General features: G+C 38.8%; 1 protein-coding gene and 2 long non-coding RNA genes across 3 annotated transcripts; 2 read left to right on the top strand and 1 right to left on the bottom strand.

The window, feature by feature from the left end:
- Positions 1 to 74310: 74310 nt before the first annotated feature.
- On the bottom strand, positions 74311 to 113773 carry LOC112643770 (uncharacterized). Its single transcript, XR_003125880.2, has 4 exons — positions 113611 to 113773; positions 87984 to 88241; positions 85022 to 85111; positions 74311 to 75480 (listed from the first exon to the last, which is right to left on the bottom strand). It is a non-coding gene; the product is annotated as an uncharacterized LOC112643770 (long non-coding RNA).
- A 1286-nt stretch (positions 113774 to 115059) lies between these two features.
- LOC112643769 (60S ribosomal protein L29-like) lies at positions 115060 to 115699 on the top strand. The gene has a single exon (XM_035709048.2). The coding sequence runs from the start codon at positions 115083 to 115085 to the stop codon at positions 115566 to 115568; it is 486 nt and encodes a 161-aa protein (XP_035564941.1). The 5' UTR covers positions 115060 to 115082; the 3' UTR covers positions 115569 to 115699.
- A 6240-nt stretch (positions 115700 to 121939) lies between these two features.
- Positions 121940 to 135137, top strand: LOC112644181 (uncharacterized). The gene is made up of 3 exons (XR_003126208.3): positions 121940 to 122029; positions 132586 to 132721; positions 132821 to 135137. It is a non-coding gene; the product is annotated as an uncharacterized LOC112644181 (long non-coding RNA).
- Positions 135138 to 144179: the final 9042 nt, after the last annotated feature.

The following is a 144179-nucleotide window of genomic DNA, read 5'->3' as shown; positions in this document are numbered from 1 at the left end:
CTTTGTTTCCCTCCCAGCTCCCAGCACAGCCCCTGGTGCATAGTAGGCAGACAATATGTTTACTGCCGGAATGAATGAATTAGTGAATTTGAATAAATGAATGGATGGATGATGGTGGACAGATGGTACCTGAGGGGGAATCTGCTGTATGCTTCAAGTTAAGCATGTCAGGGTTCAGCTCCAGTTCCTAAGCTAAATTTCTGTCCCTCATCAGACCAGCTCCTGTCTGTGGAGCCTCATGATCATGGTGCCTGTGGGTAGAGTGTATTCTGGGGGAGATGAGAGGTGCCTGATATGAGAGATGATATCAGAGATTAGTTAACCGTATGGGCTTTGTCCCAAGGGAGGTGTGTGAAATGAATCAGATTAAACAAAATTGATAATGTGAATGCTTAATCAAACAGACAAAGGTAGTCTGTGCAGCTAATTAGGGGCAAATAGAGCGTCCCTCTTGTACCTCATTTAACTGACAAATTGTGCAGACAGTTTTAATGGGAGTCTGTTTAGCAAAGAGAAGGCTGTATAGTTGACAGCTTGGCAAAATGTGGTTTCTGTAACACCACATGATGCTTATGGAAATTAGCCTGGTGCAGCTGAGCTCTGAGCAGTCCTGGGCTGTGCAAATCACAGCAAAACGGACCTTTCACAGACCACTGGCCGTCAAACTCTTAAAGGCAAAGGACTCACTTTTAGTATTTTGAAAGCTCAAGGCGTTTGGAGTCTGAACATTGAATGAAATCTAGTGTTACCAAACCCAATGCAGAAGTTGAAAAGCCATCTGAGAGTCTTCCTCATCAGAAAAGTGGAATCACCGTTCAGACTGATGAGAAGCTATGGCCTTTTGCAGCTAGAAGCGCTGACTCCGATGGAGCAAGGCAATTTGGGGGAGAACAGAGCGACCCAAGGCTAAAGATAATTTGGTTTCCTGAACTTCCAAAAGTTTAGGTAAATTTGTGCCTGACTCTCCTAGCATGCTCATCACGCTCTAACCCACTTCTTGGCTTCTCATCTTTTCACTTCCATTTTGCCTTCCAAACCCCAGTAGGCCCTGTCCCTTCTCCTTTTCCAAATTAAGCAGCTTCCTCCTCTGATATTTTCATGTCTTTGGACTAGCCACATTGTTGGAGACTGTGAGGGAATTTCTGGGAGGAAGTGTTGTTTCAGGAGTAGAGAGCGTAGTCAGCTTGCACTGGTTTCCCAGGTGGATGGGGAATAGAACTTTCCGGGCCTGTCCAGAAGAAGTCAAACTGGAGTCCCCACTGGCCACACCCATGATGAACAGCACCGTTTGCTGCTCTGTTGAGAATTAGGGGAAGAATAAAACCAGGGCTGCTGTTGAGACTGGGGACTCTCAGGGACTGGCCTGTGAGACTGGCTTCCCTGGGTTCTGTGTGCAGTGCTCAGTTGCATGGAGGTAGGCATGCGGGGGATGAATGGAGTCACGAGGCTGGCCTTCACCTGTGTGCCAGTCCCAGGACATCACTGTCTGAACACTGTAACTGGAACTTGAGGTTGGATTCACGTTGTGGGGATGAGCTCCCCCTCCTTGGGTACCCATGCGTGGCTCACAGTTTCCACCCCACTAAAGGGAATAAGGCCACGCATGAAGAGTATTCATTTAATGAAGTGATTTTTGTGAATCACTCCACCAGTCAGACACGGTTCCTTCCGGAAAATGAACAGTTTTGCATAAAACGGTCCATTAGTGTCAATGGAGAGGGTCTGACCTCCTTCGGCTCCTCTGTATGCCTAGTCAAGTGGAACTACCAGGTTGTGCCAGGACTGGAAGACCATGTCTCTACTCTAGAGATTTGACTCTACATTAGTATGCACCAAATGCAAAAATCAAGAGTTACTCCACTTTCAACTTGCAAAGTGTAATTTTAGCAAAGTTGGATAAGTAAACACTTGAACATACCCAGGTATACATGATTTTTTTTAAAGATAACTATGGCAAATAATGTATTGATTAACTTAAAATATTTTAGACCAGCAGAGTGACTGCATTTTCATCACACCAAAGCTACACAGGCACTCAAAACTGTGTTGGTGTTAACACAAATCATATATTTTCTTTACTTTTTGCTCTCAATTTTGGCCTTTGCTTTTTTGAGCAATGAATCAGTAGCAGCAAGTGACAATTTGGTAGAACACATTTGCTGGAAAAATGGGTAGTGTGATTTGGAGTCACTGTGAAAATAACTCCTGGGTCTTTTTTATTTTTTATTACATTTAATTTTACTGAATTAATTATTTACTTTTAACAGAAGGAAAAATTGGGTAATGAAAGAAATTTATTAAAGAAAAAAGAAGATATTCTGTAAAGCAAAAAATAACCAATAATATGTCAAAAATTAGCATTATCTTCTACTTTTGGTAAATTGCCCATGACCAGAACCTGTTTGTGTATATGAAAGCTTGCAAAATATTCTGATTCTTGGATTTTTAACTCTGTACTGGGATCATCAATTTCATATGATGGATGAATACTATTCCAAAAAGACATAAATATAACTGTTTCTGTACAGACAAACCAATTTTGAAGCAGTGGTTTTCAATTTTAAAGAAATACAATGGAAATAAAATTTTATATTTTGATTCCAATATTTTCATATCATTTACATAATTCTGCAGATCAGTTGTACATTTTGATTTACTCATGTTAACAGCAAAAACTCCTTTTTTAGGTAGTTTCTCTTCGAAGGAAAGGATCCATTAGTATATAATTCAGAAACAATGGAAAGACGATTGTGATTGAAGGAAGACTTTGGAACCTATGTTGTCCACATTAATGGTCCAGGATTGCATGCTTCAGCTTTGACTTGGACCAGCCAGGATTTGTGTTCTAGCTCACTCGGGGGGGCAACTTCGTTTTAAGACAGATTTTTTTCATTCCATTCCCTTTGGTTAGCTGCCTACAGGGTACCTCTTTGTTAAATCAACAGCATTCAAAGTGAAGTGGAGGAGTTAATTACTAGGGAAATGTTGTTTGCACACAACTGATCAACGTTCAGACCTCTCCAAATCCAGTTAGGGCCCAGATAATTAGGTTCCACAGTTCTGAGAACAAGTGCTTTACCTCTGAGGTTACTTGACCCTCCTAGGTAGAGCTAGTTATTGGAGGTAAGGGTGTCTCTGAGCCCTGAAGAAAGGGTTGGGGAGACAGGGGAGAGTAAGGGGAAGTGGGGAGAGGGGAATGAAGGATCACCAAAGTCAGGCCAATAGTCCAGAGTTAAAGGGGCTCTGGGCAGCAGGAGACTAGGACTGGATTAATAAAACAAGAAAAGGGTGGACTGTTTGTATGTTGCCTTAAATCAACATTAAATTTTTCATTCTGGATACTGATGTTGATGGAAAAAATATATAATAATACTGTTTGTATGTTGCCTTAAATCAACATTGCAATTTTCTTTCTGGGCACTGATGCTGATGGAAAAGAATATATACTTATTTGATAATTCAAATTCAAAGACAAACTTTTCCCTCTATCATTCCACAACTGTTTGATTTCACCCCCCTTTACATTTACTGGAGTGATTCTGGCTACATAAAGCAGACCTTTGTTTACAATATTAAGCACCTGGTAATTTGTTGCTCCTAACCTCTTTGATGTTAATTCCAAGTCTATCTTTTTCCTCTCTAGACCTTAGGTCCATGTCTGCATGATGGCAAGATACTTAGATGGCAGACCAGGAATTCGAGTATCTGTCACACCAGATTAATTGACAGTGTTACTTTCTCTAAGTGACATGGGAACTTAAGTTGTTTTTTTGTTTTTAAGATTTTATTTATTTATTCATGAAAGACACACATAGAGAGAGGCAGAGATACATGCAGAGGGAGAAGCAGGCTCCTCACAAGGAGCCTGACATGGGACTCAATCCCAGGCCTCCAGGATCACACTCCAGGCTGAAGGCGGTGCTAAACTGCTGAGCCACCCAGGCTGTCCCAGAATTTAAGTTATTTGTAACAACATTTAGCCACAATGCTTGGTATGTAATTAGTTAGGAATTATATGTTCTATTGAATGAGTGATATAGCAAGTTATTATATTTAACTATTTAATTTCCAAATTCTGAATTATTAACTGATACCACTTTCAAAGACATCAAAACAAGCCTATGCTTCTAAAAGGGTTTCTTGGGATCCCTGGGTGGCTCAGCAGTTTAGTGCCTGCCTTTGGCCCAGGGCATGATTCTAGAGTCCCGGGTTTGAATCCCACATCAGGCTCCTTGCATGGAGCCTGCTTCTTCCTCTGCCTGTGTCTCTGCTTCTCTTTCTCTCTGTGTCTCTTAAGAATAAATAAATAAAATCTTTAAAAAAATAATAAAATAAAAAAATAAAAAGTTTTCTTGAGCCTTTTAAATAAGCCAATTTTTAAATGATTACTATGATCACACACACACACACTATATATATATATATAAAGAGCTACCTCAACTTACCTTCATATCTCTGTTTGGTGAAATGTTCCAAACTGCATCTGTAGAACTCATTTAATGACAAAATTAACATTCATTTTGGAGAAAAAGGTATTCAGTTATCATTAGGATTCTGTAAATCTTACAACTATTTGCATTTTTTTCAATTTTTGCAGTCAGAACATGATTACTCCTAATAAATTTGCAAAACCCGTGTAAAAATTTTTAAAGGGCCACATGATTCAGTCGTCAGCTCTGATACTAACGAGTTCCATCAAACAGTATAACTGCTCTTCTAGGGTCTTGAACCTTCTTCCACCATCTGAAGCGACAAGCCGTCCTGCCACCTGGATGGCCTCCAACGATTTCTTGTGCATCACTGCTTGCGAGGGAGATTGAAGAGGGGAGAATCAAAAGCATATGGAAAGCCAGAAAATTCTCTTTATTAAATAGCAAGAATAAATAAAGCAAATTTTCAAATTCATTCTGATCCTTTTTTTTTCCTTCTAACTTCCAGAGGCTGCATCTCTCTGCCATCAGCAAATGTGAAGTTTTCCCGGACGGTTTCACCAGCAAGACCCAACGGAAGTGGGAGTGGGCAGCCGGTCACTGTCTACACAGCGCTGCTTGAGTTAATTGATAAACCTCTCCTTTTTATTATCGGTGCTAGCCTTCTGTCTACAGCCTCAGAGCCTATTGCCCCTGCAAGGCATTGAGATTTCCTTGTGGAATTCTAGCAGATATTGGAAATTATGGTGGCAAATTAGTAGGGGCCACAAACCAGAAGTGACAGTTCCAGTACCCTGATGGGGGGAATGTAGCAATCCCTTGCCCATAGCAATTGGCCAGGCTTATCATATGGACTAATCACAACAGATCTGGGGAAATAATGGGCACCAGATGTTATCGCTTTGTAGGCTTGGGCTCTCCAGAGATTACAGCCATGACAGGAAAGCTCCCTGAAAACAGGAACACGATTCTGTCACTTATTAATCAAACCGGGAGGCTGGGTGTGATCATCTACTCCTTCCTCAGCACCACGGTTTATTTCTGCTACGTTGATGAACGGGGAAAACAGTTGGGGGAGGTGCTGGAGGGGCTCCAGAAACAGAGACGGAGACAGAGACAGGAGGCAGGAGGCAGAAGAGAGAATCTGGACATGTCTATCACATGCATACACACACCATTCAATGTCATCTTTAAGCCTGGTTCCTGGAATTTAATTTCTTTTTTTGACTCAATTGTATTCGGTATTGACATATCAGGAAAAACTTTCTTAATTAGATCTTTTATTTTTCTCCCATTTTATTTATTCTAATTACTCTCAACTTTAAGAAGCTTATATATTTTTAATACATTTATGTGGCAAAAAGGAAAAATAAAAAAGAAGGGAACCTTAGTGATGAACCAGATTCTCATTTCTATTGGCTTTCCTGAGACTTCTCTGTAGACATTTTGAGGTACAATAAACTTAGTTCGTTAGAACTGTTAGGATTCCAGGCATGCTACTCCAAAATGTGGCGTGTTGGCAGAATGAATATTTTAAACTGAGGGAGTCTGAGAAACAACAGAAGCTAGAGGTGTCTCTACTCTTCCCCATTCTTGCCCCTGAAGCAGGTATAAGGCCCTCCTATGAGAGGTACCTTCCCTGTACCCGGAGGAAAAGCATCCTTATCTCCCAAGACAGAGGGACCTTATCTCCAAGACAAAGAGTCCAAACAAACAGGTCTTGCTAAGCTTCCTCATTTACTACTACACTTACCTCTTGCTCCTTGACCTGTTGCATTCCTCCATGACTGTCCCCTCTTTATCATACCAAATAAAAACACTCAGATTTAACCATTTCTTTGGGTCTTCATTTCCTGATGAAGGCTCTCGTGTCACATAAAACATGGTAAGTAAATTTGGATGATTTTCTTCCATTAATCTATGTCAATTTAATTTTCAGACCCAGCCATAGACCCTAAAATGGTGAAGGAGAACTTTTTTCCTCCCCCCTGGAACTAAACCCACCCTTCTTTCCCAAGCCCTCCTAGCTCTGCCTTATCACACTTGTGATCCTACTGTGGCGGTGAGCATTCTCTGAGGTCTGAAGTCATCTTGTACCTCTGTCTCTTTCTCAGCCCTGACATTCAGCCTCTCTCCAGAAGTCTTTTTCTTTCCCTGTCTCTGTCTCTCCTGTCACCTTCTTTTCCTTCTCACTGCTCCTGGCCTGGTTCAGCTTCACATCATCTCACTTCTAGAGTATTACTCTAATCTCCAGAATGCCTTCATTTGCCCTCCCCATCCAACCCATTATCTGACCTCAGCAGCTTTGCATCCCTCCCTACATCCTAAACTCCAACCTGGCCTATTCCTTGAAGTTCCTACCTCACGGCGCCCTCTCAAGCGCTGTCCTGCATTTGGCTGGGTTGAAAGCAGTGGAGGACAAGACAGGATGTAGGGAAGCAGCTTGGACACCTTTGGGAAAGAGAAAAACAGGCCCTGAACTAAAATATTGGTAGTCAAAACAAATAGAAAAGAATGGGACTGTGGAGATGAGCCAGTTCTAATATTCTTCAAGTTACCACAGTAGCTCTCTGGGTGTGAAGTGGACACCCGCTGTTGGCTGATGGCAACAACATCAATAACGCTAACACCTGACACTTCTGCAGGGTTTCCTATGGTCAGAACACTGCCTGAAGACCTCTTCATATCTCTCTTTTAATCCTTAACACAACCTTATGAGGAAGATACAATGATTATTGCTACCTTTGAAAACACTTTTTATGGAAGCTTTTTAAGCTTTTCATCATGGACAACTTAAAGTAATGAGAATAGTGTTATAAACTTACATATACCTACAACCCAACTCAACAACTGCCCATTTATGGCCCATTCTTGTTTACCTGTTTACTGCCAGTGTATCCCCAATTTCTGAATCAAATCTTAGGTATCATATCATTTTATCTATCCTAGCTCCACTTTAAAGAGGAGGAAACCATGGCACATGGAGGCTAAGTATGCTTGTCCTAGCATAGCAAGGAAGTCACACAGCTCAGATTTAAACCTAGGGTTTGCCACTGGTTGTCTTCCTAAATATTCTTATGCCGATGCTCTAATTGGCAATCCGCCAACAGTTTAGATTGCACTAATGGCCTCTATATACTGTAGATCCATGTGGACCAAGCCAGGGATTTTCCCACCAGCCAGTCACCACTGAAAAAGAGAATAACTTCTGTAGGTCTATGTTAGAGCTTTTGGAGTTTACAAAACAAGAACAACTTTGAGGTTCTCCTTCTCCCTCATGCCACATCCTTTCTGTGTCCTTTCATCTTCCACAAAGAGGCATGGGTTTCAAAACCAGACCACAAGAGCCCCAAGAAGTCTCTCTCAAATTGTCAACATCTTCCCTGTCCGGTGGCCTAATTAGGCAATGGCTGTCTACCCAGGTATTCTGGATCTTTCAGACACACAATATATTGTCACATATGGTTTCATTTACTTCTCAGCAACTTAGAGCTAGAAAGAAATTAAAGATATTCTCAACCAATATTTCTGGTCTGTAAGTGTTTGCAGCCAAGGTTATTTAAAGATAATAAATACTTATAAATAGGAGCCTCGCAATATTCGGGTTTGTGATTATTTGAAATAGTGCTTGGGATAAAGTTTAACCTATATTTTCCCTAAGAGATATGTTTGCCACATGCATTAATAGTGTGAGCAAAACTGAAGGGTGCATTTTTTCAGTTGATGATGGAAGTAAACGGTTCTCAAACCACTTTAGCAGAAATGCTCATTTATATACCACTCATGTGTCACGATTAGACTTTATCCGTTGCTAGCATGTTGGCCTCCAGTCAATAAAACTAGTCTCTTAGAGACTGCCAGTAAAGAAGATACTTATTCTGTTACTGTGTGTACTTGGCAAAAGTTTGTTCCTTCAGAAGTGGTTTATAATTCACTCTTCCCTAATTTAGCCAGGACTTTCCAGAAAGTGAATTCTTGTGAGTGAGGCTGGCTGTGAACATAATGGCGTCAGTGCAGACAGTGGCCCATCGTTCAGGCTGCCCCAATAGCTGATCAGTCCCCCACCAGGCCTCCTGGATAGACAAGAGAATCCTGAGTGGCTAATCCTCTACCCCTGTTGTTTCCCAAGGTGGCTTTTAAATTTGCAAAATCCTTTCTTAGCTTCCTTGCCCTTTTTATTCTATAGTGTTCCTGGTTTTTATTTCTAAAGTCACACTTGCTTTGAAATCCTTGCAAATATGATGATGAGAGATGAAGAAGAAATCAAGAAGGAAAACAGTCTTGTGCGAGAGGGAATAAAGGGTAAGGGTAAGGAGAGGACAGGGAAGAGCAATGGGTAGTGGACAAGCAAGGGAAGGAATGAGGCATGGAAGGAGGGAGGGAGAAATGCACAAAGCAGGGCAGCTTGAGGTGAGCACAGAGAAGAAATAGAAGAAAAGTAAAGGAGAGATGTTTCAAGAAGCTCCTATCAACCTGACAGGATGGGTCTACCTTTTTTACATTTCCTGAAAGCAACTTTATTTTTTTTTTCAACAGAGTCATTACCAGTTGTATGGCTTCCCTCCATCTATTCTTTATTCCTACAATTCAAGAGTCAGAAAAGAACATTATTTTCACATTAGCAACTCATTAAATGCCTCCATGTTTGTAGCTGAAGCACTGCTGGATCTGAATGCATTGTTTTTGCACATCTGAATGCCCACTTGGAGGCTTTGTCAGCCAGGGGATCTAGGCTGGAACCCTTCTGTCATGCATATGGGTAAGTGGGTGGGGTGGGGCTGTGTCGGAGTCATCCATCATCCTCCATCAATGTCACCACCACCTGCAGGGACCCAGCCAATGGTCAGTCAGTCACTCAGGCCTGACAGCTGGCCATCAGTTCCCCAGTGGGGCTATGTTCTGGGTTCTCAAGGTATTAGCCACAGACTCTTCTCTGCTCAGACCTAAGCTCTAGGAAGCTCTCCACCTTTAGAATTACCAAAGATATTCATGGTTTTGCTCACCTTCATGACAACTGGTCAGAGTCAGGCCAATTAAAGGTGAGATATGCTCTGTATTTACCTAAAAATGCTGGGTCATTACTTAAAATCAAATATTAGGCAGTTCAAGCAAACATGGCAGGGACTTTTATGCATGGCAAAACCAGACTTTTTTTATATCTTTATTTTAGTGTTGACACTGTAATATCAAGCAAATCCATACTAAATGCTTTCAGTTAGCTAATTAGATAAGGTACTAATGAGCTAAAGCTATCTCTTCATCATTAACCCTCTTTCTCTGAACCCTTTTTAAAAGTGAGGGCTAGAAATTATACCTCAATGTGAGATGAAGTTTACAATCTAAGTATACAGTGCCATGATTTTTTGCATATGTACACATCACTATAACCCCACATGTAGATCGCAATATGGATTATATGCCCCTTTTTCAATGACATATCTCATAATATCTCAGATTACAGTATTGGACAGTAAGCACTTAAAAGACAGGGTAGGGTCCTCATCTTTTTCCTAACATGTAGTTCTCACAAGTTATCTTGATCATAGTAGGGTCTTCATTTCTTTTTAAAATAGTGGTAGATTCTCTACATAATTTTTAAGGCAGAATAAGTCTTTAAAATCTCAAATACATTCTAGGAAACTTAACAAACAAGAGATCAAGGCTAGAAGAAAATATAAGAGAATGAAAAGGACAAAAAAAAAAAAAAAAAAAAAAAGCTCACCCACTTCCCAGTTGCCAACACTGAAATTCATTCAACAAATGTTTTTGGAACAAGTTCTAAATTCTTGGAATAACTGGTAAGCAAAATTCTGCCCTTGGAGAGTTTATATTCTGAAGAGGAAGTGACTCTCTAGTCTTAGAAAGAGTACAAGGATTCATATGAGAGATTCTTACAAAAAGCGAAAGATTCTAAACCTGTTTGAATTCTATTTTAGCAACATTTAGATGGAGTCTGATTTATCATGGCTCTTTTATTCCACAGAGAGGTAAGTGCAAAATGTACTGCTAGCCCAACACTGAAGGGAAAGCAGATGGGAGAAATCTGCACATTTATTTTAATTCAATATATGAACAGTTTGGACATAGCATGTCAAGACTTAGTCCCAGAATATAGGCTTAACACTAAATTCAAAATCATTGCCAATATCAGGGTGAAACATGTCATGGTAGCCATAAGGGGAATTCAACTGAATGCTGATGTCTCTATTAATTGATGTCCTTATTAATTGATGGGTCCATATCTGCTCTCTGCTTTTATTTCTTCTGCCTTGATCTTAACTCAGCTCTTTAAATCTGTATTTATCATTATATATATGCCTCATGCAGAATCAAGCCACCCTACTTTTTTAAGTCAATCCTGAGAGGCTAAAACATATATAGCAGCCTTCACGCCAGAGTCCACAGGAATCTGAAGTTATACTCACTAGACCAAATTGTACTGATTTGTCTACGTCTGAGACTCTTTCAACACCAACCAGGCACTCCGGGTTCCTAGAAGTGAGGCCCAGTTGTCCCCAAGTAGCGTCACTATCAATTTTTGGGTTGGTCCAACCTTTAGGTGGCCTGGGCTTCTCTGTGGAGGTCTCACTCTATGGCCTCACCAGTTTCCCCGCATGTCTGAATACCCTATCCTGAACCCCAACATGCCTGGTCGAGGTCCAGTTCTTGCCTCCATCTTCCCAGTGTCAGCATCCTGCCTTCTCTATAAAGCCGCATCACCTCCCAGCAGAACTGCTGGTGAGATTCAGCTTGTGAATGAGTCACCTGTCTTAGTTTTCCACTGCTGCACTGGACTAGGCTTTGGATCTCCCAGTAGATACTGAATCATATTGAGCATCTGCACCTAGACATACCCAACTGTCCTCCCCAGGACTACACTCTGATCTGTCTCTACCAGCTTGAGATTGCCTTGAGATTGCCAAAGTGCCAACCTGCTTTGAGACTGATTGTGCCAAAGTCTTACAGGATCTCACACCTTTTATTTATTTTTATTTTTTATTTATTTTTTATTTTTTATTTTATTTATGATAGTCACAGAGAGAGAGAGAGAGAGAGAGAGAGAGAGGCAGAGACACAGGCAGAGGGAGAAGCAGGCTCCATGCACCGGGAGCCGGACGTGGGATTCGATCCCGGGTCTCCAGGATCGCGCCCTGGGCCAAAGGCAGGCGCCAAACCGCTGCGCCACCCAGGGATCCCAGATCTCACACCTTTTAGTGATTTAATCATGAAACCCAGGACCAAAGGAATAAAACCTCGTAAGTCATTGTGTCCAGCACCCATCTTCATGATGCACTGCTTTTAAATGATCCTAGATGGGAGATATTAAAAATTGCTTGGAAGTCTGTAAAAATTTCAAAGTTTATGCAGAGGGCTAGATATTCCCACACAAGGAGAGAATACATGAGTAGGAAGAAATATTGCTTTTGTGGTAGAACTAAGTGATGCAGAACATTTTCAACATGTAATAGCTTTAACCAAAATTTCATCTAGCGTTTTGGGTTTCTGATTTTGTGTTCACTTTGATTTTACTCCAATCACCATACAGACAGAATCAAGTGAATTGAAATGAGACATCACTCAGAAAATCTTAGAACTAAAAGGATGCCCGTGACTTGAATTTCCTCTACTATAGTAAGCAGGGCTACTGTTACTTATTATTACTCATGTTCTGCTCATCCCCTCTAATAATGGGCAGCTCACTACCTCACAAAGCAACAAATTCTGTTAGTGAAAAAAAAAATCTGTCAAGTCATTGTTTTCTTGCTACTAATTGAAATAAATTTTGTTATTTCCTTCATCCAATAATAAAAAATAACAAATGTGTTGAGTGCTTACATTCCAAGTATTTTTATAGATTAGAATTTATGCCCAAAATAGGCATGATCTTCAACCCCAAAGTCTAATGACACAACCCCACAGTCATTAGGTCTTTTGGGAGAGATGTACTCTTAAGTAAATAATTACAACACATGATAAAAATGATAAAAATCAATGTGAAGAATTTCAAGCATTTTGGGAGAAGCAACTAACTCTGGCTGAAAGATAGAAGATTGGTGGACAGTTGAAATTTTCAGAGAAGGTGAAAGATAGCCTAAGTCTTAAAGAATGAATAGGAGTTTTGCCAACAGGGAAAGGTATTCAGAACAAACTGGTCCAAAGGAATATCATGCCAAAGTATTTTAGAATGCCTTATGTTAAAGATCACAGACCACTTGGGATCCCTGGGTGGCGCAGCGGTTTGGCGCCTGCCTTTGGCCCAGGGCGCGATCCTGGAGACCCAGGATCGAATCCCATATCAGGCTCCCGGTGCATGGAGCCTGCTTCTCCCTCTGCCTGTGTCTCTGCCTCTCTCTCTCTCTGTGACTATCGTAAGTAAATAAATAAAAAATTAAAAAAAAAAAAGATCACAGACCACTCAATACAAATTGGCTTGAATCAGAAGACGAGAAGGTCTGTCTCCAGGTATAGGATGATCTAGGGCTCAAGAACTGTTATCAAAAATCTGGCTCCATCCTTCTCTGACTCTCTCAGCTCTGCATTTCCCCATCAGGCTGGATCTGCTCATGGAAGCAGAATGACAAAACAGTTCCAGGCTGTATGTCTCCACCCTTCATCATCTAGAGGAATGGATTGTGGGAAAATTCTTGGGATTCATTTCTGCTTATTCGATCTGATTGGGTTTTGTATTTTACCATGTAGCTGATGGAAAGGAGCTGTGGTTTCAGCCAATCAAAAACCATACCTAAAACTGGAGGTGGGCCAGTCCCATCCTAATCACATGGCTAAGAATGAGAGAAAGTTAGGTGTTTCAAAGAGACATCAAAATATTGCCAGGAAGGGATGTGTATGATGGGTAGCCAGTTAACAACAACCTCTGTAAAAGGGCTGAAAAGAGCTTTTATGTATGGTTTCATCATATAATTAGAAGATTTATAATTTATATTTGGAGAATAGAAAGCATTTGGAGGTATGGCCACTGATGATATTTAAAAGGAGGCAGAAAGTCTACTGACAAAGGTAGTGCTTCATTAGTTAGAGTAACACTAAATTGCTGGAATAAAGAGCCCCAAAGCTGTAGTGGCTTAAATAAGGCAGGAATTATTTCTTTTTAAGATTTTATTTATTTATGTATTTATTTGAGAGAGAGAATGTGAGCAGGGGCAGAGGGAGAGGGAGAAGCAAACTCTCCACTAAGCATAGGAGCCTGACTCGGGGCTCCATCCCATGACCCCGAGATCATCACCTGACCTAAAATCAAGGGTCAGACGCTTAACTAACTGATTCACCCAGGTGCCCCGAGGCAAAAATTATTTCTAATTCAAAAAACAGATTTGGGGAAAATGGTAGTAGGTCAGAGATTGTGTTCCTTTCTTCTTATTGCTCTGCCTCCGCAGGGGCATTGACTTTGCATGCACTGTTGAAACTGGGCCATGACCATATCCCTGTTTTAGCTCATGGGACAGAGAAAAAAAGAAAAGCCAGGGGAGAGATTTTTCTTTTAATTAAGTTTATTCATCACTTCATTAATCCAGTTTATTCCATTGCCAAGAATTCAGTCACATGACCATGTCATCACAAGGAGGCTAAGAAGCATGGTCTCTGACTGGGATTGGAGTAGAGCTTATGTATCCAGGAAGAAGGAAAGAATGGATGTGAGAGGCAAAGAGCAAGTTGCCACAGATGCTAAGAACCCTGGTAGAATTATTTGTAAGCAAACAGGTAGCCTGAGATGATCAGAATCAGGTTTAAAATTTTTCACTAGAGTGTCAAAGGAGCGCCCCCAGGGAAGTCCAAATCACCAGCTGAGAAGATGTTACAATCACTCAAATGTGAAACGTTGGTCTGCACCTAAGGCACCCTTGAGATAAGAATCCGAGTTGACCCACAAGGGCCTCTCAGACCTTTTTCTGCTCCTTGTATCAGCCTTCTGTGATGGGAGTAGCTGCTCACCTGCATGGCTTGAAAATTCTGGAAGGGACCAAGCAAATTTAAAGACTCAGCCTACTCACACACATGCACTCAATGGATGTGAATAACACACCAAATGCTGTCAGGAACACAGACAGACCCATTCCTGCAACATGACAGGGTAGAGAGCAACTAATTTCTACTTAATACAATGCAACACAATTGGTCAACACAACAGGTCAGTCCCCCACTACAAAGAGTTATCCAGCCCAAAGCGTCAATGTTGCCAAGTTGAGAAACTCTAGTATAGCCTGACAGACTGGACATGCAAATGGACAGGAGCCAGAACACAGGTAAGAACTCTGACCCATAACCTCTGTAGCAGTCAGTTCAAAACAGCCCCAACGCTCCAGGACCACGTCAATGATGGAGAACTTCCCTAATGTTTGCCCCTATCCTCACTTTCACCTAGGATGAACCAGAAAAAGCCAAATGTGTCCCCATAGCCAATCACATAGGGTGCCCCTAATTAATTAGGTAATTAGGGTGTTATTGCCTAATTCTGCTACTCCTCCTACCATCAGCAAAGAGTTACTTCTGCTTGGGGGACCTCAGCAATCATCAAAAATAAAATGACAGCTGATAGAGAGTTGGATCCATACAGAACCACAGGTTAAAAACTAAAAAAAAAAAAAAAAAAAAAAGTGAGCAAACTCCACAGTCCCACCCAGACACAGAGAATGGAGAGACAGAGGGACAGACAAGGACAGAAGAAAATCCTGAGACCCTCTGATAATGGTGTCAGGGTGGGAAATGCTGGAGCTCAGTCACTTACTAGCTTTACTTACTAACTTGGGCAGCATACTTGGTCTCTTTGACCTACAGTTTCTTGGTATGTAAATAGGGGACTAAGGCGATCTGAGAGCATTCTGAGAATTAATGACAAAACTGGTGGGTGTGACAGTCAGGTGCTCAATATGGGGCATCGGTACAAAAGCCTTTCCATGCAATGTGTGTTTGTAAGTTTCCCTTTGTTCCTAAGAACATCTCCATACCGGTGGCAAAATATATATGTATTTTTAAATCTTTAACATGATGCTCCGCACACTGGCCCTCCACCCCAACTCAGACTCATTACCCTGGGGTGCCTGGTGACAAGATCCACAAGCTCCTTGCAGCTGGGAGAGGTAGCACATTAGAAATTCATTTTTTCCTGTCATAATAACAAAGTGCAAAGTGGCAGCCTGGGCATAGTTTCGTATGGGAAAACCCACAGAAAGGGACAGCTGAAGGAAGCTGTGCTTTTCTCCGATATTCCTTGTCAGGGAGCACCATCCTCAAAAGGAAGGCGGGAAAAAAAGAAGAGGAAGAAAAAAGTCCCTGTTGGATTTGGATGTCTCATTTCTAGTGGCAAACTGATCCTGCCCTCACATCTCCTTCGTCTGCCTGTTGCTGAGTGGCAGCGCAGACACCTAGTCCAGACTCCCAGGAATGCAGTCCCTTGGCAGCATTTCTCTCCAACCGGCTTGCCTCCATCCTAGAACGTCAGCCACTCAGATGACTGACATGAGGTCGTTTTGATTTGCTTATGGAAAAATTTCCTAAGAAAGCAAATTCTTGGGTTCATTCCTTAAGTCCTGGCTGTGGCAATTTAATTAAAAGAAGAGAAACGAGGAGCTTGTTTTTTTGTGCCAGCACACATTATGGGTAAAAATGGGTGTGTATGTGCATATATGCAAGTAGACTCATTTGCAACTTTGTCCAATGTCTCCAGGTACGGTGAATTGCTTGTAGGAAGTTAAGGCTAGATCTTCAATCCTGGAGGCAAGACAAAATCCAGAGCCTGTGATCATAGCTGCGTGGGTGGTTATGGGGTTCAGGACATGCTACCCCCAAAATGTGGCACCCTGGCACACTGAATATTTCAAACTGAAGGAGTTTGAGAGCATACCAGAAGCAGGTAGTCCCCTTGACTTTCTGCCCCCTCTCCCCTGAAGCAGGTCATAAAACCCTCACGTGAGAGACATGCCCTCCAAGTACCCAAAGGAAAAGGGCATCCTTCTCTCTAAAGACAACGAAGAATCTGAACAAATAGGTTTTTCCCAGTTTACAACGCTTACCTCATACTCCTTAACCTACCATGTTGCTCCATGACTGTCCACTCTTCAGACCGAGCATAAAAACACAGGTCTGCGTCTTTGAACACTCCAGTGTCACACAAAACTTACATTAAGTAAATAAATGTGAATGCTTTTCTCCTGTTATCTTGTCTCTGCTGGTTTAATTTTCAGATTCAGCCAGAGACCCTAAAGAGGTGAGGAGAACTTTTTCCTTCCCTACAGTGGCTTCCTGACTAGTAACCAAGTCTTGCTTAAAAATCTACTATATGGAGTTGGAGGAAATGGTTATTAAAATAGAAGAACCAGGTATTCAGGTTGACCAGTAAAGTGGTGCCATAATGTCTTTAGATACAAAGGCAATTTGAAGAAGTGTTCCAGTGCCCTTGGGGCGATGTTTGAGACAGAGACAAAACTGTCTTCTCCATTAACAAGCAAAGTGCCCATGATACTTTTAGGGACCTACAAAAATCTATTACATTTTACTTGAAAAAGAAAAAAAAGTTGAATATTTAAGTTTATGTAGTAACATATTGATGTTATTTTGGCAGGAGGAGCTCACTAACAATTATACAAATGAAGGAAGTCAAAATTCTTAGACTTTTATTTTATTTTAAAGATTTTTATTTATTTATTCATGAGAGACACAGAGAGAGAGGCAGAGACACAGGAAGAGGGAGAAGCAGGCTCCCTGCGGGGAGCCGGATGCAGGACTTGATCTCCGGATCTTGGGATCACGCCCTGAACAAAGGCAGACGTTCAACCACTGATGCACCCAGGCATCCCAAAATTTGCAAACTTTTTTTTTGTTGTTGAAGATTTTATTTATTTATGCATGAGAGACAGAGAGAGAGAGAGAGAGAGGCAGAGACACAGGCAGAGGGAGAAGCAGGCTCCATGCAGGGAGCCCCACATGGGACTCGATCCTGGGTCTCCAGGATCAGGCCCTGGGCCGAAGGCAGCGCTACACCACTGAGACACCCGGGCTGCCCAAAATTTGCAAACTTTTAAACAAAGTAACATATTTAGGAATCTATAATCAACAAGGAAGCCTAATGAACTTTTATGGAAAGAACGTTTAGATATCCACAGATTAGTAGATTCTTATTCCCCTCACGCATATACTAACATTAATCAAATTTGATTATTTTTCATTGAAATACAATTGACATAGAATGTCATACTAATTTCAGACGTACAACATATTGATTTGAGAATTCTACACATTCCTCAGTGCTCACCACTTTTTTTTTTTTTTTTTAAATTTAGAGTACCTAACCGCTCCTGCTGTCTCCTCCTGCACCTGTCCTGCGCTCCCAGCTCTCCCTCCTGGGCGGGATGCAGGAAGGCCTCTGGACTAGTCTCTGGCAATCCGCGTCGACCAGCAGGGGTTGCTAGAGAACAATCCAGGCCCCTAGGTCTGCGGGCAGAGGTGCCCACGCGGGAGGGGAAGCCCTGGAGAACCCGGAGCTGCGGTGGGCAGTCAGGCGCGGAGCCACGCGCGACGCCAGAAGTTTCGTACACGGTGGAGACGTCAGCCGTGCCGGGCTTAGAGGTTTAAAGCAAACACGCTGTAAGTGGTAAGAAGGTTCTGGATCTTTGTGAGCCATACACGGACCTCAGCTCGAGTAGAGCGCCTGTGTGTGTATCTCAGTGACCAGGGGTCTGGGGACGCGGGGAGGGAGTGGAGGGAGCAGGAGGGTCTCACTGCGCGGGCCTCCTGGGGGAGCCTGAAGAAATGAGGAGGCTCAGACTGCCCGGAAAGGGGGGATTTTCATGATTTCTTTGAGGCTGCTTTTGAAAAAGGCGAGATTGAGGTTTGAACTCTAGTCTGGCCGAGAAAAGGCCTGCCTGAAATCCTTGCAGGCCCCACCGACTGAAACTGCAGAGGACCCCGTGGATTGCTCACTGGTGATTTCCTCAAGGCCTCCAGGGGCAGCTCCCGTCTGCTAAACAATTTCGGGGGCGGCGCAGAGTGGCGGCCAGTCGGAGTGGAACTGCCAGTTTCAGCAACGGGGTCTTGAAGGGGCCTTTGCTGTCTTGCTGCTGCCTATTGTGCTAAAGAGGTTTCTTTGGGGGGAGGGGAGGGGAGCTATGGGGTGGGTTTTTTTTTTTTTTTTTTTTTTGGCCCGATTGTAAATGTTTTGAATTTAAAAGACACCCAAATTCATTAAATGTGTGAAATGATGGGAAAAAAAGTGTGAAATTGTAACAGTCGGTTTGTAGTTGATTAATAGAAATCTCTTCTAACAATCCCCAGAACCTTCCGGGGGTCATTGGAACAGAGCAGCTGTAGAGACAGCAGGAGTGATTCTGACACTGCCCAATGAGGGCCTGTAGAGTTCCAGACAAGTGGGCAGAGTCCCATGCACTCTGCACTCTTGGCGGCCTCTCAGAGATGATTGGCTGCAAGGTCAAATTAATATGCAGAACAACCAGCAAGGTGCTGCTTTGCTCTTGGTCTTGGAGGGGTTTGCTTTTAAGATACATTAGGATTTCGTAGTGGATGAATCACTTGGGAACTAACTCGCCCCTTTCGCCCCAGGTAACTGCTCACTCAGGGCCACACTGATTTCTTAGCTTGACCATCTGTGCAGAGATTCATAATTCACTGTGCGGCAGCAACTTTGGGGTGTCCTGAAAGGGTCTATTTAATGAGCAGAAGACTTGGCGGTTGATTGGAGTCTCCAGTTCCCAGTTCACCACACCTCCCCTGTTGCAGACAAGCCTTGAAGGGGCTTGGGCAAGGGAAGGAAAGCAAAAATTGCCTTTCTTTGGAGGAGCGCATTTTTCCATAATTTTTGGCATCTGCCGGCCCCAAACCTGTAGTGTTTTTTTCTCTTTGAAACCCTGCTGCAGGCTACCATTCTGAAGTTAAAGGATTTTGCCTTCGAAGAGGTACAAAGGAAACATCAAAGTAAATGTCCTCACAGTGACATAAGGATAGAATAATGGTGACCTAGCAGCCAGAGACTTGGCCAAATGCTGAAAGTAATTCACGCCACTCACTAACAATGGGGGATGTGTGACAATGATATATACCAGGAGACAAGGACAACCACTTTGCAGGGCTTCGATGCCCTACAAACCCAATTGTAGGCAGATCAATACTGTCATAAGACAATTATCAAAGACCATCAGCACATCATATTTTCATACCATAAACAGCTCAAGGCGCCAGGGATGGCTTTCCTACAGAAAGCACATAGCATAAATTTGAAGGGTGTGAAATTGACATGATTAATAATTATAGTTATTAGCACATGTGCCAGCTGCTCATGTATGGTTTATCCCTTGATTTATGGTGCCATAAATGCCCATCTCTCCCTCTGATGCTGAATCAAGGGGGCACACAACCGTGGGCAGAATGAGTCTTTCTCATTGCCAGGAGTTTCATCACAAATAAAAGAAAAAAGTGGGTTGAAAATCACCCTGGATCTGGAGACACCTCGGTGAGAGGGAAGCTGCCTTTTGTTTGCAGGGCTGCTTTATCGGCTGCTGAAACCTGTCTGTTCAATGTTCCCAAAGCCTTTGAAGTTTGGACTGCAACTAACAAGGGGCTATAGTTTTCCAGCCCCCCTCACTCCTTCGAGCTGTTGCCAGGCTGCAAACAATCACTATACATATTACAGATGAAATCGCTAGGGCCGACAATGGAAGAGGCAAAAAAGTAATCTTTGGGGTGCCACAAGTTAGAGCTTTTGTTGTCAAGTGCAACTTGAGAGGGCTTTTCCTGGACTTTTGCTAAATGTTTTGTTCCATATGATTATAAACAGATCTGGACATTAACGGGATGTCAAAATATACTTTAAAATCAGCAATTATCATGTGAAGACAAAGAGATGACTCTAGGGGCCGGTAAAGACCCAAGCCTAAACACATGAATTTCTCTTACTATTAGCCTTTAAAATATGAATGGATAACTTCCATTGGCATCATGACTTACGTAATATTACACTCATGTTCAAGAAAAAAATTAAAGGATAGTAACAAACATGAAACCCATGTCAGCCAGTTGAAGATCTTTCTTTACTATTTGACACATGTCTAAAAATTAAGAAGAAAAGAGGTAGAGAATGCAGAAAAGTTTTTTTTTTTTAATTTTAGCATCATAATTACTTGAGTACATTTAGAAGGGATGCTTTTTATAAGGGCTAAACTTAAAACCTGCAATCTAAATATGGAGCTCATAGGGCACATTAAACTTTGCCAAAGATGAATGAAAATGTCTTTTATAGATTTCCCCAACAGTCAAACAAAGAGGCACCAAAAGCGCTGGAAGACTTTTCTTCTCCTGCCATGCTCCTCACTTCTTCCCCTCCTGTTCTGAGCCAGCAGCCCCAGCCAGCCTGGCAGCCTGGCTTTAGACGTTTGTGGCTAGTCCAGTGGGGTGGGAGGTCTGAGCAATGGAAGCTGCTCCCTTTTCCGTCATACCTGGCTCAGGAATTCACCACCAACAGCTAGCTCCCACCCTGGAAACAACATCAAAATCTGAGGATCATTTATATCGCTAAGAGATTGACTTTGACAGAACGTGTATATACTCACAGAATTTCAAAATACTGCATAATGACTCTTTTCCACGCTGGAAAGAACTCAGATTCCCAAATAATGATCAGATGGTGGTTACAGTATGCCATGGAAAGCTAAAACATATTTAAAAGGCCAGCAGGCAATTCCATGTGCTCTTTGAGGACAATAGATGTTCCAGTGATACCTTTGGAAGTCATTTACGAAAGAAATGGTACCTTTTTTTGATGCAAGCTTCAAGAAATACGAAGCTGAAAAAAGATGTTTTAAGCAAATAGTGTTTAAAATAAACATAATTTTTCCCTGACTAATGAATGTAAATAAAAACGGGTAAGTCCTCAATCTAAAGCTCAAGAAACATAATGTCCGCAAAGTATTTAATATTTTAATTAAAAGCAAATCTAAAATAAGAGCACTTTTCAAATGAGTCACCTGTTTCAAATGTAATCCTATATATATATTATATATATATATAGGATATATATATATATCAAGTTAATGTTATTACTAATGCTTTTGAGGCAAATTATCATGGACAAATCACAGAATTAAATATTAAATATTACTTAACTTGAAGAAAGAACAAAAAGAGGAATTTAAAAGCAAAAGATACTTTAAAAAAAATAGAACGAATAATGGATTAGATCATGAAAACTCAGATAATTCGTGTTCTGAAAAAAAAAACAGTTTTTTTTCAAGTCTTTAAAGAGTTATTTATATGCAGTGATAATTGGGCCCTACGTTTGAATTGTAAGAACACAGATCTTAGCAATAGTAAAGAGAAGTATAATAGTGTAAGTTAGTGGATAACTTTTCATGTGGCATATACCATAATTTTAATTTTTAAAATTAATTTTAAAATTAAATTTTAATTTTAAAGGAGGAAATTTCAGGATTGGGACTAACAAAATATCTTACAAAAAACTAGACATATGGACTCTAAACTATTATTAGTCAAAGGGCCATTTCAGATCTTCTAAACTGCTTTACTCTGCAAATGCAGGGACTAGAGGATATTTAATTAAGTGCTTTGAAAAGAGCAGATAAATGAAATAATAGTCACATATTTAAAATATCTTTTTTCCAAAGACTAAATAATGAGTGAATTTTCTTGGCAGTATTTAGAAGATAAAGAAATATTTATTTTTAATAAGCCAACAGAAAGAACTGGGGTCCAAATCAGTCTTTGAACTTGAGTTTTCTGCAGAATAAAAAGAAGGGTTATGAGCAGACAATTAAAAACAGGTCAGAAGGCAAAATCAATACTTTTATCCATGTTGACTTAGAACCTTTAATAATCTCCTTCTCCTCCCTAAGTGATCACTGGGTTCCCATAAAAAAAATGTGCTGCGTCTACATTCTAGAGACTCAGGCTATGCACTCAGTAGCACTTGATTTCCTTGATATTTCTGCTTGGCATACTGTTGCTTCATTCCTACTCTTTTTCTGAAAGACTCTTCCAGAAAGATGCTTTCCCTTGATTGTGGGGTGCTTGACCTTTGGCTTCTCTTTTGCATATGGTCTTTCCAACTAACACTCGTGCTTGGCTGGAGCCTTTTGCCCAGGGCAATTCAGATCTTTTGTAATCATCAAAATCTCACAAGTTTTCTCAATTGTGATAGAGATGGTGTTTGTTTAGGGACTCTCCCTATTTATCCTCTTCTTCTCATTCAAGTGCCCCGGAAAATACTTCTTTGAGTTCCCTGATATTACTTAGACACATTCAGGTTAAGAGAATGGCTGTAGCCGTCACTAGTTGGTAAGCTAACTATATTGTAGACCTCTGCCTTCCAGTCATACATGACATTTTGGTAGGTCCACAACATGGTCTCTGCAAAGGAAGGAAGCCATTGCTTGATATATCTTTGGTTCAGGTTGTTGCTGGCTGCTCCATTGTTGCTATGACAGTTGACCAAACAAAATGACTGGATTATGAATTTTGTCTCTTACTTCTTGGTCAATACTGGCATTTTTTAGTAGGGTACTATAACATAACTGGTTTTATTTTTGTATTCTAAGGGGAAAACTTTTACTGAAAAAAGTTTTCCCTCATTGCAGACTGATTCCTTAAGGTTGATCACCAGATTATAACTGTGATGAGTCTAAAACTTACCTATAATCTCTAACATGATTTCTTGACTGCATTTTTAGAGAGTCCAGGAATCCATCTATTTCAGGGATGTGAATGACATTCATAGAGTATCACATTGGAATACTTTCCTGGAACAACTCAACAGTGGCTTCCAGATCCCTTGTTGCATCCTAGAGCCTGGCTTCATAAGGTAGATTTAATAAAACTAAACCTAATCCGTAGCCCAGAAGTAATTTTTTGGTGACAGAGAATGAATTAAAGAGAACATCAATTCTGACACAATTGGCACATCACAGAGGAAGAGGTTTAGGATCAGAGTCAACCTCTTTGGGTAGCCAAATTTCCTTAAAAGCTGCCAGAGACCAACACACTAATGGTATTAAATGCTTTTGGAAGTTAAACTATACATATGTGGCCACGGTATATGCCAATCAACATGTAGTTTGGCCACGGATGGAAGTTCAATGGAGGCTAATTATTCCTCAGGGGAGGAAAGGTACCAAAGATTTAGTCTTGACTTCAAATAATTCACTATATCATTGAAGAGATTAAACATAAAACTTATAGAACAAGAAATTATAAAAATGGCCAAAGAATGTATAATGCCAAATGAAGGCACAGAAAAAAACCCTGCCACTGGATTTCTGAAAAATGAGTGATTAGGTGAGAGAGGCCAAAGGAGGCCTTACAGAATGGATGAGATTTTTATTTGATCTTGAATGGAGGGATGGATTTGATAGGAGAATGTGGAGGGCCCTGCTAGTAAGAAGAATGTTGGAAGAAGAGAGCTGTTTGGAGAAGGTGAGTGAATATAGAGAGAAGGGCAGGGCCTAGGGATCGAGCCACAGGACTCACTAACACTGAAGTGGATCCACTGCTCCCAACCTACATGGGGTGCCACGTGGCAGAAATGAATCTTTTAGTTGAAAAGCTTTTACTGCTGTTTATTCTAAATCCTTCTCAACTGTCAAAATATCCGTGTTCTTTCTCTGCAATGTCTGTGTGCCCATGGATAACAAGTCCTGTGCCTGCACATTGTTCCTAGTCTTGTGACTTAGATGCAAACTCTCAGCTGAGCTGAACTGCCACCCGTGGTATAGGAATCTGCCCATCTTGGAGTGGCCACGTCCAGTCCTCCACTATTCTTCTAGGAAAGATAATGATCCAGATATCTTTAAAACAGAGCAGTTGTGAGCATGTTAGAACTATTCCATAGTTAAGGAGGGGATATTGATATAATTCGTAAGGAGTACAATGAGTTTAACATTCAACTGACTCCAGTTACCTTGACTTAGATTTCCTTATTCCTTAGGTTCCATATTTCCTAAAATATGGGCAAACCACCCCAGGTATGAAGAACTAAAGGGAACTTCTTTGGGACTTCATCTTCTCATGCACTCTCCATGTTTTCCTCCTTGATAAAGCAAATTCCCTCATCAATATCCTATGATTTTAGGACATAATGATGTCACAAATGCTCTGTCATCACAGCCTCTCATGTGGACTTGAGGGATATTTAGATGCTACTTGTTTCTCTTAAGGGCCAGAGGACTTCTTTGTAACTTTTTCTACCTATAGGCTAGAATCAATCTTTAGATGGTTGCTAATTATTCTTTCAGGAAGTCCTGGAAGGCTTGATGAATTGGTTCACTTTTCAAGTTACTATTAGATCAGTTTTATCACATTTGCACAGCCAGACACAAGAGTGTTGTGCCTCTAATGATCTAGTCTATTATTTACTGTTGTCTTTTTAGCCAAAGTGAGATATTAGATTGCTCTCCGAGAGTAATAGCTCCTCAATGCTTCATAGTGGAGTTATCTTAATAGAGCTTTGGGAATCAGTGACTGTTTCTGTTGTAGGATGGCAAGGTTTTCTCATTCTCACTTGGTACTGGCCCTCGCTCAGCTTCCCCAACAATAATTGACCTAAAGTCCATTACAGCTTCTTGATGGTCTCTCTTACTACACTGTAGATTTTAACAAAAAGAATTCAATGTGATACAGACTAAATCCCAAACTACTCTATAAATCATTCTCTCAGGAGAGCAAATGAAGGCAGAAACAACATAATAAAAGTAAGTTGAGATATAGCCACCAATTGATCAAATGGCAAATAATAGCATAGAAAACACCCTTTGTTGCCCTGATGGTATACCAATGAATAAACACTAATAAGACTTCAGGACGAGTATTTTCTTTTTAGATGGGCACGAAGTGTAGAAATGAAGATACATATCATTATGCCCCTGGTATGTGCATGCAAAGTGAGGTGGGAAAGAAAATGCTGTATTTCATCTCAATCCTCAAGATGGTACCCTGTGATGAAACATGCTGAGTGAATAAATGTAACTCATCAGTTATGAAATGTTTCCTTTATTCAGAAAGGAAGCAGCAGTTTTCTTCATAACCTTCTGATTCACAACCTACTTTTTTTGTAGCTATTGCACATTAAGTAAATAGACTTTTTTAAATGGAAAGAAAATTATCACTTTACTTTTCAATTTATTCTCACTAGGCTTCATTTACTTCACCCTTCTGTGCAATTTAAATGAAAAATTGGAAAAATGCATGATCAATTTTAGGCCACTAAAACATCAATTAGCAAACTGCTGTTCAGTTCTTTTAATAGGCTTATTATAATCTTGGAATCCCAGAAATTCTAGATCAATCAGCAGTCCCTATAAGGCATTGTAAAAGTAAGTGAGACCTAGAGGCTGCAGTCCCTGCCCTTAAGTTGTTAACCTGGTTCCTAAGAGGACAGTAAGTCAGGAAGACAAGCACTTCTCTGGCCCATTTTCCTGCATTGGTATCACGTTGTGAAGCATCAGCTTATATACCCTCAAAGTCCGTAAAAAGTTGGTTTTGACCATATCATATAATGTAAAGAATGTATAATAATACTGGATCAACTATTCTTTTATTCATGACCTCCAACTATTTACTGAATGAACTGGAATCTTCAAGGGTATTTGGGTGAAAAGAGGTGATAAGGAATCACCCTTTCTAGGCTTTCTTACCTAGAAATTACTACTCACTCTCATTCAAAGGTACCATTCCCCAGGAAAAGTACCTTGATTCTCTGAGTTTGGTGTACCCCAACTCTAATATAACATTGATCCAACTGGGATGGTTTTCCTACTTGTCCTAACATTGATTCCCGGTAGGACAGGGACTGTTTTCTATTCCTTTTAAAATTCCCAGACAATGGGGTGTCTGGGTGGCTCAGTTGGTTGAGTGTCTGCCTTTGGCTCAGGTCATGATCCCAGGGTCCTGGAATTGAGCCCCACATTGGGCTCCCTGCTCAGTGGGGAGTCTGCTTTGCCTTCTCTCTCTGCCCTTCCCTCTTCTTGTGCTCTCTCTCTCTCTCAAATAAATAAACAAAATCTTTATAAAAAATAAAACAAAATAAAAAAAAATAAAACATAAATAAATAAATAAAATTCCCGGAACATAACATAGTTCCTGATATTAGTTATTAGTTAAAAGAATGACTTATTGAAAGAATGAACAATGAGACTGGAGCTTGTTTATCAGGATCCTCAGGGAACCAAAATGGGATTCACCTGGGAAATTATTAAATTCTTAAACAAGGCCCAGGTCATCATGGAGAAGAAATTTTAGAGATTTATTCCAGGTCAAAGGGGTACAAGAAAGTGTATTCGGCTGACTGATTACCCTGAAGCAGTCGTGAAAATGTCAGTGGCTCCTGAATGACAGTGAGCAAAGACTGATGCTATACCCCATGTGCCATTGATGACCTAAGGGATCTTTGACCCATCAACATTTATTGCTGCCAGTGGTGTGGACTCCTGGACCCAGCACCCACTAAAGACTGTCTCACATACCAAATGTGTTTTCTGAAATGTCTTTTTAGAGAACCACCTCCAACACAATCATCGAATACCTACTGTGGTCCATCACTGGGTATGGAAATACAAGATGTACAAATCCATCATCACAGAACCATCCAAATGGACCTATATCAGGGAGTTTCCAAAAGTATCATTGTTCTAGGGTTTTTTCAAGCTATTTTTTAAAATTAAATTTAACTTAATTATTTTTTTATTTTTATTTTTGGAGATAGAGAGTGCACACAGGGTGGAGGGAAGAGAGCAGAAGAGAGAGAGAGAGAGAATCTCAAGCAGACTCTACACTCAGCAGAGTGCCCTACTCAGGGCTTGATCTTATGACTCTGAGATCATGACATGAGCCAAAATCAAGAGTCAGATGCTTAACTGATGGAACCCCTCAGATGCCCTGTTCTCAGGTTTTTCCAAAATTTATTACTGATTTTAGTAAATAAGAAAAGCAAAGAAAAGCCGCAATTGCTATGTAAAGTATAATGCAGTCGGCAACATATGCCCTGAATTTGTTTCTCTCTGATGTACTCTGGCTGGGTGTTGTTGGTATTAATCCTTTTGAAGCTATGAGACTGGCAATACTGGATCTGCTTCTTGGATAAATAGCTTAGTGGTCTGCAAAAACATGATCTTAGCCAGATGCCTTCCTCAAAATTTGGAGCAAATGATAACTCTATGTAGGAATCCGTTTTTAAATGGATCCCACACTTCCATGTGGGATTATTTCTCTCCCATGTATTTTTAGGTCTCCCAAGTTATTTGCAAAGCTTCTCTTTGACAAGTTATTCTTTTATCCATTTTCTTTTACTAAAAAAAAAAAAAAAAAAAAAGTCTGTGTTGTTTCCAACCGGATGAATACAAATGAATACATAACTACCATTATTATCAATTTTAGTCCAAAGAAGAATAAATGAGAAACTTCATATTTCAAAGCCTTTTTCAGAGCTTATATTCAATACATACAGAACATAGGGGGATATTAGTCAAAGGGAACAAAGTTGTAGTTATACAAGTTGGATAAGTCCTCAAGATGTACTACACAGTATGGTGTCAACAATCTTGTATTGTACACTTCAACATTTGCTAGGAGGGTAGAGCATGCATTAAATTATCTTTTTACACCAAAATAATAATTATAAATAAGAGGGCAGGAGGAAGATTTTGGAGATGGTGGATAAGTTTATGGCCTAGGTTGAGGTGATGGTTTCGGGGGTGTTTACTTATTTCCAAATCCATCAAGTTGTCTACATTAAATATATACAGTTTTTTGTTTGTTAATCATACCTCAGTAAAGTGGTTTAAAAATAAATGGGTAAATAAATCAATAAACACAGATGAAACTTGTATCAGTAAATTTATGTGGTGACAACTAAAAAACCAACCAACCAAACAAGCGGCCCGCAGAGATGCCAGCGATAAAGGCAATTTACTAGACAGCTGGGATCATATTTACTTAAGTGAAGGGGGGATCACAATAAATTAATAGGTTCAAAGATCTATCCCAGTAGATGGGGCCTAGTCTGGAGTCTTGCTAGTAGGTAAGGGAGTGAATTCTAACATTGAGCCTTATTATAAAACGACCTCAGATTTTCCTCATAAGAATAAAGGAGACGCCCTTAACATTTTTGTCTGTGTGAAAAGAAGACATTAATCTTTATGTCTGTTTAGGTAGTTTTACAATGATACTCTGTCTATTCAAGCAGTTTTTCTGAGACTGTGTATGCTAAAACCGGCATCTGCTCAGCTCACCCAATTCAAAACAAAAATTTGCATAATCTGTATTTGCATAGCAGCAAGTGGGTGGAGTTTAGGCAAGTGCACAGATGAACATAAAAATCAAATATGGGCAGGAGGAAACTCAATTTCATTATAAAAAACCATGTTTGTTTAAACATAAAAAAGCTGTGTAAACAATCCTAATGTGTTTACCGTAGTTTAGCCTACAAGGCTCCCATTTTGTCCTCATCCTATTAGCAGCCCAGTTGAACAAATGCAAATAAACTCATGCTGCTCACAAGAGACTTCCATTTAAAATTTACTCTTAGAAAAATATAAGAAATAGGATGGAAAACCATGAATGGGATGATGTGTGCCATCTGAGGGAAAAAAATTTACAGACAATGATTCTCAGGAGATATCATGAGAGGTTTTTTTTGAAAATTATCCAAGCAGTCACAAAAACGAATTTATTTCAAAGTTTGTATACAGAAAGACTGAGCAATTTAAAAGTGAAAGCAAGTAAGACAAGGAGTGAAAGAGGCAGGGATGGAACATGGGGTTAGTGAGAATAATTTAGGGGGACGACATCCCTGTGATAAAGACAAGGAAAGAGAAAGACCGTTGAAAGGAACATTCACTTAAAAAAAGTTTTGACACAAATAGAGTGCTATCTGCACTGGTTAGTCCTCAATACATATACCTTAGGCCTAAGAAAGGAAGACTCTGGCACTAGCTGTATAGCTAATATGTTGTGGACTTGAATCTAACCAAATGTATTGTCATCTGTGGTCAGCAAATGAGACCATAATGTTAGGTCTATCATAACACAAACTGTGTATTAATGGAGCCATTAATCACCATCAAAACTGTATTAGGAGTGAAGATAGCCAAAGAGAGCTTCACTGACAGCAAGTGGCCATAAACCTGTCCAAAAACTAATTTGATTACCATCATACCAGCATCTGTGCCACTTATGAAGGTTCATTTTTTTGATGAAATTAAGTAGACAAGTCATTCATGCGTATAATAGACATCTAAATCATGGTAAACATGTTGCTGGCAACAGAAGTAGTTAAAGAAAGTGTGGGATTGTTTTGGTGTCTGAATGTAGAACCAATTCAACAGAAAGTGTCTTTTGCACAACAGTTGGGGACAAGATGCCATCAAAGAAGCTGAGGATGAAGCCAAATGCCAAGTGAGAAATACATGGATACAGTCAGCTGGTGAGATTCAGGGAATGTTGGTTGTTTACAAGAAGGAATGTTTTGCCAGGATAAACTCTCACTCTTTATGGGTCATAAATGTTCCTAGCAAACAATCTGTTTTATTTGGAGACAGTTGGATCCGTTAGATTTTAGTCCTGACAGACGGAATTGTGGGATGTCATATTTAATGACAGCCTAGAGAGCGCGCCTGGAATGTGTGTTAAATGAGAGAAGGGATGAGCTCGGTTATGGAGAATGACTATGTGCCACCCACTCACGCAGTTTTTCAGCTAGCTATTTATAAAGAGTCTGGAATGCCTTGGCAGTCTGCACTTGTGTAATTTTGTCTTAAAACAAACCTGGCTTTATATTCAGTAAATTTTCATTATTCTCTTTCTTTAGCAAAATCATCTCCCTTTCCCAAGATTCTAAATTATTCAAATGAGTAGAGGATTGATACTATCCAGTGACTTGGTGAAAAACAAGTCTGTTCTGGCATTTATTTCACAGAGAAAATGATTCATTTAAAGAAAAACACCAGGTACATTTGAATATAACGGAAAGCAGATCATTTTAGGTACAGGACATTAAAAAAAGACCGGATGTACCACATCCAAAGAGGCCACCGTATGATGCAGCTAACTCCTGTTGGCTCAATGCTCTCATCCTTGGAGACAAAGCCCCATCTCTGTGTATATGTCTATTTGGTTATATTGCCATACAGATGTGTGAAAGCTTCCAGGAGAATAAATGAACTTGAGGGATGGGGATTTTTTCCTTTTCATACCAAGACCCAGAGCACTTCCCCCATGAACATCTCAGCAACAAAATAGCGAGAGTGACACTTCTCTCCAGCACCTCCTGAAACATTATGTGGCTAATACCCAACACCTTGTCACCGCGGTGAGAAAGCTCGAGCCTCGGGAAGCTGCCCGCTGCTCACAAGCTGATGCCTTGTAGGCCTCCCCGTCTTACCTGAGTTTGCAGATGGGCCATCTCCCAGGTGGGCCTGGCCAAACACTCCTCATTAATCATGGCTTAAACCTCTCTCAGTGGGAAGACCTCAGGTTAGACATCATTTGGAAACAAATTGGGTGAAAAATAGCTCTGACAATAAGGAGCCCACACGAATTCCCCTGTGAGAGCTTCAGCGGTGTGAAAACAGCCTCTTCCAAGACACTAAATGATCTGTCAGTTAGTGAATGACATTATAATCCAGTTTTATGTCATATGCAGCTTTACGCAGTTGCTGCGAGCTCCAGCCTTTTGCTGCTGTGTGTTTCCAACTCTCTAGGCTCGCTTAACTTACAAAGAGGGCTTGGATTTAGAACCAAAAAGATGTGTGTGTGCGTATGTGTGTGTGTGCATTACATACAGCAGACACACTCAGGCATAGGCATATAATAGTAAAGTACGTACCTGCCCATGGGCTGCCCCCCTAAAGAGGATGCTTGCTCACAAATCCAAGTGGAGCCAGGAGAATCACCAAGGTCCAAGCCCTAAACTGAACAATCCTGAGGAAGAGGAAAACTAAACAAAACAAAAGCCTGGAATCATGACAACATGATTTATCCTCTGGGAGAGAAAAATTCAGCTCCTTTTCTTCAAATACATTCCAAGCTTAAGATCCTTGGGATATATTTATTCTTCCAGAGCTTTTTTTCTTAAAAGTAACTGTATGTTGGCCTTAAAGTGACAGATGGTTCTCCCACCACGTTTTAGCCATTATTTATACTAACAGATTGCATCTGAATTGACTGTAAACTGATGTATTTTGTCTTCCATCTATTATAATTCCCATCCTGGGTTGATCTATAGAGAGAAAAATAGAAGACAAATGTCTGCTCATGTACTCTCGGTGCCAGGATTCCATTTATAAGAATACTTTCCAGGGCACAAAACCTGCTTACTCTCCTGTCCCCAGTATGTCCATTAAAACCCTTCTTTTAGAGCAACATTGGAGGGCACATGGCCTGGGAAAGGGCATAAGACTTTGAACACTTGCTTTCTCATAATCCAGAGAATCTTACGCAACCCCGAATATGCCCGCATTCCTTAGCTTCAGCACAAGCAGCCCAATTCTCTGAGCTACAGAATTAGAGGGTGGGAAATGTTCTCTGCCTTCCTCTACGGGCTCAAATGGGCTTCTCGAAATTTAACTTTTGAGGGGATCCTGGCCCCAGAAGTTACAGATTCCTTCATTATTTTTTTGCCTTGACCTTCAGAGAATCCGCATGAAGAGGCTTCCTGGCTTATCACTTGGCAGTGGGCCTAGCAAAATAGACTTTAGTAGTCTGGCATCTAGAAATTATACTGATTCATACCTTTATTGGATTTTGGTGTCAGAGCACAAGTCGGCAATGTACACACCGTTGACATGAAGATTCAGGTGTGGTTGAGAAGCATGGAGCACAGGAGTGGAGGTGGGGGATGCTCCTGGGCTCAGAGTGGCCACTCCTTCTCATCAGGGGAAAGAAAGACAGGCCTAAATCAGACTCTGGTCAGAGCACTGCCAGCTAGTAGCATCAGACAAATTAGAGTGACACATGAATAGGGTCTCTTTCTTTGGATAATTTGAAAAATCACACTAATATTTATTTTTAAAATCCATCCAACTATATCACTGTGACTGTTGACTTAGTCGTTTGTTCTCTCAGGTACACACTTCCTTTTAGTGCTCCTTCTGGAGCCTGCATCTCTTCTGTGTGCTCCAGACTCCAGTTGTATAGCTGGGGCCACCTACTAAATAGCTCTACTGGGCTGTCACATACACATTTCTCATTTAATTGGTTCGGAATGAAACACCTTGTTTTTTTCTTCTTTTTTCTTCCATCACAGTAAATGACAACATCATACCCCATGTGCTTATGCTATATACCTAGGAATCATCCTGTATCCTTCCTCTTCTTAACCCGTCATATAAATTGATTAGCCAGCCTTATCTATTCCCCTCCCCAAGTGCCCCCCAAAATCTCTCCACTACTTTGCAGCAGCTGCAAAGAAGGATGTCTTAGTGAATAATGATAATGCCAGAGATCAATTGTCCCCTACCAATTTCAGCACCCTGTAAGCTCCTTGGGATTTAGACACAGCCCTGGAAAAAAGGAGAGCTTAAGACCTTAACTGGGATTTAACTAACTCATTCTAAGACATATGACAAAACAAAGGTTCAGAAATGGTGAAACCATATTTTATAAAGAAGTATAAAGAAAACAGACTTTTCCTGTCCAATATTAACATATACTATAAAGCCACCAAAATAAAATTTAAAAACACCCATTCATGGTATTGATACAAGAACAGACTGATGGGCCAATGGAACCAAAAAGAGAGCTCAGGGACTGACCTGTGAATATGTGGGAGTTACAGATTAGTGGAAAAAAGATAAGCTTAATAAAGCAAATCAAAAATAAATACAGAAAAAATAAAGGAAAACCTCAATGACTAAGATCAATCTGGGCTATCCCACAAAATGCTGGCTCATAAAAATTAAATTGAGTATAAAAATACCTTATATCTTTTCATACCTAATCCTGTGGACTGAGGTTTAATATTTACTACAAGAGAAACTTTGGGCCTTGGGGAGGGGAGAATGCTTCCATTCCATGCAAACTGATGAGCTGGAAGAGAAATCAGGATAAGGTGGGAACAATTACTGAACAGTTGCCATGTGCTACATGCTATACTAGATTTCACAGCCAGTTTCTTTATTTTAAAAAAAGGTGTTATTTATTTATTTGAGAGACAGAGAAAGAAAACATGAGTGCGGGCAAGGTACAGAGGGAGAGGGAGAAGCAGACTCCCTGCTGAGCAGGGAGCCCAATGTGGGGCTCGATCCCAGGACCCTGAGATCATGACCGGAGCACAAGGGAGATGCCCAACTGACTGAGCCACCCAAGTACCCCTCACAACGGTCTCTCACTTAGTTTCTAAAGCATCACTGTGAGGTAGGTGCTATTTTTTCTTGAGGAAACTAGAGAAGCTTAAGCAAACTGCCCAGGGTCATATTCATTGATTCCTTTATTAATTTATTTGCAAGTATTAATCAAGTGCCTACTCTCTACCAGGTGGTCTTACTGAGCACAGGAGATAGGGTGGTGAACAAAGTCAACCAAGGCCCTGGCCCCAGAGAACATATTCTAGAGGTAGGAGACAGATGATACATCTTATAAATAAACAGACTATAAAGAACTTCAGAATGGAAAGTGCTGTGAAGAAAATCCAGAAAGCTGATGAAGTTGCCGGGCATGGGGTGAAGGGATATGGATACTCTTGGTAGTTAGGGAAGGCCTCTTTAAGGAGGCTGTTTCCATAAATATCGGACTGATGAGGAAAAGGCAATTATGTGACAAATCAGGGAGAAGGATCTCAAACGCCAGAAAGGCAGATGCAAAGGCCCGGAGATAGCAACAAGCAGAGTATGTTTAAGGGACAGAAAGAATAGTGTAATTAAAGCACCGTGAGCAATGGGAAGTGTAGTGGCACATGAAGCCTGAAGTAGAAAATATATTACAGTCACATTCCATGTTAAAATCTACAGACATAGGTCATATTTTGTAATGATATTGAATAATGGGAATTTATTTGATGAGTTTCCTCTTAATAGAAGTTTTTTCCTCTCTAATTATTTAGTTCCACAATTAATAATTAAATGAATTCTCTTATTTCTGTTGTCTTACAAGGTCCCAGGAACTAAGAGAAGATTAAACTTAAGCTAGTTCTTGCAATATTTAGATTTAGGAATAAATGTGGTTGTAGAGACAGTTATAAACATTGGTTGTAAAAAATAATAAAAAATAAACATTGGTTGTGATCAGAATTTGGAAAGATCATTGTTTCGGCTTTTTCCATTTAAATTTACTACTTCTTGAGACTGCATCTTCCTTTTACTCTTATTTTTGTCCAAAGACAAGAAGCAGCCATACTGTTGAATAAACTAGAGCCCATAGAGTAGAAGCTGTATGAATCCAGGCAGGTCATCAAGATTGAAATGGAACCAAAATTTGAAATTGAGTGGCTTGTGCTTTGTTATGTAGTTCCAAGTTAAATTTCCAAAGGAATGCCATTGAATTTATGGAGATTTCCCTTATTTCCATATTCTTATGAACCGAACATGCAGAAGATAAAATAATTCTGGTAATTCCCATGTTTTAAAAATTTAAATGAGAAATCAACATTATTCTATGTGAACTTCCAGGCTCCTGAAATCTTAATTTAAAATTATAAACTTGCCCATAAGATTATTAGATGAAATTAGACCAACAGTGTTCTGGGCTCTGCAAATTTTCTGAAATCTGAATTAAATATAAATCTAAAAGACTATATACCAACCCAACAGCTGATTGTTTGTTTGTTTGTTTTTTAACAATTCCCATTGACCCTCCTGCAAACATATATCACCAGTGGGTGGGACTTAACCCTACCACGATGGTGGGACAGCTTGGCAGCCCACATCATGATATGGTTGAGTACTGTGGTTGAGTGGGGAAGAAAAAAACCACAAGGAATTTCACCTCCGTAACGAGTGGAGAGGTTGCTACCCTTTGTGTCTCTTTTTAAACGAAGTAAAGTTGTTGAGATGATTACAGCTCACACTCACCAGGGTCTGAGTTCCTCCATCACTCTCCAAATTCTTACCTCATCCTGGACTCCAGGGCTAGAGGAAGAACTTGATACGTAAGCACTTAACTCTTTAAAAAGTAGAATGAAAGAGAGATACTGTAAAGAATTGCCAGCACCTCCTGTAGGAGGTGGGGGAGTGCTCCCAGTGAAGGTGTGAATGCAGTCTGGGAGGGTATGGTGAGACATTACAAGTGGTAGTAAAAAGAGGAAAAGTCAAGTCAGACCCAAGAGGGATGATGTCAAGCTAAAAATAGGTAGCTTATTTTATTTCAAAATACATTACTGAGCATTTGCTGTGTCTTCTGAAAATAACAAAATAAAGCAAACAATCTCTTAGGCAAGAACAGACCATTTAAGACTGTCTAGCCAGGCTGTCCGTCAGGAAGACAGCAATGATCAAGGTGGTCTAGTGACTCCCAATAGCTGGCATTTGCTCCTTAACCTCAGTTCTAAAGAGAGTCATTGAAGGTTTCTGATAATTTCTCTATTGGTTTTAATTTAAAAGAGTAGCTGTGCTGATGAGGCTGGTATACAATTCGGGCATGCTACTACCAGACAGACGTTGCACCTTGATTATGTCCTTATGGACGGAACAGCTAAATTATTCATTAATTTAGCAATTAATTGTCAGACATAGAGTTGGGAAGTTTGTTCTGGTCAATAGAAATTTTTATTTAAGCATCTATGTATAAAGATATATTAATGACCACTTAGAGTATTCTAAAAGATGACACACAGTTGACAAAATTTACAGTGTGTAGTGTGATTCCTAAGGACAATTTTATCTTGATTTTTAAGAAAATCCCTTCTTGAGTCTAATATATAACAATAATTCACTGTAAAACGTTTATTTTATATTCACGACTCCTCTTTGGCCTCAGAGCTCTAGTTAGCTTGGCAGTAAATGGCTTTGAAATGGACTTTTTTCTAGGCTATGATTGTCTCTCTGATTCAAAGTTGGTCAGCTTTCCTAAGTCACTTCTATCCTCTCATCCCCAAGTGCCTCCTAAGAGCAGAAGGTGGAAGTTAAGCAGGTCTGATCTGTGAGGAAATGTAACGATTATCTTTTTTTTTCTAATTTGTGTTCTTTACAAATAACTTGTAAATGGATCTAAGCATCCCCTCTCATATCAGTAGCTTCTCTCTTTGGAATTATTCTCCAGGAACCAGCCCACTCACAGACTGCTCTGACACAGATTGCTGCTGGTCCAGTAGAGATCTGCTGGCATGAGCAGTGGGGAATCCTGGGAAATCTTTGACTCTGCGGTCCTGGAGATGGCAGCTGGGAGCACTGACCTAAGAGGACTAGGGGAAGGAAAGTCTCCAATGGCAAGTAAGGGCTCAGGTCACATCTATGAATGATGCCCAGCTTCAAAAGCAAAACCCAGGGGCACGTGGGTGGCTCAGTTGGTTAAGCTTCTGCCTCAGCTCAGGTCGTGATCACAGAGTCCATGGTTTGAGCCCTGGGGTGGGCTTTCCACTCAGTAAGGAGTCTGCTTCTCCCTCTACCCTCCCCTGCCCCCCCCCCCCCATATACATGCTCTCGCTCGCTCGTGCTCTCCCTCTCAGATAAATAAATAAAATATTTAAAAACAACAGCAACAACAAATCTGTCTTCACTGGAACTGGCAAACTCAAGGACATGACAGAATCAAGATGGGAGGATAGCACAAGAATGAAAGCAAATAGAATGTTCCCATCCGGTTACTATGAAGGAAAGTGGTCTGTCACACTGTGAGGAAGGAAGAGGTGCTTCTTATGTATCCGTTTCCTTATTAGGAACTTGAAAGTGCAAAATGAAGTTAACACCAGAATTCAAATGTCTAAAACATTCGTAAACAGAACACAACAGCTACAAATCTTCAAAAATCATGTAAAGACCATTATGAAGTTATTTCTTTTATTTCAGGACTCTGGCTGATACATTCATTTGCACACCAAATCTTTCCTTTAAAGAAACAAAACACTGGAAATGTAATTAATGCCCAATTTTAACATTTCCTTATGACATTCCTTTGTCTCTCCCCAGAGGTATCCAGTCTCCTGAAATTGGTGATTGCCTTTCCTTGCCATGTTTTCACACCATCTCACGGCATGTTTTTTCTCTTTACCATGTAATTATGTATCCATAAACTAGGTATAGCCTTTTCCTTTTTAGTCTCTATGCAATTGTTTTTCTTTATCTACTATTCTACAAATTGCTTTATTTACTCAACATATCTTTGAGTGATACATGTAAATCTAGTTCATTAATTTTGAACTGTTCTACACTATTCCACCATCTTAACCAACCATGATTTATTTATTCATTCTCTTGTTGGTAAATACTCATGTTGCTTCCATTTTTTTTAAACAGATTTCATTTATTTGAGAGAGAGAGAGCACAGAGGGAGAGAGAGAGAAGCAGACTCCCTGCTGAGCAGGGAGCCCAATGTGGGTCTTGATTCCAGGACCCTGAGATTACAACCTGAGCCAAAGGAAGATGCTTAACTAACTGAACCACCCAGGTGCCCCTCAATATTTTAATATGTTAAAATATTGATTTTGATACAAGAAGGGCATTCATCTACTGTGAATACTGAAAGAACAGTGCAAGGAATAGGTTACACATCGAGTATTAAGATGTCCTTCATTGAAGTAGCTTCTAGAGATTTGGGGATTTGGTCTTGGAAGTGGTATATTGCAAAATGAAAGGGTTTTTTTTTTTTGTGGGGGTTTTTTTTTGAGAGAGAGAGAGAAAGAGAGAGTGGCAGGAAGGGACAGAGAGAATCTTAAGCAAGCTCCATGCCCAGCATGGAGCCCAATGCAGGGCTCGATCTCATGACCCCAAGATCATGACCTGAGCTGAAATCAAGAGTTGGACACTTAACTGATGGAGGCACCCAGGTGCCCTCAGAGTGAAAATTTTTTAATGCTTTTTCACTCTGATCAAGTATATTCAAGCCAGGGTCTATTCAATATAGACCTTGCAAGCTCATTAAATAAGAAGTCCATACATGTTTACCTGAACGCCGAATAACTGAATGAATAAATTGCTTCATTTATTACTCTATTGTTGTCTTGACATAACTTTGTCTCTGAAGTAACTTGTTCACCGAGTAACAGCCTTAAAATACCAATTGTATGTTGAGTTACTAGCTCAGAAGTTAAACACATTAGCTCAGGAAACCAAGATTCAAAGAATTTAAGTGACTTCCAGGATCACAGAATGAAAGAGTCCAAACCCTTTTCTGTCACTATTTCAGACCTCTTCTAAAAGAAGTCACACTGACAGCTTTTTGGTGTAAGAATTATTTAATTCTGCGATCATAAGCCACCCATTCAAAAGCACCAGCATTAAATTCCTTTTGGCAAACAGAGATAATATGGCTTGAGATAATGCACCATTTTTAAAAATTGCTCTTCCATAAATTGTCATAATAGAAAATCAAAAGTTAGGAGATCACTTAAACTTGCAAGGAAAAACACAAAACAAATGACATCTGTGGTATTTTACATTAAACTCGTTCCTTTTGGTAATCGGTTTGTGGTAGAATCTTTAAAAGGGATATTCTGCATTATTAACTATGAAAGAATCAATGAGGCAAATAAAATTTTGCATGGAGCAAATCGTCTATGGTTTTATTTTTTTTTAAAGATTTTATTTATTTATTCATGAGAGACACAGAGAGAGAGACAGGCAGAGACACAGGCAGAGGGAGAAGCAGGCTCCATGCAGGGAGCCTGATGTGGGACTTGATCCCGGGACTCCAGGATCATGCCCTGGGTCGAAGGCAGGCGCTCAACTGCTGAGCCACCCAGGGGCTCCCCTCATCTATAGTTTTAAAAGCAACATATGTAATATTTGAGCTGGAGATGAAGATACATTGGCAATCTGATAGATCTTGCAGGAAAACTGAAGATTTTTGACCTAAAGAGGACAAATTCTGGATCCTGTTACATAGTGAATCATGAAGGATTTGCCAGGAAGTCAAACTGAGAAGGTTAAAACTTCACCTGGAGAGGCTTCTGTGGAACCCAAGCAAATTATGAAATCACTATATAGAAAAACCTGCACTTAGATGTTACTTCCCTATCTATACCAAAACTTGACTTTACCAGAGGAGATAAATATCAATGCTACTTTTAAATATCTCTGCCTCCACATCCTTCCCATGATACAAGTCTTTTATTTTAGGAGTTGAAAAAACCAAAAGACAAAAAGACTAGGAGGATATAAAAGGATTTCTTCATATTTGCCTCCAGCTAAACAATGCCAGACATGCAGAATGTTAAGGTCATTGAACTTCTCCAAAAGTGAGCAGAGTTTCACACCTCATAATTCTGATAGAAACGCTGATTTTATAAACATAACACAACACACAGAGGTAGTAAATTATTGTCAAAGATAAAATAATAAGCGAGAACAACAATGACCATTAAATACTGAAATCCTGATCTTCTATGTTGTTACACTAATAATTCCTATTACATTCTGAATACTTGTGATGTACAGACATAATGCTAAGCACCCCCAGGCATTATATCATTTGGTATGCCACTAGACTTATGTAGTAAGTGCCAGTATTATGCTGTGGAAATTGAGGCCTGGAGTATTTATGGAACATGCTCAGGGGGTCAAATAGTAAAGACAGGATATTCAGACCTTAGTAGTTTGTTTAGAATTTCTGCTCTTAGCCATTGAGTGAAAGATACACTCTTGGGAATATAAAAGTAAGAGCTCTAAATATTTCTCACTCACAGCACAGATATGCACTGAATTCCCATCCTGTAACCAATTTGGGTCACATTTATTTAGTGGTAAATATGGCAATTTGTGACTTTTCTTTCTCTTCCCTGGAGACAATGTAACCTAGAATAAGGAAAAATATATATATTCATATTCATATATTCATAAAAGGGCTATGAAGCTAGCAATATTTTTGGCTGGATCCCATGAATCTGTTTGATTCCATTCCCTGGTCCTCATGAAAGCCAGCTCTGTGTCTTTTCTCCAGAAGAATGCTAAGAGAGCAAACCTGGGAGAAAAATCTGTAGGGATTCATAAGGTACATTCCTAGAAAAGGAGATTATAGAAAAGCCCCACCCCTTATCACCTAATGAAGAAAAATGAAGGAATCCCAACATTAAAAAGTAACCTCACACAACGATCCAAAACATCAGCTCACCAGTACCACTGTATTCTCTGAAAAAGTTGTCAGTATCTCAGGGAGGAGAGATTCCAAAGAGGCATTGAGCCAATGTAATTAGCGATGCTCCCATGGCAGATTGCCTTTGGATTTCTAGTCATGAACTGAGGGGCCAGGAAAGCAAGGCTGATCCAGCAATCATCCCCTCTCAATATGTTTGCACCTTGATACCAGTCTCTGGAGAGCACGGAGCTGCCGCCAGCCTCACTCATCACACAGAATTAGTGGGTATGTGAGTGCTAGGGCATGGCGGCTCTGCACAGCAGTCACCGCGAGAGAAGATTTATTGCTCTATTTGACAGTCTGTTATTCACTAACTGAGCATGACACATCTGGGATTTGCAATCATCAACTTGACATCTAACAGGAAAACCAACCTTTGGGAGGAGGACAGGGGTGGGGGGAGAGAGCAAAGTGGCAATTTTCAGAAAAGATTCCCCATTCCCCCATTGACCCTGATTGTTGGTCCAGCTTGAGGTCATCAGCAGACTGCAGGGATGAGGCAGATGCACGGAGGTCCCTCTTCTGGGTGATATAATGAAGCTGCACATCACTGCAAAGAAAGGCACTTTGGGTCCTTGCAGAGGAGGGACATCTTTCCTGATAGCATTAGGCAACCCTTTGTTCTTACCTTGTAGGAAAGCATATTCCATGAGGGACACAGAAGTGCTCCCCTCCACCTGTATCTCCTTCTGCAGGTGAAACAGAGCCTCACTGCTGGAAGAGAATTAGTTATTGCTTGAAGTCACCCTTTCAGCTATGGGGCCCCAGCTGGCAATATGATCCCTCAGCCCCTTCCCATGCCCTGGCCATACTCCATCACCAGGGTGGGCTGAGTTGGGCTCAAGCACCATCTTCAATCCTCTGCATAGACCCCTGGCATGAAAATAAAGGTGAAGACAAAATCTTCTCTTGCCCAATGTAAAGCTGAAATTTTGTCCACAGCGTATCTGCAAAATCCACCTTTGCCATGAAAAAGAGAGTGGGACTCACTAATGATTGGAGACCTAATTTATTTAATCTTCATGGATCCACTGGGAGCCATGGATCAGAGACCCATGAATAAAAATGGCAAGTTTGCTCAGAGCATTCAAGGCAGTTAAGACAATTTGTTTAGCTTGCTGCTAAGTGCTCCAAGGACTTATCTATCCTGGCTGAAAATAGCATGCACACATCCCCATTAAAAGCACCTAATCTCTATGCTTATATTCTAACAAATAGATATCAGCTGAAATAAAAGTTTTAATGCCTGATTTCTGCCTCTTTTGGCTTCCATATGTTACTCCTTTATTCATTTATTCCCTTTCCATCCTTCTTCTCTCTCTTTCTTTCTGTGCCTATTTCTGTTTCTGTGTCTTCTCACCTCTCCTGTCTTCTCCACTCCACCCCCCTCCTCTATCTCAGCAAGTTGAGGAGATGAACAAGGCAGTGAGGCCACAAAAAGAAACTCTGATTCACATTTCCTGGTAATTCCTTCTGCAAAACTGTAAAATAAAGGAATATTAGCAGCAACGAAGACGGAGAAGTGAAGTTCTAGGGAGAATTGCTCGATTTCTCACTAAACATTTTTTAAGGCGAATCATGTCTTAACTTTGACCTTACTGAAAAGGACATTGTCTTTGACAAAAAAAGATGAATCTGACTCTCTTTTTGATCATTTATTGGGTTGATGGAATAGATATATTTAAAAGATTGCAAGCACATGAATCAGCATATAAACTCTTAGGTATTCTATTACACTGATAAAAGAAAGTCAAAATAAGAACAGGAAAAGTTGGCAGTAGGAAAAAAAATCTGAGATTTTCCAACTAGGAACCACAAGTGAAAGGGAATGAATGAGTTGGCAATTGTCAGAAGAAAACTACTTAAGACACCTGCGTGGAAGGAGCCACAGATCAACAGAGAATGACAGAGAGCCCGAATAGAGGCTCCTGATATTAGAAAATCTCTTCATGTCCCTCCCTTTCCTCTTCCGAGATTGTGGTTTTATCATGATATGGATACCCTGAGGCTCACAAGGACTTTTAAGACCTTATCATCATGGGTTATTATATTTCCTGTATTAATTAAGCTCTGCTCTGTACTCTTACATCAGAGAAATTGTAAGAGGAAAAATTCAATGAGCTTCTGCTTCACATACGATGTATTTCTAAGAGTCCCGAGAGAAAAAAAAAGAGTCCTGAGAGGGGGAACACCAAGTGATGATTATGGCTCAAAGCAAGCCATCTGGGTTAGGTCCGAATGGAAGTTTCATGAAGTAAGTGTTATTCGCTCTTTCTGGGATAAGCACTTTTCAGGGTGCTGGACCTGACAAGGCAACTCTATGGTTGGGTAGGCATGGGTGCTCATGTCTATAGGGTATCTGGGAATTTGGGGTCATAGTTTAGAGTGAACCATCAAGTGATGATGCAGGGATAGCCAGATTACAGGCTGGCAGAAACTTCAGGAACTGACACTGTTGATCTCCAGACTCAGTGTGGCTCTTAGGTTCACTAGTTTTGTCTTCCCCGCTTGGATCCAGTAGCTTATTCTGAGCCTCAAAAAGGTTTTGCTAATCATGCAATTCTGTGTCTCCTGAGAATTAAGATGTTTCTCTAAATACTCAGAAGTGCCACCTCTAAACACTCAGAAGAGCTGCTCTAAATACTCAGAACAGCCTTCTGCTGTCCTCCCACCCTCCAGCATCTCCAGAGGAGCAACTCATTCCTCCTTATCTTCTTCCCCCTGTGTAGCAAGGTTCCCTTCAACTGAGCACAAAGTTTCAGAAGTTTTAGAGAAGTTTGGCTTGAGACCAACAATGCTTTCTTATGGGGCCAACTCTCCAGTGAGATGATTATTACAGACCCTGATTCCTTCTGCCCTGGTAAACCCTCCTACCTTTGTTAACTCCACACATGTGTAATCAGTTGCTGGGGGCTTCCATGACAAAATATTACAGACTGGTGGTGTAAACAACAGAAATTTATTTTCTCCCAATTCTGGATGCTAGAAGACCCACATCAAGGTATCTACAAGTTGTTGTTGTTGTTGTTGTTGTTGTTTTTCCAAGTCCTCTCTCCCTAACTTGCAGGTGTTTCCCTTCTCCTATGTCTTTGCAAGATTGTCCCTCTGTCTGTGTTGTTGATGCCTTAATCTTCTCTCCTCATAAAGACACTGGTCAAACTGGCTTAGGGCCTACCCAAGTGAACTCATTTTAACTTAATTACCCCATTAAATGCCCTATCTCCAAATGTAGTCACCTTCTGGCGTACTGGGGATTAGGGTGTCAACCTGTGAATTTGGGGGAGGAATGCAATTCATCTCATGACACCCTGTTTGCTCACAGGGACTGACTGTGTTTCTGTCTCTACTATGCTGGGTGAATGGAGCTCTGAAGCTCTACCTCAGGAGACAGCCTTTGAATGTGAACTCTGTTATTCCCATGTCACTCTTGCTTTATTTTTACACAAAAAATTTACAAATTCTCTCATTTGATTGGACCATTGATGCTCTGGCCATTTTCACATATTCTTCAAGGACTTTGACTCTTTCCATTGTCCTGAGTAAACTCAACAGCCATGTATCCAACTCATCTCAAACCAGCTCCCCATTTCTTCTATCTCCACTACTGCAAGGAGTCATCCATCTTTCCCCTCACAGCTACACATCTTGAATAAAGAATTTATTCATGCCGTTTCCTCAAACTTCCTCCCATTCAGTCCTTTTTTTTTTTATTGGAGTTCAATTTGCCAACATATAGCATAACACTCAGTGCTCATCTCATCAAGTGCCCCCCTCAGTGCCCGTCACCCAGTCACTCCCACCCCCCCCATCTCCCTTTCCACCACCCCTTGTTCATTTCCCAGAGTTAGGAGTCTCTCATGTTCTGTCTCCCTTTCTGATGTTTCCCACTCATTTTTTCTCCTTTCCCTCCCATTCAGTCCTGAACAGAAAACAACCTGGTTTATGCTCCATTGCCCATTCTCCCAATACCTCCATATTTCTAATCTATGAACATTTCATATTTGAAGAAATCCTCCAGTTGGCCCAACCTAAGCCACATGCCCATCCCTAGACCACAACTGTAAATTGCATCTGCCCCAAACAACACTCACTCCTTTCTTGTAGACATTTGCTTTTCTTCAAGTCATGTAGCTCCAGTGGGCTGCCAATTGGGGATGGATACAATTATAGTTTGGAAGAATACATCAGAGTTTGTCAAATAAAGAAGACAGGAAACAAAGGGAGGTATAATAGAAAATACAAAATAATAGTGGTAATAGTAACTCTGAAAATTATCATTTTTATTAACACATCAGATACTTATTCTGGTTCAGCCACTGCACTAAGGTTTGAAATAGATGAACTTATTTAATTCTCTCACAGCCATATGAAATAGATGTTACTATCTTTCCCATTATATAGATGAAAAAACCAAGGCCCTGAGCCATAAAGAATATTTTCTAATGCCTATCATCTAGTACAAGGCAGGGCTAGGATTTGGACCAGGCAGATTGGCCCAGAGATGCTCATTCTTCTAATCACTACATACACAGCCTCATTAGTATTATGTGTATTTCTTGGGAGTCAACAAGAGTCCCAAAGTAATCTGCATAAGGAGAAGAAAAGATCAACCGGGCCACAGACCTTTCCAGGTCCACCATCCCTGTTCAGGCACTTAGAATTCTTCTCAAGGATGTGTAGGAATCTTCTAGATGCTGTCAGTGGGGTCATCTCGGGCTTTCTGTCTAGAGTCAGTGTTTCTACTCCTATAGTACCATGACCACATGGAGGGACTGGTAGGCATACCATCTTGGGCTCTTCAGATCTCCAAAACAGAGGCTATGTCTTCATCTCACCATGGTACTTGACCTGTCTAGAATAGAGTCCATGGTTTTCTGTTAAGGATGTTCACCATGGTCTCAATCTTGCTTTCTCATTCTGCCTCTTTCTCTCCTCCAAATCCTAAAGATCTCCATCTCTTCTGGAATGAGAAGACTCATGATCATACCACCTACCTTTTTTTAAGCCTATTATTTATGGGAAAAATTTTATGTCCTGGCCCTGTATGTCCTTAGATTTTATGTCTCCAAATTTTTCTCTCTCACACTTTTATTTCTGTCATGAGTTAAGAATATTAAAGTGAATATTTTACTCAAAAGCTGACAGTTCATGCTTTACTTTCTCTTTCCATTTTGCCACATTACCCCAAGAGAAGGGAGCAAAGAACACCCTCAATATATGGGGAGGGGAGGGTTAGTAAGGAAATTCTGAGAAAACCAACAGGTTAATATTTCAAAATTTATTTCTAATCATAGATGCATCATTTTACCCATGTTTTACATTATGTTTATTAATGAATCCTCGAAGAGGATAAGAGCTCCCAGATTCATACATTGAGAGGAAAACATTCCAAGCCATTTCTCTCTGAAACTAAAATATATCTTCTTTGCATAAGTGGACAGCAGTCCAATTTGTTGGACTGATGTCGATGATTACAAAAGGTATCATGAAGCTCTGGCTTCTGCCTAGGGACTTGGAGAAGTCTTTATGTCAATAAATAAATGTTCACATACTTTCCTTTCCCTCTCCCCCTCCCCACCAAGTATAAACAATTACAAAATGTGGTAAAAATAAATGGGTATGTAAATCAAGGTAAAGGGAAAAAAGATATAGAAAACTAAGATAAAGCCAAAGATAAGATTATTATAGAAAACAGAATTTCATTCACTTCAATGCAGCTGCTAGATCTGTGTTCTCAACTGGGCCAGGACAGAGCAGGTGATATGCTCGTGGTTTTCTTTACCATCCTTATTGAAATGCTGTATCATCAGATTAATGTGGACTAAATTCATAATCAGAACTGACAAGGGGCTCATTATAAAGGAATTATGCTGGGAGAAAATTATAAACAGTATAGAAGAGACTGGCCCTTGGTTGAGTTTGGAAGTATTATTACATGCAAATTCAAAGATAGGAGAGGAAAGACATTCTAATTGTACCTGAGCAAGATTTTGAGGACAACAGGAGCATCTGCTTCACTTTGTTCTGGATTTGATCATTATGATGTGTGCTCAGTGGGAGAGACATAGAGCTGGTATAACTGGATGCAGCTATTACCAGGGGTCTAAGTAGGCACTTCACCTGGGAAGAGCATGCTGAGGACCCAATCCAAGAGGATGTCCTAGGGAAGCTTTATGAGTCAAAGTGTTGCCTTTCAGAAGTCACATGTTCTTCCTGGTTTTGAATGTCCATGCAAGGAAGAAGTGAACCATCTTGGTAAACAATATCTGGCCCGGATTAACTACACTGCATTCTTTTCCTGCAGTGCTCTTAAAAAAAAAAAAAGTGGGTCATGAGGTTATAAGACCTGAGGAAAGTGGGAAAGCCCTGTAATGGAGCAGGGGGCCATTATTTCAGGTATTACAAATGTACTAATTTTATAGGTGAGTAGTTCCTAGGCCAAGGCCTAGGTGACTTATGTAAAAAAAAAAAAAAAATCAGAAAATTCTTATTTACACATAAAGTTAAGTGACTGAGAGCAGTAAAAATATTCAAACCTTTCTGTCTAGGACAGGAGGCATTTTTATCATCCCAAACATTCATGTAATATCACCACAGCATCAATCTGAACAGGAAGCAAGTTCCACCTAATTTGATGGGGTTTTAGGCACTTTGGAGCATGGGAGTTGGTTCCCCAAAGACACAGGGAGATGCTCAGAAAATCACATGTTGTGCAACTGTGCATCAGCTGAGTGAATAGAGTGAAAGAGAGATTGGGGCAGTCTGTTATGACTTGCGTGGCATGCTATTTTGCTTTCAGAGGAAACATACATCTCTTATTTCTAGGACTTGGGTGGATTGTTTTTAAATATAAATCTGACACATACTAATTTAAAAAAACTTAATGCAAAACAAATTAAGAACAACCTAGATTTTTTTTTAAATAACTAAGATTCAAGCGTATATCTGTGTGGTTGTTATTTATGTATTTGTTGTTACTTAACTGAGACTATACTGCTATAGTTTTTTGTCTTTATTTCTCATCTCAGATTTTATAAAAGCATTTTTCTATGCCATTTAAGCTTCCTCAGCAACATTTTACTGACTACATAGCATTTTTCCATGCAAATATGCTGTAATTTATTTAATCATAAAATTTTCCCTTTTTTACATATGAATAATACCTCGATGAATATCTCTTACACATACATTTTCTTTTTTTTTTTTTAACCTTTTTTTTGGTGAGAATGCCTAAGATCTACCCTCTCAAGTATACAATTCAGTATTCTTAGCTATAGTCACTCTGCTGCACATTAGATCCTCAGAACTTACTCATCTTGTAAGTGCAAGTTATACCCATTGACCATATCTCCCCATTTCACCCCATTCACCACTACCTGGTAACCATTTGACCTCTGTTTGTATATAGTCAACTTTTTTTTCAATTCTATGTATAAGTGATACCATATGATATTTGTCTTTTTCTGCTGGGTTTATTTCACTTAGAATAATGTCTTCTAGTTTCATCCATGTTATCATAAATAGCAGGATTTCCTTTTTATGGGTGAATAATATTCCACTATATATATATATATATAATATCTAGCATTTTCTTTACGCATTCATCTGTTGATGGAAACTTAGGTTGTTTCCATATCTTAGCTGTTGGGAATAATGCTCTAATGATATGGGAGAGCAAATATTTCTTCAAGATACTGATTTCATTTCTTTTAGATATATAGCCAGAAGTGGCATTACTGTATCATATGGTAGTTCTGTTTTTCATTTTTTGAGAAACCTTCATACTGTTTTCCATAATGGCTTCACCAATTTATGTTCCTAACAACAGTGCACAAGACTTCCCTTTTCTCTACATCCTCACCAATATATCTTATCTCTTGTCTTTTTGGTAATAGACGTCCTAGCAAGTATGAGGTGCTATCTCATTATGATTTTGATTGGCATTTCCCTGATGATTAGTGATGTTAGGCACCTTTTCATGTACCTGTTGGCTATTTGTACATCTTCTTTGAAAAGCTGTTTGTTTGGGACACCCGGGTGGCTCAGTGGTTGAGAGTCTGCCTTCAGCTCAGGGCGTGATCCCAGAGTCCTGGGATCGAGTCCTGCATCTGGCTCCATGCATGGAGCCTGCTTCTCCCTCTGCCTATGTCTCTGGCTCTCTCTCTTGGTGTCTCTCATAAATAAATAAATAAAATCTTTTTTAAAAAAAGGAAAAGATTGTTTTGTTTAATTCCTTTGTCCATTGTATTTCCTTTGCCTATTTTTAAATTGAATTCTTTGCTTTTTTTTTTTTTTGCTATTGAGTTGTATGAATTTCTTATAGATTTTAGATCTAAACCCTTTATCAAATGTATTATTTGCAAATATTTTTCCCCTTCCATAGATTACCTTTTTATTTTTATTTTTATTGCTATGCAGAAACTTTTAATTATAATGTTTATTTTTGCTTTTGTTGCTTGTACTTTTCTAAAATAAGTCATTGTTAAGACCACTGTCAGGGGCCTTTTTCCCTATGTTTTCTTCTAGGAGTTTTACAATGTCAGGTCTTACATTTAAGTCTTTAATCCACTTCAGGTTAATTTTTGTGAGTGGTATACATACACATTTTCTGAAATTTGTGATGATTGCCTTAAATTAGATTCATTAGAGTAGAATAAATAGGCCAAGTGAAATGAACTATAAAGTTCTTGTTTCACATTATCATACTTTGTTCTAGATTAAAAAGATGAATCAACTCAATCAATTTTTAAGAGGCCACTTTTATAAAACTGAGCTCCCTGGGCCAAAAAATTTTAGTTCTTCTCTAATGGAAGTTAGGAACTAGGAGTTGAAAGTGCATTGGTTTGGAAAGACTGAGACTCTTCCCAGGATAAGATAGTACCAGTGGTTACTTCTCTATAAACGGATATCCTCCTTTCCTAGCTAAGAGTGTAAACCCATGAAGACAGAAAATCTTGATCGTGTACCTTTCCTCCTTGTCTAATGGAGACCTTCCCAATGATTGAGATTTCTCCTTATGTTAACTTTTAATTATGTATGTGGGGGCATATATTTCATAAATTATAGATATGAGTGATATACCTGTGTCTCCAGATCCCCCAGCCTCCACTCAAAGGGTCCCTTTAATATAACTCGCTTTTTTCTTAAACTACACAAATCATTCTATTATTTCTTTTATATATTTTTTTCTGTTCTCTTTCTTAAAATGCACACTAGGTAAAACTGCTGGATCTATTCTACTCATGTTTCCCTATTTCTTTCACATTATCCATTTCTTTGACCTAGTGCAGAATATTGGAAAGAACACTTTATCTCAATTTTGACTCACTAATTCAGCTACTTCTGTTCTGCTCTTCAGCTCCTTGACCAGCTGTTAACTTCAACAGTCAAATACTTAATTTCTCAAATATCTAGCTGATTTTTTAAGTATACTAAATATGCTCACATCTACTTTGGGAGTTGTAATCATACTCATTCTAATATCTTGTTTGGTTTGCCTTACTAATTACCTGCTGAGCTGAGCACTTCTCTTATCTGGTGCAGGTTTTATTCAAGAACTTGGTGAAACTTAGTTGGATATTCATCTTGGTGTCTGGTAGTCCTCTTACAAATTCTGTATCTACAAATGCCATTGTCATTTATCTCAGCCAGCCTCCAGTGATTTTGGTGGAGGAGTTGAATGTGCTACTACTTGGGCTGCTTCAACAGTTGGTCTTTTTTATGTAGGGGCTTCCTATCCATCTTAAGTTTTACCAACCACCTTGGGCTCTGCCTCCACTTCATCCCTCTAACATAGATATCCAAAGCCATTGATCCCACTTGTAGAAGGCATTTCTTTTGCTTTTCTCTTGAAACAAGCATGAAGGGAAAGAAGGGCCAGCTTGTCCAACTGCCTATGTTGCAATACCCAACCAGCCACCTGAATGTCCCATTCATCTCTCCATATGTGCCAAATCCAAGCTTGGAACACCTTCAAGGCTGTTCTTACATTGTGGACTAATCTCTCCATGTATATTTTTCTGGTCTTTGGTTTTCTCCTTAAATTCAATTTTATTTTCTATTTTCCCATTTTTATGGAGTTTTCAGAATTTCTGATCCACCTGAGACATCACTTCTTATTTCCAAGGTTTGTTAGAGTTTTAAAAAATATTTTATTATTTTCAGGGCTTCAGAAAGGAAAAGAAGGCTAGAGCTTGTGCTTAATTTATGATTCTGATCCAGTCACAAATGATCTTTATGGAATAATTTGACAAAATGTAGTATTTCTAAGATTTTTTACAAAAACAGCAGAATGATATTATCTAGTAACCTAGGTAACATTCCAGTAAGGCAAATGGGTTTCACTCATACTGTATCACAGAAAAATTAGAGGTGCAGAGTGATGGCTACTATAAGACACTTAGCAATGATAACAATCAGTATTTATATAGGGCCTTGCATTTGACACTCACAATCCTTCTAGGTAATTTATTATTAGTTATAAAATTGAAAAAAATGAGATCCAGAGGATAGGTAACTTGTACGTGGCTACCAAGGGGGTCAGTGACACAGCAATGCCTCTAATCAGCTCTTCTGATACCAATTCTGTGATGTCTCCCTCCCCACAACAGTTGTTTTTTGTGCTGAGTACTGTGGCCAAGCTCTGGGCTGCTCACCCAAAGCTCACCAATTCCTTGCTTTGGAGACTCAGTGGGTATCCACAGCCAAAGACAATCAGATGCTTTGCATAAATCCTTTCTTTAAATACATGTCTTACAGGCAGGTGGCTACATTTGTATTGACTAACCCACTCCCAATTAATGTCTTGGAAGCATCAAGCTTTAAATCTTCCTCTTGTTTCTAATCGCCTCTAGCCACACTTTGGAGAGATATGATCCCACCAGCTTAGCTCCGATTGTGAATGAGCATAAAACCTCTCCCCCAGCTTTTGTACTCATCACTGGCAAACTGCTAGGCTCATTGAAAAAGGAAGTACTTTGTTTCTGAATTCAGTCCATTCATTGGCCAGTACAAGAATGTGGCACATAGAGTAAAAACACTGTCTTGCACTGCCAGTATATCTGTCTCCACACTCCCTAGACCTTTATGATGGTGCTGGGTTAGATTCTAATATTTTTCATGGCTTTCATAACTTATAGTGCTGTTTACAGTGTCACTATGCAATAAACTATTAAAATTAGTTAGCATTTTTTAGCTAAACACTTGGGCTTGCTGTGACAATTTACACTGATGCTTCTCCCAACATAACTGATTTCTCAGTCTTAGCTGCACAAAGGGATAGAGCGTTAAAACACAACAATGTCTGGGTTTCCCTACCTCTGATGGAATTCTTTTGGGGTTTGACCTGGACATAGGGATTTTTTATAAGTTGCATAGGTGATTCTAACGTGCAGTCAAGGTTTCCAGAGTAAGTCAGGGTCTTAGGTGGTAAACACAAAAATATGGTACCTACTCTTTTGAAGAAGACAACTGCTAAATAAGTTTAGATAGATATAGATAGATGATAGATTAGATAGATGGATAGATAGGTAGCTAGGGAGACAGACAAATAGGTAATGGATGGATAGCTATTTTAAATTTTTTTTTTCTAATTTCAAGTTCTAATTTCCTCTAACCATGGAGGAAAAGGACAGAATGCTGTAAGATAAAATAATAAGAGTGTTGGTAATCTCCTTGGGATTGGCTCTTATAAGGAAAGGCCTTTCTGGGGGTGTTGGCATTTCAGTCAGGATGAAATAAGACAAGGGCTAATTAGATAAAGAAGAGGAAGGAAGAGTACCCCAGGAGCCAGACAGAACAGTCTTTTTTTTTTAATTTATAGAGGAATATATTTAGGGAAGATACTGACTTCAATAAGAGACTCAATAATACTTTCATGCAATAAATGTATTTAGAGAAGCATTCTTTGGCTATGAAATTCTACTTGTATGAAATCTCTGATTTATTATACATCTGATTACCAATGATATTATGAGGTAAGGCATAGGTGAGGCAGCCATGATAGAATTCTAAAAATGGATAGGGTTACACTATGAATAATGTAACTTCCTATTTTAAAGATTTATTTATTTACTTTAGAGAGGAGGGGAGTGGAGCAGGGGGAAGGAAGTAGGAGAGAAGCAGACTCCCCATTGAGCACAGAGCTCAGAGCCCTACACAGGGCTTGATGCCAGGATCCCAAGATCATGACCTGAGCCAAAATCAAGAGTCAGATACTTATCTGCCTGAGCCACCCAAGTGCCCCTGGAACTTCTTATTTTTAATAGAGTTAACCCAAACTCTCCTATATTAACATTACCTGCCTTACTTTTACTTTAAAGAAAAAAGACAAAGAAAGATATATCATCTCTTGATGCTCTATTCCAGAAATTCACAACCCTATATCCATACAAGATTCTTTTTTTTCCATACAAGATTCTAATCCTTGTGATCATTTCCCTGAAATAGAGAAACCAAGGCACAAATAGATTAAAGAGTCTAGTCCAGGGATGGGCAAATAGAGTGTTATCCAAACCTATATGCCAGCTTGATTAATAGTAGTGATTCCTTGTAGCATTGTTGAGAAGGATTCTGAGGCGCAGTAGGGTGTAAAGTCTCATGATTGATTATTGATGTCTGCAGTGAGTGTGAGAGGAAGCACATGTGTTCTATATTTTGTTTCTTTAGATTAGTCTATTATTATTTAATTTGATTCAGGACCTGAATTTAGATTTCTTTACCATGCTCTCTTCTAAACTATAGATGTGTGTTCTCAAAGGGAAACACACACACACACACACACACACACAAGCCTCCACACTGCTGTGTTAATACCAAAATCATATATACATGTGGTTGGGAGTATAGGCTAATTCATAGTAAAAGCATTATTTGTGTCTTAACTTTAGCACAAGGGATTTTTACATATCACAAACTCCCTGCTAGAATAATGTTTTAAGACATTGGCTGTCTTGTGTGTGTGTATGCACATGTCCTTGAAGATAAAGGTGGTAAAGGAAGCTCTGATCCCCTTTAAGGTATTAATTTTTTTGGTGGTGAATTATTTACTCCTTTTAAGTAACATCAATTTAGAATAGCAGACCAGCAATGCTACCAGTAATGTAAAAACCCAGTATAATTACTCTAAACTACATTTAAAAATATAACATAAATGTGTCCCATTTCATCAGGATATTAGATTCATATTTAATAAAGAAGAAAATACGTGATATAGTAACTTTCAATATCCCTTCAACATTCTAGTGTATATCAAGTTTATTTAAATATTATCTGAGCTTTTGTTCTAAGTGTGACTTAGTATCAACTCGGGCTAAAGAGTAGGTGTCACACTCTGAAATGCCTGGCATCCTCTTTGGCATACAGCTTTTAGGGGTAGTTTAACCTCACAATTAAAATTTATTTTACCTCAGAATCCTGGTACTGGGTTGTCATTCTTTGCACTTTTTAAAAAATTTCAGTCATATGACAAATATGATAAAATTGGTTTTACCTCATAAAGATACTGTAAAATGAAAAATAAAACAAAATACCTTTAAATCATACTGTAGTATTTTGAAAGCAAATAGGGAAGTAGTGATGGGTCACCTCTAACCATGAAATATCAAATTTAATTATATTATAGTGAAAGTACTTACATAATTTTGATGCCAACTCTTTTTACACACTTTCACACCCTACTTCCAAATGTGAGGAAAATGTTTTTTAAGTTTTAATTGGTACCTCACTGACTTCCTTCTGGACCTTGCTTCCTGGCACCTCCCCTCTCCCCTTCCAAGACACTGGCATTGACACCCTGAAATGGACAGCCACTGCAACCCGACTCTACTTCACTTGATCACATTTCCACTCAACCAGAGTAAAGCAGAGGAAACAATTGTCTGGAAAGTATTTTCATATCTTAATTTGCCTCTATCTCCCAGAAAAGACAGAAAATGGATATGCAGATGGGTTAAAGAACATCTCCCCAGGCAGGAAAGGATGGAAACCATTTGCATAGAATAGCATCTGGAGTCCCAGTGCCCTCCAATGCTTCCAGGGGAAAGACAGCTTTCCACATTCATTGATGTTTCCTAACGAAGGGGAGAAAGAGAACAAGGGAGGAGAGAAAAGGAGCAGGGGACTCTCTTTGTATCTGTGTCCAATATGGTTTCTTTTGATTTTTCATTCTCCATAGTCAAGGGCTCCCTAGGGGTTCTCATCTGTTACCAGGCTCGGCTGTACCTGCTTGCCTGTGTGAAAGTGGCTCAGCTGCTGCCCTGGATGAGGCTAACACATCACATCTATCTCCCTGGCATCTACTGAGCTCTCAGGCCGCAAGGATCAAGCCCCACACGGAGCACAAAGGCAGGTCTGTATAGAAAGAGTCGACCTTCTTTATTGTCCAATGCTCTTTGTGTGGATGCTGGGGGTCAGCGCTCCCTCCACATTCCTGCCTATACCATGAGAGAGAAAAAGAGAGAGTATTAAGTACAGTAAGGTCTCCCTGGATTTTCATTTGGGAAAATAAATTATTATTAATGGAGTCACCATTTCCCCCACCATTTACATCCCAACATAAAACCCAGGACATCAAGAGAACTGACACTTTTTGATACCAGTTTTTCTATTTGGGGACCAGATATAATTATTTGAAATTGTGATGGAAAGAATTAATGATAGAGAAGTAGAATCTGTTACAGGTTTGAACTAGCATCCACCAACTTCAGAAAAGAAGATATTAAGTATCCTATTATCTTTTTCACCATCATTGTCCTCCTCCTCATCATTTAAAAATCTTTTAGAAAGCACATGATTGTTGACTAAAGGTCAGAGGGGATATACAACACAGGAGAGAGGATTTTCTTTAGTTGGTCAAAATGATCTTAATCAATGATAAAGAAGAAATCGAGATAATTAAAAACCAGATGGGGAAAATTTTGAAGTTTGATGGTGGAATTTTTTTGTTCAATAAAAGGAAAAAAAATTCTATGAAGGTCATTTTATAAACATTGGGAGTTTAAATCCACATGTGAAACTCATTCTTAAATCTCTCATACTTTATTCTATGCCCTGCTTTCTGTCAAGAGTTTGGTTAATAAAGACCATTATGTCTCATAGATCCTGATCTCTGATCTTATGCTTGAGGTCCAGCCTTTCTCTTTTTTCTCGAAAATATTGTTTTATAGTTTAAAGAAGAAAATTTTCTATAATTAAAATCTCCTTTTCTGAACCTGTGCAACTTCGTGAAAAGTATTAGCCACTTCAGAATAAGAAATGATAAAACGTCGCTTCAGTCTGTGTTGTCTATCCATATGCTACTGACTCATTTGCATTTTTTTCTCCTATTAAAAAATTTCAAAGTTCAATCCCAGAAAAACAACATTTATCATTGCGACCTGACATATATTTTGGCCACAAGTCGTAGAGGCCAGCCTTTTCTACTTGTGCTGTATCTTTAATACTTTCCTAAATATTTTCCCCCATACCTATTTCCTGTCTGCCTCACTCCCCTATCATTCTTTCTCTGAGAAGACTCAGAAAATGGGCAATCAAAAAAAAAAAAAAAAAAAAAAAGCACTGCTGTTCCATTCGTTCCGCCCTGCCCCCATAAAAAGCTAATATTTTCAGGTTGACTGAAAGTTTAACTTTGTTATTTTTTTAACTATGTTTTTTTTTTCAAGAAAATCCAGCGTGACGTGGCACGTGTTAGTGCCCTCTTACTTAACAAATTACATGTTTTTTTTACCTAAGTTAAAAGCTGTGCAAATCTCCCTTGTCTGTGTTTTCATTGTGTATGGATTTCCCTGGTACAGCCTCAGACATGTCTGTGGTGGAACTCTGAAATTGAACCTCAGTTTTTCTGCCCAGACCTCCTCTTTGTCTGTCAAAACTCCAGAAAAGACACCATCCCCCAAGAATGAGATATTTTCTGAGGTTGAAACTGCCCCACTATGCTGCTTGTTATTGAAAAGCAGAGATGACTGGGCTCTAAGCAACTCTATGTCCTTGTGGGAACAGGATCAGGGAGCCTGCCATCATCTTATTTTTTGAAAGGGCTGATTTTTTTCAGTGGTTTAAAGATTCATCAGGGTTTAAGAGAATCAGCAGGGTTTTTAAGAGTTTAAGCAATTTCTTAGGGGTTAAACAAGACTCAAAAGAGAACAAACCTAGCTCTCTTTTTATTTTGAAGAGTTTTTTAATGGCATACACAGTTCTTTCCCAGATACCAATACACCTGACAGTAGAACCTAACATCTTTCCAGATGCTGGCATGATTCCTCCCTTGTTGTAGGAAAGGCCTCTCTAAAACTTTGAGGCAAACACTGCCTTCTGGGGGAAAAAAATCATTTTGGATAAGGTTTTTAAAAAACGGATCAGAGAAGTTTTGAGGGTGCCTCTGCTTGTCTGTTACTAAACACACCAATCCTTTCTTTTCTCTACAGACTTGCCTGGACTGGCCCAAGCTTTCGGGCTGGGTAAGGCACGTTGCACTGGTCATGCCTGGGGATAGGTCCTTTCAGCCAAGTCCCCTTTTTCCCCTAATGTGCCATTTCATTTTCAAAAGGGAGATATCCTAGAGCTATAAATCTCTTCTCTTTCTTTGCCTGCTTGCAGCCCTGCCCTTATGTGGGGCTACCTCTAGGAAGTTATTCACACTGGGTTGGGAGAGGTCAGCCTGACACACAGCTCCTGGCAGGTGGTCCAATACGGGAGCTCAGGGCCCCGTGCAGAACGGCCGCCCCAAGGTGCTTTAAAGGCTCTCTCTGGAAATAATGGTCATGCGTCTTTGTCTGCATCTCTAGGGCCATCTATGACAGGCTTTGGTTCATGACAGATCGCCGTCCAGACACTGACCCTTTCTATCTCCAGTCAGCCTGCCTTCCAGTCACAATATACAGTAACTTGACATCCTTCCAGAAAATAAGTTCTTTTTACTTTCAAGGAAAAATAAATAAATAAAAGTTTGCTGCTGGAGGTAGCTGTAGAGAGGATCTTTTAGGAAAGACTGTGGAGAATGGAGAGGGGAAATGGATATCAGGATATTAGAATATGGACAGTTGTGACTAATGTCACTGGCCTTTCCCTCTGTTTTGCTCCACATGTTACTTAGATTCCATTTTGCTCTACTTTGCCTTTCCATTTCCTTCACAGTTGTTCAATGTAGCAAAAAAATCTTCAGTTTCTTCCAAAAATCTTTTTCCTTCTAATTCCTCTATTTTGAATCTTATTTCTTTCTTTTTTCTTTTTTCTTTTTTGGTTTTCCTTCATCATCCCTTTTCATGTATCTATATATATGTAAGACCTTTATGTCAAGCCTGTGGTGGATAAAAACATAAACATGTTGATTGCTCCTTCTTTTGCCCCATATCTACATCAATATAACACTTATGTCATTCATTGATCATATTTGATGATGTTTGATGTCTCTATGCCTAAATTACTAATATGGTGACCAGTGGTATTTGTAACTCTACTAGTAGTTTTTGAATGAATGAATGAATGAATGAGAGAATGAGAGCCTTTATAAAGAACAGAATATAATTTCTTATTAAACCAATTCTCTAGGGTAGGGTTTTTCATCTCAGCCCTATTGACATTTTAGGCCTGATAATTTTTTTGTTTTGGGGCAGGGGAGCATTTGTGCATGGTAGGACGTTTAGCAACATCCCTGGCCTGTATGCACTAGATGCCAGTAGTTCCTCCCCACCCAACAATGACAATTAAAAATATCTCCAGACATTGCCAGATGTTTCCCATGGAGCAAGACTGCCCCTCTGCTAAGAATCACCACTTTAGATCAGTGTAATTTAATTTCCATCATTCCTGAAATGATGGAAATAGTCTACCTCTTTACTGTCTAGTGTGATAACCACTTGCTACACATGGCTACTGAGCACTTGAAATGTGGCTAGTTTGAACTGAGATATGCTGTATGTATAAAATTTGTGCCAGACTTTGATGATTTTATTTTTTTAGAAAAAGAAAGTAAAATATATTAATAGGTTTTAATAATGATTATATGTTGAAATGATAATTTGCATATATTAAGTTAAATATAATAAATTACCCAAGTTAATTTCATCTGTTTCTTTTTACTTTTTTTGGCTTACATTATATGGCTTGCATTTGTAGCTTGTATTATAGTTCTCTTGGAAAGCACTGCTCTAGATAGCCATTGCTTGATTTTTGTTCTTTTCCCAATTGATTTTCTTCTTATGGACATTCTTCTCACCTGCTACCACAAAATACCACTGTTGCTATTTTCTATACTAAGATGACATGAACAATCTGAATTCCAAGGCATTCTATATATATATATATATATCTGACAACTAAATTTAATATTCAGAGATGATATGATGATTTCATTTAATCAAAAATATTACTTTCTGAAGCAGCAACAGGAATTCTTTGAAACAGTTTCTCTTTTTGGATATGGTCAATATTCTAAATAATACTTGCTATTGTTAGGGAAGAGCTCTTCTACTTTGGAGGGTGGCAGCAAGCTGATTTGACCTGAGTGGTCTCGGGGAAGTCCTTCAAGGTATAACGAAAGTCCTATAGCTGCATTCAGTTTCCTAGTGGCATAGGCCTCAATGGAGCTCCCACTTTTTCATAATTTCATCCTGAATTCGCTAAGCAAACAATCAGTTTTAAGAGAATATATTACTATTTAGTTTGTTGTGCCCAAGATTGCGAATCCGAGAAACCACCAAGGAGCCGACACCGACGCAAGTACATGAAGGTTTATTAGCAAGCTTGAGTTTGGGTCCAAGTATACCCGACACAGCGGAGCAGGGACTTGGACCCTGAGGTGGGTTACAGCTGGGTTTTTATGGGCTGATCTAGGGGATTTCCAGAGGGGGTGGAGGAATTTCTTCATTCTGATATAGGGGAAAGGATGGGGGAGTTTCTTAAGCTCTGTTTTCATTCTGATATGGGGCTTTCTGTCAAGGGCGTTCTGAGCTCTGTTCTGATATGGGACCATCTCTGTTAAGGGCGTTCTGCGGTTTCTCCTGTAAAGTTCAGCTCTTATTCACAGGGGCCTGAGATGGCTGTACTTGTGCTAACACTAAACTTGAGGAGGAATGGTCTTAATTTTCTCAGCCTCCACAAGTTCACAAAGAGAATTAAGAATTATCTATGTCTTGCAAATTAAAGAAAGTGAATATTGGGAAATCTAGGTCACACTTTAATTTATTTTGATATTTTATTGATTATAAATCAATAGGCATTCCTAAAGCAAAATTAGGTTTCCATTGGTATGAGCTCTGTTTTTTCAGATATTTGTAAATTATTAAAACAATCTGAATTGTATTACCTTTATCATACTCACCCCCTCTTATTCTCAGCTGGTCAATCCCTATGAAGTAACATTAAGTCTCTTGCTACCCAAAGTGTGGTCCCTGGACTAACAGGGTCAGCATCAGCAGTCTATGTCTTAGAAATGGAGAGTCTCAAGCCCCACCCCTTACCTACTGAATCAAAAGCACCCAGGAAATTCATCTGCACATATAAGAGTCGCTGCTCTAGACAACTCTTGATTGGTGATGTTGATAGGAATGAAAATAGGGAAAACAAATGCTTAACATTATGCATACTTATTTTTATTGAGATATAATTGGCATAAAACATATAAGCTTCAGGTTTACAGCATAATGATGCAATATTTATATATATTGCAAAATGCTCACCACAATAAGTATAGTTAACTTCTGTCATCATTAGGGGTACAATTTGTCTTCTTGTGATGAGAACTTTTAAGATTGCTTAGCAACTTTCAAATATATAACACAATATAGTCACCATGTTGTACATTATATCCCCATGATTTATTTATTTTATAATTGGAAGTTTGTATTTTTAAAATTTATTTAGTAGGCCTCATGCCCAACATGGGCTTGAACTCAGGACCCTGAGGTCAAGAACTGCATGCTCTATTGACTGAGCCAGCCAACCACCACCAGAAAATTTGTACCTTTTGGCCAGGTAGGTAGAGATACATCTTGGCTTCCTCTTAGTCAATATTTTAAAAAATTGGTAAGTTGTTATCCATTGTGGCTGGCTTTTAGTTTCATTTTGCTCACTCATTAGTAACAAGCAATAAAATTTCTTAAAAAAAGAAATGGACAACTCGTAAATCATATGGATAGTCTGCACATCTGCAGATGCTGTGGTATCTTAACCAAACTCCCTGAATGAAAAAGAGGCCAACCAAGTGGCACTGGAAGAGAGAACAAGGACAGCCCTGAAAGTGGCAGCTGCTAAGGCCCCAAGGTAGAATTTCAGCCTGGTAAGGGGATCTGGGGATCCATTGACAAGATAGGCTCACTACTTCCTATCCTCTGGATAAAGAAATATGTGGCATTTTCAGGGGGAAAACTGTGGTTTGATTTCAGATAAAAGGGATGATTTTTAAAACCATAGCCAGTCTTGGAAATAAACTCCAAAAATATTATCTCAACCAGCAGTATGTCACTTGTCTGCAAAGGTAGAGAGAGGCACCTAGAGGGGCTATTTCTGCATAAACACATGATGGGCCAAATCTGGAGATGACATTTCCTTGTCTAAGTTCGAGACCCCAAATCAGAGGGTGATTTACACGTCAGTTGCAGCGTGTTGGTCAATGTTCCAGGCTGTCAGCTTGGACCCGCCCTGCTCTTCTTTAACAAGCACCATCAGAGCTCCAGCTACACGGGGCTTTGAAAGGTTAGTCAAAGACCACATTGTGTTCCTCGAGCTGCAGGAGCGGCTGCACTAATTTGGATTGTGACTTGGCTTGTCTTCCCCCCACTCTTCCTGAGGTCTGAGCTGGGTTTGTGTCAATCAGTGGTGTCACATCATTCACACATTGAAGGATGGTGGCCCTGCCAATCCTTGAGGTCATTTTTAGGTTCATTTTAGTAAGACATCTGGGACAGTGTCATATAGTTCTGCTCACTCAATACCAGTAACAATCACCATTGTGTGTTTTTGCGGACTTCTGGAAGGCATCTATCATACCCAGCACATTTAATTTGTTTACTTGTTGGTGGAAGGAGTATTATTATATTTGGAGCCAGAAGGCCTGACTTGGCCACTTCTTTTGTGCCTCAGTTTACTTACTTACAAAATCAGCATATATCTCATTGTAAAAATGAAGCATGTGAGACACTTTTGTAAACCATAGAGAGGTATTGAACAAAGTAAGATGGAGCCACATCTGAACCACAAGGCAAATCCAGTGTAAGCAACAATTTATGTTAGAAGATGTAGGTCACAATCAGACATTTCAAATTCAAACATTAAAAAAACCAGAACAATCAAGGATCACTAGAATCAGGAGTTATTTTATAATGTCCACTAAGTATGAATGGTTACCAGTTAGAAATGGGAACTGTAATTGTCAAATAGAACTCTAATAGAAATATTCTTTGATCCAATGAAGCACATGAACAAGTAAACAAAGCATGGTTTTCTTTTTTACAGGTAATGCCTAGAACAATCATTGCTGTGATACAGCCCCACCTGGCAAAAGCACTCTCCCCTCTTTTCTTCCTTATGTGGGAAATTTTGTCATTCTCTAAGATGACGGGAGATGATGGGAGGTCACATCAATCCATAAAATCTCTTTTCTTATTCTTTCTTTTCCTCTTGAGTATTGATTACTCTGTGGAGGGGCAGCTCTTTTTCTTCTGATTCTTGCTTTACTAGTTTTTCTCTCTAAATATTCTTCTTTCACGCATCTCCCCCCAACTCTTGTCTCTGCCCCATCAAGAGAAGTTTCCCAAAATTTCTTATCTCATTAATAAAGCATATAAAGGACGATTCCTCATTATTGTCTCATCCTTTCCTTCTGAACATTTAATGGCAATTTGGAATATTTTGCTTTTTAAAGGAGTGTTGGGATAAAAGAAAAAAGTAGATCTTTTTTTAACATGTGGAAGGATGGTGATAAAAGGGAGGAAAGTAAGAGCATTATTTCCTTTAATAAACTGAAATGCTACTAGCAGGAGTGTTTTGTGAATTACAGAAGGTATTTTTAATTCCGTAGAGGAAAGACTTACGGTGGCAGGGGGAGCGAAGGATGTTATAGCCCAGGATAATTAGTTTTTGACACAAAGTGCACTCACATTCTTAATGACGTGTGTTAGCTGGGATTGATATGGACAAACAGATGAGCTCAAACATGGGGAAGATATTCTAGAGATACTCATTGTGTAATCATGACTTCACCTGACATATTATTCTATGAAAAGTTTCAAATATCCTAACTTTCTTCACCCTTCATAAATTCAATGTGAACATGCACCTAGGTAATCCTTTGACCCGGGTTTGCTTCACACTGTGTGCCCAGGGGAACCTTAGCCACCAACTCTGCGGGGTCCCATCTGGGTAGACTCAGAGGGCCAAAGCTTCGGCTTGCTATGTAAGACTTGCTCAGCAGCTGCATGGTTATTCAGAGTATTATTCCCTTGGAACCCTCAGTAGCTCCTAAAGACTAATAAATAATCAGTCAATCTGCTTTCTTACAATGTGGACAGATCTTTCAGTTTTTTTAGGAAATAAAACTTGCTAAGAACAGTGGCACTTGCTCTGTTTTGGTCATAGATGAAAAGAACCAGAGTTTTCCCAGAAAGATGGAGACTGCAATGAATTTCAGCTCTCTGCAGCACAGGAAAGGAGACTGCGATTCCCCCACACTAGCTAGAGAATTCTGGAGCCTTCTGAATCAACTTGGTATTAATATTCTTGTTAGAAGGGAGTGTGTTTGTCCTCATTCTACTTTGAGCCAATAATTATGCAGTTCTGCCTTTCACATCCATTTAAAATTACTGTTCCAGAACACATTTATCACAGTTATTAATAGTATGTGACCAAACCCTAACAGAAATTAATTTTTCTGTTTTAATTTAAATTTAAAAATCCATTGTGTACTTGTATATGTATAGTTCAAATCCCATGAAAACTGGAAATATGTGCATAGAAACATAGTACTGCCCCAAGATAAAACAGCACCAGCCTGAAAGAAAACTGGGCCAATAACAGAGCTGATAAAAATCACAAAACAAGCCTAAGAAATTTAATAACAATAAATGCCATTGTTAAACAAGTAACTGCATATAGTTAATAGTTTGTACTTTTCATCTTTAATCTTCAGAGCAACTCAGCAAGAAGTATCACGGTTCCATTTTTCAGATAGTGAAACTGAGGCCTAAAAGGAGGAGAAACTGATAGGGGTCACTTAGTTATTAATTTCCTTCTGACCCCAAAGCCCATGTTCTTTCCATTGTGACAACTATACTACTGGCCTCAACTATTTCCTCTTTTTGGGGCTTCCAAAATTAAACTACTTAAGAATCAAAAGGTAATTCCACAGATTGTTGAAGTAAGCAGTAGAAGACATTTTAAAGTGAAGAAAACATGAATGAAGTAGATGCAAATATTATAGTAACTTGAACTAAAGACAAAAGGCAAAGGAACCAGGTTCTTCTTTTGAGGTGAAGTAGAAATTTTAGTCATTCAACAAATCACTAGTTTTCTTCTTCTCCCAAAAGATTGTTGAATTTACAAATCAACCATCTTACAAAATTTAAATATTCATTAATTTTAGCATTTCTCATACAATTACAGAGAGTTTTTGATTTTATGTGGTTTCTGAAATTGGGGATTTAATTATTATTTTTTTGTTTTATTTATGAACAGATAAATTATGTCTATTGAAAATATATAAACTGCTTGCTTTTTAAAGGAAAATTATTGCTGTCTGCTTATTAAAGAGCACTTAAAAATTTTAATGAACTATGAAATAATTTAATTCAAAGCTGATCTGTAGAAACATGAAATCTCATGGAATATTTTCTTTATTTCAAACAAAACCCACTTCTATGCCAACGTGCATGGATAAGGAGTTCCTGGTTTGTTTTTCTGAAGCTGAAAGCATTCTGCATGTAAGGCCGTTACCTGGGACTCTTTCTGGATGTGGTGCACAGGCTGAGTGTCCATATTGGAACTGCCAATTCTTTTGATGACCCTGCCCATTTCACTACTATTGGGCTACAACTCTTAATCAAAGTCACTTCAAAGACCCTAAACAGATTGATTCACATGTGAATGCAACCCAAACTGTCTTCCAAAGGAGGAGGGATTCTAGTCTTATGTTCCTTTGAACCTACTGTTGCTCATTTACCAGTATTTACTTTGCATGGCCTATGGCTGAACCATGGAAATTGGAAAACAAACTCCTATTCAGCAAGTCATGTCAAAGGTGACTTCGGAGCCAGAGAGTTGACTGTGGGACAGACATTCTTTCTGATCTGGAGGCCTCTTCTGCGGCACTGCTGTCTCCACAGTTACATACCTGTCCATGGAAGCCTTTCGTTTATCTTGTCTATGTGGGAAGTCCTAGACGATGCCATCAATCTGAGAGATGAGAGAGATGCCCATTTGACACTCCAACAATAGTTGTGTGGGGATGAGGGGGAAGAAGGGAAAGAAAGAAAAAAAAAATTAGCTGATCCTGAACAAAGTTCTTTTGAATTGTACTATGGTCATAGAGAAGATCCAACAAGCTCTCCTGTTCAGAACATACTTTGTAATCTCCCTAAAACACAGTTTAGCAAGCATTTTGACTTGAGAGTAGAAAATGGGTACTTGTTCAATGACTCAGGAAAGAGACGGACAGGAAATAATCACATTCCTGAATTTTCTTTTGAGGGAAAAACAGATTCTTTTAGAATAATGCAGCTGCAGCACACTACCGCCTACCAGTTGTTGATGAGGACCATATTTCCTGTTACTTCTTCTGGCAGAGTCAGTAACGGGGTACACAGCATGTTATGTTTGAATGACTTGTGTGTTCTGTAGCCCCCAACCAGGGTTGCTGGTATTTTTACTAGTCTGGATTGCACATTAAAATGTCAAAATTGGATTCTTTTGAGATATATTCAAACCCATACTAAAGTTCTTTTGATGTGAGAAATTCACGAGCCCAGATTGAATTATATGTCTTATTTTTTCACCTGAAAAATATACTTTGCATATTCATTTCTTACTCAGTGTGGTTGCACGTTTCACTTGTGAGATTGCATGTGAAAGTGTCTGGAAAGATATAACATGCTTCACAGCCTCCCAGCCATCATCATCGGCACCACCATCATCAGTACTAACAGGATCCTTTGGAAGCCAAGCTGAATGCTGTGTCTATGATGGAAGCCAAGTCCTGTTCATGTCACTTGAATTGAGATGAAGATGAAGCTTTTCTTATGGGAAGGTCCTTGACTAAGAGATTTGCTGCCAAGCTTACAGTGTTCCAGCCAGCTGACCTTTAGGGCAAGGTGCAAAGTCCATCTGTTTACACAGACTTTTACTCCATGGGGGTTAATTTGAGAAGGAATTTTTCAGACATGATATGGAGGAGATGTGAGTGTGAATGGTAGTATTTATTCAGTACCACTTTTTTTCTGCCTGGCATTTTATTTAATAAATGTTCCAACTGCCTACAAAAAGTAGGTCAACATGTTCATTTAAAGCATCACAGGTTGTGATGCTTTGTACAGGATGTGATGTTATGTACAAGCCTAATTGAATAAATTCTGTTAAATGAAAGGATACAATTTTAAATACAGACTGAAAATAAAAATTCTATTTCATTGTGACAGGAATAGTACACTGTGTTTCAAACAATTGTTTTAATCACCATTCAGATCTCAATATAGCTGAACTAAGAGCAGATGAAGAGATAAAAATAGCAAAGTATCCATTAAGAGGCTCTCTGGAGAGTCCAGTGTCAACTACAGTGATCTCATGTGTTTTCTTCTGTAGAGTATCTCTCCACCCTTGGAGGTTTGCTATTGCAGAAGTCATTGAAGTCATCTGCAAGGTTATTTCCATGCAAACCATGTCCTTCCACTTATATTCCAAACTTCCTACAAAGACCACAAAATGCTTCACACCACAATCTCATTCACCTGGGTTATGTCACTCTGGAGTGGCATGTGTGGGCATGAGGAAAGGGAAAGAGGTACTTAAGTAGTTATAGATACAAAAGATAAAAGAACTGGATATCCCATTCTTACTTACTACCTGTTCTCCACACCTTCCCTCCTCCTGGGATTTAATTCCTCATTAGGCTATGAGTAAGAGATACTAGATTTAAAGTACACCTTTGTTATCATAACTTTAGCTAAAAATTTAAGCAGTGGTGACTACATACATTTTAACAGAATTAGTGAGAAAATCTAACCAAGAACCCAACTTCCCTGTCTATCAACCTAATTTTTACCTCACCAGATCACATGAGCTCATGAACATGTACCTGTGCAAGGGGTGGCAGGTTTTAGAGGGGCAGGGTATGTATGTGATAAAATGACTATTGGTATATGGAATGGGGATAAATAACATATTGGGTCTAAATAATATCAGAGGTCTTGAAATAACTCTATTCAACCTCAGGCTTGGTTTTTAGTTTATATTTCTCTCCTCTTTAAGATAAACCTGAGCACTGAGCTACCAGTGGCACCTGCTGGAGATGGCTTGTTCAGGAGTAACTAATGAAAATAATTGATGGGCAGGTTCATTGTGCCTAAGCACTTGACATCCCTTGCTTCATTCAAGCCTGACAAGTACACTTTGGGGTGGGTGCTACTGTTTTCTCCACCTTACAGATGAGGGAATTAAGGCTAAGGAGCTAAAGTAACTTGTTGGGGAGTTATGTAACTAGCAAGTGGGGGCCTGGGTTGACTCCAGAGCCTACATAATTAATCCCTGTGCCCTGCTGCTTCCTCCGTGCCACTTGCACCCACTGGGTGCAATCCAATGGACTGGGTGGAGCCCAGCACCCCATACATAGGGAGACACTCTGTTTGAATTACTGGAGACCATTTTTCACGGGAACAGCTTGGGGCATGGCTAAACACCAACTAATGCCTGACCAAATGTAGAATAACCAAGGAAACATTGGTCAAAAACTAGTTGGTTTGGATATACACATTTCATTTGTTATTTGCACAATAGTCATTTGTACACAAATGGAGACTGATTTGAACTTGAACATTTTGCCCTCCAGTAGAACAGGTTAAATATCTTCTTTGAAATCAAGTTCAGGGCATGAATATTTCTCTGAAGTCTACACTGTCCAAAGGCCAGGTCTGTCCATCAGAACTGAGAGGAGCTCTGGACTGGTGGTTTGAACAGTAGTGAGGTCCCAGGGTATCTGCCTCTCAGTCTGCACTCGAGTCTGGAATACACTGTTTTCCCCTGGTGATATGCTCGTCTCTAAGTGCATCAGACTAGAGCCTCAAATTTCTCTCCCTCCAACCCTTACAACACTGCACATGATAGAATGCAAGTCTACCCTGCCAGCAACAGGTGCAGCATGGGGAAGAACACCGTTCCACAGATAACAGGCATGCTTATGTCTGGTGGATTTAATTAGACACGGTGCCCATTAACAATTTCTGCAGATGTTCACGTCAAATCAGCTGAGCTAATTTTCTCACACTCTTCAGTTTGGCCTATTTTCCTCTTTCCCAAGTGTAGCTATGCTTACCTTAATCTCATGATGCCGACATGCAGGCAAACTTCCTTCTGTTTCTAGAATCCAGATACTTGATTCACTGTGTGATGGTAAAGAGATACAATTGCTAGTTGATGTTTACTCTTTGCTCTGAAACATATATTATCCCTGGTTAAGGGGTCTTTCTGGAGGGTCAGGAAACAGTGTGTCTAGCTAGGAGCTGCAGGCAGTCTCTGACACAGAGGACGTGCACACTGAGTTCTCTGAAGCACACTGGCCCACCCGATCAAATAATTTAAAAGAACTGATATTGGCTGCAGAAGCACTTTATGAAATTAAGTACCTGTGGTCCCAGAAAGCTAATAATTTTCCCAAAGAATGAAATTTATTCCCAAAGAGGATCTTAGAGTATGTCTTCATAGTTACGTATGCTGGATTTAAAAACAAGCATATTGTAAGATAAAGGAAAGAACACTTAAACCAGGAATGAAGGGATTTGGTCTCTCATTTCATTCCCATCCCTAACTACCTGGGCAACCTTGGCAAATCACTTGACCCCTCTCGGCCTTACTTTATTCATTTATGAGACAATACAGTGGGAGGTTTTATTTTTAAAATTTCTTCTAGTTTAAAAGTCCCGTATTTTTTAAATAGCTAAATGACATTGTTTCTCTCTGCCCTATAAGCATGATTCATGGTCACATTAGAATAACAGATAGGCACCAAGCTTTACATATAACCTTCCTTTAAAGACTCTCAACAACTCTGGCAGGCAGATTCAGGTATTATTCTCATTTTAGAAAAATCACCCCATGGGCAGATTTCATGATACCTCCAAAATAATGAGGTCTTTAACTTATCTGTATAGACACAAGCACAGAGAGATCTAAAATACGTTAGTGGTCATTTTGCTGTCCTTTCCTTTCTGTCACCTCAAAGCTTCAACTACTTCTGTGAAGTGGATACATCTCATGCCTCCAAAGCAGAGATCCAGAGCAGATGTGCTCTTCAGATGATCTCCAGGTCTAAAATACATGCCTATGCCCACCTAATCTCCTCCAATTGGCTCTACAGGGGTTGGTTATTAAGAAGGTAAGGAAAAGCTTCTGTTAAGGAGATTTCACAGACAATCTAGAAATAAGACAATAGCTACACAGAAAATATCAGACGCAGGCATTTGGGGAAGTCTAAGGACCTGCCTCTCATGATTGGTATAAGGTGAGGGAGAATGAGGAAAAACACAACAAAATGCAAACCAATAAGATAACACAACAAGATTACAAGATAACTTACCTAAGACTTTGTATTATGAAGTCTCTGTGTTAAATATCATGTAGATACATATTTTAGTTCATTCTTTCATTTTGCCAGCTTGTTTATATGCTAGCTTATCAGTTTCATGTTAGTACTATATTCAACATCATAAAAATTTTCTAAGGAGGTTTAGAGTTTTGGGTTAGAGTTTTTGACAGCTCAAACAAAAGGAAATTCCTAGGCCCACTTAATGCCCATAAATTACCTAGGATCATGCATAACAACCAGACTTCACATTTCAAGCTGAGAGCTGGAACCAGAGTATAGCATTGACAGATGTAGCACATTGACAGGACAAATGTGTTCTTATTTTGCATAAATAAATATGCACATTGTCGTGACTCTAGTAAGTCCTGTGACAAACCGTCAGAATTAGAGGAATAATAGTATGTTAGGTGAGCCACCATAAGTAAGTGAGCACTATCAGTTCAGTAGTATTTATGCAGTTCAGAAGATCTAGACAGAAAATTCCATGTCATGCTCCACAGCATAAGCAATGACATTTGATTAAAATAATGCTGCACTTCTTCAAATCCCTGCCATATGCAAAACATAGTTGGATAAGAGATTAATGAGGAAATTTCATCTTCCTTTCATATATAGTACCATTGCTGATGACAGGAGGGAGTAATAAGAATAGGGATTTATATCAACATTTATTACTCTAATCATTTGATTTTTTTAAGTCTCTGCAATCTTTTTATTTTTTAACTGATATATAACTGGCATATAACATTAGTTTTCAGTATACAACATAATGATTTCATATATGTATATATTGTGAAATGATTACCAGAACAAATTTGAATCCATCACCTCACATAGTTATAACTTTTAACATTTCCTCTCTTAGCAACCTCCAAATATCTAATATAGTATTGTTAGCTATAGTCACCATGCTGTACATTACACCCCCAAGACTTAACTTACAACTAGAATTTTGTATCTTTTGGCCACCTTCAGCCTTTTCACCCACCCTGAACACATCCCTCTCCCCTCCTCCCCACCCTCCAGTCTCAGGCAACCACCAATCTGTTCTTCATATCTGAGTTTGGTTATTATTTTTCTTCTTTAGAGTTCACATATAAATGGGACCATACAGTATTTATCTTTCTCTGTCTGATTTATTTCACTTAGCATAATGCCCTCAGGTTTCATCTGTGTTGCCAGGAATGGCAAGATATCCTTCTCTATGGCTGAATAATATTCCATTGTCATTTCCTCTATCACTTTGTCCATTGATGGACACTCATATTGTTTCCATGTCTTAACTAATGTAAATAATGCTGCTATGAACATGGGGAAGGGTGCAGATATCTTTTCAAGACAGTGATTTTGTTTCTATTGGATTTTTTATATAGTGTATCTGAATGGTCTTGTCCCTGTTTTCTAAACTGGACTTTGAAATTAGCTTTGGTAGGGGAGTGCTTTTCATCCAGGAGGTTTTCCTTTGAGGTAGGATTGTGGCATGGGTTCCTACAGGCCTTCCAATGAGCAAGAAAGCAAAGCCCTCTGCCACGATCAGAAGAAAAGCATCTTCTTATACAAAAGAACATACTACATTTTTCACCCTGCATATATAAGCCTTGAAAGAGCAGAGTTATCTGGATGCCACTTATTAGGGTGATTACTATCATTTTAGTAACTTTATATATTAACTTATTCTGAAAAGAACATTTGAAACATAATAAGCTATTAAAAATGTCCAACTATATGTGTCCAAGTGCAGTGTTTTATTATCAGTCTTTAAAGATTAACGTGTTCTGCACAAGCAAATTGTACAGTAATGTAAACTCCACACAACTTATGCAAAAAGCTAGTTTCTTCCCCATTTGTCATTGAAATTTGCTTCAAATATGCATTTTACATTTCTACCTTTGAAAATAGAGGATATTGAACATAGTGATACCATTTAAACTTGTCCCTGTAACTTGGAGTTTTCCTTTGAAATAAGTGTATTTTTTTAAAAAGATTTTATTTATTTATTCATGAGAGACACACAGAGAGAGGCAGAGACATAGGCAGAGTGAGAAGCAGGCTCCCTGCAGGGACCCCAGTGTGGGACTCGATCCCAAGGCCCCAGGATCACGACCTGAGCCAAAGGCAGATAGATGCTCAACTGCTGAGCCACACAGGCATCCCTAAGTGTATTTTTTTTATGCGGATCATAATTCTGTCCTGAATTTCCCCTTCTCTGGAGCAGAATGTTAGTTGTCACATCATCTGTCCCTATACCAGCCCTCACCCTTCAGGTTCTCTTCTTCAATGTTACTTAGGACCAGGAAAGTGTATCCAAACTGAGAGACAGTAAGGCTTCCAGTGAGTTCCTAAGGAACTAAAGTGTGTAGCTCTAGGGCTAGGGAACTATGAGAGACTTTGGGGACTAGTGGCATCCTTCCTTTACTTTACTACTTTTCTGGAGCCCAGAGTTTCCTGAAATCTGACCCTTGAAGAGGGGAGTACTAATGCAATAGTTTGCATGTCCCTTACAGATTACAATCCTGTGTTTTCCAAGTGGTTGAAAAATTAAAATCTACCTTATGAATATGCACTCTGTGTGGCCCATGTATTTTACGGGATGCAGAAAGAAGGCATCTTTTCTTTATCTCTAACTAACTTTTCCAGTATGAATCCATAATTCCCATTAAAGCCACAGCAGCCTGTCTTTTCCAGGACTTCTCAATGATTTGGCAATCTCGGCCCCAACCTCCACTCCCAGTCATGTTTGTTCTCATGCTTCACGGTGTGCCTCTACAAAGCAAGCCACAAAATGGGTCTGGGAACGCTCTGGGCAAAGAATGGCCCTGTTCTGTGGGATACTCCAGAGGTGTCCCAGAATGAGACCACAGGCGTCCTTAGGATGCTGACCCGACCCTGGGAACTCTAGAGGTTGACACAGGGGTTGAGAACCGATGTCCCTTGGATGCCTGCAGTGCTGTTATATGACCCCATCCCACTGGGCAGCTGTCAGCATCACAGCAGACACATTTTGACTAGAAATCCTGCCTTATTGTGAGAGGTTGGACTGGTATGAAAGGAACATTCTCATTAAAAGATCCATTTGGGATCTGCTTGGGAAATTATGGACCTGCTGGATTTGTATGCTCCAGGTTGATCTTCATCAAATGTCTTTTCTTATGTTTCTTTGATTGAGATCAAAAGATAATTAATTGCCTTCCCTTTCTGCTGCAAAGAAGGGACATCACAGGTGATTCATCTTCCACTCCATTCTCCATATAAAACGCAGACAGTATCTTCAAGGTCATTTCAGCAGTTAGTGCCATGTACACTCTACAAAAAAAGTAATTGCTTCTTTGCATTTGTGCCAGGCATTATGCCATAAGCCTACATACACTGAAGAGTGACCTATCTGAGGGGAAAGAAATCAATACCTTAGAAGTTCCTTTGGTGGCTTTCTTTTCTCCCTTACCTGGCCCCTTTATCAATTTGCTTTTGACTTTTGATTTATCTGACATTGCAAGTGTGGGCATCATCAAAGTATGATTTCCATCCTTCTCTGGAAGTTCAGAAGAGAAAGGGCATGAGTACCAAAAATGGAGAGGAGTCCTTGGACACCTGTTAAGTTTCCAATCGTGTTTTTAGGCTGGCAAACCAGTTATTCATCATTTGTGCAGTTCCATCCCATCAGATAATGCATGGGAAACAGATTTCCTCCTCTGTTTAAATCACAAGAAAGCCTCAGGAAAATGAAATTCCCTTCCATATGTTGCAGAAAGTCCAACCTGCTATCGGAGACACTGGAAGTGGGGTTGGAGTGCCTTAGGAAAGATTGATTATGAAAAGCAAAGGCTCTTCACTGTGGAAAACAGTATGGAAGGTCCTCAAAACGTTTACAAATAGAACTACCCTGAAATCCAATAATCGCACTACTGGGTATTTATAACCAAAATACAAAAACCCAAAGGGATATATACACCCCGATGTATTGTTTACAACAGCCAAATTATAGAAGCAGCCCAAGAGTCCATTGATAGATGAATGGATAAAGAAGATGTAGAATATTATTCAGAATGGAATATTATTCGGCCATAAAAAATGAAATCTTGCCAGTTGTAATGACATGGATGGAACTAGAGAGTATAATACTAAGTGAAGTAATTCAGTCAGAGGAAGACAAATACCATATGATTTCACTCACATGTGGAATTTAAGAAACAAAACAAATGAGCAAAGGAGAGAGAAAAACCAAGAAACAGATTATAGAGAAGAAACTTGAGTTATGGGGGCAGGGGGGTGAGTAGGAAGATGGGTGGAATAGGTGATGGGGGTCAAGGAGGGTATTTGTTGTGACAAGTACTGGGCGATGTATGAAATTGTGGAATCATTATATTGTTCATCTGAAACCAATATAACATTGTATGTTATACTGTATGTTAACCATAACTATATAGACCTGTTAAAAAAAAAAAAGGCAAAGGCTCTTACCTCTTAGGTCCTGAGGTACCTTCATTTTATCTTGAGACATGGATCCCAAGAGCCCCTAGAAAGGAGACCGCCAGCCAGCCCTCCAGGGTTGTGAAGGCTCCACATAGATGACTGCATGCTGCATATAAGGTACTCTCCACACCGTGGGGTCCTCTACCCCAAACCCTGGTTCACTTGCTCGAATAACTCCAGCCACATTTTGGTGTCTCTTCTATGCTTAGCTTGCTGGAAGGAAAGAAGGTTCTGTCCTTGCCCTAGATGACTGGACTCTGTCAGGGACTGAGAAATCTTAAATAATTTGAAGAATTCAACGTGGAGAAAAAATAAGCAACAAAGGCAATAAAATAAGAACCTGTTCCCCTTTATTAAGATTAAATATGTATTCAAATAAGTGTCTTACTATTCAATAAGTGTTGTACCATTAATAAGGAAGTAATACAAATAAATATATATATACACACACATAAATAGTCGCCCAGGACTTTTATAATTTTTGTAGCTTTCATCCTTTTAATTTTTCAATTCACATATTTTATACAAATTATTACCAGATCAGACATACCCAAAAGTGCAAATATTTTGGCATTGCTCCTTGGAAAGTTAAAGTAGTGTTTGATGTTCTATTCTATTAACCTGCATAGAGATGTCTCAAAACTGTCAAATGTATCCACCACTATATGTTAACAGATATTTTTCATAGCTAAAACTTTACCAGTGAAAAGACAGCGTGAATGCATTTAACAATGACCTCAACTTAACAAAACTAACTGCTGGTTAAAACCATCTTTTAAAAGATCCTTAAAAATATAATCATCCCCCCAAATACTTAATTTTACAATGTCACACTTTTGTGCTCGAGTCAAGACTGAGTTTTCTCAACCATTCGCCATATATGAAAGTCGAGTCATTGAGCCGTACATCTTAAACTTATGTGGTGTTAAGTGTCTATTACATCTCCATAAAACTTAGAAAAGGAGTTTTCCAAGTTTCCTTTAGAGCAGACAGCCAAAGATCATAAACAACTCTGAATACAAAATCATACCAGTAAAGTCTTAGCAAAAAAATAACATCTAAGCAATACCCATAAAAGAAATTCTGTGCACATTTCTCCTTGCCACTTCCATAGCCACAATTTTAACAGCTTCTTGAATTTTTCTTTGCAATTACCTACAAGAGACCCAGGTAAAGGTGCTGAAGAGAAGACTTATTCTTAGTGAGGGTATAGACGTTACAGCTCAATAAGTAGATTTATAAACATCGTATTTTGATCACATTATAAGCCAGAGATCAGGGTATATAATGAGGCATCTTTAACATAAACAAATAACATACCAACTTTAGAAATGTTTAACTTTGGTATCTGATAGTCCATCAGAAAATATCATAAACAGCATTTTACTGGTACATGAAAGACTCACAGATAGCATCTGTTGTGCTATGAGTGTACTTCTTTGTGAAATACCTAGTTCATGTAGGTGCCTTAGTCATATTCTTGACTTGAAGGAAAACCAGAATACCTAGACACCGGAAGCATGTTACGTCTGAACTGTCTTCACAAATTCTTTGTGTCTATGGAGAGAAGAAAATCAGAGAAGGTGGGGGAGGAGTAAACAACAGTTAAAGATGGTGGTTTTCAAATATAGCAGCTCATTTTTCCTCTCTTTCTCTTCTCCTGATACCAAAACACAAGAGCTCCGTGGGATGCCCTCAGGAGATCCTCAGCCAGGGGATCACCCCCGCTCTAGGCCTTTACAGCTGGAAGGACTCCAAATTTTCTCCACTCCCCTCTGCCCTCATCTTCACACCCCTGCCCCAGGCTCATTCCCAAATGCAGTGTCCATCAAATGTGACCCTAGCCTCTTCTACCTTCAGAGATGGACCAGCCTGTTAAGTTATCAGCTTCAGTTAAGACCAAGTAGCTCCATAAAACAGACACACACACACATCTTTAAATGCAAGATGGCATAGAATCACAAGCATAAAATCCCACTTATCAGTTACAAAATGAAGATAATACAGCAAACAGCTAATGTCTAAAGTACTTTATAAATGTGAGAGATTGTTGTCTAGAAGAATATAGTGTATCATATCAGTATCGGCATAACTCAGCCACGCTGCTGATCTTACCTAATCGGAGGAAAGTTTCACAGAAAAGATGAAACTATCACTATTTAATGGAAAGGAAATCTATTAGAATATGAGAAGCAAGAAACTGGCCATGAATGTAAAGAATACTGCACTTAGACTATATTCAGCCTCTCAACCCTGCAAAAAAGCCTCAAATGACTTCTGTATCCCTCCAGGTTCCTATACATACGGGCAATATTCTTGCAGCTTTTTAAGAACAGGAAGAAGTTTGCTATTCCATTCCCAATTCAGAATTTTGCGGATGCACAGTCGAAGCTGAGCCTGGCACCTAAGGCGGGCATCACAGGGTGAGCCATGAGGAAGGCCAGTGGTTCACAATTGCAGTCATGTCCCTAGCAGCACACTCAATGGCAGTGTGGTGTCTAGCGTCTGTTACCAATTTAAAGCCAGTTCTGTCCAAGGCACTTGGCCTTTGGCCTCTTGCCTCACAGACAATAGCCAGTGACTTCAAGCCACAGTATTTGCCCATTCTCCTCACTGTGGTTCACGCATGTTAAAAGAAACAACTTCATCAGGGTTGGAATGATTTGATCAGGATGGTCTTCCTGCCCTCGCCCTGCCAGCCCACAGAGCTCCCCACCTCCAGAGACCTAAAGGGCTCCCTTCTGAAGTTGGCGCCACCGATGCCACCTTGTGGGCACCACAACCCCTTTTCTGAAAAGATCAGGTGGTTGGGGAGAGCCACCTGCCAGCCCTGGGCCGTGCGCTCCTCTCCTCGGAGCCCCGCCTCGCCAGGTTATCCCAGCCTCCCGCGCCGGCGCCCCCTGGCACCCCCGGACCCCCGGACCCGTGGCCTCCTTAGGTGGCACGCAGCTGGCCGGCGCCGGCCCGGTGGCGCGAGTTGGACGCTGCAGCCTCGCGGTGCCGTCGGCCCGGGAGCACGAACCCAGCAGGCCGCGCACCAGCAGCGGAGCCGGTGACGAGGCTCGGAGGAGGCAGCGGTTGCCAAAAGAGCAGATGTGCCCGAAGTCTGCATCAGTTCATCTGGTGACCTCCCGAAATCGGTGAAAGATTTATATTGCTAATTACAGACTTTTTTTTTTTTCTTTCTAATTTAGTCATCCTTCTCTTGGTTAGAAATAAAAAAGGGAGATGCAGTACCAGGTGAAAATCCAATGTTACTTTAGGAAGAGTGTCATCATCGTTTTAGGGGTTTTTGCAAACCAGTTTAGATTCTCTTGAGTTAGACTGGCCACACACACACACACACACACACACACACACACAGTGGTATTTACAGAACTACAACAAATATTGGAGCTCTGCACAATAACAAACCAATGCACTATGATTGGAATTTGGTGTTCATTATAACTTAGAAGTTATGAAAATAAATTCCTGTTGCTCAGAAATGTATGTGTTCATCAGATAATTCCTATGGAGAGGAGCAACTGTGTCTGAAATAGGATGCGTAGCCAGATAACACTGCAGTGGTTACTTCTTGGAAGTATTTGATTCTTACAGTAGCATATTGTTTGGAACATGCGGCTATTCTGCGGGTTTGAAGGGAAAAAGGAAAATGAAGAAAAAGTAACAAATCCCAAAGCTTTCTGGAATGGGATGAAAAAGGGGCAGGTGGTTCTTCTTTTTCTCTAAGGATTCGCTGGCTTGCCTGCAGGATTGCTTTCCATGCATTCAAGTTTTCTGTAGCTGCTTCCTCTGGCCCCATCAAAATGAAAATAACCCCTGTCAATTTGCCTTGTTAAATGAAAAGACAGTTTTCCTGTGTCTTTCAGACGAGTTTAGCCACATACATATGTGCAGAAAAAAAAAAAAAAAAAAAAAGACAACCAGTGTGATACAGACCTAGCCAGAGAATTTCCTCTTGTATTAAGGAATTTCCAAGGGATCCTAAATATACCTTCCCTTGTTCACTGCGGGCTACAAGTCCAGAAACAGCAGATGGTATGCTCACATTTGTTGAAGGTCTGTGTTGAATCAGGAATATTTTCAAGTATTATGACAAAGTTTTTCTTGCCATACCATCCTCAGAATGAAATCTGAATCACTTCTCTTGAACAATTTGAAAATTTTTAATCAGAAGCAAAGGAATCAAGTGATAAGGGGTGTTTTTCAATGTTAGCACTTGAGTTACTTTGACTTTATTGACATCACAGTAAAATTCAGTAGACTTTGATCAGAAAGTAAATGTAGTCTTCTTGCAGTAAATGTCAGTTTTAAATCTTGCTGGGTAAAGGAAATAAACACATGCTATTGGCAAGAATCCTTCTGGCCATGCCACAGGCGACAGTGTCTGCCTCCCCCACAGACCCACATACATAGAACCTAAACCCAAATGTCCACATGGACACAAGTCCAAACTAGTTATTTCCTGATCCAGGAAAATTTGTTGTCAGGGACTTGATTGCATATGAAAGGAATGTTGTTTTGTTCCAGAACCAAAGATTTCCGACAAGATAGAGCATGAGCTTTCTGAAAGGAGGTATCTTTTTTTTTTTTTTTTCTCACAAACATGCTCAGACATAGCTTTCCTTTCAGCTAATTAAGCTGTTTTAAAGCAAACTGGTCAAACAGTGACATCTTCGTGGGGAGTCTTGGAGTCAATTGCACGATATAGAAGGCAGGGCGCTTAAGGGTGACTTCCACTATTGTTTCCTCTGGCTGAATATTTTCTACTTGGTCAATGCTGCCAGAGTGACCCCATACAATTGGGAGAATTCAAAGCCACTGGCCTCAAGAGATGCCATTAAGAAGACAACCACAGAATAAGATTTCATGGTCAAAAGCCAAACTTAGTCTCTCCTACCAAGTCCTGATGCTTACAATATTTTATATGTATGTTTTCTTCCTGTCATTAGCATACTGTAAAAATAGTTAAATGAAATGAGAACACAGCCATCAGGAATGGCTCTAAATAATTATTTGTGTGTTCATGTAAAACTCACAGGTTTTTTCAACAGAGAAGTAGCTGGAAAAAAAGTCAACTTTTAGATTAGTGTTGACTCCACATTTTAAGAGAATATGTGGAATGTGTAGATCAAAATTTCCCTTAGCCAAATACGTAGTGAGGATGATGGACTATCTCCTTTGTCAAATATTTGTTAAATAATGAATGACACTCATTGTCAAAATTGACGAACATCAATTTGATGTTTTGACATCTGTCAAGATGGTACACACTTTCCCATGCTGAAGGAAAAAATTAAATTTTCTGTAAATAATTGCAAGATTATTGAAAATGCTTGTCCTTTGTATTTCTCACATGAAAGATTAGCACACTGATTCAGTCAGTAGGCTAGCATTGGGTCTTCTGATACGCTGACCATGTTAGAGGAGAGGTTTTTTTTTTCCATTAATAGCAACTGATTCACTATGTCTTGCCAAGAAGCATGATGTCTTTACAAAACAGTATGATTTGGGGCCTAATTACCCTGAACACTGTGTTAAGGTAAGTGTCTTCCTCTAGAGGCCAGATAGCACCTATTTAGATAGGAGACCAGAGACCAAAGGAATTAAAGAAAATAGTTAAAGACAGAAGGAGGAACGATGATGTGGTTGTTCATAAGAGATATTGCACTCAAGTCAATATTTATTCAAAGAAGATCCTGTGTGTTCCTTTGACTTCTTCTGCGGGTTTGAGGGGGGAAAAGAAAATGAAGAAGAAGTAACAAATCCAAAAGCTTTCTGGAATGGGATGAAAAAGGGGCAGATGGTTCTTCTTTTTCTCTAAGGATTCGCTGGCTTGCCTGCAGGACTGCTTTCTATGCATTCAGGTTTTCTGTGGAAACTTGAACGTATAAAATAAGCTATGCTAAAATAAGCATTTCATAAAAATAGAACCTCTTGGTAATAAGGAAAGAGAGAGGTGATCAATCACACTCTTAGGTGTCTATTACTGCAGAGTGTTATTACTGAGAACAATAGTAGTAGCAGCATTGTAGCTTTACAATTAAGAGGGAAGCTTCAGGAGCCGAATTGTCTAGATTTATGTTCCTGTTTCTCACTTCTCGTTGTGTAGCCTTGGGCAGGATATGTAACCTCTCTGTTCTTCAGTTTTCAAACCTGAAAGAAGAGGCTGATAATACACCTACCCTACAGGAATTGTTGAGAGCTTTAAATGAGTTAAGTGGCTGGTCTGTAAGAACCAGTCTGTAAACGTTGCTTAGTGTGATTACGATGCGCCAGCATTAGGCTGAGTGCTTCACATATGCTATTCCTTGTAACTCCTTAATCTTAATCCAAAACTATAGACAGACTAGATGATTTCATGGTAAGACTGAGAAAATTCTAGAATCTACTAAATTATTCTATTGTCACAGATCTCAGATTTTAACCCAATTTGCTTGACTCCAAAGTCTATATTATTCCATGTCTTACTGCTTCTCAAGTAAACATCAACCATGGTGGATTGTGAAAATATAAAAGAGGGGGAAATAAACACTCAAAATTCTATCTTCATTAAGTTGCACCCTTGGACATTTTGATAACTTGTCTCTTATATAAAGTATGTATGATACAGCGTGGATCGTTTGCGTGCAACACAAACATCTTTTATGTGTAAAGGAGCACGTTGGCCCTACTTAGACAGCCCTGCAGGGAGAAGATGGAATCCAATGATGAGGCTGCCAAGAAACCATCTCAAAGTACAGGAAAATGAAGAATTCGAGGGACTTTCAAATAACTACTGACGCTTCCCAGCAGTTTGAGACAAAATCTGGTTCACTCGGGCATGACACTGGTCTCCACCATGCCCTGGCTCCATCTTTCACCCGCGGTCCTGGGCTCACCCTGTAGAACCCGTGGCACCTGGCAAGGGAGGGTCGAGCCAGCCAGGCCCTGGCCCTCCCTGGACGCAGCGCCCGCACAGCATCCTGGCCACGGGCTGCTCAGGGGAGTTGGACCAGGGAAGGAAGACAGTGGTTAGAACCAGGCAGCCCCGGGGACAGACTCCAGCTGTGCCATTGTGCAGCTATCCTGCGGCTCTCTTGCCTGAGTCAATGTTCTCTTCAAAAATTTGGAATAATTTCTATTTTCAGAGCCGGTAGTGAAGATTTTTTTAAAGTGCGTAAAATGCCCAACACAGTGCTGGTTACACAGAAAATGCTCTGCAGGTAGCAATCAATCATAATGATGTGTAATAACCACTTAAAACATGCTTTGAGAGCCCGCTACACTAGTCTGAGTGCTGCACTTGCACTTAAAAAAAAAAAAGATTTATTTATTCATTTGTGAGAGACAGAGCAACAGACATAGTGAGAGAGAGAGAGCACAGCGGGGTGGCGGGGGGGGGGGGGACAGGGAGAAGCAGACTCCCCGCTGGGCAGAGAGCCCGACAGTGCAGGGCCCCATCTAAGTCTAAGCCCAAAGTGAGGATGAAAGACGGAGAAACTCAGTGGGGATGTGAGGGGCCAACAGGAGCCAGAATAGCCCTGTCAGCCAGGGTGGACCCCTGGGCCCGGAGTCACTTGAAAGAGAACAATATCTGTGTACACCAGGGTTTGGTTACAGACGCAGCAGCCAAGGGCCAATGGTTGTCACAGAGGAGAGCGAGGGGATACGTGTAAGGACGCCACTGAGGCAGCCAAGGCCTCGCAGGTGAGAGAGATGGCACAGATAGGACGGCGTCGGTGAAGACATTACTTCTGGGGCAGAGTTGAGGGAGCCACGGTGGGTGGCCCAGAGCCTACCCACTTCAGGACACTGTTCTTCCCGTAGGGCTCAGGAAACCAGCGAGGCTAAAGCAACGCCATGGAGAGCCGGAATGGTGCCAGTCTCCAAACACCACGTCTCTTGGCCAGAGACGTGGTGCCAAAGCAGGAGGAAGCAGGGAAGAAAGACCCTCCTTTCTCTCCCCTTCCAGACGCTCCTCTCCTGCCGGTACCTCCCATTAACCACAGCACAGAAGGCGACCAGCAAGGAAGCCTGGGAGGTAGTCTGCAGGGGTCAGCCTTCTGGGACAGGCTGGAGAGCAGGTGAAGGCCACGAGTGAGGCCAGGCACAGAACGCCCGGGCATACTCCATTCCAAAGTGAGACCGCGTAGACGCTTCTCCCCTAAACACACAGGTGGCGCGTTGGAAAGGAGCACCAGAAGGTTCTGAGATATTGAATGTCTACCTAACGAAACCAAGCCACCAAGAGGAAGCGTTTAAGTTATTGAAACATTCTGAGGTTTGCTAAAATACAGTTTCGTTGTCTCTCTCCTGCATCAGGTCACTGTAATGAAAATTCGATCAATTCTTTTTTAAAATAAAGAAGCTACGTTTTCACTGCACGATGTCCTGCAGTGTGAGGAAATCTGTGAACCTCCACTTCATACCCTCTCTATTTCCAAAAGTCACTGAGCTGACTTACAGATGAAACGTACCAGAAATGTCCTGATAGAGACAGAAAGAAGAGAATATTTCAGACTCCTGCTTAATAATTGCATGACAAGTTATTTGACATCTAAGATGGTGGTATATATAGTACATTGCGTTACATTTTTGGTTATTTAAAAAAAAACAACAACACAGACTTATCTAAAGATATGAAACATTTTCTAAGACTCAATATAAACGATAATTTCTCACAAGGGACCTTCTATAAAGTACATTCAGTGATATGTGGAAAAGATCTCCAATCAGATTTTTGGAGGTAATGAAACAATGTTCAAGCAAAGCATAAATTCTGGATGACTTCACATTTCCTGCCCTCTACTTCCGTCTCCTCCAAAATGTTTTATATCACATCTACATACCAGTTTTCCAATTTCTTCTGGACAAAATTAAATTTTTAATTCATTTTTTAAACTGTACAATTTGGTGGGTTTAGTGAATATGTGTAGAATTATCATTATCTAATTTTATTTTTTTATTTCTTTTATTTTTTTAAGACTTCATATATTTATTCATGAAAGAGAGAGAGAGAGGCAGAGACATAGGCAGAGCAGGCTCCTCAGAGGGAGTCAATGAGGGACTCAATCCTGGGACTCCAGGATCACGCCCTGAGCCGAAGGCAAATGCTCAACCACTGAGCCACCCAGGAGTCCCTAATTTTATTTTTTTAAAGTAATCTCTATACCCATCATGGGGCTGGCACTTACAACCCTGCGATCAAGAGTCACATGTTCCACCAATTGAGCCAGCCAGGTGCCTACAAAATAATTATTTTTAACAATGACATCCAGGCCTTTCCAAGAGAGCACAAGATCACCTTGTCAGAATGTCCTATTTTGTGCACAGACCCTGCAGCCATCCTCACTGGGTTTCTCCCAGAAGGTTCCAAACATCTAATTCTTTGTCCAACTCTTCCTTTCCTAAACTTAGTTATCCCAATATAAAATTCTTCCACAAGTGTCACACCAAACATTTTCCTACCTGCTGTCATAACTTTTAACTGAAGCCTTCCATCAAAATTATTTTGCATCTATATTTTTACTGTATATATCTACCTTACATTTGTTTTTCATCTCTCATCTCTCCATGCTATTATAAATCAAATATCTATAGCTAGAGGTTGCATCTAATTTTCACTGTATTTTTCTAAGACAGCAAAAGCTAGACATTCAGGAGATGACCCAAAACTATTAAAATGAAGACAAACACGATACTCACAAATTTATCTGGAGAAGAGTGTGTACTTACTCTTTTATATGTATGTGTATATACATATATAAAACAATATGTATATAAAACATACATATATGTATACACACACAAATATATAAAATTTGTTTTGAAGTTCAAACAAAAGTACCTGCCTCTCAGTGAGCAATTTGCTTAAGGCATGATCTGACTCATGTGCTTCTCTCTTTCTTTTTTCTTAAGCTGTTTTCCCACAACTCAGTTAAATAGTAAATATTGTGATGGCAATACCTCCTCTCACAACACACTCACTCAAACCGAGTTTCCCTAAAAAAGTCACCTTAAGCCAGTAGAACTGGGAACCCAACTTAAGTGAGCCTTTAGTGAGAAAGAGGAATTATCTGGAGGCTTTGGACTAATCATTTTTGGTTTGCAGTGAGAACTTTGAAGGGCGACTCCTGGTACCGTTTCCTGGCCGCTCGCTACTTTTCCTGTGTAGTTGCATGTTAAACATGATGACTTGCTGTATAGAAGCCATGTGTTGTCATAATGTAACATCATTAAACAAAGTGTTTAGAGCAGTTTTAGCTGAGCCAGAACATGAACAACAAAACCCGCCAATTACAGTGTCATTTTGTGTAGTTGTTAAGGTTGCAAATGTCTCCAACTTTTTCTGGTAGGCCATATTGAGCATGTCACAGCGAACATCTGAGATAACGATTTGCTAGGCAATGTGCAATTCTCGCTCCTTTTTTCATATCAGAGAAGAAAGAGTTCTTTATAACAATTTGGCTCAAATGTCTACACACATTGCTCCAGCGTCTGTAGCAGCATGTGTTTCTAGGATTGTTCTGGAAGAGAAAATGCAGAAACAGCAGGGAGCAGAAGATAAACAGGCAATCCGTGACTCATTAAAACAAGCATTGGTAGCCAACATTGTGGAGTGTGTGAAGACCCCAGATCCAACTCGCCTATAAACTTTTTTTACCAGCTGGACTTAGCATCTGTCAGAGCTTGGAAGGAGAGGTAGTCTGGTACAAATGATTTCAGTGTGTCGCATTTATTAACCTGCCACCTTACATAACTCTGCTGATTGGGAACTCAGGGAAATGCTTGAGAAATGACACAGCTTATTGTTGGAATGTTACGGCTGCAGTAATAAAGACGCAAGTTGCCATTAAAAAAAAATACAAAGACCACAGAGCAATTGGAAAATGATAATGAAGCAAAGTTAAAAAGCATCACAGTCTTGAGAAATGTACGTGCCAGAAGAATAATTGAAATTCGGTTTGGATTTTGATCATTTTCGATTCTTTACATCAATTAGGCAAGGAAAGTATTTTCCTTTTTAATAGTTGTCACATTAGCTTTGTTAGCAGCTCTGAGGTAAACAAATGCCAAACTGGGAACATTATTGTGTCCTTTTCCAACTACTTACTGTTCTAAATGAATGAGTCGCATCTGTAGTTAGATCCCTGACAATTCCTGGAAAGGCATTTTCTGTTTCTTTAGCATTTTCATGAGAGAACTGAAAGAAAAAGAAAGAGGGCTTTATATAAAAAACCATGTCTGTTTTTGTCTTAAACAGCTTTGCCTTGCCTTACCGTTCATTCAGGTCAAAGAACATCACCCCAGAAATCAAAACCATACCAGGTAGCCAATCCCCTTTCTGTTCCTCTGCTTTGATTTACTTCCTTTTTTGTCTCAAAATTTGCTTAGGATTATTTGGTCAAGAGGGGAAAAATATCACAAAGTAATTTTCTATGTCGTATCCAGACCACATGCCAGTAATTTCAAATTAATGAGGATGTTTACTCTCTGGTACAAAATTTGCACATATTAGCTTATAAAATATGGATAAGCTGGTTTCCTATAACAAAATAGAGCCCTGCCATTTCAAAAATGAAAATTGCAGAGACTTTGGAAAAAACTCAGCTGAAGGAATGCTTCGCGTTTCGCCGTGGTTAGCCTATTATTTGTAGTTTTGAAACTTTATTGGTCCCCAATCTAATCTTTTCTGAGTATAAAAACATTAACATATGGTTTAACACAGCACAGGGCTGGAAAGTCCATATCCCAAATGCACATTGTATGCAGGGTGACATTCACACTAAATATCATCCCTCAGGGTCTGTACTTCATTTTACCTGGGATTGGAGAGCCATGAAATCCCTGGAAAAGTTGTTCATGATTCTGAACCAAATGGTGCACAGTGTACTGAGATACTAACAGTGTATGCTTCTGCCAAAGGTTGTGGCTCAAATGTCTCTCTAAGTAACATTAAAAATCTGCTGCTTCATGCCTATGAATTTCAATATTTATAGCATTCAATAAAACGGTCCACTGTCAGAGAGAGATGTGCCACTGTGCACTCTCTGAGCAGATGGGCGGCAATATGGCACATTTACATGGACCAGCTGTGGAGCACAGAAATGGATGCTGGTCAGAGGCAGGGTACAGGCCCCACATCTGGAATTCTAACCAACTGGCCTCGGTACCCGTTGTAAAGTTTCCTTCCACAGGACGAGCTCTGATTTAGAGCTGCTCACTAGTGTGCCTTAAACTGCATCAAGAGTCCTCATTAACACAAGAGACTAGAGGGAGGTTAGGGCCTGGAACTCCTCTGTTGGGCATCTGTTAGAGTCTGTGGATGGCACTCTGTAGTCAGTTATAGATGCACCCAGGGGAAGATTCTCTCATGCATGATGCAATGTTCTCTACTTAGCTGGTTTTATACAGAAAAGGAGGTCTTGTTATAAACAAAGCCACTTTCTCTGTGCTTCCTTTTCTAAATAGGTCAGAAAAGACTCTCAGAGATGGGAAATTCCTAGGATATCTAAAAATTTGGTAGAAATGTCTAATTCTTTTCAAGCCTCAAATGGAATATTGTCTTATTTTGGATAGGTCAGACTTAGTTCAAATGCATGTTTAGAAATTTCTAAAATATAGAAAGCTCTTAGATTTGTTCTCTCAGCCTTGTTCTCTTTATTGTAATATCATTACTCTGGTCATTAATACAATATAATTTTGTGCTGTTCGATTCATTCAACTGAAAGGTAAGCTGTTTTACACACATTGATAGGAAGGTAAACTATTTTATACACATTTTAAATATGAACAGAAAATGGTTTTTATATAAAAATGCTCTTAAGGGGGAGTACCTGGATGGCTCAATCAGTTGAGCCATCAGCTGCCTGATTCAGACTCTTGATTTCCACTCAGGTCTTGACCTCAGGGTTGTGAGATTGAGCCTGCATTGGGCTCTGCGCTCAGCATAGTCTGCTTGAATTTTTCTCTCTACCCCCTCCCTCTGTTTACACTTTCTCTCTGCCTCCGCTCCTAGAACCAATAAATAAATCTTTAAAAAATATTCTTAAGGAGTAACATTCTAGTTTCACTTTTGCTAAATATATTCTCTTTAGAGAAAATTCCACTCTCATTCTTTTATTTTGTAAAACACTTTTTCCCACATTTCCCAATTATTCACTTGAAAATTTATTTGGTGTTCAATGGCTCCATCTTTTCACAAATGATTTATTTATAGCTTCATACTACTGATGAGTCATTTTCTAGAATAATCTCTTGACATCTATTTCCCCCTCCTCTCACCCCCCAAGGGAAACACAGATATTTTAAGCAAGTAAGTCAGTACACCAACTGGACTCTGCTAATTGAATCATGTAATTTATAAGTATTTTAGAGTCTTATCATTGAATAACAATCTACTATAAAATCTAAAAATAAAATTGTATTTATATTATTTGGCCTCAATCTTTAAAAATAAAAGTTTGATTAGAACTGTCAAAGAAAATCCAAGGGATGACTGATTTCCACCTAATGAAAAGCTAGCAGGTTAAATATAATCTTATTGACAGATGAGTGATTGAATGGTATGATGTATTAGTAATTAATGCAGACTAAATACGCAGCCAAGACATAATAGCCAAAGCAATAATTGTTTACATAAGATAGTATCCACTACAAATACACCCATGTGGCACATACCCTAGAGACTCAACCATCTATAAAGAAAGAGGGTAGAGTGGTGAGAAGGAAATGAACCACAGGGGATATTTGGAATTATACTGATAAGAGGTATGGAATTATTAAAATGCAAAAAGTATTTAGGTAATGAAGAACGAACCCAAATTGGCAATCCAGTAAAATATGCATGATCATAGCAGTTTCAAATTCACTAAGGGAGAATTTAAATTTTTCTTATTTTTCAACCATGATTAAATTTTTCATTGACAGTTCAATATTCCAAAGATATCATATATTTACTTCAACAGAAAATGCCAAGAATTAGGTCATCTCAGACCCTCTTTACAATTATATGGATCATGAGTACATTGTGAATGAAATGTGTGATATCTCTGAATGGAAATATGGTATCTCACCAAAGGGAATATTGCATGTGAAACAAAGTGCAGCTAACATGATTTGAACATTCCCAAATGGCTGTCTCCATCCACAGTTGCCGCCACCTCTCCATTCTGACTGATACAAACTTTACCAACACAAATAGCCCCATCTCTGGGTGTCTATCAGGCAGGCAGAGTTCCAGCATGGCGTTGTCTGCCTCAACGTGTGCTCGTCACGGATTGCTGAATGCACAACTTTTCCCATCTTGTAGGAGTACTTCCACTCCACTGCTCCTGACAAGAGACAAATTTATTTATGTATGCTGCTTCTGGTTTTGAAATGCAGAAAGATCACTTTTCCTATGATATTTTGAAAAAAATTACTCTTTGAAAGTAATACCTTAATTACAATAAAATGGCTATAGGATGGCTCAGATCCATAAACTTATAAAAGAGCAAAATTAAAATATCTGGTAGAATGTGCTTTTTCTTAGCTTTAAATGTGTAGGTGTGAGTGTGTATGTGTGTGTATTTTTAAAGGATCTTAATATAATAAAGCTACAAAAAAGAGATGTATCTTGTTTAATAATTTTGTGATTTTAATTTTCTGTCTGGCAGTCAAGGAAAGTGAAGAAAATTACCAGATTAGTGGTGTTTCAAATTCCTGTACTCCTGAACATAAGAATGAGTTCCAAATACTAAAAGGGAGAAAACTAGGATAAACCTGTTGTACTGGATTAGAATTGGAATTAATGTAAAACTCTTGGTTTCCAAATATATAGATAGAGATAAAAATATAGTTATCAAAGTGTGTGTTTGCACATATTCATATTCTCACATTCCCAGCCTGTTTCCTGAAAGGGCCCAGGAGCCACAATAGCCTGATAGCAGTGAGCATACCTAGCACCCTGAGACTGACTTCAAATACTATTCTCCATTGAAAGGAGCCAAGGATCCTTGGAGAGATGGCTGATTCCAGGGCTGGGAAAAGGAAAGTGCCAGATGAGCCTGGAACATCTTATTGTGCCAGAAAGCAGGAAGTGCTCAAAGAACTATGGCAACATGTGAAAAGGACATAGGAGCCAACTTCATGGAACTCCCACTGGCCAAACTGGGGATAAGTGAGCATCAAAATAAACAATGATAGTCATGTATTAAAACCCTTTGAATAAAACAGAAAATTGTGAAAACCTATAGATATGAATAAAAGAATGCATTTGATGTTGGATAAGGTACAAAGTACATAGTTTTAAAGGATCTCCCCACAGATTATTTATTCATTACAAAGGAGAGAAAGATAATTGGGAAAACCAGCTGACATTACCCTAATCAAACCATCTAGTGAACCTCGTCAATAATAACAAATGATAATCATCCTCCTTGACAGGAAGAACCACCGTCACCTCTGTAATATGCTTGTCAAGCATGCATTACTTGAATCTAATCATAAGGAAGGATCAAACCCAAACTGAAGGACATTCTGCAATTTAAATGGCCTATAATCTTCAAAAATGTCAAGATCATGAAAGTGGAGGAAATACTGAGGAACTGCTCTGGTCTAAAGGAGACTAAAGAGACATGACAACTACTTGCAAGGTATGATTCTGAACGAGATGAGTTTACAAGAGACCTTTTTTTTATTTTTAAAGATCTATTTATTTATTTTAGAAAGGTGGGGAGGGGCAGAGGGAGAAGGAAAAAGAATCTTAAGCAGACTCCACGCTGAGTACAGACCTTGACAAGGGGTTCAATCTCACCACCCTGAGATCATGACCTGAGCAGAAACCAAGATTTGAGTGCTTAACCGACTGAGCCACCTGGGTGCCCCTACAAGAGACATTTTTGAAGCAATCGATAAAATTTGAATGGGATCTTGAATGCATCCCTGTTAATTATCTGATTTTGATGGTTACGTTGCATTTGTGTTGGAGAATGTCCTTATTTATAGGAAATTTGTACTGACGTATTGAGGGGTGATGGACAATTATTAGGTAGGCAACTTGCTCTAAATGATTTGGGGGGGGGAGTTCTTAATTCTGTTTTCCAACAAAGTTTGTAAGTTTGTAGTTTTTCAAAATTAAAAACGTAAGGTTTTAATATCTATGCATGAGCCTTACTCTCAGAGAATCTGGATTGATTTAAGGTGAGACCCAGGCATACACATTTTTAAAAGCTCCCCAAGGTGTCTCTAACATATACCTTGGGTGGAGACTTGTCAGTTTAGACTCTAGGCAAACTCTCATTTTACAAAAGAGTGAACAGAATTCAGATGCCAGGCTGAAGATCCTGAAGGTGGCAGAAGAGGCTCCAGAACTCCTGGTTGGTTCATTCATTTATTTTATTGATATTATATTCAGGGCACTGTGCTGGGTGTTTTGAGGGAAGAAGAACAATAAAACATACATGTTTGTAATAGTAACAGTGCCTTCTCTTGTATAACATTTTATTACTTGTAATTTTTTTTTTTACTTGTAAAATGTTTTAACACTCTTTTGGATGTCAAAACAATTCACTTGAGTATTATTACCTCAGTTTTACAGACAAGGAAACCAAGGTTACAATGAGTGTGTGATATTTTGTGTCAGGTCCAGGATTCTGCTGACACCCAGGTCAGGGTTTTTCTGCCACACTCCAATAGTTTAATAGAGGACAGCAAATGTTAAATGTCAGATGAGTAATAAAGAACCATAAGCATTCTGGGAACAGAGAAGAACTTAAGATCACTCCTGGTACAGTATTAGAGAGAACTTCATCAAGGAAGCAGGATGTGAGCTGCAGATTAATAAGCTGCAGTTTAGTAAGACTATAAGCAGAGAGAGAAGTAAAGTCGTCCTAGACAAATGGGTTATATAAGCAAAAAACACAAAGAAAATAAAATTTTAATGTCTTGTGGGAGATAAAGAGGCTAGTTTGGATAGAACAGGTAGTTCACATCAGTGAAAAATTCCTATCAGAAAGATATCAGGGTAGACTACAAGTATTTTTACCTGCAGCTCTTAAAGGGCAACCAGAACCTGAATAGCATGAGTTAGGAATCAGGGAAGGCTAGGCTATGAATTTGAGCCTTAGTTTTGCTTTTTATTAGTATCTGCTCTACAATGTAGAAGAAGTAGAAACATCTAGTACTTGGTGCTTCCAACAATGAAATGAGAAGGCCAAGGATAATCAATCTCACCAAGACTCTACTGAGTAAGGATCATTAATTTATCTGGCAGGAGGTGGGAAGTAATATGCATTCCTCTCAGAATAACTGCCTGTCCCTGTGCAGGGCTCCTGATTTAGAGGATTTCATTGATGACTTGTGGCAACCCCATGAGATAGAAATTATTGCTGCTCATTCTTACACAGGTACATAGGAAAGAAGGAAGTTGGGATTAGAATGTGTTCATTGTACTCCTCAAGATAACCTACCTGATAGATTTTACAACAGAGGTTTGAATTTAGAGCCATTCATTTCTCAAGTCCATCCTCTGACTCACGTTCTTACACAGGGCCAGGCAAGACCACTGTGTGCTCAACTCTGGTTAGGGTTAACTAGAAGAAGGACTTTTTGAACCTGAAAGTAATCTTTGGTCACAACATCTACCCTCAAAGTTGATAGAATTTGTTTAATTGGTATATATTTGTTACTCTGAATAGACATTTCAATTTCATTTTCTAAGTAGAGAAAATATATACTTTTGACTTTTATCTAAATAATACTTCATAGTATTTTTTCGTAGTTTTAAGTATAGAATTGGGAACTTTATATATCAATGAAAAGCACTGAGGATTTAGCCAGAGATCTGATTCTTTATTATTATTATTATTAGATTTATTTAAACTAAAAAGCCCTAATTTACCTGTTTTTTTCCCCCACTCTACACCCTCTGCCTCTGGCAATCACCAGTCTGTTCACTATCTGTGAATTTGGTGTTTGATTTATTTATTTATTTATTTATTTATTTATTTATTTATTTATTTATTTATAGATTCCACATACAAAAGAAATTATACATAGGTAACTATCATTTTCTATGAAAAGCATTATTGGAGTTTTCTGACCACAATGATATGAAACTAGAAATTAGCTACATGAAAAAAACTAGAAAATTCACAAATATGTGAAGATTAAACAACATGCTACTGAACATCCAATGAGTCAGAAAAAAAATACGAAGGAAATCAGAAAATATCTTGAGACAAAAGTGGAAATGTAACATACCAAAATTTTTTAAATGCAGCAAAAGCAGTTGTAAGAGGAAAGTTTATAGCAATAAATGCCTAACTCAGGAAACAAGAAACGTCTCAAATAAACAATCTAACTTTACACATCAAGGAATTAGTAAAAGACCAAATGAAGCCTAGTTACTAGAAGAAAGGGAATAATACAGACCAGTGCAGAAATAAATGAAATAGAAACTAAAAATACAATAGAAAAGATCAATAAAACTAAGAGCTGATTCTTTGAAAAGATAAACAAAGTTGATGAACCATTAGTTAGACTCACCAAGAAAAAAAGAGAAGACAAAAAAAAAAAAGAAGAGATATGTTACAAGTGCTACTACAGAAATACAAAGAATCATAAGAAATTACTATCAACAATAATATGCCAACAAATTAAGCAACCTAGAAGAAATGGATACACTATTAGATGCATACAACTTATTAAGACTGAATCATGAGACAATAAAAAATCTAAACAGATTGATTACTAGTAAGGTTATTGAGTGAGTAATCAAAAACCTCCCAACAAACAAAAGGCCAGGACCATCTGGGCTTCACTGGTTAATTCTACCAAACATTCACAGAAGAATTGATACCAATCTTTCTCAAACCCTTCCAAAAAATAAAAGTGGTGGAAACTCTTCCAAACTTGTTTTACGAGGCCAGCATTACCCTATAACTAAATAAGACAAAGATGCCACCAGAAGAGAAACAACAGGCCAATATCTCTGACACACATAGATGCAAAACTCCTCAATAAAATATTGGCAAACTGGAGGCACCTGTCTGGCTCAGTCAGCAGAGCATAGGACTCTTGACCTCTGTGTTATGAGTTCAGGTCACATGTTGGGCATAGAGCATACTTAATTTTTAAAAATTAGCAAACTAAATTCAACAATACATTAAAAGGATCATACACTACAATCAAATGGGATTTATTCCAGGGATACAAGGATAGCTTAACACCTGCGAATCAGTCAATGCAATATACCATATGAACAAAATGAAGGATAAAACATATGATCATATCAACAGAGGCAGAAAACACATTTGACAAAATTCAACATTTATTTATGATAAAAACTCTCAACAAAGGTCTGCTTCTGATAGAACCAGGAGGGATTGGAGAGACTAAGAATGGACTTGAAGGAAGCAGTTTTAAAAAAAAGAGTTTCAAAAAATTCTAGATAGAATGAGTTTCCTTATCTCCTGTTTCCAATATTGAAAATAAACAGAACAACTCACCATGCCCTATGGTCATCAAACCATGTCGGCCTGGGAAAAGATTTTCTGATTGATGCTTTGTTGAGGCTGGTGGAATTAAAGCATCTGTTCATACTGTCAATGACAGAGCATAGGCATGAAAAATGTTTTATTCTGGGAAACAGAGTTGAGAGCAGCGATTAGAAAAGAAGTAGTATCCTATGCCAGGCCATCAGGGCCACTTGCATAGAATCTGAGTGATGCTCTTCCTGTCAGGGTGACACACGTAACATACATAACACAGTCAACTAATACAATGGTTGAATGCTATCATTGCTTGCTCACATCAACTGCCTACCTCACATGATTTGTTGAGCCTCTTCAATGTAACAAATATATACTGTTTATGCACCAAGTGGGATGGGGAAAGGGAGTTTGTGTAGAGGAGACGGATAAGGTATCACCCATGGCTCTTTATTCTGAAATGTTTAGTCTCGATTACAATGAGAGGTTTCCATATGTTCTAACATGAATTAAATGTGAAAGGCTCTGGCATTTTAATTGGTGAATTCTCATTTTGACTCCTCCGTACTTGCCCTTTGGCACCTGAAATTCATCTTAGGAAAGGTAGTGAACTGGTGGGAACCAAAGACATAAGAATTGTAGAAAGAAATAAAATTGTGTTTTAAATGGCTGGTTCCATTCCTCTTGATTCCTGATTACTTGATGGCAAATAAGAACAGTCTCTGATCTGACCAGAAAAACATTGTAGGTCGTCCCTTAAACTATTTGCCAGACATAAAGCCAGTCACTAAAACCAACTGAATAAATTTATGCTGAGCTTCTATTCGACAGCCTTCAGAGAAATATCTTAAGTAAATTGTTCATTTTTATTAGAAATAAAAGGATAAACAGATATTATTACATTATAAAACTTACATAAGAAAACAAGTATGACTCATATTTGATAAGTATTAGTTTAGATGCTCAGCAATTTGTAAAACGGAGTTCTCATTTAGAGGACTTTCCCCTCCCTGAAAGACTATAATCAGTTTTCAATTGTATATGGTAATGGAGGAAAACTGTGATACACATTAACCACAATTTATTTCTTTTTTGGATTAAAATATATTTTTGTAACTCTTTTTAAGAGGCATGTACTTGAATATATTCTTCGGAGTAATGTTAAGCTGCTGTAACAAAGTGACCCCAAAGTACAGTGATTCTAAAAAGGTAGAAGCTATTTCTCTCTTATAACACTTCCTCAGTGAATGGTCCAGGTGTGAGGGACAGTTCAGCTCTGACAGATTTCACACGCTCAGATCCTTCCTCACCCTGTTGCTTCATCACCCCTCAGGCATGTTATTATGGTCGTAACTGGGTTACCACCATGTCTAGATTCAGCCAGTAAAAAAGAAAAAGAGCATATAGGCCCAATGCCTAAAGCTCTAGGCCATGAGAAGGCACACATCACATCCTTTGGCATTCTATTGGAGAGAACCTGATCACATCTACCTGCAGGTGAGAGTGGGAAAGCAGACTCTAGCCACACAATTATGTACCCAGGGGAAAAGGAAAAAGGGTTAAAGGAGATAACCAGTAGTCTGCCCCATGTTGATAATATGGGGATTCATAATTGAATGGGTGTACTTTAAATGACTTAGGAAGCTATGTGGTAAAGATCTCAAAGAGATGGTTGAACAGCCCACTTCCTTTATTGCCTCCCAGAGAAGACATTCAATCCCTCTAAATTTAGATCAGTATGCCTGAGTGGCTCAGTGGTTGAGCATCTGTCTTCAGCTCAAGGCATGATCCTGGAGTCCTGGGATCGAGTCCTGCGTGGAGTCCTGGATACAGATGTATCCACTGTAGGGAAACATGAAGTAGAATTTCAAGACAAGAGACAAGAGCAGGGAGCCTGCTTCTCCTTCTACCTGTGTCTCTGCTTCTCTCTTTGTGTCTCTCATGAATAAATAAATAAAATCTTTTTTAAAAAGAAACTTAGAAGAAGGTCAAAGCCTATGTTAAAATAATTCACCATTTTGCCATTAACTTGCAGCCAAACCCAAGACTTAACATAAATGAATGATGTCATTAACAGCTGAGAAGACTCTTAACTGTCATGCCCCCAGATCACATACTGGCATCCAGCAGGTTGAATGAAGTTCACGGACATGGTTCATTAGTACATCATGACAAATAATGTCTTTGGGGAAAACAAGGGAATTCTGACAAAAGTCCTAGAATTGTCACTTCTACCTGGCAACAGGTTGGCATTCAGCGAGGGCAGGTAAACTAGGCTCCCTACCGTCTCCAGCAAAACCTCCTATATTGCTCTGGCCTGGCTCCTAAACACTTCTGAGCTTCTAAGGCCTACGTGGTACACACTCCCACTCAAACCTAGTATTTAACTTCAGTGGTGATCATAAGAAGCCCTGTCATTGGGAAGTAGGATGGTTATCCTTGCAGGATGCAGCCTGTCTCAGGTTTACTGCCTCTTCACAGTCAACTACAGGATTCTCCTTCATTGACTTTATCCAACTAGTGCTTACTACACTTTTAGAACACTCTTTACTATAATCTCTACTAAGTATTGAGTTGCCTAGATTCACCGAGACTGGTACTTTCCATTAATATTAGAGGCAATGGATGTATCCACTGTAGGGAAACATGAAGTAGAATTTCAAGACAAGAGACAAATTAGGGAGAGTGGATGGTTTTCCAGCTTCTCCAGCCTCAACATTGTGGTTTCACTGATTCACTAAAATTAAAATTTGTGTGACAAAATCCCATAACATCAGACAGCAGAATACTACTTGAGAAAAAAAAATACACTCATAAACCAAAAGGACACCATTTATGGTTAAATCTCACTGGCCGTTATCATAGATTGTAATCAAGTAGAAAGGGAAACCACATAATCATCATCTCATGTTCTCACAGAATAGGCATATGCAAAAGCAATCACCATGTGCATTATGAAAATAGAACCAGAAATAAGTTTTTAAAATCTTAAAAAATAAATTCACTGACAAAATGAATTTATGATGATACTTGTATAAAGCAAGACTAGAAACAGGAAATCCAGCGAGGAGTCTGCTCTCCCTTTCCCTCTCCCTCTCCCCTCCACTCATTGTCTCTCTCTCTCTCTTTCACTCAAATAAATAAAATCTTTAAAAAAAATGTTTTAATAAAAGAATAAATATTGGATAAAAGAGAAATGGACTGATCTGTGTGCCTAAAATGATAAGCTTTTTCTTTTCTTTAATGTTTTGCTGTTGTCATCTTCTGTAAATAATATCTTTATTGAATCTTCCTCTGAGTGAAGCAACAGACTGGACTGCAACTTAAATCAATCAGCTGGTCAAAAAAGTAGTATTCTGGGCCAAATCCTTTGAAAATGTACCATATGCATTATTCTCCAGAGCTCAGTTCAGATCTCAGTGGTTAAAAATTATGTGAGACAGGATATTGGTTCTCTGCTCTCCCTAGACTCCCAGAACCCATCCTTTGCCCTTATAAATTTGAGCTGGTGTCTGGTTTTGTTTGGGAAGAAAAAATAAATAATCTAGCAAAACACACAAGGGGGAAATCCGACAAGACCATCATTAACGTGCTAAATTATTTCTAATATCTCTCCCCTTCCGAACCCCAGGGCTGCAAATGCTTTGCATAGCAGTAAAGCTGTCTTTCTCTACTGAGATGGAGCAGGCGGACGAGCATTTGCATTTGACTTCTGCTGATGGAAACTTAACATTAAAATGCTATTGGCAAGTCCGCAGAAGCACAGAAGAGCAGGGCCTTATTCTTTTTTAGATGTAGCTCTTTGCAGAGGCTCCTGAAGAGTGCTCAGTAGGGTGTGACCATATTGCTCCCCGTGGTCATCATATGGTTTGCCCACGCAGACGCCGAATTGTTTTGTGGATGTGAAATATCGTATGTTACCCCGAGAGCAGTGGAGCCAGTGGAGCCAGAAACTGTTATTGAGACTGACAGTTACATTGTGCTCCTGAATAGTGAAACGGCAGAATCAAAAACACAAACGGACCCAGACAGAATGTCCTGACCTTTAAGAAAAAGCCTGATTGGATATGGTGCGAGCTCGCCTTCATCTCCCTCCATAATGCATTACACCTTTCTCAGCCCACTTTCTCAGGGTAGGCGGCTCACAGACCAGCCTCGCTTACATTCTTTATGTGAAATTATTTATGGGGGAGAAAACTCAGGAGCCCTAAAGTAAGTAGCCAGCTCCCCCCCTCCACATTTTACTCTTGATAGTTATTTTATATCAACATTAATGACAGCATTATTTTCATTAACCCAAGCCTATTGGTACTTATGGCTGTTGCTTAAATTTTAAAAAATGCAGAAAGATGCCCAGAGATGGGAGTGGATGTGTAATCAGTGCTTGCAGACAAATGCCATTCAAGTGTCTTTAGATTCATAAGTAACCGTTCGCGTTTGCTGCTTACCGTATTGCCAACTTCTTGGAGGGATCGAAATACAAATAGAAGCTGCACAGAATTGACGTAGTTAATCTCGCACTTTTCTCTAGTGACTTTTCTGTTGAATGATGAGACAATGGTTTTCTTTATGAGAAAAAGTCATTAATTGCTCCATAAGTGACTGATGCAATAATTAAGAGAATGTCTCTATTTTAAGAAGTTGGTGTTTCCAGCTTAATTCCCTTCGTTTTATAGAGGAGACTATTCAACGTTCCCGTGTAAGAGGGCCATGCCGTTCACGTGTGAAGATCTGCGTGACACGTTATTAAATCCCGTGTCCTGAACTATCTGACAGAAACACCACATGGTGAGTTGGAACAAGAGTTAGAGAATAACTGGGATAATTAGCATAACATAAAACAATAGTTTCAGCTACGTGTTTCTTTCTGCAACGTAAGAGGACAGTAGTGATGCTGAAATTTGGCCACCGGGAAAAGATGAATTACAACACCTAAAGAAAATCGTCTCAATGCATGTTTGGGGTTTAAAAAAAAAAAAAAAACTCTTTATTTTCAATCAGAGATTTCTTCTTTGCATTTATTTTCTAATCATTCTTTCCTCTTAGAACAACTCTGTAGACACGCAGTACCTTTCTGAGGCTTCTCTCTGTCTTTTTCTCCTGTTCTTTTCCTGATTCTAGGCTGCCCTTTGCTGACAAAAGCTCTTCCTAAGTTAATAAATGTGATTTCAGTAGTTGTCACTGTGTAAACATTCACCACTAGTTGATTTGTAATACATGATTTAAAATACTTATAGGATTACATTACACGTACTTGCCGAGCTCATCTGTCTCGTCTGATACAGGAACTGAACCTCTCATCACATTTTTTAACTCTGGGCTTCTTAAAAGCCTGACGATTCCACTGGTGTTTCTTGCATCTCTGTTATCCAGAGGAAAGCATCTTCTAACTCAATTAGCATGCCAAAGAATGGGTTTGCTTCTATGCTCCATTAAAGTCAACTAAATGGATGCGCTGCATGTCTTTATTTCAAAAATAAAGCTGGACAATTAAATCCCGTGTCTCTTTGCTCAGCTTTTGATTCCACACAAAGCTTTCCCACTTGCTGCCTCTGGATGCAGTGTTAACAAAGTCAGTTAACATCAAGCACTGCAGTAACAGGCATAGCAGAATTCCTTGTTTTTGCTCAATCAATCTGTGTTCAAACTATCAGTTTGATTTATTTGTCCACATTGACCCTTATTCACCACTTAATTATCCTCGTATAATGTTTCAAGAGGCTTCTGACACAAGGAGAAAGACAATTGCCCGTGTTCTGTGAAACAACTGTTGACCTGATGGGCCCAAATGAAGACCGTAGGTCGAAGGTTGTTTGCTTTTGGGAAGAACCCACTTCTCATGCCCGGGAGCGGCGGCCAGAGCCACTGGCTATGGGTGCCAGAGGCTGTCTGGTCAAGCTGTTAATCAGGTTCTCCGAGTGTGTGCTGGACCATCACAGCAGGATGTTCACAGCGTTTCACTCTATCAGACTCTCCAAAATCCCTGATATGTTTGGAATGATGTTAGAGTTAAGAAAACACACGCACACACACAGCACTTCTATTCCAGCGATGTCCTCATAAGTATACGGTTACTGTTGTGATTGAAAATACATTTGCTCACTTTATGTCACGTCAGGAGGGATTTCAGAATCACAGACATGAAAAGGGAAATAATATTATAAACACTGAACTACTTCCTGTCGTGGTGGATCTCTAAGTCCTGCTAACAAATGAGATGAATTATTGTTACTGGAAAGCAAACCAATACCTGTCTTTTATGCCTTGCCAAAAATACGATAGTGGCAAGTTTGATTTGAGATTAAGGAAATTCATTCAGAACTTTTGAAATCTGACAATTCTATATTCAGAGCCATCGAAATTCAAGCATAAGGAAAATAAGCGGTAGTTGAAAACACAGACCACAAATATTAAAATTTATAGAAAAATGGCACATGGAAATATAAAAGTATAATTTTATATTTATGAAGTGGATTTCTATAAAAATTTGAAATTCTTTTCTGGTGAGTTGAGGCCATATTTCATTTGGCTCCATCATAGACTGCATAAACAGACTTTACAGCACCCTACCCACCTCAGTTTGTCATTTTAATTTTTCACACATTTTTCTCTCTTGTTTGGTATGTTCTCTATCTTATTAAATTTTGGTCTCCGTGGTTACCAATGTCAACTGGCAGCATAATTGTTTTTCACAAATTAAAAATATTCATAAGTGCCGTTTGAACCTAATATTAGAAAATCACTCAGAATTCATGATCTGACATGGCCTCCACTTGTTGGAGATTTTTACCCTGTTAGCCTTTGCCTTCCCTTCTCTATAATGGGTAAATAAATACAAATGTTGCCCCACAAAAGGAATATCGTAAGAACTGGATAAGTTATAAGCAGCATTTTAAAATGCAAACTTCCAAATAGTTCTAAAAGCTATTTGGTAGGATGTTTTATGGCTATGGTTGTAACCAAAACTCTAGGAAGCATTTACAGAAGACCCAATGACCAATATGAAAGCCACCAGAATGTAGTTTTGCATACGCCACCGTCCTGAACCCTGATGCACTCGGCATGAAAAGGTCTGAAGTCCCAGCTGAGCTGGTCTGGTGGCCAATGAACCTCTACCTGATTCGGTGCCTCTACCTGATTGGGTGCAGAGAGACAGGGTCAGGAGACCCTGGTGTCCATAGGCATCCAACGCAGACGTACTAGCAGCGGTTTTCACACCACTCAGGGCTCTCTACCATCTGGGGATTAGGAGCAGTGCTTCCAGGAGCCCCAGTGGTGCTCAAGGGGAGCACATCTGAGTGGGTGTACAATGGGGTGAGCTGCAGCCCTGCACAGCCAGCTTTGACCACAGGGGATCCACTTCTTTCAGTTGTTTTCTACAGAATTTTTTTTTCTCCAGGATAAAAGATTGCATAAACTTTAAAGAGTCTTTAAAAAGTCTTTTTTTAAGCTCTGAATGTTGAAGATGTCCAGCTCTGGGATTACATAAATCTAGGAATAAAATTGTAATTTTTAGAGCTGCAAGAATGCAAAGAGACAACGTGGAATAGGCAGGCGGAAAAATCCAGGTGGAAAACGAGGCCTCCATGTTGCCCCTTGGTGCCCTGGTCCGTCCTTCCAGTAGTTTGCTGCTGGTAAAGCATTCCGCTGTTTCCTGTGGCCATAGATATACTTGGGCTGAGATCTCCTGAAGGTTCTCGCCCGTAGGAATGCCAGTGGGAAGGTGAAGAGGCATACTTCAGGGAATTGTTCCAACATGGATCCCTGCTCTAGGGAAGGCCATGGAACTTTATTACTTGCTCTGCACTTGGCCCCCAATACCAAGAAGTTTTCATATCATGCTCCAATAGAAACAATCAAAATAAAAAGTTCCCTGAGAAAATGCAGCCATCTGATTTTTTTCTTTTATCTCCCTCCTGCTCAGAGTTCCTGCCTACTTGAAAATATATTTTTTGATCTGAAAAACGTAATTTGCTTTCAACTCTTAGAGCTATTTACACCTGTTTCCTTCAAAAACAGATGTATCGAAAGTTCACTTCCAACACCTCAAGGATTCTGTCACAGATCTACTTTTGCATCTGTTTGCTACACGCTGCTAGTGTTTAAAAACAGGACACAAATGTGAAAGCAACTGAGAAAGAGCCACAGAAGCAAACACTCGTTCTTGCAAATATGCTTAACTTTCATCTGCATAAACCTCCCAGCTCCTTGAATTAAGGTTAATACAAAACTTACCAAGAAGATAAGAAGGAATGGGACTCTGAGGATAATTCTAAATTCACTAGAACATTTTGAATTATTATGGGACAGTGTTTAATACTTTGTTAGATTTGTCTTTTGATGGAGTAAAACTTCAACAAACTGGCCCTCCTTAACACAAGCAGATAAATAATATCTGAGAACTTGCCTTGTTTTAGGAACTGCTTATGAAATGTGTGGGTACCTTGAAAGCTCAACTGGCTTCTCTGCTTAACACCTGTGTGACCTTGTGGAAGTTATTTAGTTTTCCAGAACCTCAGTTTCTTTATATGTATAATGGGGACTTCGATGTTGGAAATACATAGTGAGATCACCTAAATACAGCCCTTACTTCATGCCTGTCAACAAGTAAGTGACCTACAAATTAGTTTCCTTTAAGCTCTGTTCCTTCTTGAAATTCTATGACACCTATGAAGCACATGGTCATCCTGTCAAGGACAAACTAATTGAGGCTTAGAGAGAGTAATCAGAAACCACACACAGGGGTGGGGGTGGGGGGCTCAGTGGTGTAGCGCCACCTCCAGCCCAGGGCCTGTTCCTGGAGACCCGGGATGGAGTCCACGTCAAGCTCCCTGCATGGAGCCTGCTTCTCCTTCTGCCTGTATGTCAGCCTCTCTCTCTCTCTTTTTCTCTTTGTCTCTCATGAATAAGTAAATAAAAATCTTAAAAAAAAAAAAAAAAAAAGAAAAGAAACACCAGTCTGTTGGGCTCTCTGGCTATATACTTTACATTGTCCCATTCAGTCTTTGTTCCTCCCTTGAGAGCCACTATAATAAGACGAAGATTTAGCTACAACATGTATGAATTCACAGGGAAATATGCTACAGGTAGAGGTGAGGAATGGAAAAGAAGTAGAAAACTAAGAAGACACAGAGCTTGTGATTATATATCTTAACATGTGGTCTTGGAAGTCGTGGAAAACGCAATCCCCTGACTGGAGATGTTGGAAGAAAAGTAATGGGGAGCACGGTTTATTGTTTAAAGTAACAGTTCTGCTGGAGGGCGGGGCATGAATTTAGTCCCTCAGGAGGACATCAGGCAATGGCTAGAGATGGTTTTGGTTGTAACAAAGAGGAAGAGACTTTACTGGCATCTGGGAAAAGAGACCAGGAATGCTGCTAAATATTCTGCAATGCACAGGGCTGCCCCCTACGACAAAGAATTATTCATCCCCAAATGCCAATACCACAGAGATCGAAACAGTCTATTTTTTAAAGGTTTTATTTATTTATTCATGAGAGACACAGAGAGAGAGAGGTAGAGGGAGAAGCAGGCTCCCTGAGAGGAGCCCGATGTGAGACTCGATCCCAGACCCCGGGATCATGCTCTGAGCTGAAGGCAGATGCTCAACCGCTGAGCCACCCAGGCGTCCCGAGACAGTCTGTTTTAAAATGAAAAATCCAATTAAAAAAAAAAAACAAAAACATTCCTCTTTCTTTGTAATGATTCCTTTTCTTTAATAGACTGTAAATATTCTGGTAGTGATGTCAAATGGAAATTTGTTCAGTACCTTCATTCTGAACTGTGGGGTTACAATGGTTCTGTGTGAGAAAATTAAGTGTTTGTTTTTTTTTTTTTTAAGATTTTATTTATTTATTCATGAGAGACACACACAGAGAGGGACAGAGACAGAGACACAGGCAGAGGGAGAAGCAGGCTCCACCCAGGGAGCCAGATGTGGGATTCGATCCCGGGACTCCAGGATCACAGGGCCAAAGGCAGGCACTAAACCACTGAGGCACACAGGCATCCCAGGTGTTCCTTAAGTGTTTAAATATATGTAATAACTCTAATACCAGAATGAAAAAAGCCCTGAAATAATTAGTATTCTAATTACTTATAAGTTTTAAATTGAGAAAAATACTATAAAATCTTAAATGTTGGGCTCAAATAAAATAGTAAAAGTTTCCTCATGTTACTTTTTTTCTTTTTGCTAGAGTCTAAATTCCTTGCCTCAGGTTATCTGAAATCTGGAGATCTCTAACAAACCCAACATCCAAAATAGACTGTGCCTCACAGAAAACACTACAGAAAAGATAAAGTCGTGAGGTTAAGATCATTCTAAATCTGTGTGTTGCATCAAGCTTCTATGTTTATTCTTTGGGTTTTTCCCCTGGAAAACATGGACACTGAATCCAAACAAGATTACACAAATAGCATTCTACAAAGAACAGAGTAGATTTCATATATGGTTAAATGGTGTGTCAAAAACAAGCATTAGAATTACCTTTGTTAGTGAACTCCATAGTACAAGCACCACTAGCTTCCTCATTGAAAACCAACTACTTGTGGAGGAAACAAATAAAGAAACTTCATTTTCTTGTCTTACACAAGTCCTTCTAATACAGAAAAGCACTGAGACTAAATATTCAGCAGAGCCTACAACATTGACCCCAAAGTGCAGGATCACATTGTTACGTCTGGATCTCCGTCTTTTGAAGGCAAAAGGGTTTCTGTCACCAGATTCTAATAAGAAAAATCAAGTTGTGTTTTCCATGGTAATTCCTACTAGCAAAATTTTAAATACACTTTTAATAAAAACATATGAACACGAAATACTTTCTGGTTGATACAGATGGATGAAAGAAACATTAATTTTTTTATATGGAAAATTTACGACAGCAAAGTCAGTATATATCAAAGAGTTTCACCAAGGCACACCAATAAAGCTTTCACCTACTGGGTTATGTTAAAACAGGGCAAGATAAAAGTAAAGTTAGTTCATTTCTTCCCATCACAACAAAAAGGTTGATAAAGAACATACTTGATATCAAACAGAGCTTCCTGCTGGTTTCAGTTACCTGGGAGTTTGGTGCCTGTGGTTTGAATAATGTTTCCCCTACAATAGGAATGACAGCAGAAGTGTGGAGAGACTGATGGGGCTTCCTGCAGGCTCAGCTTTTAGAGTTCAAACTCATTCTTTATTCTCAAGTAGAAACAATAACAAATGTGTAAATAAATAGTCACTGATCTTCTGATGTTCCTTTTTTGGTGCTGGAAATTACATAACAGTTCATACAGCAGAGATGAACTGACTTTATCAAGCTACATTCCAGAGTTTTGGAAATTTTCTAAAGAATTAGCAAAGAACGGTTTTCGATAACACTCTTTGGAAATATATGCCTGTGAAATGAGATTCTTAAAGAAATAGGGCTTAGGCAGTTTGGGCATTGACGAAAGATGCTTTGATAATAATAATAAAAAAAAAGCAAAACCTATAATATGCATAGACTTGTACATATCCATAAGTTCTAATTTTAATAACTACAATTTTTGTCTCCTCAATTCTGGATAACATTTTGCCAAAATAATAAAATTTTAATATAAGATTTTAAATTTCAATGTGAAATATAACATCTGTACCAGCATTGACAATTATTTTTTTCTAAAAGGATTGCCTAAACCAATGTCAAAGAGGTATCTACTTGATCCTCAGATCAAACAAGATACTTGGCTACTATTTATATGACTTTCAAGCATATTAATAAAAAGACTGGCAGTGCATTTTACAATTGCTTACATTAATTTTTAATAATTTTTAACCATTCCCCCAAAATTACTGTATTTAATTATCACTCAATTGTTGAAATCTATACGTTTCTGTGATTTAACAACTGCGTTTTAAGTAATGCCCAGAGGAAAATACTTTAACTTCGGCTAAACTAACATTTAAATTACAGGAAGGGGGAGACAAGGAAGATTATGGCAGGAATCAAACTGAGTGAGCCATATAACGCTTCTGGTTGACCACCAGAGGGCAGCATACTCAAAAGGTTGTGGGTGGGAGAGGGGCGAAAATGAAGGGAAGGTAGGGTCGTTAGCTGCATCTATTCCAAATCTCAAGGCTTCACACTGTTTTGTTTTCCCAGTTAAAACAGAATGTAACATTTCTAACAGAAATGTAAGACTGAGGATTTTTTTATTCCAACTTTTTTAAAAAGTGGAAGAAACTTCAAAGCAGAACCAATAACGCTTTAATTGCACTTAAATGTGCCCAGCACTGTTTTAAGTCTTTTACGTATATTAACTCATTTGGTCCCCATAACGACCCTGTGATGTGCACATTGCTATTACCCCCAATCTTACAGCTTAGGAAATTTACAGCAAGAGCTTCAATCACTTGCTCCAGCAAAGGAGTGGAGCTGAAATTCAGACCAAGAGTGTTTGGTTCCAGAATTCAGGCATAAGATGTCTCAATCGGAACTGAGACTTCCAGAAGTTCTCTTTTTGTTACCCGGTCATCAGCTTCTCTGCTGGAGTGTAAGTCAGATACTGATTCCTTCCTCTTATCCCATCTTCTTAAAAGATTCTATATTTTCCTTTTATTTTTTATAATAATAACCCATCTGCAATTCTAAAAGAGAGATATATTTGGTATTTCCTTGAAATCCATACAATATTACAGGCATATCTATCATATTAAGACTTTTAAGAAAGAATGATGTCCATTTTAGGTTTTGAGTTTTCAGAAGATGGAAACTAAATGTGTACAAAAATAAATAAACACAAGAGCTTCAACCAGCACTGAGCTTATAAACAGCTTATAAAATTAAGATAACCTATGTGAAGAAAAATGAGGACTACCTAAAAAAATATGCCATTAAATTTTCATTATGTTACTGAAAAAAGGTGACTAAAGAATTAGAATACGAAAAGGACAAATAGAATTGATTAATCCAAATCCCAAATCAAAACAATTTTTAAAATAAAGTTATAGCCCCTATAGAATATAGAAGTTGCAAATTAATATGAAATAAATCTCAGCTGTCACGCAAAGAACTCATTCATTGATTCATTTATCCATTTGACAACTATCTAGCACTAAAGGTAGATTTAGTGACCTCTTCACAGAGTATAACCTTGAAATATGAGTAGGATTTTCCTAGAAGAGGCAAAGGAGGAGAGCTTCCCAGCAAATGGGATCAGCAAAAGCAAAGCCCAGAGGTGTGGAAGAGCAGAATGTGTTTGCAGAAAGGCAAAGAGACATAATTGGCAGAGGCTTGTGGCATGTGGAGGGAGGTACAGGGCGAGAAAGCTACACACGGAGGGGGCAATGGGGTGTGAAGGGCCTGGAATGAGAAACTCAGTAAGACACTCAACCTTTTATCTTGTAAGAAATGGAGAACATGTGGATTAAATTCTAAAGCTGGACTGTCGAATATGCAAATCAAAGGTCAAGTTTGGACGTGGTATTAAGTATTCGTAAGAAGGGTAGAATAATGAGTTCCTTTAAGTTCACAGATGCTGCCAGATTAGGAAAACATACCAATATTTTAAATATCTAAATGAGTTGGAGAAGCAGTGATTTTTTGAAGTGAGGAGAGGAAATAAGGACACTTCAACAAGAGCTTAGACAAGTAGTGGTTCCAGAATGTTCATGGGACAAGATCTAGATAATTACAGTCAGTTTGCCAGCCACTGTCCATTGGTCTCAGACTAGCAGAATCATCAAAAGGACCCAGTGATATAAACTGGACTTTTTTGAAAACAAGCACATGGCCCTCAAGTGTTTTGAGTGCCTACTATGTTCAAGGTACGGTGCTAAGTGCTGGGTAATCAAAGATGAAAGAGATGATTTCTGCTGACAAGAAGTTCACAGTTGTACAGGGTAAGGGAGATATGGACAATAAAACAAATCATTGTGCTACAACTGAGACACTCTAATAAAAAGCTGTCTGCACAGTTCTACAGTATTAGAAAAAGAAGAAACTAGTCAGTAGAGCATTCAGTTGCTTATTCTCTGGAACGCTCAGCGTCAAGGATGCTTTCCTTTTCCTCTCCTCTTCCAGATAATTTTATTGATCTCTCAATAAATACAGAGAGGAGATTGCTAATTCTTTCCTCACCCCAGCTTTTAATAATCCCAAGGCTGTGGAGTATTGTGGGATCCTGTTTGTGAGATAGATAGGGTGGAGGTTGAATTGGAGAGCAACTCACCATAGGCATAGGTTACCAAATGTGGCAGATTCATTATTTGTTCATAATGTTTATTCCCTCTCTACACTTGTCACATTCATCTGTGGGCACAGTATGTTTCCTGATCCCAAAGACTTTGAGCTTGGCCAAGAAATTCACTTTGGCCAACAGAATCTTAGTGGACATGACATATGCTTCTGCCAAGCAGAAGCTTTAAGTTTGTGTGATATGGCTCTATCTGCCTTGTTTTTCTACCCTTGACCATGAGACTAGTAAACCCCAGATAAGGGCTGCTTCTTCAGCCTGTTTCCCAGAATGAGAAGATAGGTGGAGCCTTGCCAATCCTAGAGAAACCCAAGGTTAACCTGCAGACCTCATGTAAGATTAGTACGAAATAAATATTTGCTTTGCTAAACAACGAAGATTTGGGAGTTGCTTCTTTTCACAGTAATTGTTGACTAATGGATCAGATAAAGAGTGATAACCAAGGTGAGAAATGATTGTGGCTTAAATTAGAGTAGAGACACTAAAGTTGGGAGCATCGAGGACTATTTGGAAAGTAAAAGTAAAAGGGCCTTAGTAATTCATTGGAGGTGAAAGTGAAGAAAAAAAATAGAGGAGTGAATCATGATATCCAGATTTCTGGCTCAGCAACTGGAAAAGGGAAACAAAGACAAGCTAAAAAATTAAAGATGTTGGATTCTTTAGTGCATGCAAAGAAAATAATGGAGAATAAGTTAATATTGAAAAATATTTTAATACACATGTATGTGACTGTAATATTGAAGTGACTATCATCCATCTCTATTAAGCATCGAACAAGGGGAAATAAGCTTAATTTGCATGAAAAGAGGTTATTACACTCAAGAATGACACTTCTGACGAGAAGGTTGTTAGATATTAGAATGCATTATCCATGGTATTCAAGGAATTTTCTTTTACAGGATATATTTAGTTCCAGATTAGACATGGAATTTTCAAATTAATTATGAAGGAATCTTTCCTAGTGGTGTGATTTTACATTATTCTTTCTTATTTTTCAATGACTCTAAGTGGGTTAATTTTATGTCTCTGAGCCTTTCTTTCACTGTCTATAAAAACAAGGAAATGGAACTAGACAATTTTTCAAAATACCTCACCACTGTAAATAGAAAACAGATCCCACCAGTATCGCAGAACATTGGAGAATAAACATCAGCCTAATAGTCTGGGGAAGTTGTAGGAACGATGCCTGTGTACAAATGTCCTTTTACATATTGATATAGATAAAAAGACTATGCTCTTTTTAAATCACTGTGTACTTCTTATAAGGAAAACAAAGTGGTTAAAATTATTTTTGACATAATTAAAATGTACAAAAATGGTTGAGAAATGTAACTTGCTGTGGCCTTTTTTTCCCCCTATAAATTCCAAATGTTTAATGCCTTAACCTCTGCTTCAGGTGCCAACAGAATTAAACTTTCCAGTTTGGCCTAAATTGCTACAGTTTGCCTTGGGGGAAATATTAGGCTAAGCAACATCTACATATAACCTTAGACCTAACCCAGCATAAAACATTGTATATATTACTCATAATTCTTGGGTTTGACAATTGAGCTGCTCTTATAGCTATTGGAATCCTAACAGCTGGGTGCTTTAAGTACAATTTCACATTATTAAGCGAGATTTTACTTACAAAGTAAGTACAATTTACTTACAATTTAAGTACAATTTCACATTATTAAGCAAGATTTTACTTACAAAGTATCTGATCGATCAACTGATCTATCTACCTAACTTTTTTTAAAGGATGTCCTTCAGGATTTTCATGCCAGGCTGTTGTCAAGGATCTATACATGCAGTAGTTCTAAATTTGTTCCAGAATAACTGAAATCATAGATTACCGATCAGTGAACACCATTTACTGGGTAAATAGTCCTGCAGAGTCAGACACTATAAAATGCAGAAAGGAAGGAAGCCAGGGTTAAAATATAGACTATGCCATATGAGACCCAGAGAGGAAGTTAGGTTGCAAAATAAATTTAAAAAAAAAGGTTTCTGATCAAAGAGTTCCTCAAATCCTAAAAATAAATAAGAACATGCTGACTCTTAATCAACCAGTTAAAGATAAAGCAGTAGGTATTCTGAAATATACGGGGAGCAGGACCTAAAACCCTATAATTATGAATCACAAAATAATTACTTACACTATCAACCCAGTGCTCTCTATGCCATCAGAGCTAATAAAGAGGGTTTCTGCTAGTTCATAGGAAACAACCTTTTTGAACTAAAGATGTCCAGAATATAATTTTGCACATAGATATTCAATCAAACTGTATTGAATGATAGGTTATTAGGGTCAAAACCCCTCAACTCTATAAAGGAAACTAACTACTGTTTTATCTATTTGGCCCAACATACTCATCATGGAATATTTAGAATGCCCGAGAGCTATATGCCAGAGAGCCCATACCGGTAGTTATTTGTAAGCAAGTTAACAATTTTTTAAATGGGAGGAGAAGAAATTAAATAATGGCTATTTGAAGTCTTATTCTTAGTAGTGATATGAAACAGTGGTCTTAGTTTACACACCAACAATAAAAATATGTAATAATGCTAAACACTCATGGTGTGCTCTTATGCCAGACACTGTTCTAATCACAGTTATGTGTATATACTCAGTTCTCACAAAAACCCTATGAGTTATGTACTATTATCCCCATCTTACAAATGAGTAAACTGAGGCATAGAGAAGTAACTGGCTTAAGAGCACACAGCTAGTAAGTGACAGAGCCGGAATTCAAATACAGGCAGCTTATCTCCATCATCTGTGCTCTTATCCAAATATTTTGATGCCTCTCCAATAAGCTAATGTTTATTTCATTCTCTTTCATAAGCCCAGAATTTCTCCCAAAGAAAAGTGTAACAACACAAAACAAGTCTCATATATTCCATTGTTGCATATTTTCCTTGGTATATTTTAGTGACTGTTAATGTTAAAGGAAAATCTGCTTTTCACAGATCTCCAGCCCATGCTCAATTCAACCTATTCTTTCAACTTCTAATATGAAAAGCAAAATGGCAAATGTACATATATCTTAATTTTTAATTTTTATAAATATTTATTTATCTACTCATCTAAACTTTGAACAGAAATGGAGGAAAAATTGAACTCAAAAAGAATTTGAGGGATCCCTGGGTGGCGCAGTGGTTTAGTGCCTGCCTTTGGCCCAGGGCGTGATCCTGGAGACGCGGGATTGAATCCCACGTCAGGCTCCCGGTGCATGGAGCCTGCTTCTCCCTCTGCCTGTGTCTCTGCCTCTGTGTGTGTGTGTGTGTGTGTGTGTGTGTGTGTGTGTGTGTGACTATCATAAATTTAAAAAAAAATCAAAAAGAATTTGAACAAAATATAATTAGATCTTTACTTTATGTCCTTATGTTTTTTAACTGGTACATACTTGTCAAATTGTAAATATAATCAATTCCATGAACAATGACTTTCTGAGTGATAGAAGCTTGTCAGGTTTATTATCAATATATAGCAGGTAGTGGGAAAACCAGAAAGTCAATCTGCCCAGACAATGTCTAACTGCAGCTGCATTGGTCAAAGGCATCCTTATGATGATCCTGCGGCAGTTTGGCTCCTACTCCAAAATCCTGTCAAGAACTGTGAAGAGTCTGAGATTTTTACCTGACATGCACAATCTTGGCTTCCACAGTTTCACGTATGATAGTAAAGACATGAGCCTCTGGGTTTGAGACAAAAGACTCTATGTGTGCTAGCACAACAGGCAGCATGAACTTTCATGTTCATATCAATGCTCTAATCTCCTAAATCTTGCTGTAGTCATAAATGAAGGTGGCTTAAGGGCATGTTGCACATGGAATGGATTTGCAATAAAGCTGAAGAGTTCCAAGCTCAGGAAACCTTTTCTTTTTTTTTTTTTTTTAAAGCAAACCTGCCCTGGGGCACTTGGGTGGCTCAGTGGTTGAGCGTCCGCCTTTGGCTCAGGTCGTGATCCTGGGGTCCTGGGATTGAGTCCTGCATCAGGCTCCCAGTGAGACGCCTGCTTCTCCCCCTGCCTATGTCTCTGCCTCTCCCTGTGTATCTCTCATGAATAAATAAATAATACCTTAAAACAAACAAACAAACCAAAACCTGCCAAATCATTAGCCCCAGAGAGAGATGATATTATACCCAACAGCAAACAAATCTGCCCTCAGCTCTGGGGAGAGAAACACTGTGGCCATCTTCCAAGTCTATTTCCTATGCAAACACCTTTGCAAAGATAGTCCAGACCAAGAACTGGAACTGTCAGTGGCTTGGTTCACAGGTCACAAGGAACACAAGAGATCCAGAGAACTCTTTCCTGGTATGCTTTTACTGGACTACAGCCATTTGTCAGCAATACACTGGTATGGCCATGCAGCGTAAGTGAATGAAGGCTAGAATTAATTTGTAGTGATTAAGTTTTTAATTACTTAAGTTCAGTAATTACGTTCTACCTATGATCCTCCAAACCACGGAAGCCTGGAAAGGCCACCAATGCTACTGACCCCAGAGACCAACCACCAGCCCACTACAAGTAAGAGTACACCTTGCTCTAACTACTCAGAAGAGCCAAGATATCCCTGAGAGATTTGTCCCTTCTCTTTCCCCCTAGTTTCTCTGCCCCCACTACCACCCAGAATGCCTACAGATTACCTACCTTTCTGCTTAATCCTTTCTGGACCTTTGACAATTTATGGAGCAAGCAAAATCTGTCTCTACACTATCTGTCTTCTGCCCGTTATCATTCCTTCTGCCTTAATATATGCTTACCCCATCCCACAATCTTGTACCTACACTAATTGGGTACATCCATAATGACTAAACGGTTTCCCTTGCTCACTCAGCCCCAGCCCTCCTCTCCTAAAGGATGGTTTCTTTTCTTTTCTTTTTTTTTCAGATAGGTATCATGTCCTCTAAGAAGGCTTCTTTGTTCATTCCCTCACACATATACCTGAGATGATGATGACAGCTGTCAATTCTTTGTTCTTCCACAAACTACTGTCTCCAGGCTTACCACCACCTTGTATTATTATTATTATCAGTCTACGTGACAGTCTCCTTTCCTAAATTTTGAATGCCTGGAGGTCAGAGGGTTTCTCTTATTACTCACAAGTAACCAATAGCCTAACTCAATGGCTGGCATATAGTGACCATTTATAGAACTGTTTGTGGGATGAATGAGTGAATGAATGAATGAATGAATGAATAATGCAGTCCCACTGAGCTCACTCACAACTGAACAGAAGTCTCACAGCAGCAAAGGCTTTAAGGCTAAGTAAAAACCTCCAGTGGCCAAATAGCAAGCCCCATTTCAGGCAAGGGCCTGTTTCCAGCTCATGTAATAGCAAGAAAAGGTTACCTGTAGACTAAGGGTTTGTTACATCCAAACATTAATCCATCACTTGTTAAATACAGTTTGAGAGCAAACATACAAACATATAGGAACCTCTCACCATTCCTGAAGAATACAAATTATATTATTTACATTATAGCATTTCTTTTAAATTTTGAATATTTTAAGTCAGAGGAAGGTATGTGATCAAGAAGAGCATTAGCCTTATAGTTACTAAGAACTTATTCTTAATCTGGAAGGTAAGAAATTGAATTATAAGACAAATTTGCCAACTGGAAACTTTAAGAACTAATCTTTCATTGGTAGGTGTGTTCAAAGAAGTTGCAAACAATACATTTTGGTGGCTTAAACTAAGCTGAGTCGGTTGGTTTGTGTTCCACATGGAGTCTGCTGTAGCCTAGATGTTCTTCAAGCTTCCTGTGCCCTTAGGATGACTCAGCCATGCACCTGCAGACCAGGCATTCACTCCCACAATCTGCATGGCCAGGAAGGAGGTCTTGCGCCAGCAGTTAGGTGCTTTTGAAGAGACTAAAATTACTTTTAACTGAAACCCATCTGAACAATCGGTAGCCACAGAAAGAAGCATTGCCTACACTTAAGCAGATACTCCCCCAAAACACAGTTGCCATCAATCCCTGCCAAGGGAGTTTTCTGTGAGGAAAAAGACTGACCTTTAGCCCTGGGAAGTGTGAATTCAGCTCTCCAGTGGCATTAAAGAACCCAGTAGAGTCTCTCCCATTTTCCATTGAAGCTCTCACCTCCTCCCACACATTTTTGCTATATCAATATTTGCTTCCAGCTATTCAGCAGGTGACTGATAATTGCCACCTGCCTCTGTATTCATGCAGATCTGAAGAAACCTTGTCTTCTCTCCTGGTCTGTTGTCAGCTAATTTGCATCTCCCCAACCTTCAGAACCTAAGGTGACAGAGGAAAAGTTTTCTTCCCACCCCTTTCTACACATACCACTTCTATTCCTATTTCATTAGCCTTGGTGAATTACAAGACCAAATCTACACTCGAGCAGTTGGGAAAGTACATCTGTTCATTATGCCCAGATTAGAAAGTAGTGAGGGATTGGTGAATCCTTCTACTGTCTGCCTCAGGGAGGGGTGGAAAAGAAAGGCATTTTACTCACAGCTAAGTTCAAAACAAAGTAGAAATAGAGTGAGCTCCCCCAAAATGACTTTTCTGGAGATCATGTGTTGTTGAAGATGGCATCGCAGAGCATGAAACTATACCCACTGATGGGAAATAGCTTCATCTCTTTTTCCATGGATGTGCTTCCTAAGCCCTTGGACAAGGGGAAACACATCCATGAAACAATTTGGCAGAAAAATTTCTAGTCATTAGGATACAGTAAAAGTAATAGTGTTGATTTGATCACTTTCCAAAGGAGTTGTAATAAACCAGCCAAGAGGAAAGTTGTAAGAGTCAGGAGGTGGGAGGTGACACAAAAGAGGATTAGAAACACTTGTCCACACTCTGCAGAAGCTCAGCCTTCAAAACTGGTGTGACATCTGTTTCCAGCAAAGGAAACCAGAAAAAAAGAAAAGACAGCCTATGGAATGGGAGAGAATATTTGCAAATGATTTAACTGACAAGGGGTTAATATCCAAAATATATAAAGAACCCACACAACTGCATATCAAAAAAAATTAACCCAATTAAAAAGTAGGCGAAGACCTGGATAGACATTTCTCCAAAGAAGATATACAGAAGGCCAATAGACATGAATAGACGCTCAATATTACATTCATGGGGAAAATGCAAATCAAAACCACAATGACATAACATCCCACACCTGTTAGAATGGCTAAAGTCAAAAAGACAAAAATAACAAGTGATGATGAGGATATGGAGAAAAGGGAGCCCTCGTGCACTGTTGGTGGGAATGCAAACTAGTGCAGCCCCTGTGGAAAACAGTATGAAGGTTCCTCAAAAAATTAAAAACAGAACTACCATATGATTCAGCAATTCCACTTCTGAGTATTTACCTGAAGAAAATGAAAACTCTAATTCAAAAGGATATATACACTCCTATGTTCATTGCAGCTTGATTTATAATAGCCAAGCTTTGGACACAACCTAACTGTCCATTAATAGATGAATGGATAGGGGGAGCTGCGGGCTTTGGTGCAGACATGGCCAAGTCCAAGAACCACACCATGCACAACCAGTCACGAAAACGGCACAGAAATGGCATCAAGAAACCCCGGTCACAAAGATATGGATCTCTTAAGGGGGTAGACCCCAAGTTCCTGAGGAACATGCACTTTGCCAAGAAGCACAAGAAGGGCCTGAAGAAGATACAGGCCAACAATGCCAAGGCCATGACTGCGCGTGCTGAGGCTATCAAGGCCCTTGTCAAGCCCAAGGAGGTTAAGCCCAAGATTCCAAAGGGCGGCAGCCGCAAGCTCAATCGACTGGCCTACATCACTCACCCCAAGGTCGGGAAACGTGCTCGTGCCTGCATTGCCAAAGGTCTCAGGCTCTGCCGGCCAAAGGCCAAGGCCAAGGCTCAAACCAAGGACCAGGCTGCAGCTGCCACCCCAGCTCTGGCTCCTGCTTCTACTCCTGCAGCGCAGGCTCCCAAAGGTGCCCAGGCCCCCACAAAGGCTCCAGTGTAGAGGCTTCTGCCTGCCAGTGTGAGGACGGAAGGACTGGTATGACCCCTGGGCTTCTGTCTGCATGGGCCTGGTGTCCTCCTGTGCTATTTGTACAAATAAACCTGCGTCAGGATCTGTAAAAAAAAAAAAAAAAAAAAAGATGAATGGATAAAGAAGATGTTTGGCACACATACAAATATACACACATAAACACATGCACACAGTATTGCTCAGCCATAAAAAAGAAAGAAATCTTACCAGTTGCAACAACTTGGATGGACCTAGTAGGATGGACCTTCCTACTAAGTGGAATAAGTCAGAGAAAGGCAAGTACTGTATGATTTTACTTATATGTGGAATCCAAAAAACAAAATAGGAACTGACTCAAAGATACCAAAAACAATCTGGAAGTTGCCAGAGGGGAATAGGATGGGGAAATGAGCAAAATTGGGAAAGGAGATTCAAAGGTATAAACTTCCAGTTGGAAAACAAATGCCGCAGAGATATAATACATGGCATAGAGAATATAGTCAATAGTATTGTAGCAACTTTGTATGGTGACAGATGGTAGTTGGATGATCACTTCCAAATGTATATAAATGTATCATGTTTTACACCTGAAACTAAGATAATATCATATGCCAATTACACTTCAACTGAAAAAAAATCTGTATCCACCTGGCTGTTTGAGCAGTAGGTTTGTAGGAGAGCACGTAGAACTAGTTACTTGTACCTAGAATGAGAATGGGTTAAATTCTCAATGTTCACATTAGATATCATTGGAAAAGTTACCCATCGTGTTCCTTCCTGGAAACTAGGGTAGTCAGGGATGACACACTCAGGCTTCTCTATTAGGCCACCCGTGGTTCAAGGACAAAGGGATCGGCAGGCTTCCGCCAAGCATATACATTTGCAAACTGCTGCCACTTGGTTCCCAAGGCCAGAGGCTGGCTGTTGACAAAGGAGGCTGAGCGACAGACGTACTTTTTACTCTCCCTGCCGGGCAGGCTCTATGTTCTCAGGAAAAGCTACCGGATTCCTTAGAGAGCTACAGTCGGGTTAGTGAGATCAACAGGAGTAACTCAACATTTCCTTGCCATGATAAAAGAAATACTCTGACCAGAGTCTACCCTTGCCTCTTAGAAAGCAAAGCAAACTGAAAAAGAACTACCTTTGACAAATTAAATTTTAAAATCTTGTCTTTGGACAGTTTCATTGGTTATATAGGGGTTAGAAGTTCACAGGCCAGGGTTTTGAACAACTCAATAATTCAATTTTTAAATCTATTCAAAATAAGGTATGATTTCATAAGCGGCTTCATGTCTATTGCTTTGAGCAAGACCCATTAAAGTCTGCCTAGAAAAAAACATTATTTACCTCCAGGCAAAATGCCAAGTATACACCCCAAATAAACCTTATAAAACAAAACTTCTCTTCACAAGTGTGCTTTTCGACTCTTCTGCTGAAGATCATGTACTACACACCTTTAAAAATAAGACAACAGACCTAAAATGGAGTTGCTTATGCTAAGCAACACATCACCAAACTGAAACTGAATCAGAGTTTTAGGTGTCTGAGAAATGGAATCTTAAACCAGTCCATTAGGAATTGTCGGGTCAGCATTTATTAGGTAATCTGCCTGATAGACTCCTGGTCATCCACTAAAGGGAAATAACCTTTCATTAACTATCCACTTTATGGCCTAGTATGGCTTCCTGTTCCAACCCTTCTGCTTATAGAATTCTTTTATTTTGTATAGCTCTTTAGCACCTTTCTATCTGCTGGATAGGATGCTGCCCAATTCATGAACTGTTGAATAAAGTTAATAAGATCATTTAAACTTTCTTTTTAACAGCACATAACAAAGTTGAATTCATTCAATCCTCACTACACTCCCCTATGAATAAGTACCCTTATATTATTCATTTGTCAAATGGCAGAGCTCAACGTCACCAAGCTAGTATTTGGCAGAGAATTCGATCCAGGAAGACTGACTTCAGAGCCCACATTCTTAGTCTGTGCATTCTCTACTCTTATTTACAGCAAGATCTTCAGTGTCCATATGATTTATGATTGTACAGTCCTTAAAATTAGAGGCATTTGGCCCATCAGATATTCATTCAGTTTCAATTGCTTTGAGAAAGTGTTATTTGGGAATAAAGATAAATTTAGGAGGGCTATAAGTTTAAAAACTTTTTTATGATTTTATTTATTTATTTATTTGAGAGAAAGTGAGACAGAGATAGCATGAGAGCATGAGGGAGGAGAGGGAGAAGCAGGCTCTCCACTGAGCAGGACCCTGGGATCATGACCCGAGTCAAAGGAAGGCACTTAACTGGCTGAGCCACCCAGGTGTCCTCATAAGTTAAAATTTTAAAAATTATAACTTCTAAAATACTCAGGCTTTTCCAATAGACAAGTGTTTCTCAGAATAACAAGATGCATGGACATCTTTGGCCACATGAAGGGCAGACAGGCTCAAGGAGAAACTGACATTTGATATTTATGTATCCGGGCTTTACGTGTTACCTGATGGAATCTTCATAACACTTCCAGGTAAAAATCTCCATTTTTATTATTTCTGTTTCTTAGATGTAGAAACTGATGTACAGAGGCATTTGGTAACATTACAAATATCCATAAAATGGCACATATTTGAATCTAAGCATGCCTGATTCCAGAATCTATGGTCTCAACACCCTCATTTCCCGCACTGTTACACAAGAGCACAAATATATGGTGCATGGCTATCACCAAACACAACGAGGTGAACTTGATCCAAATACAGCATCCCAGAATCTTCCAATACTCCTCGCAATTGTAGATTAATAATGTACTGATTATGTAATGTAGTGACTAATGTAATGGGCACTAGTGGATAAAGAGGAAAGAAAAGTAACGAGAGATTGACATTGTCACACAGTCCATATGTGCCACATTTGTGTGCAAGATCACTAGTGTGAGGGACCAATGCCACTCTACTTGGCTGAGAATCACAATCATTCTGGTCCAGCTTCTCACTGCAGAACACTAGTTATCTAATGTCTCTGAGCCATATTTGTCAGGTTGTAAAGTGGAGATATAAACATCTCCTACTATATCACAGAGTACACATTAGTTATCACATTAATTATCTGTTGCTGGTGAAGGGTAGCAGAATATGCCACCCCAAAATATTTCACTTTAGCATAAGGATTACTTTGAGCTGAAGGCAAGTGAGAAGAAGCAGATACAAGAAAAGCTCTCTGTCCTCTCCCTATTTGCCTTAAAGAAGGAAGTAAATGTATAAAGGTGTCCCCCTTCCTCCAGCTCTACTAGAAAGAAAAAATCAATCAACAGAGATAAATAACTCTAGATTGTTATCAGGCAGCAGAGAAATCTACATAAAAAAACCTTACCACTTTGCCCTTATCTATCATTATTTGCCTGCCCACAATGTGCCAGCCTTGGAAGCTCAAAGTCCTTTTCCTTTGTCTTGTCATTTCTCAAAAAAAAAAAAAAAAAAAAAAAAAAAAAAAGTATTGTTCTTTGTTAAGATTCTATATAAGCCCAAATTCTAACCACCCTTTGAGTTGCCCATCACCGAGTGCTCTAGTGCACGAGTTCAGTGCACATGTTAATAAACTTCTGTTTGTTTTTCTCTTGTTAATCTGTTTTTGTCAGTCTCATTTCCAGAGTCTCAGCTGGAAAACTTAGGAATGAAGTGGAAGAAAGTTAAGTTTTTCCTTCCCTACTCCGTGTAACAAATTACTCCAACCAATACTTGGTAGCTTAGAACAATACAAGTTTATAATAAAATTTTCCGCTGGAATCCAGAGATTGTTATCTGAGTCTTCTGCATCAGGGTCTCTCACTGGCTGCAGCCAAGGCAATCTGAAGGCTCAACTGGGGAAAGATTTATTTCCAAGTTCATTTACATGATGGTTGGAAGAATTCGGATCTTCTCTAGTTACTGGACTGAGGACCTCAGCTCCTCACTGGCTATTGGTCAAAAGCTGCCCTCCTTCCTTTGCCATGTGGCCTGTCTAACATGGCAGCTAGCTTTAAAGCCAATGAGAGAGTCTACCAACAAAACAAAAGTCACGATCTTTTGTAATCTAATCACAGAAGTGATATCCTACTGCTTTGCCCTATTTTATTGGCTAGAGGCAAGTCCCCAGGTCCAGTCTGCATTCACGAGGAGGGGATTACAGAAGACGTGAATATCAGTAGGCAGGGATCATTGGGGGCCCATCTTAGAAGTCTACCTACCACAGGCAGGCAGTGTGAGTGGGGATCCACCAAGTGACATGTTTGAAAGCACTTACAAATCTGGTAAAGTTATGGTTGCTATTCAAACATGGCATTTCTCTTACAGCTTAAATTTTCAAAATGAGAATTGGATATAATTCCATTGATTCATTGCATTCATTGCATTCCATGCCAATTGGTTAGAATGTGAGCTTGATCAGATATTGGCACTGTGTGCCTGAGAAAAGAGCTGCCTAAGAACATGTTAGCTACTTTGTCTGAGGGTCTACAAGCTAGTTGAGGCCAGGAGCTATGCTGGTTTTCTTTGTTTTCATTTTATACGTGTATGTGTTTTTTTAAACCATGTAATTTTAATTTAGGATTAAAAAAACAGATTGTAAATAATAGTTTATAATTCACTGATTTTGTTCTGGTCTTAAAGTGTTATTTTATTATTCTCTATAACATTTGATTATTGTTTTCTAAGTTTTGATTAAACACTTTATTGTTTTAGCTTTATGGCAAAGCACACATGTAAAAAACTTGTAATTGAATTTTCTGCAGGAAAAATAACTTTTTAATGAGCTTTTGAAACTCTAGTTTCTTACCCCTTTTACTCAACCACCCCATTGAAATCAATAGTTTGGAAGTGCTTGGGTGGCTTAGTGGTTGAGCATCTGCCTTCAGCTCAGGTTGTGATCTGCTTCTCCCATTGCCTATGTCTCTGCCTCTGTGTCTGTCATGAATAAATAAATAAAATCTTAAAAAAAGAGAAAGTCTATTTGTCTTAAGTTGTATCTGAATATTAACCTTCCTAGTTCCTAACACTCTCAATCAGAATGAATTTTTACTTTTATCTTCTCTCAGCACTTGCTTATCCCTCTAGTGAATTACTTGGAGTACTCTAACTGGTATTAGTTCTGTGCATGTGTGTATATGCGTGCCTACACATATACATCTCCTGCAAACAGATTGTGAGTTCTTTAAGGGCAGGACCTGTACCTTGCTCAACCTTCTGTTCAAACAGCTAACACAGCACCTTGCATAAAATAAGTGCCCAGTAAGTGTTTGTTGGATTGCATTTCTCTGTCCTCTGACACATTATGCCAACTGTTGCGGCTCATGCAACTTCTCAACTTCCTCAATTCTAAGAAGCTCAGCTAATAGAGCTTAAAACCCACAGATTGCAGAAAGAAGATAAGATAAAACACACAGAATGAGTCTTGAAAAGGACATATTACAGATGGAATTGACATTGACAAAACATAAAAAATATAAAAATGTAACAGAACTGATTAATTCTGTCCAGTAAATAAATAAAATTAAGTAACGTCCCCAGTTAGTTGTAGACCTATTACTGCTGGCCCAAGCAGGGGTAGATTCCTACAAGCTCTTCTGATCACAGAGTAGGACCATTCAATCTGGCAGACCCAGACAGAACTTTGCTGAAAGTGTCTGATCCTATCTGAAACTATTCAGTTTACAGAATAGACAAGTTGGGCTCCATTTGCAAGAGTTCCAGTGCCCTGTCTTGAGAGAGACATATTTTATTTGTTTGTGTTGGTTCATATTTTTCAGTTGGATGTGGGGAGGAAGGGCAATGATTGGAAATTGATTTTCTCACCAAGCATCACGCATGGTCTTCTACACTTAGGAAAGGCAGTCAAGCCAGAATGTGCTCCAGGTGTTGGATCTACCTATCACTGGGACTCATTTCATTCTTTCTTCTTCTTTTTTTTTTTTTTAAGATTTTATTTATTTCTTTGAGAGAGAGAGACAGAGATAGTGAGAGAGAGAACAAGCAGGGAGGAGAGGAAGAAGCAGGCTGAGTGGACCCTAGGATCATGACCTGAGCCAAAGACAGACACCTAACCGACTGAACCATCCAGGTACCCTGGAACTCATTTCATAGTAAATGGCTCTTTGGGATAAATTCTCTAGTTGTTGTGAAACACTTTGGTAGGCTTTTTAGTGGGATGATATGGACAGAGTGGTTGGTGCAAAGTGAAGAGGAGAGACGGTTGAGATGAGTAGAAAATAACTTTTATCTTCAAAGTTGCTTATAGTCCAGTAAAAGATTGACATAGCCACACTAGTAAGGGATGTGGTTTGTGTGGTCAGAGGGTGGAATTTAGGCGATTTCTAACTTCTACATTTATGACATTCTATGTTCTTTTCCCTTCAGGTATTTGCTCTATCAGCCTTACTAATGGACTTCCCAAAGCAGACGTAACAACCACGCCAAAGACAAGGTTATTACCTTTAAAGAGTTTATAAGCATCTTGTGAAGAAATAATTGATCCTATGAAACAGAAATCATCTAAAATAGTCTTAAGTGCTATGTTATAGAATAGTAATACTAAATGTAATAGAATCTCACCCATAAAGAAAAACTTGGTGTTGACTTGAGTAATTGGAGATGTCGCAGAGGAATTAGGACTTGAGGTAGACTTTGAAGAAAGTGAGGGTTTATGATGGGGAGAGAATTCCAAGGGATATTTCATCCACTAGCATCACAACTATATTGTACAAAATATTTTTTTTAGAATGTTATCATTGGTTCTTTTTTTTTTAATTTTTTTTTTTATGATAGTCACAGAGAGAGAGAGAGGCAGAGACACAGGCAGAGGGAGAAGCAGGCTCCATGCACTGGGAGCCTGACGTGGGATTCGATCCCGGGTCTCTAGGATCGCGCCCTGGGCCAAAGGCAGGCGCCAAACCGCTGCGCCACCCAGGGATCCCGTTATCATTGGTTCTTAAGAAACCTTGTGTATTTACAAAACTTTTATAAACTATTGATTTCTTTTAAAAAAATTTTTTTATTTATTCATGAGAAACACAAAGACATAGGCAAAGGGAGAAGCAGGCTGTCTGTGGAGAGCCTGATGTGGAACTCGATCCCAGGACCTCGGGATTGGTTTTAGATTAAAAACTTATTTTGAGGGCAGCCCCGGTGGTGCAGCAGTTTAGCGCCTCCTGCAGCCAAGGGTGTGATCCTAGAGACCCAGGATTGAGTCCCACGTCAGGCTCCCTGCGTGGAGCCTGCTTCTCCCTCTGTCTGTGTCTCTGCCTCTCTCTCTCTCTCTCTGTGTCTCTATGAATAAATAAATAAAATCTTTAAAAAAAAAAACCTTATTTTGACTTTTCATGTTATAAACTTTAAGTAATAACAAAACTTAATTTGGAGTATTTCAACTTACATTCTTATATGTAGGAATATTAGGCATTCTATTATAAAAAGGATTTCCCATGCCCTATTCATTTATTCTATTAGTAACCATTATGAAAAGATTTGAGTTTTGGATCAAAGAACGTGTGCACACAAATCAGAGATCCTTTTTTATGCTTTTAGTGAGCTAACATAAACAGTTCAGACTGAGAGACCTTAGTGATTATATAAGTTAAACTTCTCATTTCACACACCAGTAAATGGTTAGTTAGCTATACAATCTACACTAGAACCCAAATCTTCTGATACCTCCTTTAAAGTACCTCTCACTGCAACAACCTTGAAATTCTGCCCCTGTGAAGGCTCTCGGGAGAGAGCAATCACTTCCTTCTTATGTTTTGTAGGAAATGGGTGGGGAGAGGTACTGTAATTTCATCCCTTGGGCCTCATTAATAGTCACTTGTGCTTAGTAAGGGAGATGACTCTGCCCAGGTAGCTAGCCAATTTAGATCTGTCTGCAGACTTTCCTAGGATTTCCATTCCTTCTCCTTCCCTCTAGATCCCAGGGCCCTCTGGCCATTGGCCCACAATGGCAGATTCAGACCCACTGGATGTCCCCCTCATTTATCCCCATTCTTCTCTTGGAGTTCTAGTAATAATTGGGTAGCAAAAGGGAGCCTACAACATGAAAACCCCATCAGGGCATGATTTTATTTATTCAGTTCATTTCTGGGCAATGCTTGGCACACAGTAGGTCCTCAATATTTTCTGAATGAATGGCAATATTGTTTTCTTCCCTTTATTCAGTTAGTCATTTTCATTTGTTGGGATGGCTACAGTTGTACACTCTTTTTTCTTTTTGGTCACTTCATTTAGTCTCTGGGCATATGAGAATAAACCAGACTAACCCTGCCATCACCCTCACCAGGATTAGCTGTCATCAGGGGATAAGTAGATGTAACCCAGATTCTTTCAGAAATTTTCTCAGAACTCCATTTAGAGATGCAGATTTCTTTTTTCTAATTATTTCTAATTAATATCAACTCTTTTTTAACCTCCCCAGAAAGGAGATAATATCTTTAGTGATGTCTTGTCTATCTCAAGGGTTATATTATAAAAATGGACTGTAGAAAGTAAAACACAGTCGGCAGGATCAAAAGCTCATGAGAGAAAAATTATTGAGGCAGTCCTAAAATAGCACAAAGTATAATCTTAAAATATTTTAAATATATAAAGCATGATTATTGTAATTTAAATTTCATGTACATATTTGTGAGGTCTATCTCTTAAAAATTTCTAGAGGATGTCCACTTCTAACACTAACCTACTCTGATAGGATTTCTCTTCAATTATTTCTTCATCTGCACAAAAAATAGTGTTACATCGTTTTAATATTATAAGGGAGATTCTCCTACACTATTATTTCAAGAATCCTATACTTCTTTTAAGTTTTTTTCCTAATCATTCTTTATTAGCTAAAAACTGAATGTTTATTTCATTTTTCATGGTCCTATGTTTCATTACCAAGAGTCTCCACAAATTGTGTGGGTACTGACACTTCTCACAAATTATCATAGTATTCTAAAAGCATAATTTTGAGGATAGGGCTGCTAGGTGTACTGAGAACGTGAAATGCAAATAAATCTAATCTCTGCACATTCACACATGTATAGGGATCAAAATCATCGTGGGATTAAATCAAGCCTGTTCATACAAGTATTTACCTATTCATTCAGCACACTTTTATCAAGTGCCTGTTATACACCGGACTCTGTTCGGAGTCCTGTTAGAGTAAATAAAATCGTGTCCTCATTAATCTTTCGGAGAGAGTTTTCCTGTTGTGCACATGGGTGTGGGGGAGTAAGGGGGTGGGAACCAGACTTGCCTGACAGTTTGGAGAAATAGAGATTTTAACATCAGAGAAGCACAATTTTTCAATTGAGTATTAGCTATCTCGGGTCTTTCAAAAGTAGTTCCCTGACCACTTCTCCCATGTAGCTCTTTCTGTCTCTCACCTCTTTCCTACCCTCTCCCTTTTAAATTATAAAGATCATGGGTTTTAATATATTCACATGGTTGTACAACAATCTTAGTATATGTGCTGCCGAAGCGAGCACAAGGTTGTACAACAATCACTGCTATCTAATTCCAAAACATTTGATCACCTCATACCATTAGCCATCACTCCCTATCCTCCCCTCTTCCTAGTTCCAGGCAGCCACTGACTAGTTTACTTTCTTTCTCTATGAATTTGCCTATTCTGGACATTCCATATAATGGAATCATACATTATGTGGCCTTGTGTCTGGCTTCTCTCACTCAGCATAATGTTTTCAAGGTTTATCCATGTTGTGTTATGTATCAATATTTAATTCCTTTTTATGGCAGAGAATTATTCCATTGTATTGAGATACCACATTTTGTTTGTCCATCCACTGATGGACAGTTGAGTTCTTTCTACTTTTGCAATATTATGAATAATGCTGCTTGTGAACATCCACATACAAGTTTTTATGTAGACATATATATTCAATGCTCTTGAGTACATACCTAGAAGTAGAATTGCTGGGTCATATGGTTTAGCTTTTTAAGGAGTTGCCAGACTGTCTTCCAAAGTGTACCATTTTATACTCCCAATTTCTTCATATCTTGCCAATATTTGTTATTGTTCCTTTTTTAAAATATCATCATAGCCTTCCTAATCGGTGTGAGGTGATATCTCATTATGATTTTTTTCATTATGATTTTGATTTGCACTTCTCTAATGACTAATGATGTACAGCAAGTTTTCATATGCTTACTGGCCATTTGTATATCTCCTTTGGAGAAATGTCTATTCAAATACTTTGCCCATTTTCTGAATTAGTCATCTTTTTATTAAGTTATAATAGTTACTTATATATTCTGAATCAAGCTCCACTATCAGGTATATGACTTGCAAATATGTTCTCCCATTCTACAAATTGTCTTTTCACTTTATTAATGGAGTCTTCTGAAGTACAAATGTTTTTAATTTAGATGAAATCCAATTATGAATTTTTTCCTTTGGTTTCCTGGGCTTTAGAAATCATTGCCTAATGCAAGATTATTTAAACCCATGTTTTCTTCTAAGAGTTTTACACATTTAGCTCTCATACTTAAGTCTTTGATCCACTTTAAGTTTTATATATGTTGAGAGGTAGGGGTCATCTTTATATGTGGATGTCTAGCTTGCAGTACCTTTTTGCTTAATTTTTAAATTCCTCCATAGTAGAAACCATATCTTCATTAATCTTTTGTCCACTTCTTGGGTTATATGAAAAACAGCATATCTTTCATATAAAAAAATAAAATTGTATCATCTCAAAAACTTCACCTGGAAATACAATAGTTAATAAGATTTACTGTATTTTCTTTGTATATCCACTCCTGCCTATAGACTTAATTCTAACTTTCACTGACTCTTAATTAGCAAGTAACATGTAAGAACTTGCAAGAAGATCTCAGGCTTATTCTCAGAACTCAGCATTTCATTTCCATAATTCCATAGTTAGATGTAATCATCTAACTATAAGGATATAAGAAGACACTTTCCCAATAAGCTTTATTTATACATAGGAATGAAAGAGAGGGATTAGGTAATCTAAGGAAGCAGAAATTAATATAAGAATATGATTTGAGCTATAATAGAATAAAGTGGATGCTTTTCTAACATATGAAACAATCATTCACAGTGTACTTTGTAGCCTGATGGGAAGCCCTGGATCCTATTAAAATATTACCCATAGCCATAGCAGTCTCCAACAAACATGTTACATTAGTGATCATTGTTACATTTTCTAATTTCAGTAATTATTGCTACACGTATTGCTTTTAATGAGGTAAAAATATGGGACTCATCATGGTAATAATTGAATTTTATTTTTGAATCATGATTTTATTGGCAATTCATGTAATAGCAGCAACTGTAGGACCCTTTGTAGTATATTCACAATTGTTGTCCAAGTTCATTTTTTTTAAATATTTTATTTATGTATTTATTTATTTGAGAGAGATACAGAGAGTGCACAAGCAGGGGGAGGGGCAGAGGAGAAGGGAAAGAGAGAATCCCAAGTAGACTATGTACTGAGTGTGGAGCCCAGTGTGGGGCTCAATGAGGGGCTGGATCTTATGACCCTGAGATCATGACCTGATCCCAAAGCAAAAGTCCAACACTTAACCAACTGAGCCACCCAGGTGTCCTCAAATTCATTTTTTAAAAATAAGTATTTTACCACAGAAGATATACTCAAAATTAATAAATACATGGAAATATACTTAAATACTACTAATCATTAGGAAAAGGTAAATTGAAACCACAATAGCATTCCAGCAGAGACCCATTAGAATGGGTTATAATTTTATTTATCCAAATTCATTTTTATAACAACCATAAGAATAGCCAAAATCATTTATTATTCCCATTTTTTGGAAAGAAAAATTACTAATTGATCATTTTTATTATAAGATATTTCTAGGGGATCCCTAGGTGGCTCAGTAGTTGAGCATCTGCCTTTGGCCCGGGGCATGATCCTGGAGTCCCAGAATCAAGTCCCATATTGGGTTCCCTGCATGGAGCCTGCTTCTCCCTTTGCCTATGTCTCTGCCTCTCTCTCTCTCTTTGTCTCTCATGAATAGATAAATAAAATCATTTTTTTTAAAAAAAAGATTTATTTAAAAATATTTCTAGCATATTGAAAAGTACTGAGAATAATTAAAGTATAAACAAGACATGTTAGCCAACTTTCTCATCTCACCATTTTATCATACTTAGTTGAGATTTTTTAAAAAGAACTACAATATTACAGACACAATTGGAATCTTTGTTACTCCTTTCCCAGTTCCATTACTTTTTCTTCCTTCTGATGGCAGTTATTTAGTCTTATATCATTCTTAAGCATATTTTCACTACATATATATGCATTTTTAAACAACGTATAGTATTGTTGTATATGTTTTTAACTTTTATGACCTCATACTCTGTTAGTCTACTGTTTGTTCCCCCCAGCCCCGCCCACAGCATTATATTTGGGGAAATCATCCCTATTGATATATGTTTCTCTAATTCACTCTGTTATATCACTCTGTTGGATGATAAGAACACAAGTTTTTAAATCTATGTTCCTCTTGGTGAATATTTAGATTCTGTTATGGCCTGAATGTTTGTATTCCCCTAAATTCATATGCTGAAACTTATTCTCCAATGTGATAGTATTTGGAGGTGAGGCCTTTAGGAGATAATCAGGTCATGAAAGTGGAGCCTTCATGAATGGAATTGGTGCCCTTTTAAAAGAGACCCTAGAGTGCTTTCTCATTCCTTCTTCTGCTATGTGAGGACACATCAAAAAGACAACCAGAAAGTGGTCTATCATGAGACACTAAATTTGCTGGCACCTTGATCTTGGACTTGCCAGCCTCCACTACTGTGAGAATTAAATGTCTGCTGTTTGTAAGCCACCCGGTCTATGGTATTTTATTATAGCATCCCAATGGACTAAGATTCTCTTCAAGTCACCACTATTATTAATACAAATGATGAAGCAACAAATATTTTTATGTATGCCTCCAGAGCAGTTGGGTAAAAATCTCTTCAGTATGTAAATTTAGAAATAGAAAACCTCAGTCAAAGGACAAATGTTAATTTGTTGCCAATGTTATTGCTTTTTTTCTTATCTAGAGACTATAAAGATGTCTAAATGTTTAAAATTTTTGCTTCTCGTATTCAGTCTTTAATCCATATGAATTTATTATTGTGTATGAAAGAAGTAGGTATCCAACTATGTTTATTTCCAATGAGAATAGTTCCAATTTTCTTAGTTCCAGTGATTGAAAATTCTACCTATTTCCCATTAATTTGTAATAGCACTTCTATCATGTACCAAATTTCCATTTGTATCTTGGTTTCTCTCTATATCTTTCCCTAATAATTTTTCCCTGTGTCAGTATCAAGTGTCTTTATTATTATAGCTTTATAACAAATCTTAATATTTGGTAAGGAAATTTCTGACACTTTACTTTTATCTTTAAAATAGTTTTGGCTATACCTGGTCTTTACTCTTTCATATATTTTTTGATCAACTTATCAAAATTCATGAGAAGTCTTATGGAAATGTTGACTAAAATCACATTGAATTTGAGAATAAATCTTCACAAATGAAGTTTCAGTTAAGTTATTGTGACTGTCCACCCACATACATGGCACATCTCTCATACTCTGTAGAGATACCTTTAGAGATTTCAACAGTGTTTTATTTTGCTCCATAAAAATCTTTCATATATTTTATTAGATTTATGCTAGACTCCTTCTAGTATTAATTGCTGTTTTGAATTGGCTATTTCTTCTATCACATTTCTTTATTGTCTTTTACTGTCATATAGGAATGCAATTTATTTTGCAAATTGATCTAAAATACAAGAATATATGTATTACTTTTTAAATTTTAATGTAGATTATCTTGGATATATTACTTAGACAATCATATTCTCTAAATATAGGAATAGTTGTCTTTTCCTTCCTACTTCTTACATTCCTTATTACGTTTTCTTGTCTTATAACATTGCCCAGAATAAAAGTGAAGATATTGGCTATCTTTCTCTTGTTCCTGGCTTTAAAAATAACCATTTATTTGATGTTTCTTTAGCTTTTGATCTTATAGGCTACCAGGATCAAATATGTATTCTTACTATGAACACTTTTAATCAACATTTCTTCCAAAGTTATTAAGCATTATATAAATTAAAGTGCACAGAAACAGCCTCATAACAAAATGAGATTTTAATTTCAAATAAAGCAAAATTGATGCATAATACCATCCTAATTCTTCCTCTGTTAAAAATTTACTTAGACCACCAGTTAAATTGATAAATGCATTCCAAATCTGTCAAAGGGTAACATAGGAATCATTTTCAATGATGAAGACACACATTATAATCTTCTATTAGATCGGCCCTTAAGAATTAAGTGCTCTTGGGGCACCTACATAGCTCCACTGGGTAAGCATCCAACTCTTGATTTCTACTCAGATCATGATCTCAGGGTCATGAGACTGAGCCCTGCACTGGACTTTGTGATGGGTGTGGAGCCTGCTTAAGATTCTCTCTCCCTCTCTGCCCCTCCCCACCAACTCCTGCTCTCTCTCACTAAAAAAAAAAAAAAAAAAAAAAAAAAAAAGTAGCTGTTCTTTGTTTATTTTTGAGGTATAATTGACATACAACATTATATTAGTTTTAGGTATACAACATAATGATTTGATATTTGTATATACTGCAAAATGATCACACAATAAGTGCAGTTAACATCCATCATCATACATAGTTACAAAATGTTTTTCTTGTTATGAGAACTTTTAAGGTCTACTCTTTGTAACTTTCAAAATATTGGCCTTTCCAAGCACTTTTGTAGCCAGTTCACCTCAGCAAGAAGGAGAGATAGTCCTGAATACATGAAACTACAAGTCTCCTTTCATAATAAAATATTTGAGATAAATTCTTTAATTTACTATACATAATAATGAACGCTTAAGCTACTTGTGAGAAAATTAAATTGTGAAATGATTATGACCCAGTGCATCAGGCAGCATGTGAAAATTGAGAAGTACAGTGTAAAGGACAGTACCTCCAGTGGGTTAAAGCTCAAGCCCTGGGACCAGCCTGTCTTGGGTGAAATTCTGGCTGTTTTTTAAAAGCTACAGCTTGTGACAGTTTTCTGACTTCTTTGAATCTTGTTTTCCTCAACAGAAAATGAAGCTGATACTTTCACTATAAGGTGATATGATTATTACATGAGATAAAATATGCAAAACACAGTATATGGATGGCAAATATGTAGAGCAATGTGCATGTTAACTACTACTAATTATTACTCTAGGTCCTCCGAGATTCTAGAGTTTCACTCTCCATCCTTATTTCTAAAACCAGCTTTTTGGAAACCAGTAGACAATATACAAATATCATTTACTTCAGCATTCTGAGAAATGCATTTAATGGCTTGATACTGAAGATTTTTTTTAAAGATTTTATTTACTTATTCATGAGAAACACAGAGAGGGAGGCAGAGGGAGAAGCAGGTCCCTGCTGGGAGCCCGATGCAGGTACTCCATCCCAGGATTCCAGGATTCCAGGATCACGACCTGAGCTGGCTCAACCACTGAGCCACCCAGGCATCCCTGAGACTGTGGATTTAAACAAAGTTTCAATCTCAGGAAAAATATGTTATCTTACTTAATACCCATTTATAAGGACATAAACTAATGCACTCCTTTCTGAAATTAGGATTAGGGCTATGTTTCTCTGCAGAAGATTGTAAATACTTCTTATTAGGCAATAAGAAATATGTGTATGTGACTTCTAAAAAACACAGAGTTCTATTACGTTTCCAACAGCAGCAAATGCCAAATTTCTGATATTAAGCACCATGTATATATTTGCTTTTTTTAATTAATTATGTCTCTTCTTTTTCTTACTTTTTTATATAGTTGTTTTTGAAATTGTGGCCTGAATCCCAACTAAATAAAAGGATAGATAGATGATAGATAAATAGATGAGATAGATAGATAGATAGATAGAGAGATATCGATAGATAGACAAATAAATAAAAGAGAAGTACCCGAGCATAGTCTGACCCTCCATGGAAAGCTCATAGTAAGGTTTCCACTGGTTTAGATTATAGAGCATCAATGCAAATGGAAAAGCGGAGTATGATGCAATTGAGACCTGTGGCTAATTTTAAAAATTAAAAGCATAATCTCTTTCTTCATTCATTCTAAGTCATGTTTAGCTGTATTTGGGGGGAGGGGGGATTATCTGCTATAAACCAGAGCTACTTTCCTCCTGGCTGACATTCCTGCCTTCCACTGGCATTGGTGGTACAAGGAGTCTCTTTCCTTCCATCACTTGTGATGGTCAGCAGATGCTTTTGTGCCTTCATGTCGTTCTACCTCAATTCTTCACAAAACTACTTACAGTTGATTCCCTATTGAAAGATGATAAGAAGTTAGAACACAATTGTATCAGACCAGTATTAAGGTTGAATTAACGTTTTCTCTTCCCTAATAAAAATGTTTACATATAGTCCTTGTTTTAGGCTTTCCATTTATGCATTCAAAAGAGCAAGGATGTTTCTCCCCAATACAGGAAAAATGGATTCCATTATCACTGCTGGTTTCTTTGAGTCAGGATTGTATGGTAAGACATCCACAGGTCCTGCATACCCTTTGGAAACAGTAAAAAAAAAAAAAAAAAAAACTAATGCAATTTTTAGCTGAGCTAGAAAATCATGACCTTGCCAGAAACTTGTTTTCCTCCCTTAGCACCATTCTTTTCACTAGACACCTACATGCCCAACAAAGCTTCGACCCTGATTAAATTTGGGATCTGGCTTCTCAGTGCCCACACCTAGACTGCATCTGTAGCTTCAGGAAATCTCAAAATTGAGGTGCTCAGAGATCCGGTTGTGGCTTCTGACACTTCCCTTGAGAAGCTCAAGGGACTTTCAGCTTCCTGTCCCACTTACAAGTACTTCACAGAAAAAATAAGAGCACATCCAGCCAGAATGTCTCAGCATCTCCCCCTGGAGCTTTTCTGCATGTCTCCATTTCTACCATCCCTCCCTTCCCACCGCAGGAAAGGAGACACCCCTGTGCCCAGTAACCTTCTCCTGACGCTGTGAGCCCGAGCCCCTTGGGGACCTCCTTCGCTGTCTCTCCTTCATACCCACCGATCCAGCATATGCTCTTGTCCCCTCAATCTGCAAGATTGTGTGAGTATCTTCCCACATGTTAAGAAATCCTTCTTCAGCTATGGCTCTCTCCTCCCTGTTACAGTCAACTGTGACTCTATTTTTCAATCTCTTTTGCAGGCTCATCTTCTTTCAACAAACGCTCTGGTGGCCTCCAGGTCCTGATCTTGGCCCTCCTGATAGTGTCTGCACTTGCCCCAGATCATCTTGTGTTCATCATGGCTTCCATCTCAGAGACTCAACACTGTAACCCTACTACACACCTACGTTGACCACATATACTACAAGCCAGCCCCACTTGAATTCTCCCAATTCAACATGTTCAAAGTGGTCTCACCCTCGCCCTTATACATCTGCCATCTGCTCTGCCTCTTGTACTTTTCTGCGTTAGTGAGGGCCGTCATCATCCTCCCTGGGCACCCAAACCAGAAGAAGAAGCCTCATTGCTCAATACCTGCTGGAATTGTCCTGCCACAACATCTTAGGGAGTCTCCCTGGCCTCCATCATCTTCCTTCCTATTCATCTGGTTGCTCTATCCCACTGTCTCCAGTTATTTTGTTTCTTGTCATTTCTAATGAACTCTTATGCCTGATACTCCTCCCCGTGGAACAAAGCCAAGCGTTCAAGAAATGTAATTTACTTCAGCCTTTATAACTAAACAATTTCAATCAGTGTCAATTGCAGGTAGCCTCAGTTATTTCAGCCTCGCCTGAAATAACTGCCCCTGCCTCCCCTCTCCCAACTTCCCATGGGAAAATAAAGACGTGCAGAAGACAGTGTGTACTCTGGGGAGCATTGGGAGTATGTGATCTCTCCCTATGCCAGACAGGATGTGGAAAAATGCTATCCTTGATGCTATCCTACCCGTCTACACATGCAGCCATCTCTACTTCTCCCACTCCACACATGTTAAATAGAGGGAAAATCTACGTGGCTTATCCCCTCTCTGGGCTCTATCCTGAAAGCAAGCCATAGTGTGTTGTGCTCCAAGGCCGCTCCTGTCTCTCCAGGGGTACAGTCATGTATCCATCCCACCTTGAGGACTTAGCTTGGGACAGGACGGGGTGGAAATTGTCATATCTGAGAGTCAGAGAACACAGCATGTGTGATGTCCTTCTAGACACACCCAACATCCAGTAGTCCCCTTCCTACACTTTTTCTCCCCTAGACCAAATATTCTTAACTAAATCTGTGCCAAAAGACTATTTTGGTTGCCATTCATTGATCTAAATCTAATGTTTTAAATAAACTTGATGTCCTGGGATATTCTGGGCTTAAACTTTTGAGACTCAAGAGCCTTCAGAGTTTAAAAAGCCTTATTTCAGCTGTATCATTCATCCCCTGAGACAACGGACACCACTCACAATGAAGGAAAAGCAGTATGTCAAAGGAAGGAGGGAAGCAAGGGAAAAAAACCCCACTAACATTTCCTGGCACAGGATTTCATTCCTGGGTGTTAGGTTCTGCATCCCTAGGAGCTCTAGCTCTTTGCTCAGGGACCAGGTCTGTTATCTCAAGTTCCCCTTGACTGGGAAAGTTCCAGGAAGGGTACCCCTAACTCTGCCTCTCCTTCACTCAGTCTCTTCCTCCTTCACCTCATTTCTCAAATTGCCTTCTTACCTTCATTCCAGTGGTTAGATTCATTCATACCTTCATTCCAGTCTTAGATTAGCTAATTCACCAAGGAAGATTCCTAACTTCTTCCATTTTGCCCCCAACTTCCTATCCTGCATGATGACCAAACTGGAATTTCCAACCACAAATCTCATTAAGACCCTTTCTTGCCTGAACCCACCAGTTGTCTCATCACCTTCAGGACAGTTTGGGGGAACTCCTCAGGGCAACACAGAAGGCCAGATAGACAGTGGCCCAATGTGGACCTCGCCTCCAGCGCACTTTACCTGAGGCAAATGGCTGTTCTCAGCAGGGTCTCTAACTGTGTCCTCTCTACATTTCTTACATTTCATTCCTCTTCTTGATAAGTGTGATCCCCTCCCCACCACCACCCGCCTTAACACCTCACCTCCCCCGCTTCCTTCAGAACACAGACGGGAAGTCACTAATAGCAATCAAATGATGTTTTTGATAAGCAACCTTCCAGAGGAAATTTGTTTTAGTCTATCAAAAAGTGGCAGAATAATCATTGTTTCTTTGGATTTTGTTTCATTCCCAGTTCTTCTCCCTTTACTTAGCTTAAAGATGGCCACATTTCTTATGGCTTTCTAGAAGGGATGACACCCCCTATGTTTGGCTTTTAAGCCATGCATACTCAGGTCCTCAAGAGACTCTAAGCGGATCCCTGATTTGAGGAAAGGGAGCAACACAGCGAGCATGATGGTGAGCCCTTAGTGCTCTACCCTCGGATAGGTTCGGAAACTCTAAAATCAGGACTGTGCCTTCCCTTGTGAACCCTGGGGGTCAAGCATCAGGCCCTAAGATTCCTGTGACCAGAAAGGTGCAAGAACAGGAAAAAAAAAAAAAAAAAAGACCTGTGCGGTGAGTCCAGAGAGCAACCCTGAAACTGCTGCATTTCCCCCAGGCCCCGCAGGGAATGAGTGGGGCCGCAGAAAGGCAAGCGAGGGCTTCCTGCTTCTAGAATGCTGAGGGAGTAGGGGATCTTGTCTTTGTGCCCTGAAGAAAATCAGGATGTGGCACGATACTAAAGGAAGGAGGGAACATCCTAAATTGACTGAATTTACTTTCTACTACACAAAAGAATGAGGCATTTACAATGAAGTCCATTTCAGTTATAAATAAGGCTCCTCCCTACCTGCTTATAGCCTGAGATTCATACCTGCACTTGTCCCTCCTCCAAATATAAACTGAGAAGCACTATATCACAAACTTTTGGATTTTTGGAGGGACACAAGATGACTGATCTGATGGATCTTTTCTTGGGACCAAGCAAGAAGGGTTCCAGTCAGACTTGAGATTTCCTAGAACGTACAGACAACACCAGAGAAAGGATGTGATTATGTTATTTTTAAAAGAGAAGATTGGCCTATAATCTTCCTGAAGTTGTAGTTCATATTTACTCTATAATTAATAATGTACACACTGTGTGCTTTACTTTGGAGAAAGAGGTTTGGGCCAACCCTACCCTGGGTCACCCCCGCTGCACCCCTAACTCAGCCTGCTCCAAAGACCTAATGATCTAATAGCCAACCCCTCACTTGTACACAGCAGCAGCTCCAGTGCCTGAGCCACTGGATGCAGAGGACACAAGGCTTTTCTGCAAGTTCAAGTTTGTAGACATGTCTAAGTAAAAGACTAAAGGATTTTCTCTTTTACAGTGAGAGGGAGATACACGGTCATGATTATCCTTGTATGCAACCTGAGAAAAAGTTTTGGCTCTTCTCAAAGTATCCACTCTTCACTTCCTGAAAATATTTGATCAGCAGGAATTATTATTTTGATGATTTAAAGTCTGGGCTGGGTATTAAGCACTTCTTGACAAATATCCCAGGGAGGAAAAGCTGGTGAAAAATTATCAGTTCAGTTGCCTATGTCTCTGTTGGACACCACAGAACAGAAATGGCCTTCTGGTTTTTAACTTTCCAGATACATTATATTGCAACATTTTTTTATGGAATGATGACGGTTTCCAACTGAAGTGAGCCTTGTTGCCACGCTTCACACAGAATCACAGCTTGTTTCAAAGAAGTCCGAATTCTTTACTCTCCATTTAAAGAAAGCAAAGCAAAATTATCACTCTTTTAACTGCTAGGTTTCAGAATGTTAAAGATCTAGTAGAGTTGTAAGATGTAAGTTGTAGAGAGAAAATCCAAAGAACATATTCACGCATGCATGTGCACAAACACCGATTTTATGAGAGGTGGTGGTTACCAGGGGGCAGTATTTATAGCTCTGAGTAATTTATAGCTTTTAAATGTAATGTTATAATGCAAATAAAGTTTTTTTTCTACCCTAGTGATGAGCTCATGAATAAACCTGAAAAGGATGCTAGGCTGGAGGCAGAGATGGGAAGAGCAGGCTGGGAATGAATCAGCATGCGCCTGCTTTCTCCTGCAACTGTCACTACAACCATGGGATCAGTTCACCGCTCAGCATGAGGACTCGGGGCACAGCTATGTGTGACATGATGCTGAACAATTCCCATCCGAGGCAACAGACCAGGAATGCTGCTCAGCCCACCGTGCAACAAAAATGTATGAAATCGCATTAGCAGAAAAACAAGATTTCTGGGTCTTACCACAGAAAGGCTTTTCTCCCTCCTAGATGAATGTTCACCTCTAATTGAACAACTGTTACCCTCTTTATTTCTACCTGAAAGTGGCTTTTACAACTCATAATTAAGGGCAGGATCTTTATAATCCCATCATGATGGAACGTCTTTTTATGGCTTGAATGCAGTTCATTAACAGGATATTTAGGGCTGTTTTTTTTTTCCCCCAAGTGGTTAATTGGACTACAATTCATTTGCATGTCCTGAACATGTATGTTAAATCTATACAAGAACCCCATTTAGCTACTTTCTAAAACTCACTCTGGAAGGCTGGAGTCCACGATTCTTGTAAAACAAATACTACATGAAGACTCGATTTGTACTTGAGAGGAAAATCACATCAGGGAAACAGCTAAAATCTAATCAGGTGTTCTCTAAATTGATAAAATAAAATTGTTTTCAAGACAGAAAGATATTATATAATATAATAATTTCTAAAAGTTGATTAAAACAAAAATGGTAGAAAAGATCTGCATGAGTGCAAATTTAGAGTTTTCCCCAAAGGGAGCAGCACGTTTCACAGAAGCAATGGGGGACAATACTCCTTAATATTCACAATGGATTTGGGGATGTGTGGAGAAGCTTAAGGGTTAATTTGTTTAAAATTCATGGCTGATTTTATGGGGAAACATAATCTATGCTACCCACAGTCTGTTACATTTGGAAGACTACAGATAGAAAAATCAACTTAATGGATCCCTCTCCTAGTTCTTCAGTGTTCTGAAACAAGCCCAATCAGAAAGGTTATCAAATGATACAAAGTTGTAATATAAACACATCTTTCAATCCAAGCAGATACCCAAGTCTTGTATACCTCACTTTTTTAGGTTGCTATCCACTTACACGAACAGGTTCAGATCAGTCTTCCAGATGAAATTAGCCTTGTTTTTCCCACAAAGATTCTAAAACCTCTTTTAAATCAAAATTCTTGTTCATATGGACACTAACCAAGCAAATGAGTCCTCAGTTTAGCCCAGCACTATCAATCCTTCTCTCCCTACCTATTTTCCACAGTAACTCACAAGCACCCGAAAAATGTTCCCATCTAGGATAATTCCAGGGCTCCAGGAAACTTTAGAGACTAGCTAGGTTGATAAACTAGGCTGGTCTCAGGCCTTCCAACTGTAAAATCCTTCAAATTTCTTCTAAGAATAAATACAGACCTAAATAAAGGCATGCTCTGTATTGAATATCTATTTCAAAATTCTCAGTAAAAGCAAAAGTAATACTAGCTAAGTCTTATAGACTTAGATTTCTTTCAAGGGCAAAAAGTCAATAAATCTAAAATTTGCAAAACTGTAGATAGATGTAATCTTAATAATTGTCTATCATCATCTGTGTATGAAATGCATATGAATATGTTTGAAAATATACTGGGACTCAGATTAAGTGATTTATCCAAAATCTCTCAGCCAGTATAGAACTCAGATCTGTTTTGAAGGGTAGAGCTCTTTCTGTAGCACTATTCTTCATCTGATGCTTTTTATTTGACTTATTAAATTTCATATATTGTTAAAAATCAAGCTATAAGTAGAGTTCACTACATTTCTAATAACCCTTTGAATCAAAACTGCTTACGAATGATGAACAAAAACACAAAAAAAGCAAACAAAACCCTTTAAAGTGCGTTTAAATGGAGATAAAATATAAAACTTTAAAAGACTTTTGGAGTTCAAGAACTATATAATAAATTAAAAGCATGTTGATTTAGAAAGAACTTACTTATGTTATTCTATTTACAATCCATTATGAATATAATTAGCTATAAATTTTTTTCCTAGCAATTTAAACCTTTTGAAAATAAATTTGAAATGTAGTGATATGCATTGCAATGGTATGCAGTGTGAATGTAAATTCTGTGGTTTGAATTTGAATTCATGATATGAATTTAATGTAATTGAAGGAGTTTTGTTTGGTTTTACCTCTTGAAGGTATTTGAATTAAAATAAGAACTCTAACTCTTTACCTGTATAATTGGAGTATTTCTTTGTGCTAGTTATTTATATTTTAAGATAAATTTTATCTCTATATATTTCAAATATGTTACTATTATTATATGTAATATGTTATATATAAAATATGTATTAATATATAGGATACTATTCAAAATGAAAATCACTTAAGATTACCTATTTTATGCTGATAATAATCACTGCAACAATTTAGTATGAAATATAGCAACACTGTGGTTTTGTCTGTGAGATTTACAGTTTTGTGAAGTATCTCTAAACTGAACTCAAATTAATTGGCTCCATCTCTTTGTGCAAATAAGCACATGGCTTTGTTTTATTGAGAAGATACAAATGCAGTGTTGAATTTTTTTATTATTTTGTTTTTAACCCTAGTAAAATAATAGTGATCTCCACATCCAAAACCCCAATGGCCAAAAAATGGAAATCAGACAGTTTATTAAAAATGCAAAACATAGGGCAGCCCGGGTGGCTCAGCGGTTTGGCGCCACTTTCAGCCCAGGGTGTGATCCTGGAGAACCAGGATCGAGTCCCACATCGGGCTCCCTGCATGGGTCCTGCTTCTCCCTCTGCCTGTGTCTCTGCCTCCCTCTCTGTCTCTGTGTCTCTCATGAGTAAAAATATAAAATAAAATAAAAATAAATCTTAAAAAAAATCTTAAAAAATAAAATCTTAAAAAAATCTTAAAAAATAAAATCTTAAAAAAAATGTAAAAAATACATTTTGCACCAGAGAATGCACAAATATATAAATATTTACAAATTCTATTTTCAGTAAACAATGTTTTTCTGTAAATAATCAGAAGGATAAGAATCAAGCTCTATCATTTTTACATTATTAAGCATATAGAAATCTTAATTATGAAATTATATTCATGAATCAAAAAAATTATTCTCATATAAATGCATCTAGAATTATCTTTATTTTACCAATTTATTAGAGATCTCAATCTTTCATAGTTCATCAAGATATAATACAAAATGATTTACTAATATATACCCTTTTACAGCAATTTATTTAAGAATCTTTCTGAATATTGTTCATTCAGAGTTTTCTTTGAGTGCTTGTCAAATTTATTTATTTTCAGTCAATGTACTCTAGTAAACTGCCCTTAGCATAATATTAACTAAATCTGGCACTTAGTATTTTATCACTTTTGGGAGAAAATATCAATTTTGCACAATAATACAAATTTCTTTTAAGTATGAATATACATTAAAAGGAAAATTTTAAATCTAGTGAATGATCTATGATTAAATATATCAAACTACTGTTTTTTAAAAAGCAAATTTATTGCAAAAGTCACCTTGAGGTATGTTTCATTTTGATTATAAATTTATCAAAATAGATTTTTCTCACATCTAAAATAAATATAACTTCACTATATAAAATAGAGACAATTTGTTTTATTTCACAGTGTTGTTGTTTTTTTTTCTTAGATTATTTTAGCTCAAAATGCATTTGTAGTATCTATGTTGTGGGCTGTTCATGTTTATACTTTCAAGAACCTTTCTGCCCAAGTAAGATACATGGATTATGTTGCCAAAGATTTTATGTGAAAAATAGTTGACTTTAAAAAATTAGCTAGTTAACAAAGATATTCTTAACTAAATGCAGAATTTATTTATATTTTATTTGTAGAAGACCATGATAATGCTGAATACAATCACAATTTATTTTATTGTAATTTTAGTCTTATTCTGTTGAATAAAATATTTAAATTAACGTTTCTAGTGCTTTGAGTATTATGATATCACAAATATATACATAACTACATTTTAGTCTTTAAAAATTCCAGATTTCTTGGGGACAGACACCTGGGTGGCTCAGAGGTTGAGCATCTGCCTTTGGCTCAGGGTATGATCCTGGAGACCCAGGATCGAGTCCCACATCAGGCTCTCTGCATGGAGCCTGCTTCTCCCTCTGCCTGTGTCTCTGTGTCTTTCATAAGTGAATAAATAAAATCTTCAAAAAAATTTTTTTAATTCCAGGTTTCTTAATCTACTTCAATCATATTCAAGGAAAAAGTATTATATAAGAATAAAACTGTTTTGTTAAACTCTTATTTTACTCTAAAATACAAAATAAAAACTAGTGAATACTAGTGAATAAATTCAAATCATGTTTTGATTATATTGTCAAAGTGTATCTTAATAGGCTTTAATAATCTACATAGATTATCATTCTTTGCATATAATCTAATTTTATACACAGATCATCAAAAAAAATCAAAATAGCCCTTAGAGTACAGTGACGTGAACGGATATAAAATAAACATACAAATATCAATAGCCATGGGATGACATATAATGCCTAGGAATAACCCTACAAGATGTAAGCAGGACCTATTTACAGAAAACTATAAACTTTTATAGAGCAATAATAAAAGGTAAGCTGAAAATGTTAGAAACACTTCATATTTATGGTTAGAATAATGCATGACTGTAATTCCTCCTAAATTAATTCTTCTATGTTAATGAAACCAAATAAAAATAACATGGCAATGAGATTTTATCCAAAATGGGGGACAGTTTCCAAAATGATTCAGGAAAAATAAAAAACAACAATAGCCTAATAATACTTGAACTAAAACAAGAAAAAAGCAATATGTTTAAAAGTTTTATAATATTTCAATATAAGTGGTATGGTATTATACAAGAATTAAGACATAGATTAATAAAGCAAAACAGTTTGAAAAAATCCTAACATATGAGAAAAAAATGTTGTGAAGAAGCATCATAAACAAATACAAAAGAGATAGATGATTTATTCAGCAAAGACTTTTGGAAAATTACCTATTGAAAAATAACTAAGCATTTAACTTACACAATACTAATGGATTTATTAAAGATCTCAGTGTAAACAATGAAACTCTAAAAGACTAGGTGAGAACAGATGTGTCTTTTTAACTAGTATGAGGGTAAAAAGGGATTTTTCTAAGATAAAGGCAATGAAAGAGGTAACTAAGGGAAAAATAATATAATAAAATTAAAACTTCTGTACATTATAACAAACAAGCACAAAACTACAAACAAAATATAAAGCAAACATTTAGTTGGGTAAAAACAGTTTTGACAAAGGGTAGCTACCCTTAATTCACAATAAAAAGCCCTAAAAATCATTATTATTCTAATAAAAAAGCATGAATAGATAATTCTTGATTGAAAAACATTAATTACAACAAATACATTAAAAATTACCAAATTCACTGCTAGAGAAACATGCAATAGAGCCACAAGATACTGCTTATAATCTGTACAATTGACAAGATAGACTTTAAATGTTAATTCTCAATATTCACTAAAAAGCTACTCATGCATTTTTGTGAAGATGTAAATTAATATTAACATTAAGAAAGCAAACTGACAATATCTCAAAAATATTCATAGTCCTTAAGTCAATAATTCTACTTCTAATGAAATAAATCAGAGATAAGTTCACAGATGTATTTGCAAAGATGTTTATTGCAGTGTTATTTATAATAGTGAAAGGTAGCAATAATCAAAATGTCCAACGGGTAGAACAAAATAAATTGTGTTTTATAATACATGAATATGGTAGAATATTATGCAGCCATTATAATGATGCTTCCAAGACATGTTTAAAGACTTCAAATTATTCATGATACAATGTTAAATGAAAATCCAAGACTCGAATTTATATTTGTATAATTACTAAAATAAATAAACATTACAAACGGAAATAAACCAAAATATTGGCAAGCTTAAGTATAATTTTTATTTTCTTCTTTGTATTTTCCAAATATCCTACAATACTATACTCCTATACTCCTTTTACAGTTATGGAATTTCTTTAAATTTTTTAAAAATATGACTGTTTTATACACTGCAGTTCTTGGGGTAGCAATTAAGGTAACACAGCCAGGCAGAAGATAAACAGATATAGACAGCAATAGGTTGCTATTATAGATATATATTCATATATATCACAATATCACAATAAACAGTTGCATTAAATCAAGTTTAAATAGCATTCATTCAAAGATTTACATTAATTTTCTGTTGTAAGGTAATGTGGTAGCTACAGATGATCACTGCTTTTCCCTTATGAAACGAGTTTTCATAAAACCTAATACTGATTTAGTTCTCCACTGACTTCTTCCCCACCATTCATTTTTTAGTTTATCTTTTAAAAATGAGATATAAGAGATACATAACATTTTGTAAGTATAAGGTATACAATGTGTTGATTTGATGCACTTATTCATTGTAATATGATTATCACCCTAGCTTAGCCAACACCTCTCTGATGACACATATCAATTATATTATCAATTTTATTTTGGGGGAGACAACATTTGCAACAACAGATGCAGTTTCTTAGTGACTTTCAAGTATATAACACAGTATCCTTGACTATAATCACAATGCTGTGCATTAAATCTCCGGAATATATTCATCTTCTAATTGCAAGTTTGACTAAAATCTCCCAATTACCCCAACCCACAGCCCCTGGAAACTCCATTCTATCCTGTTTCTTTTTCTTCATCTTTTGATACTTCAAACTCTTTGCAAGCAAATCAGGTATAAATAAATACAAACACTACAGTCATCTTCATACAGACTTGTCCCTGAGCCTCACTGTAGTTTTCACTTTTTGTTGTTGTTGTTGTTGTTAAGATTTTATTTGTTTATTCATGAGAGACACAGGCAGAGACACAGGCAGAGGGAGAAGCAGGCTCCATGCAGGGAGCCTGATGCAGGACTCAGTCCCAGGACCCCAGGATCTGAGCCAAAGGTAGATGGTCAATCACTGAGCCTCTGAGGTGCACCTGTAATTTTCACCTTAAACAAAGTTTTGTTAGGCCACTTTTACCCCTCAGAACTGGCTCCTGCATGAAGATGCCAGCAGCGGACCTGGCAGGGCAGAGTGCCCTGCCCTCATCGCCACTCTGTCCAGGCCTGCCTCTGGGGTTGCTTTCTCCCTAAAACATAACCATTCATGACCGCGGGGAACCCTTTGTAAACCATTGCGGGGAGGAGGAATTTCCTATGGAAGGAAATCACTAAATCTCTCCTTCCTGTGTTAGGGCCAGAGATTGTTGATATTATAGTAATTGTACAATTGATTATGCCATTTTATTAAATCAGTGACCATTTTAAAAAGGATTTCACCAAGAAAAGAATGTAAAACACAGATTTAGATTTGTTGAAGCAAGTAGAAAGTACTCTCAGTGAATATAAATTACCATTCTAAAGGTACCTGGCAATAAATCATTCTAAATTGAAGACTTTCTTATCA

Source organism: Canis lupus, chromosome 1 (genome assembly GCF_003254725.2).
Source record: "Canis lupus dingo isolate Sandy chromosome 1, ASM325472v2, whole genome shotgun sequence".
NCBI lineage: Eukaryota > Metazoa > Chordata > Mammalia > Carnivora > Canidae > Canis > Canis lupus.
Note: the sequence above shows the minus strand (reverse complement) of the source record. Positions and strands in the feature narration are given on the sequence as shown.

Bases quoted from the DNA above. Each gene is read 5' to 3' on its own strand.
- LOC112643769 (XM_035709048.2), top strand. From the start codon at position 115,083: ATGGCCAAGTCCAAGAACCACACCATGCACAACCAGTCACGAAAACGG.